The sequence below is a fragment of the Xyrauchen texanus genome, chromosome 17 (assembly GCF_025860055.1).
Source record: "Xyrauchen texanus isolate HMW12.3.18 chromosome 17, RBS_HiC_50CHRs, whole genome shotgun sequence".
In the NCBI taxonomy this organism is placed as follows: Eukaryota; Metazoa; Chordata; class Actinopteri; order Cypriniformes; family Catostomidae; genus Xyrauchen; species Xyrauchen texanus.
The window spans coordinates 16,484,992-16,602,283 of record NC_068292.1 but is presented as its reverse complement, the minus strand read 5'-3'; the positions used below and the strand labels follow the sequence as shown (position 1 = coordinate 16,602,283).

Here is a 117,292-nt window from a genome sequence, read left to right as displayed (position 1 = left end):
ATTCTGTCATTCCTAACCGGACTCCCGCCACAATTTTTACTTCTTCAACATCCTACACTCCCAGTGCAGTTTTACAATCAAAACTAAATCAGTTCTCACAGAGTAATATTGACTGAAAGGATAATTATACCAAAGTGAAGCAGAAAACACCACTAGGCTGCTTCCACTTGCATTGCGTCACGTGACTCCCTTATAAAATGTTATTATTATATATTATTCAAATTGTCTTTTCTAAATTATGACTATTATAAAAAGTTTTCTTTTAAGGGTAGAATTAGGGTATGGGTTGGGGTTAGTTTATAATGTTTATAATTTTCTTTGTATAGAAAAATAGAAGTCTATGGGATGTCCCCAATAGTAATCTTGTGCTTGCATTTGTGTGAATGCAAAAAAGAAAAAAAAAAAAGGAAAAGTCAATGCAAATTTTGGACTTTGAATATATACATTTTGACACAGACATGCACAGGAACACATAAAGCAAATAAAGCTGATGTAGTTATTTGAGTGTAAAATTGTATATCAATCTTATCAATGTAATCATGTATGTAATGTAATTACACTGAAAACAAATTTGTGTGTAAATTATTTTGCAACAGTGGTTAAAATTTTCACTGCATAAATGCATTTGGGCATGTTTGATGTCATATTTCAGCCTTTTAAGGTATCATTTTCCTCCAAATGAGCAATGCATGAGAGCAAAAAGGGAAAATTTAGCTATTTCTGTATGAATAATGAATACTTGCAATGATACAATATTTAGTGCTAAAACAAAGAGGTAGAATTGTGTTTTGTGCTTGATATGATATACAGCATTTGTCATGTATGAGTTCTTGTTCAGTTATTCCATAACTGAAACATTAGTAAAAACCAATAAAAAGAAATTGGTTCCAGTCTTGTGTTTTCAGTTGGTCTTTCTTCCAGTCCCAGTCATGTTCGGTCCGGTCGGTCCTGATTCTGCCCCAGCTGCCTCAGCCCCAGCCCTGGATTATATTTCCTTTGTTTTTTTTCCCCCTTTGGGGTAGTTTATGTTTATTGTTTATCCCCCTTGTGGGAGTTTTGGTTTGATTTTTGCCCTTGTTTTTATTAATAAATTAATTTATTTTAACTCTGCATTTGGGTCCTGAGCATCTCTGCATTCCTGACAGTGAAACAAGTCTTTATTTTGGTCACACATTATACATACTTTTTTTTGCGTATATACAGTGAAATATATTAGTTTTCACATATCCCAGCTAAGCTGGGTTCAGAGTGCAGGGTCAGCCATGATATGGCACCCCTGGAGCAGACAGGGTCAAGGGCCTTTCTCAAGGGCCCAACAGTTTCATCTTGGTGATGCGGGGGCTTGAATCCCCCTTCTGGCCAGTAACCCAGAGCTTCAACCACTGAACCACCACTGCCACTAAGAGAACTGAGCCAGCTATGAACAAACCTAGAATCTTCTGATCCATAGTCAGACGCATTATCCATTCCATCACTGGCCCACCACTGGCCCAAGTGACAAAAACATTCAGGAGTTAAAAGAAGCTCTTACATTCATACAGATGGGATAATCACAGACGTTTTTTAAACATTTTTATAATTTCTGAATGAGAGATGTTTAAGGTGATGTACAGGTGGGTTGTTTTGACTGCACCAGACAGCCAGCTGTTCAACTTCCCTTCTGTATGCAGACACATCGTCATCTTGGATGAGGCAGATGACAGTATTGTTGTCTGCTAACTTCAGCAGCTTGACAGAGGGGACCTTGGCGGTGCAGTTATTTGTGTACAGGGAGAAGAGTAGTGGGGTGAGCACATGCCCGGGGGGCACCAGTGCTGATCGTACAGGCTAAGAGCTAATACATCATATTAGCAGGCCTTGATAGATCAGGGCCAATGGGGGGAGATTGGCCAGTATATTCAGTAACAAAAGACTTAAATATTGATCTGTTTCCCACCCAAACCTCTCATGTAATTTTAAATAAAGAAATATCTCCTCAGAAGACATGGATTTAACCACTGGAGTTGTATTGATTACTTTTATTCTTCCTTTATGTCCCTTGTGGACCTTCAAACTTCAGGTCACCATTCACTGGGAGGACCAACAGAGCTGAAATATTATTTTAAAAATGTTTGCAGAAGAAAGAAAGTCATACACATCTGGGATGGCATGAGGGTAAATGATGAGAGAATTTTAATTTTGGGGTGAGCTATACATTTAAGCTAAAAAGTTATGTAAAGGACACCATAATGGTTATTTCAGTAATTGTGTAACCCAAGATGAGTGAAGTAACAAATATTGACATTACCAGACTTATTAGCTAATAGGTTGGCTATCACCGCACTGACATACTGTACACTCTTGCAACAGCTCAAAATTGTACTGTTTGAGTGTTCCAGTTACAAGCAATTGCAGATGACACAGTTGTTTAACTTCTGTAGTGCTTTACATGCACAACAATATTCTGATAACTACCTAAAATCAGCTTATTCAAATTATCCATTGCAAATCCATTGTTTTCAAAGCAAGAAACTTGCATTTACATGAGACTTGAAATCATTGGATTTTTTTTTACATCAAAACGTAAATAGGTATGCACACAACATATGCACATGTTTACATGCAATGCAAATTCGGGTTATGGGAAAAAATCTCTGTTCCAATCGTTTGTTTGCTTAAACCGTTTATGAACTTACCCTGGTTAAGGAAAGCTATCTTACACATCAAGTTTTACCATCAGCATGCAACAAAAAAAAATTAATACATGAAACTAAACAAAACGTTTGATATTTACAATGACAAATTAAGCTTTTATTGCATGTCCTACTCTATGCATTCTAAAGTCATATTTCATAGCTCAAACACGCAGAACAAATTTTGCTTCATGTGCCAACATTAAACCTTAGCTGGTATTATTGAAGTATTTGAATAAATAATTATATATTATTAAAAAAAAGTTAATCTATAAATTTGTTTAATGTGGCAACATTTAACATTACCTGGTATTATAGAAGCTATTAAAGTAAAAAAAGCATCTCTGATTCAGCTTGAATATATTAGTGTAAAACAGCTCAAGGATGGGGCAAGGAGGAGGCGAGAACCGGCTTTTCAACATAAATAATATTTTAATGAAAAACTTAACAGTACACATAAACAAACACACATGGCGGACATGTCCGCTAACGATCTCTCTCTCTCGCACAGCCCTCTGCTGTCGGCCTTTAAACCTCAGGGACAGATAATTAGCCTAATACGGGACCGGGCGCGCAGGATCACGACCCGGCCCCGCCCTCCACCCTGCCACAATTAGGTTACACCATCATCCATGACGCTCCTTGAGGTAACAACTGTAGGCTACCAATTTTTATAGTGTAGAAAAAGATGCAATAGGTAAATACTGAAAGATTTCTTGGATGACTCAAGAGGATAGCGAAGAGAGGCACTGAATGTGACGATTTGTGCCAGATTCTGTAGGAATATGTCTGATATTTAGTTGACATGATATAAGGAAAGCAACCGAATATCAAACATATCAAACAGCCCCTGACCTGTCAGGACCTCACAATCCGTTAACACAGTGTCTGAAAGAGGAGAAGGATATGTTAAAATTACAAAATAATTTACAAGTTTTGACATTAGACACCTCAAATGGTCAGAAATTAAGAGTAAAATAGTTTAGAAGCAATGATATGACAGACTACAGTGCTTCAGTCAGTAGTGACAAAACAAGGAAAAACAGATTCATAGACATTTAAAGAGAATTCAGCAATTGTAATATAATGCTGCACACACACATACTGTAGATAAATAAAAAAAAATGTTTTTAAATAGATAAACATGCAGAGTTCAAGAAACCATTCAGATTTAAAATGGCACACACATAAATTAGGTTTTCAACATAGAGACTCATGCCATACAATATACTCACTGTTTTGACACTCCAGTCCTTGGTCGCTACTTCAGATCTTCATAGTTTTGAGTTATTATTATTATTATTTTTATTTTTTATGTTTTTTGGTATGTTAAGGTAAATCTGTAAAAACTGTGTTCTGTTCATAGCTGATGTAATGTCAGCTTAGCTGTGTCACAAGTTGCAGCTGGGATGGGTGTATTTATACACCCCTGACCAAAGTTTAGCACCTTTCCTAAACCCCCAGAGCACAGACAAACACACTCACAGAGGTTAATTAAGAGTGCATTCATCACCTTGCCTGTGGCTCTTCCTCCTGCATTAGGCTGATCAATAGATGTGATTTCACACTTAAACTCACACAGAGGGCAATGGGGAGGTCGCTCAGACATCCCTTTATCAAGTTCAGACATCTATCTAAATAATAGTTATTTGTAATGCCAATTCAGTATTATAATTGTCATAGATTGGAGCTAAAATGCATTTTTGTTTGTCTTTAATGATGAATAATGTAATTTTTGGTTGACTGAAGAATATATATATATATATATATGCCTTTTGCTCTGCACCATTGAACATGTAAACAGTTTTGTTTGCATGTGAAACATGGTTCATATACTGTATAAATGTGTTGGTCCAATAACAAGTCTTTTTGAAATGCATTAGTATTTGTGGAGTAAGAGTAATTGGAGTAATTCAGTTACTTTTGCTGAATGCTTTGCCCACAAATGCATGGAATGAAGTATCAGTCTTTTAATTTAGAGTGTTGCCCTAATTTCTGAGAACACTCATAAATATGCTTCTGTTTTGCATTCTTTTATAACTTAGAGTAGTTTGGCTAAAGTTACAAATTCTGTTATCAGCACAAGATATGGATGAAACATAATTTTAATGAATTTCTGAATTTCTTATTATTTAATATATTTTGCTCTTTTTGCTTTAATATCAGCATCCAGTCAAGCTGACAAGATCTTCACAAGTTTGTGCAAAATCTGATGTTATCCAGCGAGATATGAGAATGTTCTAAAGATCGAGAATTGTGTGTGCTTTATATACAGTACACACAGTATATATATATATATATATATATATATATATATATATATATATATATATATATATATATATATATATATAAACTCAGTGTAACGTAGTTCAATGGAAAGGAGGAGGTGAGAACCGGCTTGACAATATAAATAATATTTTAATATAAAACTGAAGCAAAAGACAAACACACACATGACAAACATGTCCTTAAACTATCTCTCTCTCATCGCACTACCCTCTGCTATCGGCCTTTATCCCTCTCGGAGGCTTAATTAGCCTGATTAGGGACCAGGTGTGTATAATCAAAAGCCAGCCCCGCCCTCCACCCTGAAACGTCACTTTTTCAGGACACTGCATTTTAAAGATAATTTTGTAAAAATCTAAATAACTTTACATATCTTAATTATAAAGGGTTTAAACAATGTTTTCCAGCTTGTTCAATGAACCATAAACAATTAATGAACAAGCACCTGTGGAACAGTCGTTAAGACGCTAACAGCTTACAGGTCACTGTTATAAAAACTTAGCACACTAAAGAGACCTTTCTACTGACTCTGAAAAACACCAAAAGAAAGATGCCCAGGGTCTCTGCTCATTTGTGTGAATGTGCCTTAAGCATGCTGCATGCAGGCATGAGGACTGCAGATGTGGCCAGGGCAATAAATTGCAATGTCCGTAGTATGAGACACCTAAGACAGCACTACAGGGAGACAGGAAGGACGGCTGATCATCCTCGCAGTGGCAGACAACGTGTAACAACACCTGCACAGGATTGGTACATACGAATATCACACTTGCGGGACAACAATGGCAACAACAACTACCCGAGTTACACCAGGAATGCACAATCCCTCCCACAATAGGCTGAGAGAGGCTGGACTGAGGGCTTGTAGGCCTGTTGTAAGGCAGGTCATTACCAGACATCACCAGCAACAACATAGCCTATAGGCACAAACCCACCTTCGATGGACCAGACAGGACCGGCAAAAAGTTCTCTTCACTGACGAGTCGCGGTTTTGTCTCACTGAGGGTGATGGTCGGACTTCCGTTTATCGTTGAAGGAATGAACATTACACTGAGGCCTGTACTCTGGAGCGGGATCAATTTGGAGGTGGAGGGTCTGTCATGGTCTGGGGCAATGTGGCACAACATCATCGGACTGAGCTTGTTGTCATTGCAGGCAATCTCAATGCTGTGTGTTACAGGGAAGACATCCTCCTCCCTCATGTGGTCCCTTTCCTGCAGACCCATCCTGACATGATCCTCCAGCATGATAATTCCACCAGCCATCCTGCTCATACTGTGTGTGATTTCCTGCACAACAGGAATGTCAGTGTTATGCCATGGCCAGCGAAGAGCCTGGATCTCAATCCCATTGAGCACGTCTGGGACCTGATTGGATTGGAGGGTGAGGGCTAGGGCCATTTCCCCCCGAAATTTCCAGGAACTTGCAAGTGCCTTGATGGAAGAGTGGTGTAACATCTCACAGCAAGAACTGGCAGATCTGGTGCAGTCCATGAGGAGGAGATGCACTGCAGTACTTAATGCAGCTGGTGGCCACACCAGATACTGACTGTTACTTTTGACACCCCCTTTGTTCAGGGGAAGCATTTTTCCACCACCGGAGTGGTGGTGGCATAGTAGGCTAAAGCACAGAACTGGTAATCAGAAGGTCGCCGGTTCGATCCCCACAGCCACCACCATTGTGTCCTTGAGCAAGGCACTTAACTTCAAGTTGCTCCGGGGGGATTGTCCCTGTAATAAGTGCACTGTAAGTCGCTTTGGATAAAAGCATCTGCCAAATGCATAAATGTAAATGTTTCCATTTTTGTTAGTCACATGTCTGTGAAACTTGTTCAGCTCATGTCTTAGTTGTTGAATCTTTTTGTTCATACAAATGTTTACACATGTTAAGTTTGCTGAAAATAAAAGCAGTTGAAAGTGAGAGGACGTTTCTTTTTTGTTGAGTGTATATATATACGGTACATATTAGCCTATTTTTAAGAGTCACACATTTAAAATACAAAACTACATTTGTTTTGTTTTTTAAATGGTCTCTGAATTTTAATTTCAACATTGACGTGAATCAACGCAGTCAATTGCTTACTTCATGCCTCCCAAGCAACCGTCTGTTCAGTCTTCATGGAATGATGAGCTCTCTCTCTCCTAATTTTCATGAGGATTTCTTTTAAAGCCATGAATGATTGTGAGGATGTCCTGGTTCAAAAACTTGTTGTTGTGCAAATACTGTTTTTAATCATGTTTCTTAGTTCTTTTGTTGGACTACTAAAGCAACCTTTATTACAACATTATGGCATGTGTTATGATTTGTATGATTTTTGACTTCACGTTTACCCTCTTGACAGGTGATCACACAAAGCGGGGAGTTCGGGGCTAGTTGTCACACATGGAAGTTTTCACAAGGGCTATATCTCAGTAGTGAGGTTTTCAAAACCAAAAAGTCCAATAACGCAAATGTGTTTTCTAAGGCAGAAGTTTTATACAGAATGTATCAAGTGCAAAACCCTCTTAATTTTTTTTGTTTTTGTTTTGTGAACTCAATAAACCATGCCATACATTCAGGCAAGGGTAAACTATTGTGAAGGTAGATTTTACCCAATAGGTTAAACTGTACTCTAAAGACAAGGATATAAAATTAAAAAAAATGTCAGGTCAGGGCAGGTTGTCACATATGTTTTATGCTATAAATACATAAAATTTATTAATTGCTATATTTGTTGGCCAAAATAATTGTATATTTTAAATTTGAAGTTTTATTTTTACTGTTTCATGAATTAATTTGTTTCATAATTGAATTACTGTTTAAGTTTAGCTTAAAACCCTACTGTATATAGACTGTTTAATGACAGGTTCCATTCTGACAACATACCCCATATATTGTGACATTATTCCCCGCTATTAGGTCATGTTGTCAGAAATGTTGGTAAGATACAGAACACATGTGCCCCTACAAATATTGACTTTTAAAAACTTTAAAAAATACCCTAAGAAATATTCACTGGAGTAAAATTTGTGACAACCAGCCCCGGTATCCCAAAAAGAAGAACATATTACTCTATGATGCACTGTAACTTATAACTTTAAATATGTTATAATTTCAGGGCATTTACATTTTTTATTAACAAAAACGTTTTTCATACGCACATTTTAAATAAAAATAATATAATTATTACCACCTCTTTGACTTTATTAATGTTTTACACTGATATCTGGATGACGTTTATCATGTTATGACATTAAATAATTTTCCTCTTGCTTAAGCGCCACTAGAACAGTTGTTTTCTATGTTGTTTAAATTTCAAATCAATCACATTTAATAGGTTGCTAAAGACAAGCCCAGAACAATACATTGTCATATCAGAAAAGCAGCAGATGCTGAGCTTTCTGCCCCTCCCTCTTTTGTCCATTGCCTACACAGATCCCTGCTGTACACAGTGACCTTCTGAATGAGATGGGGCGGAAGAGAGACACTAATTGTTTCCCTCAAATTGTGAGCCTGGGGGTTAACAAAGAGAAAACAGGGAGAAAGAAAGTTAACGATAGAGTGAAAAAATAGGAGCAGATACAGATGTGAAGTTCACATATGTTCAGATGAAGTTCTATATAGTGTATTAGTATTAGTACAAAGTTTTTAAAACAGCCAGAGTGATTAAAAAAAAAGTTAGTATTGTTTCCCATAAATCAGAATGTGGTGCAGTTGGTGTTTTGACTTTCTGTTTTATATTTAAAAGGCCACATCCACACAATGGAAACCTCTGTTTTCAGTTTCCTAAAGTAATTATTTTCCAAAGTATGCCATTTAAAAATTATCTGTTTTTGGTGGAGGAAAACCACTGTTCTTTTGCGTGGTTAAGCATAAACGTAGCTAAATTAAGTGTGGAGGTGGCCTCAAGCTCATATCATTAATTTGACATACCCAGCAAACTGGCTGAACCAACTAGATTCAGTTGTCAAATGACTATACTTAAGATCACGATCAGGCAGTATTTAACCTACAAGCATCTTTACTTCCACTCCAAACATCAAAATATTTTCAACCAAATTTGATCATAAATACACTGAAAGCTTTACACCTTAAGCAACTTTCAGAACTTCCTAACTGTTTTTTCTGCTCCACTGAAGGCCCTGATTGGTTTAGATAACTGTAGTCAGGACAATATGATTATGGTAACAGGGTAACAGAGTGAGGATGATAAAGAGTGACAGTGAGAGTGTCAGAGCTTTCCCATTGGTCGATACAAATGGTCATGTATGCATTACAGTGTGCCATAAAGTGGCAGAGGCCTGAGGGAGGGTCATAATGACACGCACACACAGTCACTCACAGAAACCGAAGCGAGGTAAACTACAGGATATAGACACATTTTTATGCAAAAAAAGCAATGTTTGCTCCTGTTAACACAGAGACAGGAAACCTGAAACCACATAAAACAAAATTGTAATAGTAATTACAAAGGCCAATGCAGGAAAGAAAAGGGAAATAAAGGACAGAAAGAAAACAAAGCAAAAATGAAAGACAGTTAAAGAAATACTGTAGTTCACACATACATTTAAATTCTCTCATCATTTACTCACCCTCCTGACATCCCAGATAAGTTATGACTTTCTTCTGCAGAACACAAAGATTTATAGATATATAAATCTCAGCTATGCAGGTCCGTACAACGGAAGTTAATGGTGGCCAAAATTTGAAGCTCTAAAAAAACACAAAGCAAACATGCAAGTAATCCATACGACTCCAGTCGTTAAACTTATATCTTCAGAAGAGATAGGTGTAGGTAAGAAGCAGATATGTTTTTGTCTTTTTTTTTCCTCTTTACAATAAATTATCCTCCCTGCCCAGAAGGTGGCAATATGCAGGAGAATGCAAATTGCCAAAAACAGAAGAAGAATGTGAAAATGAATTTATAGCAAAAAGGACTTGATCTATTTCTCACCCTCACCCATCATATTGCTTCTGAAAATATGGATTTAACCATGTCATTGAGACATTTGGATTATTTTTATTATATAATTTTTGAGCTTCAAGTTCTGGCTATGTTTCACTTGCATTGTGTGGACTTACAGAGCTGAGATATTATTCTTAAAATCTTCATTTGTGTTCAACAGACGAAAGAAAGTCATACACATATAGGGTGGCATGAGGGTGAATAAATTATGAGAGTATTTCCTTTTGGGTGAACTGTCCCTTTAAACGTTTCACTGAACACTTCAATTCCATTTTTCATAGCAATTACTTTAAAAAATTAAAGAATATGGGGGGAACATATCAAAATTTTTGTTTTTTCCACAAATATTTTACAAATATTGATAATTTAATTGTGTTAGATGGACAACGACATTCAGCTGATACAAGCCATTTCACTCAACCTGATGGTCCATCCACTAGTATCCTCCAAAACCAGACATTCCCTCATAAACCAAACATTTATTTGACAAAACATGACAGGAGTATAACACTCATCTATAAAAACTTCAAGTGTGTGTGTGTGATATATATATATATATATATATATATATATATATATATATATATATATATATATATATATATATATATATATCGCTAATTTTGTGTCCTTGCCCTTTCAGGGTTGCTTAAGGAATGCTGCAGATCAACCCAGGCAAGGCAGTCAGGTTTAGCTAATTCCCCCAATACAATATCTCTTTTTCTCTCGCACACAAAACACTTGCACTTTTTACTAATGCCACAACTACTTGGGTTCTTCAGCTTTGGGTTCTTCAGCTTTGGGTTCCTCAGCTTTGGGTTCCTCAGCCTTGGGTTCCTCAGCCTTGGGTTCCTCAGCCTTGGGTTCCTCAGCCTTGGGTTCCACAGCCTTGGGTTCCACAGCCTTGGGTTCCTCAGCCTTTGGTTGTTCAGTTATGCCACACAGTTTCCTTGGAAAGTAAAGGAGCATTGTTAAGCAGTTAAAGAAACAGAGAACTCCTCCACCTGCTGTTTAATAAAATCTAATTTCAAAATGAAGCTCATTACTAGATGTCATTCTTGGCTGTACATGAAGAAAACGTTATCATTTAGTTAACAGACATTGAATATTCATTCATACAATACACTCTGTGAATTGACCTGGATGTTTATTTATAGTAAAGTGAAACCTTAAAGGAAGTTCACACAACAGTGAAAATTCTGTCAATATTAACTTTTGTATGGAAAGCAATAGTGACAGTGCCTCAAAAGTAGTATATTCAAAGTCTTCTGAAGCCATACAATCACTTGTGTTATGTACATGCAGAAATTTCAACTCAAATCATTGACCAACTCCTGTATACAGAGCACTAACACACAGTAATAACATTAATCCTCACTGGTTCTTCTGTCATATCGTTGAAGTTTGATATTATTAACAGGTCACCATATTTGATTTGGGGTCTGTTTACAGGAGTTGATCATTCATTTGTTTGATGCTGAATAATGACTTACTGTACATATCAGTCTGTTCCTCAAATAAAGTGATCGCACAGTATGCCTTCAGAGGTCTTTGAATATGAATCACATGGAATATTTTGATACTTTTGGGTGCTTTTTAAGTTTTAAAGTGAGTTATGGAAATTTGCTCTCATGACATTTTTTAAATATCTTAAAATATTTAGTGTTCCGCAGAAGAAATGTATGTGGATTTGGAACGAAATGAGAGTGAGTAAATAAGAATTTTCATTTATTGTGTGAATTATTCCTTAAAAACATACTATTTTAGCTTTGTTTCAGTTTCAAGTTAATGTACCATTTTCCCTCAGACAATATGCCCACAGTCCATTCACTGACCCAATGATGCACAATGCAAACAAAACTGGAAAGTACTTTCTCAAAGTAACACCATGGTTAACTGCATTGAAACAATTGGTTTTACCAAAAAATATTGTTGCCACAATATTACTTTAGTAAAACCATTTTTTTTACCTGGTTAATTTTACCTCGATCAAGCCTTTTTCTAAACTCCCCGACTATCATTGTGATCAAATCATTGCGAGGCAATCAACATTTCTATATTTTTTTAATTTATTATTATTATTATTATTATTATTATTATTATTATTATTATTAATAAGTAGTATTACAGGAAATATTAAGAGTGGAAACAGGAAACAGAATGGAGAAAAGTAGGACAAAAAGGCAGAATTGAACCCAGGTTGTCCACTCACACACACACACACACACACACACACACACACACACACACACACACAAAGGCGCAGCAACTCCGTCATTACACACTATGCCAATACAGTGACACTTGAGAATGCAGTTTGTCTTTAGCTTATGTGTTTCCACCAGACTACTTGAGTGCAAATAGTTTTTTTTTTTATTAATTTGTGGTACAATCTATTTCACATAACCCCCCCAAAATGACATGTAAAAACAATGTTGGTCAGATGGACTCTTCCTGTCGAAGTGGCTGGTTCTTCTCCAGAATAAGCAGCAATGTGCCTTTGAGTCAAATGTCTAATCATTTTTTCTGCATATTCACTCACCTTCCCTCTTCAGATGTCCTGTCAATATATTCACAAAGACTGCTATACTCCTGCATTTTTCTGTTTAGAGAAGATATCTCCTCGCTCAATTCGGACTTCTCCTTGACAATCTCATCTAGAAACACAAAAAAGTTCAGAGCGGAGAAATGTTTCACTGACACAAGCAGGTTTGTTCTTTTATTGACACAAGCACTGGCTTCCACAAAACTTCTGATAGGCTATATATTTTACAATTATTTCCTTGTAAAAGGAGGCCAGAACAAACAAATGACAAATGAGATCGTTATTGGTGGAACAACCATATTAAGTGTATATATATATTTGCATATAACTACATAAATCTATTACATGAGCACTACAACATCGAAAACCATGTCACCACCACCACCAACGATGAACTCCATAGTCCATTTTGAATGCACAAGGAATTAAAAATACACATCACTAGCTTGCATTTATCAAGGGATGAGTGGCTGGCAATTATTGCCACAGGAGGGCAGTATTCTCTCACAGGCCTTACAATGAGTGCCAAATTCCTTTAATCCGAAATGTAAATAGCTCTAGATCCTGGTCCTGAAATCTATATCACACTGGTATGTGATTTTCATGTGAACCTGGATCAGCTGGTTTACCAGTCTGTTTGGTTGGAGTTGGAACAAAGTACACCTTTTCTACCTCCTTTGCCAATATCAGCTTATAAATAAACCAGATCCTAATATTATGTTCCCGTTGAAAGTGAAATTTAAGAGATTATATAAACTCACTCTGGGTATTTGTCTTCTCTGTCTGTGAAGCAGCTATTTCATCTGTGATTCGTTTCTAAGGGAGAAGAAAAAATATTATATGAAAAGAGGATATTATGAGCCACAATATACACTTGAGACAAGGATTTACTGGTTCACAAGTCAAGGGTTAGACTATTGATTTTCCTCAAGCGGGAACTATTTGTCAAACCTGACAATATGACATAAATCTGTAACACAAAGAACCACCAGTATCACTTTACAAAAAGGTTTTTTTTTTTTAATTAGTAAATGCATTAGGCATCACCACATAACAATGAACAATATATTTTTATAGCATATTAATCTTGGTTAATGTTAATTTTTGAAAATATAATTGTACATTGTTCAAAATGCAATAACTAATGTACAATAAATGTACATTAGTGTAAAAACGTCCTACGATGTGTTGAAATTAACATTAAACGAGATTAATACGTTCTGAAAAAGTATAGTTCACTGTTTGTTCATGTTAGCTAATATAGGCAGCTAATGTTCATGAATATAGCCTTTATAACACTTTACAATAAGGTTTCATTCGTTAACGAATTAGGTACCATGAACTAACAATAAAATATTAATTTTTTTACAGAATTTCTTAATCTTAGTTAATATTAATTAATAAAAATAAAGTTATTTATTGTTAGTTCATAGCTCATTATCTAATGTTAGCCAAAAAAAAATATATATATATATATATATATATATATATATATATATGTTGAAATTAACATGAACCAAGATTAATAAATGCTTAAGTTTTGTTCATTGTTCATTCATGTTATCTAAAGTTTGTAACTAATGGATCCTTACTGAAAAGCGTTACTAATAAGTTCTCAAATGGTTATGAAGTGTAAAGAGTATTCTACAAAAATCTCTCTGTTTTGGACCACTCTGCATTACAAATCCTCATTATCTTTCCATCTCCACTCACCTGGTCTCCTTTACAGGTATCTACTTCAGCTATTTTCTTCTCTACCAAGGTCTTGGCTTCAGAGAGCTCTTTGGTTAGATTCTCCACCTCTTGCTTCACCTTGTCCAGCAGTGAGTTGGATTGAGTCAACTGATCATGATATTCTCCCAGAACATCCCTTGACACTCTGAACTTAATATCTAGAAAAGAAACTTGTTTACTCAGGTTGATCTCCTGCTTGCGCCTGAAGTGGATGTAGCCAGCGATGCCAACACTGCACACCAAGGCAAACCCAAACAGCAAGGGTAACTTCATGATGGTGTCTGAAAGAGGAAGGTGAGCCGAATTCGGAAACTGTCGCAGGTGTATAGATGACGAGAGTTACTTGTCGCAGATACTAAACCCTCCCACAAGACGAGCGCTGTGGCATTATTTTGAAAATTAAACTATGTTTTTTCTATGTTCAAATCGAATTTGTCCGTTTAATTCAGGTAGGGCCTATTTCCAACCGCGTTCAACTAGAAAATAAACAACCTGTCGTCAGTTTTTCCGGCTCGTCCTTCCTGGAATGGTTTGATGGTTGCGCAGCAGTTACCCGTTTAATCGAGCAGCGAGCACTGATTAAACAGACTACTAGTGAAGAAAACGAACAGGTTTTACAACACAACCCACCTGTGGAAAGCCCCGCCCACTCTGCGAGCTCATTGGACCACATTCCGCAAATATTTGAACACCTTTGCGGTAGAATTGATGAAGGAACAGTAAAATACAAACAGTATCAATGCAAAACAATAAAAACAGTAACAATCACCCATATCCACTTGGCTCCAAATTAAAGAAATGTTATTGAGCTTATAATTATATTTTAAACATTTTATTTCAAATGAATTTACATGGGTCCAAATAAATCCAGAAAATGTCAGGATGTAGATCTGAATTGAGAAACAAAGTATCAAAAAAAGAATAGCTTATACATTATTGATAATTAGAAATTATAAAGTCGTAAATAAGGCTAAAACAAGACATATGATTATGGACTTCCCATAAAAAGAAGCTTTCAGTTTAATTTAGTAAATTGTGATTTATTCACTGATTATCAATCTAAAAGATTCTTTCAGGAGATCAATTGCTGTTTTAAAAGAGGTGGAATTTAGTTTAATATCTCGTTTGCTATTGAAAAACATTACACTATTTATGTTCAATAAATCGCTCAAAGATGCACAGAATGAACAATGCATTCACAGTCACATAAAGGTCACATTTATGTATTTGGCAGACGCTTTTATCCGACTTACAGTGCAATTATTACAGGGACAATCCCCCCGGAGCAAGCTGGAGTTAAGTGCCTTGCTCAAGGACACAATGGTGGTGGCCGTGGGGTTAGAACTTCTGACCTTCTGATTAACAGCCCTGTGCTTTAACCACTACGCCGCCACCACCACTCTTTCTATAATGTATAAAACATTTATAGTCTAGTATCCCTCTTTCTCTCGTTTAGTGTGCGAGAGAAAGAGAGATATTGTATTGGGGGAATTAGCTATACCTGACTGCCTTGCCTGTGTTGATCTGCAGCATTTCTTAAGCAACCCTGAAAGGGAAAGGACACAAAAGTAGCGATATCTATCTTATATATATATATATATATATATATATATATATATATATATATATAGGCCTACACACACACACACACACACGCGCGCACACTTAAAGAGTAAGAACGAGAAAGATCTCAGCATGTAAACATTTTTATTATTAGCTTATTAAGAGCATTTATTAAGTAGTGGACTTCTTGTAAGAGATCTGCAAATGCAACTTTTTAAATCCGTTTACGTTTGCTGCAAGAACGGAAAAACATTGACAATGATTACAGAGATTTGTTTTTGTTTTCATAATAATACATAATTTATTTAAGATTAAAATTATAACTTTACATTGGAAAACAAATGTCACTTATGTCACAAAAAACTAACAAAAAAAAAAAAAAAAAACAGGTGATCGGTTGCACACCTCGTTATGACGTGTGTGACGCATGCGCTAGCTACGTTGATTCAGGGTTATGAAGAAAAAAGCCATTTCTTTCTCAACCAACGTTTCAGTACTGCGTATTCCGTTTGTATATTTAGTAATCAGTCGTCAAAGCTACTTGGCCATACCTGAATTGAAACTTGTCATTTGAATATTTCAATCAGTTTGCCGAGTTGTTGAACGAATGATGAACAAAATAATTTTCACTTCATCTAGTGAGCCAAGCCTTCAAAGTATGGCATTGAAACCTCAACGTTGTAGGTGAGCATCTGTTTGAGCTGTTGGTAAGAAAGAAAGAAAAATATGCTGGTTGTATTATGCAAATAGTCTGAGTGTGCTAATCCATCCTGTTTAACGACTCTTATAATGATTGACAAACTCTGCTGAGCTTTGTCATGATACACACCCACACCCGAGCTTTTAACCTGCTGTTTTAGTCCTCTCTGTATAGTTGTTTGTGAGAAAAAGATGGAAATGCTTGAATATTTGTTTCTTCTATTGCTTACAACAAACAACATAAAAAGGCTAAAATGGTGGGGAGAGTAAAAAAGTCAGTCAGCGCTCACAGCAACAGTAGCGAGGAACTGTTGAGGTTTTTACTCTCTCTATCCCTCTCTTTAACACACACACAAAGACAAACATTCACGTTTGCACACACCCAGTTGAACAGGTAAGGTAGGGTTACCTGTGGTTGGTTTAAAGTGAAAGCCTCTGAGGTGAACACGACAGGGAGTAGAGCCAGTCTCAACCACCTGCGTACTGCCACGGGAACTGACAGTTTCAGCAGAGAGAGAACTACAGCAAACTCAGCTTCCCCAGAGGAACTCTTTTGGTCTACTCTCCCTATCTCCTTTCTCCTTTATTCCCTCAGGATGAGAGCCATGTCAGCAATTATTATCGTGGCCATATGTGCGCTGCTGGTTATAATCTACCAGGCCGTACAACAGGAACTCAACATCCGTAACCTGAAGACGCGCATTGTTGTTGCCACAGACCAGGTGAAGCTCAAGGAGGATGGTATTGTGGCAGCCAAGATGAAAGTGGACGAGATGAGCAAAATGATTTCCCCAGTGAACACGCAGAGGGATCAGCTAAAAAAACAGAAGGAAGACCTTAAGAAACAAACTGCTGATTCAGAAAAGCAACTAGCTTCCTGCCAGGCTGAGAAGGTTGTATATAATTGCATTATACATATGATTAAAAATTTTATATTATATGATCACATCCAGATGGAAAATAAATTCTCAATTCACATTTTACTAATTGCTAACAAACTTACAAACTAAACATACCAATCCAAACCATATTGTCAAAACAGCCTTTGTACAATCCTCAATTGAACCACTTGAAAATAGAAAAGCACAATCTATAGTTTAGTTGGATAAGCACATAGTTTTCCACAAAGGTTTACTTAAAAGGCATGTATATGATTATATATATATATAATTGTTTGGTGTTGTGGTACACTATTGGTGTATTTGCTATTAGTCAAATCTATAATCCTGTTTGTGGGATTTTTCAATCATCATTTTGTCTTTAAACTGACAGTTCAAAGACATACTACATAATTACATTCATACTTGTGTGGTTTGTATGCAATAAATGAATCAGATATTTTGTTGCTTTGCACACGTTAATCCCAGATAGAACATCATGTATGTGTAAAATGCTTAATGTATGTCTAAGATTTTGAGGTATGAGTCATAGTATATAATCAAAATTTCTCTTTCTGTCACAATAAGTGTGTAAATGTTTACTGCATATACAACAACAGTGATAAATTGAATCAGAATTGGGTTTAAACACCTGTGCAAACATACACACATACAATACAGTTGCTCAGTATGTGATAAAGTAAAGAACTCTTAATATTGTATTACAACAGCAAATCTTTCACTGTATTTTTAAACAAATTTAATTTGGTGACAGATCTATTTAAAAAAAAACCTCCATCTTCTCTGTCTCTCTGACTTTTTTTCTTCATTCAGAGTAAACTGGACAAGCAGAGCAATGAAGCAAAAGAGGCACTTGTTAAAATAAAAGGTATGTTGATATTAAAATGGGTGAAAATTAAGTCTAATATGTCTGGAGTTTGATTAGAATTAATGTACTCTACAAGTGTGTTTAAAGAATTATAATTTTTTTTGTCTCTTTCTCATTCTTTTATACCTTGTTATTCTACAGTGGGCCAAGATGAGGAGAGGAAGAAAGCAGAGGAAGAGATTGAGAGTTTAAAAAAGCAGATTCTAAGCAGAGACTTAAAGATTTGCCAATTTGTGGATATGACTGTTGAGACTGCAAGGTAAGAGTTAAGCTATGACCTTATTGGCAAGGTCAGGCAATTACATGAATTCAGAATATTAATTATATTAATTGCCAATATTCTAATTTCTTACAGTCTCTTAATTTCAAGCTCTATACTGTAATATGTAATTAATGTAATTGTTAATGATAGTAGTCTAAAGAACTGTAATATCAAACTGTAAAACTTATGCTCTCTCTTGAGCTTATAAGTTCGAAGATCACAAGTCAAAATAGTTTGTACATGGAGTCTTTTCATTTGTCTCTTCACAGGAAGTTATGCACTGGTTCGTAAATGTGAAGGAGCTTTTTTTGAAGCAGAGGTCCAATGGAGCACTATGCAAAAATTATGGACTGTTGGACTGTTCATATAATGTGTTGTGGATGTAATTTCTTTTAATGCACAAATAAATGTGGATTGAAGACCAATATTAAAAAATCCCTCATATTTTTGCAAATAGTGTAAAATGGCAAGTTGCAAAAACCAAAAGTTACCTTAAAGGAATAGTTTACCCTAAAATGAAAATTCTGTCAACATTTTCTCACCCTCATGTTGTTCTAAACCCTTGTGTATTTTCTTCATGTGAAACACATTTTAGGCAGTCATTATTCACTTTTAACCTTGGGCGACCCCGTGACCCACTTCGCTATATGCAACGCATAATTGACATTTATTTAAACGGCCTGATCGCAGTTCAGAAGACTCTGGGCTGTAAGAAAAGGGTTCAACTTTCGACGTACGGAGTCATGTGACAAAACAATATGGTGCAGATCATAGCTGAGTTTGTCTTTGGGAGAAACACCAACAAAACTACAGTACATTTGGTAAGAAAGCTCATTATGTTTTTACATTGAAACCTGTTTGAGTCAAACCGATATGCCATTTTTAAAATATGAGCAATTTATGGTGATTTATGCTTTTTCGCTATTTCACTATTTTTCCTATATTTACTGTACATTATCACATTGAGAATCAATGGGTTTTTCCAAAAGCTGAAAATGTTAGGATGTGAGTTAGGATGAAAATAAGGTGCATTTCGAACTTTTCTGTGACCATTAGGCAGCACACCGGATGTTAAGTCATTCACTATATAGGGAGCAAGGGGGCATTCTATAGCATTCTGTAGAAGTCTATTCACTCCTAAAATGACTTAAAGTTCAGTTTCAGGCTGCAGATGATGTTTGCACTACTCAAGTTTTGCAGATATGGGACAATTATAATCAGTACAGAGATTCAGCATTTCTAATGTATGATGTGTTTTATTTTAACGTGGTTTGCAGTGATTGGACAATGCTGGCCATTACTTTGAATCAGAATTAATTACACTAATTTCTGATTGGTGAAATGTGTCAGCATGGCTAGCACTTGTTTGTTTGACAGTGCAAAGACATAACATTGACATAAAAAAATATATATTTTAACATAAGTCAAATCAAGTCAAATAATTTTTATATGTAATACACATTGTTCCAAAGCACATTTACTGAAAATCAGCTTTAATGTCTGTAACGTCTCAAAACATGAATAATCAACACTGCTGGAAAGATAAGATAAATGTAAGATACAATGAAAGTCAAGGGGGGTGAGTAAATTAAAACAGAACTTTTCTGTTAGTTACAGAATGGAAATATCCCTTTAAGGATTCACACTTATGATTATGCATGTTTTCCATTTCCAAAGAACATGTTTGTTCTTTTATCAGTCTGTCCAATGTACCGTATTTGCATATTCAGATAAAAACACAAGTTATTACTCTCTGATATTGTCTTATTTCCTCATGCAGGCTGCCCCGATTAAGTTGTAAACCTTTAAGAATGATTAATTATTTATTTATTTATTTTCAATTGTGTATTGCTTCATTTTACTTGAGCAGTCAGCAGAGACTTAAAGCAAAGATTCTTTAGAATAGCTGTGTAGACTTTTCTGTTCTGCACACAATTGGATTGGCAAGATCCGTGATGGTTGGAGGATGGGGTGTGTCTTCATAATCTGCCCATCTAAAACAACAGACTGGAGGGTGATTGAAATGTGGCTTTTTGTCAAACTGTTAAAAATAATTTGCTTTCAAAACAAGTTTGCAGGTATGACTGTCCATTCTAATAAAAAATAAATGTACTTTGAAGGGTTTAGTTTGATTATTACTGGTTACAGGCATTAGGCCTACATTCTTTATTACTCCACAAATGTGGAAGAAATGTTGTATTTGTCCATTTGGTTTCAGTTTATGTTCAAAAAAGTCATCACTATTCTGCCACTGCATTTTTCACCAAAATCATGGGATGTTTGATGGTGAAAGACAGGCGTATTTGAGTATTTCTGTAACTGCTGATCTGCTGGGACTTTCATGCACAACAGATATAGAGATTACACTGAATGGTGCCAAAAACAAAAGGCATCCAGTGAGCGGCAGTTCTGTGGCCAGAAATGCCTTGTTGATGACAGAGGTCAGAGGAGAATGGCCAGACTGGTTCAAGCTGACAAAAAGGCTATGGTAACTCAGATAACCACTCTGTACAATTTTAGTGAGCAGAATAACATCTCAGAATGCACAATATGTCGAAGGATGGGAAAGCAGAAGACCACGTTGGGCACTTTATGAGGACCTCAGTGAGTGTAAGTCATCAAGCACGGAAATAGACAATGGATATGGTGATCTTCAACATGCAATTTCAAAACTGAAGATTGCATTAATTTGTTGAAATATGTCATGCGAAAGAGGAAAGCAAAAGGATTTTGATAGAAAAAGATCACATGACCAGTTTCATCTGATTTATGAGGCAGCGTTGAGTATTGTGTTTTTTGTCGAATTGTCCAACTTCTAGTTCTGCAATCTGATATAAGAGGTAGAAAAAAAAGCAGTTCTGTTAACCTGTTGATTTACATTCAAGCTGCTTCAGCTGCTTCCAGTAAGACCCTTTTTACTCAGTCTTTCTTTGAAGTTTTTGGAAATTCCCCCTTCCTCCTTATGACAGGACAAAATGTTGCTTGTTGCAGTCTAAAATTAAGGAATCTGCGGAATATAATACAGTGGGGCGGGAAAGCGTGTACTGAACATATTTACCAATGATTATCTTTTTTCATGGTAGCTAATTTCATATTAGCTCTGTAATGTCAGAGCAGGACACACTGATCCGCTCTAATGTGAGCAGTCATAATAGCAACCCCTAATTCCTCAAAAGGAAGTTTTTACATTCTACACAAATACAAATACACATAAAATAATTCAAGTTCAAAATATGTGATCGTTTTATAGGTCTCTTCGATGACTTTGTGTGACCTTTGATCAGAATTTAGTCATTTTCCATATAATGTTCCCTCTATAGTGCTACGCTCTTTTTCCAATGTTGATAGGCCTATTGATTTTTATATAAAATGATCATGTGACCAATTTCATGTGATTTTTAAGCAGCTTGAGTATTATAACAGTCCTTTGTGTTCGAAATGTCTTTACAATGAATGACAACTTTCATACAGGATAACTGTGAATAAATATGGAGCACTGATTGTGATCAACTTTATGGTTTGAACAGAGTTTAATGGTGTATGTTCTTCGTTGATAAATGGTCAGGCCAATCATGGTTTGCTGTACAATGTGCAGCTGTCTCTCCTGTTCCAGTAACCTGTTTAACGCTTCTATTCATACCTATTGAAACATCACACAGGATATAACGACCTGTTCCTGTTGTCATAAATCTGAACTGCATTTACAAAACAAAACAGAATTTGAATCCCTCTCCCTTCAAAGCAAATACCGCACAAAAAACTATTCAAAGGAGGATTCAGAACTTTTGTGTACACAGAGAAACTACAGTATGTTAGAGCTGGATTCAATGTGACTAAATTATGGTCTTTGTAATCCCAATGTAACTTTTTTAAATGATCCTGCAAGCAAATATAATGTAGCAGTTTTTCAGGCAAGCATTTTATTCATATTTTCATGGAGTATTTATTCAGGCTCAAACAGGTTCAAGAGTGGACAAAAATACTATTATGACATATTTGAGATCCTCTTTAACTCTCTCTGACCATCAAAAGATCATCCTTTCCGTACATGATTACACAGATGGTCTGTAGCCTATAGTTATGCAATAATGATGGTACATTGGATAATCCTGAAATTTGTTCTGAGGAACAACACTCGTTTGACAGCTGCTATTTGTCCTAGATTATAACTATTTGAATAGAACCACAGTGTTATCTATACCTGTGCATTCAACTGCAGATATTGTAGACCAGGTAAATACATATTTTCTCTGAAAATGATGCTTTTAATTTATTAGGCATTATTTGTGAAACATGAGCTTCTGTTTCATGATTAAGGCTCATAAATTTTACGGTGCCACTGAGGAACCTGAACCCGTGAGAAACATTAAAAAAATTTGCCTTCTGAATGAGTAGAACTTTAAATTTCAAAAGGTCCACCAGAAGTACTTTTGTTTCCTGAATCAATTTGCTCATTCTAACCCCTAATACCACCGATATGCTGTTACAAATTCTTTTCACCAAGGTTGACATACCTGTATAGTCATTCCCAACAAATGTGTTAGTTAAGATGCACAAGTTTTTAGACACACTTATGTTTTTATAAGAACATCTCCATACTTCCAGATATACATAGTAGATATTTTTTAGAAAGCCAATGTCCAGTATATAGATGTCTTGTTTGTCACAGATTCACAATTCTGGTACAAGTCAAAACATAGTGTCAGTACAAGACATATTAACTGCTCTGTTTAACTCTAAATAAATCTGTAGTTGATGCACATTGTTGAGTGTAATCTGTTTACAAATTATTAGTTTCTGTAATTCAATAGATTTTTCATTCAAAAAGCAGTGGGGCCAGTTACACATTACATTTTACATTTTTGTAATTAGATTAAAGTTTCTGACTTTTTATTAAGAACTTTTAATGGCATTGTGGTATACATTAAAAAAAGTATCATATTTATATAGAATAATACATTTAATACATGAATTATAGTAATATATATATATACATCTGTACATATTAATATGCATGTGATAATGAACCAGGTGGGAATATAGACAATATTTTGAATTTGTTATGCAGAGAAGCAAAAACTTAAGCATAAAGTAGAGAATAAATTAAAAGCAAATTAATTAGCAATGTGACTACATTTACACTAAAAACAGGTAAAGTAATCATTTTACAATATTAGATTAGTCATTATTAATTGGTAGTGGATTATTTAATTTACCCAACCCTTGACACATTATGGATCTATGTATTTTTCTTTGGCAACACCGAGATTTTAGGTTAAAATGTATAGGAATGTATAAGGGCATACATCTTGGGTCCTGCTACTGGTCACCATTCTTTTCTTTTTATCACTTTTTTGAACATTTACTAGTTCAATTTGATGGTCCTACAGTATGACATGTTTATTTTAAAGGTACAACTATTCCAATTAATATTGAATTTCTTAATGAATACAAGTTTATAAACTCTGCGTGCATTATAATTATAAATGCAAAGAAAATTATGTAGAATTGTTTCAGAGGATGTTACACCAATGTCAACAAACCAAATGTGTTAGAATTAATTTCTTTACAATTGTCTTCTCTCTGTATTTCTGTACCCTTAGTCTGCCCCTGTCTTTCTGCACAAGCTTGTTTTTCGATTGTCGAAAAACAAAACATTGTGCGAAACAGATTATAAAAAGTCAGTGCTCTGAAATTACGGGCGCTCCAACGTTGCTGTGGCAACCGGCAAACAGGATGTCGTAATCCTTGAACCCACCAATCCGCTGCACGTTTTAGCGTCACGCGGTTAGAATGACACGCGCAACGACTCCACGTGCTTGAACTAGCCAATCACTGATGACGTCCATGGTTGTGAAAGTCATACAGATCACCAGATTGAGTTGGTCTTTTATATATTAAAGTTGGCCGTCGTTTTACACAATCTTTGATCAATAACTAATTATAAAATATATGTTTTTTTTGGATGACATTACGACAATCGCGTGCTGATACGTTTACCAGTTTGAGGTATGAAACGCACTAGCCAGCTAACAAGTGTTCACAGCATGATCGGAAACCCGGAAGGTTGAACTGTCATCAGTTAATTGAATTGTGTCATATTTATATGTAGTAGTTAATTAGGTATTGCGAACACGATATCTTGGCCTTCCAGGACAAGAGCACACATCTGGCTGTGCTACATTTGTTTGGATTGGTTAGCCAGCCACTGCATTTCTTTGTGAATCAATAGACTGATTTGCTGTCATCATGTTTGGACACATAGCGAGAAGACTTGGCCACCTCTACGGCCATCAGATATCAAATGGACTGAGAAGAAGCAACCTTTTTCAGCTGTCCTTTAAAGAGACCAGACGTCCTGTATCGGTATGGTTTATTCATGCCTGTATTTAAGTAGTCGTGTTAATGGCAGATCCTGTGTAGAGTGTATGATTTAGCTGCCAGCTGATGTTTGTTGTGCTGTCAGAAATGTGTCACGTATGCCATCAAAATTTCAGGCTAAATATGGCTATATTGTCCGCTATCAATAAAAAAAACAAGAACAAACAGGCACAAAAACAGTCCCTGAAACAGTGTCTGTTTTTGGGAATACCACTGCCACTGCATTTTCTTTAATATTTTTTTTTCTATACGTGTATATTGAGCTCTAATGTACTCTAATGTAATGTCTTTAGCACAGTTTTACCTGGTCAATAGCCTTAAAACTCAAACTTGAAATTATTTAAACTAGAAAATAGTTAAAAATCTGCAATGATGCTCTTTGTCCAGACGATGTCGCTGTGGCCCTTCAGCGCAGCTCAGTCGCGGGACTTCAGTCAGCCCAACTCATCGTGGAGTCCCGAGATGCGCAGACTGTACGATCACTATAATGCACAGTGTGAGGTAGAGACCGATAACGGAGAAAAAACAAGGGGGCCTTGGCGGAAGTTACCCAGCTACAACCGATCCCTCAAATATGCTACAGGTGATTAATGCCAAAGTTGTGTGTTTAATTTCCACAAAACACACATACTGATGTTATGTATACCTTGAATGCACTTTCTTGCATTGGATAAAAGTTTGCATTTTTTCCACAAACTTTAAGTTTGGGGCTCTGTACCTTTTACATCAAACTTCTGTTTGGAGCTTCCAACCCTTTTTTGTAGCTTGGCCTGCTGGCTGCTATAGCTATACTTCTGAACAGATCCCATTGTAGAAATTCACTATTCACAGTCGTCCATGATTAATTTAATACATGAGTGAAAATGTCCAAAAACAGAGATTAAGCAAGTAGTATTCAGCTGTTCATGTGATGCTAACATGGCAGCCCCCATGAGGGGACCCTCTCCATGTAGAATAAAACAGTGTTTAAAAGTCTTTATCTCATGTGAGTGGTTATGATTAAAAACATATTTTAAATTAGTGTTCATTTATTCAGGAGTAAAACTTTTTAATGAGTAAAAAATTACTGGGTGCACCTCTAAAATATGAATCCAAGCCACTTAAATCCATTAGGGAAACGAAGCAAAACATTAATATAAGTCACAGTGACAAAAATCTTTTTTTTTTTTTTTTTTTTCACAAAAAAAGTGACAAAAATCTTAATTGTACATTGTTTCTCTTGATATTTTCATTGCAATTAATTTCAATTAATAGAATTAACTGTGCATTAAAATACTTATTTTGTGTGGATTAACTGCATGCCATATTCTTTATGAAGGCTGCACATCCAAAACAAGCCGAGAGCTGTGCTTCTGAATCACTTCATTGCTATTTTGTTCATCAGTTAATCAAGGCAGTAACTAACTTTTAACTTCACATTGGGCCTCTTTGTAGCATGATAAACACAACAGTTAATACAATTTGAAATAAATTACAAATAGAAAGCAAGCAACGCACATGTCTGTAATTGGTTAATGCTTTACCGTTGCAAAAATAATAATAATAATAACTGACTAAATGAAAATAGACCAAAATTAAATGCAGTAATTTATACTTTTCACAATTAATTATTTGTAGCAGCTGTAATTGTGATGGCAGTTATTTGTTTTAATAATTGTGCAGCCATATTAAAACTGACCTTTTTTCCTGAGATAGACATGACAAAGTTTTTGAGTGTAAATGTTGAATGTCAATTTGTTTCTGTCTGGTAGGGGGCGCATACCTCAGCAAGTTGATCCAGGCAAAATCTCGACTTTTCACAAGAAGTGTTAAAGAGCAGGGTGCAACATTCGAATATGTGGTATTTGTCAATAAGGAGGAGAAGAGCTGCGTTTGTGTGTTTCAGGCAGGACATTTACTGGAAGGGGCACCTGGGTGAGCAAAAAGTGCTTTCAAAATAAGATGTAAAAATGATGGATGTGTCAATCGCAATGTTTGAAATATTAGAGCTCAATGTTTGAAGTTCTTTGCTTTAATGCAAATGACTGAAATTGAATGCGACCTTTTTAGGCAGAGTGAACCCTAGCACTCATTTGTGAAGGATGGGGGAATCCCATGTTAAGTTTTGGAACAGGAAGTGATGTCAGACTATTTTCCTGTGTGGTAGGCATGTACATGGCGGAGCCATAGCCACCATGATTGACACAGTGACGGGTACTCTTGCCGGCTACCTGTCAGGACCAATTATGACTGCCAATCTTAACATCGACTACCGCAGGTGAACTAATATTTTAGTGCTTCAGAAGCATTTAAAAGGTTTGAGAATAGTCTTATAGTTTGTAATGGTTTTAGAGTTTGGTTATCTGTGATCTCGATGAATATTCACCTGTTAAACCCTGTTCTCCTGTACAGTCCCATGCCTCTGGGTAGTGTGGTTCTATTCCACAGCACTCTGGATAGAATAGAGGGGAGGAAAACCTTTGTCACTTGCAAAGTGACCAGCACTGATGAGTCCAAACTCCACACAGAGGCCACAGGTGGAGTACACAAACAATACACAAACGTCTGTAATTCCTCTGTGCATATTATATAAGAGAGCAAACAAGCTGATGTCCCTGATGCAATCAGTGTGAAAATATGCATAAACACCCAATTAAATCAGACTACATTAAACCACATAATGCACACACCCATGTAGATTCACTTCACACATTTTATCTCCTTTTTGCACGCCGATACCACACAGCTGAGAGACCAGTCTGTCACTTATCATGTGTTACTGCTATGTCACAGAATCTTTCCTTTATCACCATCATGAAGTATTCCAAAATCTCCAAAAATATTCCCATATGACTGACATGTTTTTTGTTTGTTTTTTATTTGTTTTAATTGCTGATTTCTGGCCTTTTAAGCCAAACTCGCAAATTTGCTCTATGCTCATCACTCTGAACATAATATTCTATATGTTATAACACATGTTATATAACAATATAACAATATAACACTTGCATAAATGCATATCTTGAACACTTCTTTTGAGGAAATGCATTACAGATGTATTGCAGAAACATTTGTAGTTAACGGATCTTATGTGCTGATCTTTTTTTCTCACGTTCTCTACTCCTTTTTCTTTCCCTGCAGCTCTATTTGTGTCAATAAATGTGGGCCATTTATTTGGAGCACGAAGCTGAAAGTAGCCCAGAATCCACCACAGGGCTGTGTGCATATGTGCATATCTTTATACATGTGAGTGAGATTGCAGGTGTGTGTGTGTCTGAGGTGGATTGTGTGTGTGTTTGCGCGCACGTGCAATGACCAACTGATCTAGCTGATATTTTACCTCAGCTTTGTGAATGAGGTATTCAGAAATGCACACATGTAAGATTTACACAGAATCCTCCATGTATTCACCACTGGCTGCCTCATTATTTATAATAACATTTTATTAATCTTTTATATTTATTTAGAGTGTATCTACTTTTTAATCATTTGGTTTCTGTAGTATTATAAGGATTGCAAAATGAAAACCTCTGTGGTCTTTACACTTTTTAGCAGTGCCATATTGCTTATGGTGTTCAAGAAAATTTGAGCATATTGTGTTTTAAATGGAAATTTGTTAATTTAAATGACCTTATTATGCTTATTATTATTGACTGATAACATGTTTATCTGCCATCATTCTTTAACATTAAAGCCACAAATCTTGATTTGTGTGGTTGTTGTTTTTTCCTGGAAAAGTTATTTTATGAGCTGCCTTTTCTTAGCTCCCAAATTTCTTGTCTGTAGGTCAGTCAGTCAGTCAACCAATCATTCAATTATTCAGTAAGTTGCACATTTTTAAATGCATTTAAAAAAAAAAAAAGAAAGAAAAAGTGTCAGTGCTGTAATTTCAAACTGAAGCTAATTGATCTTGTTTCAAGTTGGAATGTGGCCACAGCATGTCTCTGTCAGTTTAAATCAGACCTGTCCAGCATCATGAAATTCAGTTTCAATCTGTCTTTACCAAAGAATACATGAAACATACAGTAATCACCTTCTTTATGCTATGCCCATTTCTCTGTATGCTATGAACCTCATTCTTCTTAGCAAGTATGAAGGTGGGTGGTTGTCCACTGTATCCATGTTGTGTGCATGCATTAAATCCATTCCACATTGCTACATATATTCCAGTAAATTTGACTTAATGACACCACAGTTTTACGATAATGAATGACACATTGTCCACATCAGAGGGGTGTGCATTCATATGTGGAGTCTTTGAACTTAGCATCTCTGTGTCAATTCTGTCATGCGGTGTAGTCTAACTTCATATGAATGCAGCCTTAGGTGCATCCTGTGCTTATGTACATATACAGTACCTATTTTAGATTAATTTTCAGCAAATTATCCCCTCTCTCATCTCAGGTAGAGAGTGAAAGAAACATCTAAACTCATCTCTTTCTCTGTATCTCTGTGGTGGCCCCTGTTGTCTCCCACAGGCCCCTCGCACATCACATATATAGGACGCAGCTAGAGTTGGGTTTCTAACTCTGGAGAGGGCCGAGTGTACTCTGGCTTTGCGTGATGGCTTCTGTGGGAACACTGAAGTGAAGCTCTGTGGGGAGATATTTTCCACGTGTGGTGCTAACGTTCAAACCTCTGACCAAAATACAATTTTCCCCTTCTCGCTATTGCCTTGAAATCAAAACCTTTTACATTTAGCTTACATATTTGAGACACATTGGCGTTTTTATCATTAATAATTACAGTAACAGAAAGAAAGTCTTTCTGACTCAGATTAAGACTAAGTTTTTTTTTTTAGCCAACATAATTTATTTGGATAAAGTCTAACTAATGTACTATAGTTGTTTTAACTCAACTTTATTAGGTTCTTTAAACTGGGTTTACTAAGGTGTATTTTAATAAATTTTCTTCTGTTAATCCAAATTATTTTATTACATGAAAGATTAGTATATAAATGCCAGATGAGAAAGTGCAAGGACAGTGAAACTAAGCGGCACACAAATCAAGTATCACTTGAAAGTGAGTTACACATACCATTCTTTACTACAATAGTAATTACCAAAACTTCAGCATAGCAGGCATAAAATACCAATAAACCAGAACACTAAACTATTTCACTTAATTTCAAAAAATGTTCTTCCGATCCAGTCCCGTGCAATCCCCTGCCCAGTTTTAAAAATGCTAGATTTTACACCACACAAAGTATTAATGTACTCCCAACTCAAATATATTAATAAAGCCATTTAAAAAAAATAAAAGGATAGAACACAATGAAATCCAGTTTTGACAAAGTGTTCTAGACTTGTGTTGCTTTAGTTCATTTGAATTAAATAAATTGAACAAGCAGTAAGAGTCCTTGCTTTGAGTAGGTCAGAAATGTTAGATGATTATTTCCTCCAAGACCTGAGGTTTAGTGAAAACAACAGAATTGTGAAATAATTAATGCTTACGTGAAAACTACCAATTTTTTGGGTTAATTACAATGGAAACGGCTGAATTCATTAAAGTGTGGATACACTGTCATAGTCGCCACATGTCATCCATTGACAGTTCAGGCCTTGTAGCCTGTAGTGTTCAGAATTCAACTCTTCACATATCACAGTGAAAGAGTATGTAGATTTACATTAAATAACTACAAGTTTATTCTTTGTTTAGTTGTTGCAGTTTGGAATGGAAAATAAACCGCATGGAAACAACAATTGTACTATCAGCACAAAGGTGTCTTTTGTTAATAATAAACAATACATTCATACAAAATTAAAGTGGACATAAAGGCTTAAACAATTTCGCACTACTCTTCACTCTCCCGTTAAAATAATTACTCTCGCGCTTCCCGCGCCTATTACATAATGATTGATGACATAACACGGTACTGGCTTGGGACAGCGCGAGCTCGGACACAGTCATTGCGCGCGCCAGAGGCCACTCGGTCAATTTATCCAACAAGTGCTCGTTTCTCTCTGTCTCTCACTCCAGGACCGGTCAACGACAGTTAGGCATGTTATTTGCATTCAAGCTACTGCTGAAGAGAAGCGGAGGAGCGTTTTGACATTACCCTTGTTTGTTTATTGACCAACCGCACCAACTTTTAGGCAGTTATTGAAAAATGACGATGTGCTTGTTAAATCGTTTGCGGCGTCCTGGTCGTTAAGGTGTCAGCTGTTACCATATTTTCTTTAGTTTTCTTTATTTTCAAACTAGAATTGTATTCGTTATGTAATTAGTGATATAAAGCAGCACTTAACATAAGTGAACAACAAGGTAAAGAGGAAGGACGTGTGTTGTCGCAAAGTTTTGACTGAAAGTAATGGAAAATGACGAACCCGAATCGCCGGACCCGAACCATGCCAACACTCAGACTAGAGGTAAGGGTCTCATTCAATAACCCATTACACACATCTATGCTACATTAGGAACATGTTCAGATTGGGTGTGCTTATGGGCATGTGAGGGTTCGTGTGCGTGCAACACACATTAGCGAAAATGAAACATTGCCACAAACACGCACCCACATATAGTGATAGATATGAGACCAGTTGGTGCCTAAAAATACACCCCTTATGTGACAGCAAGTGCCTGTCTATGTCTGCCAGCAGTCCTATACTACAGCGCTTGTGCCAAGTCTATGCCAGCGAAACCACAACTCTGGCATGACTTCTTCCTCTGATCCAACATCAGCAGTATGCATTCATAACAGTGTATTTGGGCTCACTGTGTTGCCAAGTGCAAGACTGTTAAACGTTGTGCAGTGTCACTTTGTCTGTGACTTTATATAATTCTCAGTGTCAAGTGGGATGGCAGTCAAAATCAAAACATTGCTTTGTGTCAAATTTGGAATGCATATAATTAGGGCTGTCACGATTATGACATTTGGCTGACAATTAATTGTCTGTTGTAAGGTTAATGCGATTGTTGTCTTATGATTAATTGTCACATATTTGTCATATTTCTTAAGGTGTGCTTTTCTGCATGTGTGCTTCATATGGGGGGTGCTTTTAAACCACTTGCAACCTTATTAGCAACTGACACATAAGTGCCAGATTTATGTCATACATTCTGCTTCCCACGGATCTCAACCTGGACGAAAGGTTTTTTTGTGCAAATCTTCTGTAAATTTGCACTTTCGATTGGGCATTGTTTCCACTCAGCTGTCATTTGCTGCTACTGTCAAGCAACTGTTTGATGCCGAACACAACAGCGCTTCATGCGTTCTTGGAGAGATTGACAGGTAGGAATTCAGCGGGAAGACTCTCTGCTCCCCTGCAGCTTTCCAGCGAACATCACACTGCCTCCCCGCTCGATACTTCCCTGGTGAACAGGCCACTTCAGCTTCCTGATTCCCCGCAGGACTTCAGCAGGAGTTGAGTATCCTTATAAGCAATTGTATATTGTTAAATTGTATGTGTGTGTGTATTGTTAATATATATGTTCGCTCACGTGTTCAAGATCTCATTCCATAAGTATTCCTTGTGCAAGAGGCACATCCCGCCATCAGATCAGCATGAGACCTGCATTCATTGGGCCACACCCAGAGACAGACTGCCCTCACTGTGAGCTTTGCTCATGAATTGCCCTCGTTTTGAGGGACGATTCAGCCTCCCGCACCCACCCACCTGCTTCTTCTGTGACACCCATGGATTACACGAGGAGGCACGGCGGGGCCGCTAAATCGACCAGGATGAATTTAAGGTGGTCCTCGTGCTGGCACACACCCCAAGAGCCCCTCAATCCCCATGTAACGCATCTATGCTGATATGCACAGCCATGTCTCGTTCGGCGGTTCTGATGCTGGGGATGATGATGATGATGACATGTCTCTTGCTGCATCAGGCGAGTGGCCCTTTCCCCAGCAAGGACGAGGAGCGTGTACGCGCCACTGACAAGGAGATGCTTTGCGTCCTTTCAAGGGCAGTTGAAGAGCTCTATATTGAGTGGTCTCCTCCAGAGGATCCTACACAATCTCACCTTGATGTATGGTTCCTGCAGTCTGGACGGCATCAAGCGGCCGCGTCCCGTTGATCTGCCCCGTTCTTACCTGAAGTTCACTGTCAAAATCATGGTGCGTGTCCTATTCAGCTAGCCCTTGCATTGATTACATCCTCTCTAATGTGGATCATGGGGAAGAAAACGGTTATGCCCAACTACCACCTTGAAAGAAGCAGTAGTCGCACATCTCTGCCCGGCGAGTAGCAGGGTGTGGAACTCACACCCCATTCATCTTTCTAAGCTGTGTCGACTAATGTCCGCACTGACAGGAAGAGCATACTCAGCGGTGGGCCAAACTGGTTCAGCACTCCAATTGCTGAACACCAAGGTGCTCCAATTTTTCCAAGCTAAGCTCCTCAAACAAATGGACAAGCAAGGCTACTATCCTGAGACATACAGCTCCGCACCGCTACGGACTTAGTGCTGTGAGCCACGAAAGTCACAGCACTGGCAAGTATACGCTTTCCCCAGTGCGCCTCCTTCATTCTGTCATCAGCAAAGTCCATGTGGACATGGAAAGTTCTGTTCATTGTGCCGAAATGGCCCAATCAGTCCTGGTTTCTGGAGGAGGTAGAAAAACTGGACGGGCCTTCAAGGGAAATACCGCTGAAGAAAGATCTTCTCTCTCAAACACAAGGCACAGTTTGGCATCCCGAGCCAGAGCTGTGAAGCCTACACCTGTTGCCTTTGTACGGAGCACGCTAAAGTCCAGAGTGCCAACCACGAGACTCCGCTACGCACTAAAATGGAATGTGTTCACTGATTGGTGTCTTTCACATGGCAAAGGCCCAGTAAACTGCCCTATACATGAAATTCTCATAAATCTTCAAGAGCGATTAGATGCAGGACTCACTCCATTTGTGTATTAACTATATCTGTGTATCATGCACCTGAAGCCGGCACCACTATATCAAAAGTCATTTAATCATAAAGTCCCTTAGAGGAGCAAGATGATTCAATTCACCTCGGCCGGCTACAGTCCCAACTTGGAACCTAGCTTTGGGCCTAGAAGCACTTTCAGGGCCCCGCTTCAAGCCTTTGGACTCTGTTGATTTATGGATGCTCTCCATTAAGACCACACTATTGCTGGCTCTGGCCTCAATAAAACAGGTTGGTGATTTACATGCACTATCAATTGACAATTCACGTCTGGAGTTTGACCCCGGTCTGTCTAACCATGCCCTTCAGAACACAGGTGGTTCACATTTAAGCCTTCTTCCCTCCTCCATTTAATTTGGATGAGGACCAATCCTTGCATTTGTTATGCCCTGTGCGGGCGCTACATGGATACGTTGAGCTCACCTGCCTGTTCAGACTGTCTCATCAGCTCTTTGTGTGCTATGGAGGATGCATAAAAGGAATATCCATCTCCAAGCAAAGACTTTATCACTGGATCGTTGATGTGATTGCCCTGGCTTACGAGTCGTGGGGTAAGATTTGCCCAATTGGTGTTAAAGCATGCTCAACTAGAGGCATGGCCTCCTCATGGGCATGGACAAACAGTGTGACTTTACAAGACATACAGTATGTTTTGCAGCAGGATGGTATTCTCAAAACACATTTGCAAGGTTTTACAACCTAGACGTAACGGCTCTATCTTCACAAGTCTTCTCTGTTTAGAGCGCATGCTATTTAATTTGCCAAACATATACATATGCCCCTCCCTTTAAATACAGGCTCCCCATCATTTTACACAACCACCTGCTGTCAGGCCATTGTAATTTACCATAAAGTCACAAGCACTTTCATTATAGATAAACTCCTGGGTTTGTGAAGGGGTTAATTCATACTATATGACCATAGTTCATATATTCATTCTGAGTGCTCCCCCCTGGCCCAATATGAGGGTAACTCACTCATGCGTCATGTTTCCTCTCTGGAAGGTTATGCTGTGTAGTGTGGTGTGATTCTGTTCCCCATATGTGTTAGCAAATGCAATGTCAAGTCTTCTTAGTTGTAAGGGAACGTCTCGGTTACATACATAACCTTAGTTCTATCGGGAAGACACGCAGGCTTGAGTGAAGTTTAAGATGCCATTTATTTGATAAATGTAAAACAGAAAGTAATGTCTCTCTCTTTGGCGTAGGTCCCGTCCGGCAGTCCGAGGGAGTTGTGCCCGGAACCGGCATATCCTGCCGGAGATAGGAGGCAGGGGCGTGGAGCCTACCCCCGTGCGGGACAGGGCTCAGCTGGTGGTGGTGGGGTGGTTGAGGTTGCCTGTGTTTTAGCACACTGAAACAGCAATGTGATAGAGTGTGAGCAGACTTATAAAGCAATGGCTTACATGCGATTGGCTAGGAATTACCCCGCTAATGAAGTGATGATGTACAGCTGCTAGTCTTCCCGCTAGAACTACGCTGCACTTCCATTTCCGTGAGACGAAGGGAACAAGACATTGCCAATGCTCCGAATTCTTTTGAGGTGCGAGTGTTGTGCTCCTTGTCCCTCAGTCAGAAAATTCTTAGGAATGGTGTTTGCGTGTCTGTTTTATAGCAAACAGCTTTGTGCCTAAAAGGGCGGGACTCAAACACCATAGCCAATATTAGAATATTGGCATTATTGCAGAGATTTTAACTAGCAACTAGTGGGTTAAACCCACGAGCCCTTATTTGTCATGAAGCAAAACCTTTGAGATTTTGTTTCATCATTTTATCACACCACAGAATTAAAGTAAGTGTACTTAAAGTAACATTTGCCATTACACATTCATTTAAAGTGAATCCGGAGCAATTTGCATTCACTATCACAGTTTATACTTGTTCGTTTATATATTCATGGGAGTTGGCGCAAGCCTCTGCTGGCAGCGCGCGCATGCCCGCTAGTGTTTTGGATTCAGAGGGCTTGAGAAGCTCTTCACGCACTCTTCCGGACCGGAGCTGGTTGACCTCTGCAGTGCGGCTCATTGACACTGACTCTGAGTTTAACTGAATGACACAAACGCGCAGTTCATGGCATTTATATTTGGGGATTAAAATGTTACTGGAATTTGAATGCTCAATAATCAGGGTTGTCTCAAATAGCCACAGTTAGATCAAATAATCGTGATCAGATGGTTATTTAATAATCACAACAGGCCTACATGTGATTATAAAGTGGAAATGGATATTGGATTAATAACGTGTAACTGGTCCTGCTCGACTCACTCTGAACTGGTGTATCTGGCATGGGAGGCGGGCGCTGGTGCGTCTCTTGAGGCCAGGGGAGTAATCTTTACACATGCTGCACAGCTATCACGTATCAGCTGGCTCCCGTTACACTCACCCTTTCAACCCTACTCCCATACGGGTCACAGAACCGCTGTAACCGGTTCTGCTCGACCCGCTCCGAGCGGGATTTGAACCGGCATCTCCGGCATGAGAGACGGCCACATTAACCAGGAGGCAAAAGGCTACAGCGTCTAGCGACAGTCGCTGGAGTGCCTCTTGAGGCCAGGGGAGTGAGGTTTTACACAGTGCACAGCTACCTACCAGCTGGCTACCGTTCCCCTCACCCTATAAACCTCACTCCCATCCAGGTCACAGCACCACTGTAAATGGCCCTGCTTGACCTGCTTCGAGCACCACTGTAAACGGCCCTGCTTGCCCTGCTCTGAGCTGGTTTCGAACCGGCATCTCAGGCATGGGAGGCGGCCACACTAATGAGGAGGCTAAAGGCTCTCTGCCTCCCCGCTTGACGCTTCCCTGGTGAACAGGCCGCTTCAGCTTCCTGATTCCCCGCAGGGCTTCGGCAGGAGTTGTGTATCCTTATAAGCAATTGTATATTGACAGAGGCTACAGCCCCTAGCAATGACATAACAGCTGGCTCCTGTTACACATGGACATGTAACTTTTTTCTGACATTAAAATTATATGTTAAAATGTATTTATGTTTAAGGGAAAGTGTATTGTTTTAGATGCAGTAATTGTTCAGCCAAGTTTTTCAAAGTTTTAATCACCTTTTAGCTGTTTTTCCATTTCACTTACTTTTAAAGGTACAAATTGTCCATAGTGCCTTAATATGAGGACATAATAACTACATACATAATACTACAAGAATTAGAATATAAACGTTTAAAGTAGTTTTGGATATCACACTGCAGGACAATGCTGTCGCTGCTTGGCGTATCATGTCAACTACCCAAATTCTGTAAAAGATGAATGAGACAATATTTCATACGCACAATTGTAGAGGCAGCTATCGACAGTAATGGGCTGGGGATTTCATTTGTGGAGCATGCAAATTCAGAACTGGTCTTTTAGTGTTTTACAGTTTGTTTGTTTTTGTCTTGTTGTATTCAAACAGTTAAAATGTGAAATATTCAAGTAAAATATAAATTGTGAAATATAAATAAAATGTCCATAATTACATTAGAATAAGGTACAATATTATCAGCTTTTAGAGAACATAGATTTTCTTGTTGCTCAGAGAGTATGCGGGAAGAAAAGGAAAGTCTGGAAAGTAGAACAGAAGAAAAGGAAAGTGATACTCATTGACAAAGAAAGACAGAGATAACAGTATATTTTAGTTACTGGAATGAAGAGCCCTCAAGGGTGTCTTATTACAATCTTGCACAACCTGAGAGGACTCTTTAAGGCATTATTCATCTGAAAGAGTATTGCTTTAAATGGAAATTGATGTATTGGGTTATCTGATGTTGAACTTCTGGCTATTTCACTCTTTTGACATTTTTTTTTATTTGCAGAGATCAGTTTGTCCAGTGACCTCATACTGTGTTAACTGGAAGTAAACGCAGCAGTAACTCTGATAAAAATATGTTAACCATTAACTCCTTTCATGCGATCCAAAAAAGTTTAGTGCATCTAGGGGTGTGTGAAAGTAGTTAAGGAGGTGATATATGTTCAGTCTGATCTAAATTACATTTAGTAATTTAAAGGATAGTTCACCAAAAGAATTATCGCATCATTACTCACCCTCATGCCTTCCCATATGCTAATTATTTCTTTCTTCTGCTAAACACAAACGAAGGTTTTTTTGTATCTCAGCTTTGTTGTTCCACACAATGCAAGTGAATGATGACCAAAACTTTGAAGCTCCAAAAAGCACAAAGGCAGCATTAAAGTATCACATTAGACTCCAGTGGTTTAATCTACAACTCCAATTCAGTAAAAGTTGGGACAGTATGACAAATGCTAATAAAAACAAAAATGAGTTATTTGTAAATTATAATCACCCTTTGCTATATTGAAAGCTCTACGACTACACATTATATTATGTTTTACCCTGTGAATTTCATTGTTTTTTAAATGTACAGTAATTTGAAATAAGATGATTGAAACACTTTCCAAAAAAGTTGGGACTGTCAAGTGTTTACCACTGTGAAAGTCAAGTCAAGTCATTTATATTTGTATAGCACCTTTCACAACACACAAACGCAAACTTTACAGAAAATCATGAATTAACAGAAAATTAAACTGTAATATCTATAAAGTCTTAGTCATCATTGTGTAGTTTGATTAAATATGATAGTAAATTGTCTATATGGGTCAAAGACGTGACGCTTGCTTTTTCTGTCCGACTGAACTTTTTACCAATTAATAAACATTAAAATGAATAAAATTATAACATGTATGTCTACCACCTCCCTTATACATATGCCCACTCTTATTTCTTTAAAAATAATTGGCTTATTGGCCATTTTCTGCCACCTGAAGTGTGAAAACATCATGTGGGGCGACCGTCCGGCCTTGACTTCTGTTTGGACAACTGGTTTTAAATCAAATTAAAATAATTTAAATATAATCCTTACCCTATTTGGCATAATTTTAAACTTGTTTTCCTTTGATTGACAAAGTTATGAAACACACACATTTCAATCATAATAAACAAACAAATCTTGTCCGAAGATGTTCATTGTCTGAAATATCATCTGGGGCGACCATCAAGAAAATATAATTAAGGGACTTTTATTTTGACAATCATCTCAAAGAGGATGTTGCAGCAGCCAGCCTCATGGTGAGGGTCCCACAGAGACAACTAGCAGGTGAGTAGTCACTATCATTTTTACAAACAAATCCTCTTTAAAACTGCTGCAGTGTATACGTCACATTTTGATATCATGTGGGGCGACCAACCTAAACCTGTAAATAATAAGTTTTATACGCAAATCTTTATTTTTAATGTAAATTTGTCAGTGATATGTGGTGAGAAGAAGCTAGCTTGGGTTCTATAGCTAAGCATTAGCCTGTTATACTTGATTAAACTTGAAAACATCATCTGGGGCGACCGAGCATCATCTGGGGCGACCGAGCATCATCTGGGGCGACCGCCACTGATTGCTTAAATGATAGAAAACACATATCATGTATTTGTAGTTTCTGTATGCAAATGTTTTCATTCATTATATGCATTTAGTTGTTTTAAATAACTTTCTACATTTCACCACATATTTTTTCTAAATTTCAATAATTTCCATCCTACTTCAGAGAGGACTAAGCTTAATTCTTTTTGATTATTATGTTTTTATCAGAGAAATGTGTGAATATTAAGCATTCATTCTACTTTTTCCAATTCCTTTTCTAACTCTGTGTATGTTTAAATATACTTTTTTCTAGATGGCCCCACTAACAAGTAAAGAAAAGACTGCTCGCTACAGGCAGCGGATCAATGCAGATCCTGTAGCAAGAGCTGACTATCTTGCCAGGAAAAAAGAAAGGTAAAATCTATAGGTAGTTAACAGTACATAAAATGTAATGTTAGGCCACCAGAATCAGTGACAGTATACTAATGTCAATAGTTTATTATACAATAATTTGTTTCAGCTACCAGAGAAGAAAGCAAAAGGGCACAATCAAATACATGAAGTCACATGAACTATCAGAGAGAGAGAGGAAGAAACAGAAAGCCAAGTGGAAGGCTGCATCAAAAGATTACAGGGAGAGGAAGAAGACAGAAAAGGCGATGCTGGAAACGACACCACCATCCTTAGAAAACACCCCACCAGTTTTAGTTGGTATAGGGCTTTATGAGCAGCAGGAGAATCCAGGGCAAATTGTGGTGAATCCCCTACCTCTAGTGGAGGAATTTAATCCACCGATGTCCTCTACAACAGAGAAAGAGAGAAAACACCCGAGAAACGAGAAAGAAAGAGACTGCAGGCTCAGAATCGTAAACTACGTGAGGAGAACCGAAAACTGGAAGAAAAACTAGCAGAGATGATAAAGGAAAAGGAAAAAGCCAGAAAGAGTGAGATGAGGGCTAAAGAAAGGGTACGGCTGAGTGAGAAGTTCAAACTTGGCAACACAGAGAGCGCAAGCAGTTGTTAGTTTTTTGACAAGAGATGAGAACAGTCGCCTTTTAGCCGGCAAAAAAGATACTATCACCAAAAACAAACTGAAGTACCTGGGGGCCCCAGATGGGATTGGTGGGGCAATAAAGAGAGAAGCGGATCTCTATGTTAACAGAGGAGGTGAGCTGCAGACACCAAAAGCTCTTTATGAGATGCTGACAAAAAGAAGCTCAAGTATCACTCTCTACTGGGTGACAAGTGAGAGCATTGAAAAATGTGACGAGTTGATTCCTGGCAATTTGGAGGCTGTAAAAGGCACCATGAAGATACACCAAGTTGTGTCATCACAGCCTGCAAAGATAACACACAGGGAAGTATCTTGCTTCTGCAAGCGCTTAGAGATAAGTCCATGCCCTTGTTACCAGCCAAAAATGGTAGACCTGAAAGCCACCATACAGCAAACCGAGAAACCTGAGGACCCCTCAAGCTCTCCACCTGAGCCACCTAGGCAAGAAGAAAGTGTCCAAGATCTATGTGGAAGGTTTGTGATAGTAACCTACGACGAGCTTCCATATGTAGGTCAGGTCCTAAAGGTTGTGGAAGATGAACTGCAGATAAGCTGTATGCGACAGTCTGATGACAAGAACTTGTTCTTATGGCCAAAAACTCCAGATGTTACTTTCTACTTTAGGAAAGATGTTCATGCTGTCATTTCAGAACCCGAGCCAACAACTTCACGCTTCTCAAAGTTGACCTGCCAAGACTGGGTAGCATTCAGAAATTGCTGGGGTTAAAGAAATGCCTACAATGTGTCTGCAGAATGCTGTTATGTTCAAGTGTTAAATGAAATCGTAAGAAAAATGCAAACATTGTACGTTTAAGTGATTAATGTAATGAAAATGGAAAAAGGAAAATGCTGTTCAATGTGTCTGCAGAATGCTGCTATGTTCAACTGTTAAATGAAATAGTAATGAAAAGGCAAACATTGTATGTTTAAGTGATTAATGAAATGAAAATGAAAAAGGAAAATGCTGTTCAATGTTATGTCCAAGCGTTTAATGCATTAGTATTGAAAATATTAATATGATGGTTATGTGTCAAATGAAATAGTGAGGAAACTGTTAATGTTATGAAATGTGTCAAATGAAATGGATATGCTGATTCTTCATAAAATTTCATTAAATGTGTTTTAACTATCAAAATTATTGAATAGTCTTAATTGCCTGCTGTTTTTCATCATGTGGGGCGACCACTTGTCATGTGGGGTAACCAACCATATTCAATTCTGTAGTAAATTCAAAAAATAATGTCTGTCCATTTTGGTTGAAATATAATTCAATGGTATAATATCAATAAGTGGATACTATATCTACACATTTTTAATCAGTTTTATGGATTATATGAGTAAAAAAAATATGTAATTGCTTTATGAGGGTGACACTGCCATTATTGATAAAAATGTATTTAACATCATTTGCAATAAATGAAAGGACACATGAGTATATCTTTCTTAAACAGTTCAATTAATTACTGATACTTCTTAAAATATAACTTATGTAAAGGAAATCTATTAATTTTAAGATAAATTACGGTCGCCCCAAATGACATTTTTAAGGTCGTTGCCCTATTCATTTGAGTTTAAAAGCACTAAAATATCTTTGTTTGAAGTTTTCACACACATGCATGTGTAGACTACACTCCAAATGTTTAGAAAATAGCCAAATATATTATTATTTCAAGTATTTTAAAAATGGGCCTCTCAAAGGCCTTATACGTCATTGACCCATAAACATTAATAAATAATAATTGTATTTAGAACCCCTGTGAGCAAGCTGAAGGTGACTGTGGCAAAGAACACAAACTCTGTAAGATGTTGGTTAATGGAGAAAAATAACCTTGGGAGAACCTAGGCTCACTGTGGGAGCTTGTTCCCGTCTGGCTAACCAGCATGAATATAATGTCAATAGTAGTTATTTATGTGCAGTGTAGGTAATGATTCCCTTCTCTCACTCGATGAAGTGACACTAGGGGTCACCCTTGGGAGCCCGATTCACCTTCAGATCTTTGAGAAAAGACCAATGAGAATTGGTGAGTTGAATTTGCATGCCACTCCCCCCGACATACGGATATAAAAGGGAGGCCAGCAGGCAAGTTAATTCAGACTTCTTCTTTGGAGCAGAGTGGTTGTATTAACAGCAAGCTGAATGCTACTGCCATCCATTAACCTCTCTGCGAACCATTGCTGTTGTATATACGGCGCATTCCAGCGGTCCTCTCTCCACTCTGCACTCCGCTGCAGACTACACCCCTGGGTGCTTCGACAGCACTTTAAAGAGCTTTTCCTCTAAAAGAGTGTGTGTTTCCTCTATTAGAGCAGGCACAGTGACGTTGAACGTCTTTTTAAAGAAGCGTCTTTTTAAAGATGTCTTTTCGTCTCTGACGGTCACGATCACTCCCTCACGTGCCTGGGCTATAAGCGCTTTGAGGAATTGTTCATGGATGGTTTATATTTTCACTGCGAGAGATTAACCATGGCAACGTTGCGGTCTCGGCTTTCCTTCTTTCGAGAGAAAAAGACCGCCCAGTCCCCGGTACGCTCGTTTGCTTCCGTCCAGCACTCGGATGGGACACAGGCTCGCCTCACCGCCAGCCTTATGTCTCTTCCGGAGCTTGTGAGCCAGATGAGATGTCGATCGCTGCATCGGAGAGCACCTTGGTGATGTCAGATGCCGAGGACTCGAGCCCAGTTTGAGACCGACACGGAGCTGACCACCAAGCTTGCCCGGGCTGCCGCGAGTGTTGAGCTTGAGTGGAACATTTCCACAGCCCCCGAGCACTCGCGGCTTGACGACTGGGTTTGGGTTCAGCGCGCCACTCGTGGCCACGATTCCCTCCAGTCTCGTTCTTATCGGTGGTGCATGATGAGTTGACGTGATTGCGGAGGGCACCATTTTACTGCCCGAACCTTGTTCTTTGGCTCGTCCGCTCTCACGACCCTCGACGGGGGGACGGTCAGGCCGTAGCTCTGACTGAAGTCTATGTTTAAACCTGGAGGAGATGAGGGAGGCAGACGAGGCACGGTTCCTCAATGCCCCCATCTCCCAGGCCGGCCTCTTCGGCATGACTGTCGAGGACTTCACATACAGCACATCTTGCCACGGTGCGGCTCAAGAGTGTGCACCCCATCTGTTCGCCGAGGGCATTCCCCTGCGGCAACCCAAGCTTCTTGGACATCCAACTCGGCTATGCGATTTCAAATCGCCAGGTGTCCGCCCCGGTTCCATGGCGTTCTCTTCTTGTCGGTGAAGAATGAGAGCGCCGCAGTCCTGCGTGTGGAGATCGCCATCCTTCTACAGAAGGACGAGATAGAGCCTGTCCCTCCAGCCAAGATGAAGAGTGGCTTTTTCAGCCCTTTCTTCATTGTTCCCAAGAAGGGCGATGGGTTGCACCCAATACTGGACCTCACTGCCAGCATTAAAGAATCCCATTAGACTCCAGTGGTTTAATCTACAACTCCAATTCAGTAAAAGTTTGGACAGTATGACAAATGCTAATAAAAACAAAAATGAGTTATTTGTAAATTATAATCACCCTTTGCTATATTGAAAGCTCTACAACTACACATTATATTATGTTTTACCCTGTGAATTTCATTGTTTTTTAAATGTACAGTAATTTGAAATCAGATGATTGAAACACTTTCCAAAAAAGTTGGGACTGTCAAGTGTTTACCACTGTGAAAGTCAAGTCATTTATATTTGTATCAGTACAAGGTCCTCCCCTTCGGCTTGTCCCTGTCCCCCACGTCTTCACGAATGTCGTGGAAGCTGCCCTTGCCCCACTAAGGGAAGTGGGCATATGCATACTAAACTACCTCGACGGCTGGCTGATTCTAGCACACAGGGACCTGGTGCTCACACACCTCAGCCGCTTGGGGCTTCGGTCAACCGGGAAAAGAGCAAGCTCTCCCCGGTTCAGAGCATCTCTTTTCTCGGCATGGAGTTAGCCGGTCCCACTGAAGAACTTTCAAAGGCTCCTGGGGCATATGGCATCCTCAGCGCTGGTCACGCCACTCAGGTTGATTCATATGAGATTACTACAGCACTGGCTACAGACCTGAGTCCCGAGGCTCGCATGGCACCATGGCAGGTTGCACACAGCTGCTGGCTCCTGGATGGGACCTCACCTGCGTTGGCACATCAACTGCCTCGAGTTGCTGGCAGTACTGCTTGCCCTGTGGATGTTACCGCCTTTGATTCAACACAAGCATGTGTTGATCTGCATGGACGGTGGCCTACATAAACCATCAAGGCAGTTTACGCTCCCGTCTCATGTCACAACTTGCCCGTCGTCTACTCCTCTGGAGTCAGTGTTGGCTCAGGTCACTGTACACCACTCACATCCCAGGCAACCTCAACGTCACAGCAGTTTCTCTGTCATGGCAGGTAACGCTCAGGGGAGAGCGGAGACTCCACCCTCAGGTGGTCCAGCTGATTTGGAGTCCTCCCACTGCCCGCTCTGGTATGCCTTGACAGGAGCTCCCCTCGGCACAGACGCACTGGCACACAGCTGGCCCTGAGGGCTGCGCAAATATGCATTCCCCCCTTTGAGCCTACTTACACATGTTCTGTGCAAGTTCAGTGAGGACGAGAAGCAGGTCACCTTCGTGGCTCTGTACTGGCTCACTCAGACCTGTTTCTTGGACCTCACACTCAGGCACACACCCAGACCTCTGGAATCTCCACGTCTGGTCCCTGAATGGGACACGGCAGACCTAACTGGTCTACCGACCGCTGTGGCTGACATGATAACTCAGGCCAGAGCCCCTTTTACAAGGCAACTCTACACCCTGAAGTGGCGTATCCCCAGATTGAAGACCCCCAGAGCTGCACAGTTGGGTCAGTACTTTCCTTCCTGCAAGAGAAGTTGGATGGGCAGCTGTCCACCTCCACTCTCAAGGTTTATGTAGCTGCTATAGCAGCACACCACGATGTGGTTCAAGGTAAGTCCCTCGGTAAGCACGACCTGATCATCAGGCTCCTGAGAGGTGCCAGGAGGCTGAACCCTCCTAGACCTTGTCTCTTATGGGACCTGTAAGGCCCGTGGTCCTCTCAGGCCTACGGAGAGCCCCTTGGAGCCCCTCAAGTTAGTTGAGTTAAAGGCAATTTCTCTGAAGACTGCCCTCCTGACCGCGCTCACTCAAGAGGGTCAGGGACCTGCAAGCGTTCTCTGTCAGTGAAGAGTGCCTAGATTTCGGTCCGGAAGACTGGAGGCAGACCCAGCCTTATCGTTGCTGTGTCCGGTGCACACACCTACTGGGATCGCACGAAGAGCTTTAGATGCTCTGAGGAGCTCTTTGTCTGCTTTGATGGACAGCAGAAAGGGAACACTGTCTCCAAACAGAGGCTTGCCCACTGGATCATGGATGCCACAGCGTTGACCTAACCGGTCAGTCAGTACCCGCTCCCTTGCGGGTTGGAGCACAGGAGAGGTGTGGCATCCTCATGGGCACTGGCCAACGGCACCTCTCTAGCACACATATGTGGGGAAGAGGGCTGGGCAACACCCAATACCTTTGCAAGGTTTTACAATCTCCAGATTCAGCTGGTCTCGTCTTGTGTTCTTTCAGGTGTGAATAGGTAAGTAAGTTTTGTTACATGGACAGCTGGCCAGGTGTACCTCTTATGCATAGCATCTTTACCCTCCAAGAAGGTGAAGCCACACGCTCTTCTCTCCCATGCGTGTTCACGACTTGTGAACCCTGGATGTTCTTCCTCCTAGCCCTCTGACTCACGAATTCTGCGGAGGAATTTGTGGTCAGAACCAGTACTTGTGCAACATGCATTGTACCGGGGTATGTGCTCCACAGGTTTTCGGTTTCCTTGTTAACCTCCTGTGATGTATCTTCCCCTTCCTTGTGGTAGGCCTGCGTCTCCATTGGCAGAGCCTTCTCTGCCCTGGTCGCTGTGTTTGTAGACTCTCCCCCCCTATGAAGGGCAGGACTTACCACCACGCCACTCCCATGTCCGGCCATTAGGCCCGTATGGTTTATTTGCTACTTTTTACCATCCCCTCCTCTCCAGGGTGGGGTGTGGCCTCTACGTGGCCTTTTCACCTTGAAAGAATAGGAACGGAAAAAGACTCCTTCCCCGGCGCCTTTTTAGGCCACAGCTGAATAATTTTTCTGTGGAGAGAAAAACTTAGGGAGAACAGACTGGAATCTCGCGGCTGGTGGCTGGCACGGCCTACTCCCATATTTGGTAAGTCCCCCCCCCAGGGTTATGGGGAAGCACATGACATCTTGGGGCGTCTGGGGAGGCTCCGTGCAGCCTGAGTGCATTTGTTGCTTTCAGCTTGCTCACTGGGATTATTAATATAATTATTATTGAATTACTTATTTTTAAACACGATAAACAAGCATATTTTATCTAATTACACAATGATGATTCATCGACATTATAGACATTACAGTTTTATCGTCTGTTAATGCCTGATCTTCTGTAAAGCTGCTTTGAAACAATGTGTGTTTTGAAAGGCGCTATACAAATAAAATGTACTTACTTACTATCTGTTCCAATGCTCATAGTAGCTTGCCTACACCTGCATCGGCAGTTCATGTGACAAGTTCAGTCACTGTGGCGTTTCGTATATGGGACACTAGTGTCACTTCATCAACACAACGTCACGTGACTGACAGAAGGGGAACGTCTCGGTTACTGTCGTAACCTCTGTTCCCTGATGGAGGGAATGAGACGTTGTGTCCCTCTTGCCACAGACAGAACATTAACCCTCTGGGGTCTGAGGGTATTTTGGGCCCTGGAGAAGTTTTGACATGCCTTGACATTTGTGCTTTTTTTCAGTTGCTTAAAAACATATTAATGGCTAAAGTCTGATTACACTGTATTCAACACAAACTGGGCTACAATAATATGTGAGCAACATGTATGTACAGATTTGTATTTTTGAGAAAATTACATTTATGCATGGTTTTTGAAAAAACTAAAATTTTAAGCCACTGAAATAAGGTCATATAACACCTACTAAACATTTTTCCACAAGACTTTTGAGAACTGGATCTTGTAGCCTAGAGTTCTTGCTACAACATGATGTGAAAACCATCCTGATCACTCATTCATACAAAACAATATAGTAATTTAACTTTTGTAAGACAATTTTAGTGTTGAAAGGTAATATGCGAGGAGGCGTGATTGATCATGAATATGGATTGTGATTCACACATGAGAGACAAAAGACCCTCCCCTGGGCCTATCAATGAGGGATAGAGAATGAATGTGAGGAGACTTAATGATCCAAATCAAGTTTTAAGTTAAAAGAAGTAATCTGACTATATATTTTCTTTACATATAGACTTCACTTAATTTTAGACCTACACTACCGTTAAAAAAATTCTCTTCTGCTCACCAAGACTGGATTTATTTGATCCAAAATACAGAAACAACATTGATATTCTGAACTCTTTTTACAATTTAAAAGAACAGTTTTCTATTTAAATATATTGTAAAATGCAATTTGTGATCAAAGCTGAATTTTCAGCACCATTACTGCAGTCTTCAGTGCCACATGATCCTTCAGAAATAATTATAATATGCTGATTTTCTAATATGGGCATATTTAAAGTACATTTTACTAATTTAACCCTAACACATATTTGCAAGCACAAGCTTTGTTGATGATAATGAGGCATTATAAACACTAGATAAAATATAATCTAAACATTCATATTATTTTTATATCATATTACATGTCATATTTATATCATACAGCATACAATTTAAATACCTGTTTTAGCCAAAACTGCATTTAAATGTAACTAAAACTTGCTTATTAGAACATATTTCAAATGTCAATACTCTGAATCCTGGCTGGCAAGTCTGGAAACTGTCCCACTAGTAAAATATGTACATGTTTATATAAAATAGCATGTCAACTAATTAAAACTAAATGACTTACTCATCCGAATTTGTATTCCCGTCTGGATCAAGTCTCTCTTCAAAATAGAAACGTTCATCGGAGTCCTACTATTCTTCTGAGGAAAATGTTAACTCTTCCATACTATCCTGGAGCTTGCTCGCCTGTGTACCATTGCAAACGCGCAGAAAAATTAATGAAATGTGTTTACAACCTCACTGTCGGTGGCGTGTAGCATTTGCATTGATCGTCTCTGCACATTAGCGTATGAATGGTGCGCTCTGCTGGTGGGTGTGATCACATTACATTTAATGAGCTCAGCCAGCTAAAGCATGTACATCACTTGGTTTCATAAAGATTACATTGCAGGAGAATATTTGTTTTAAATTTGAATTGTTTTATTAAAAAGTAGACATTTTAAGCTTTCTTTAGACATATGTTTCATGTTTGTGTGATAAGTATTCGCGGAGTTTCGGTTCATTTTTGTGACGTGTTTCAGAAATATGCTCTTGAACACGGAGACTGCTGAAAGCTCACCCTTTTTATTTTCTTTATTTTACAAAAGCACAAGATTTTGTTGTTAAAGTGAGTGTACACAAATAAAAGTAGACCCTTTATTGTCTCTAATGATGTCTTAACACTTACACTCGGTGGCATTCGGAAAACAAAGCATGATGGATATACATCAACAACTCAACATTAATGTAAACTTAGACCCTAAACATACAATGTGTAATAGATATATGCCACCATTCCAGTTTGACTACAACTTCATGTAATTTAATCCACTGCCATTACAACACTATTAAAGTGACACACTTCCTTCCACCGGTTTGTGGCGCTACAGTTTAGGACGAGCTCCCACCCCTGACGGTTTGTAAAGCTGCATATCTCAGCAACTACAGCCTGAGTAAAAACAGCATGAAAAGTAAATTTCTCGCAAAATCGTATTGGAGGTCGACCGCATAGCCTGATGCACGCTACCTAAGTCAATATCGAATGGACGGCTAGGCTTAAATGGGAGAGGTTTTGGTTCCTGTGAATCGATGGCCAGATATACCCCAAATAATAAGAGTAACAGTGTTAGTCTTACTGTGAGTATCAGTCATATGAGTAATAGAAACAAACAATACATACACATTCATATATATACCCAGTTTAGGGCTGCATGATTTTAGCAAAAATCATAATTGTCGATTATTGCCCTTGATATTGTAATTGAGATTATTACTGTTGATTAAAATATTAAATTAACATGATATCACAAAGTAAGCAACTGTGTGGTTCTTCGGGATAGCAGATTTCAATGGTGGATATGAGCTGTGCTCCAATTTCTTTTAAGCATTATATTGTATTGTATTTTATATTGTAATGATGTTTGTTAAGGTAAGGCAAATACAAAAATATTTTAAATGTATATCTATGGTATGGAATAAATTTAATTATAGCTAAATTACTGCTTAAATTATTAGTTCATGTACAGTAAATAATATGGCATATTCAATATTCAAACTTATAATAGCCAATTTAAATAGATCAAGTTACTCTGTTCAGTAAGACTTTTGGTGGCGAGAAGTCACGTGTCTGTGCCTTGATTAGAACGGGAGCGTTTTAGATTTGTCGTGTTGCTCATTTGCAGTGTATTTTACATCTGCGTTCAAAGCGAGCGGTGCAATAGGCAATGAATCAAAAATAATTACAAAGTGCTTTTCACTCTTGTTCTACAGCTTATTTTCGAGTGTAAGCTGATATTTCTTCAGTATTCATTTTCCTGTGCCACTACGAACAGAGGTGGAACATAAAGCAAGCATCTGGTCATACAGACAGTTTAAAAAACAGCTTAAAAAAGGTCTGAACAGTGTATGCTCTCTGCCTCACATTTCTTCAGGTGGATTTTTCACAAGCGACAACATTGGCAAAAAAAAAAGTTATTGATATTTAGCTAAAAGTGTAAATAGTATTGCTAGCTAATGTTTATTTAGCAAGTTTCACAGAAATTTGCTTAAAAATAGAGGCTAGCTGCCTTTTCCAATGAACAAAGATGGTCATGTAATTTTTTATATGACTTGATAATATAGTGTTACTCGTACAAATAAATGCTTCGTAACTAAAACGTTTTGACTTTCAATAGACAATATTGACAACACATGTTAAATAACATGTCTTACCTTGAAAGATCGCCTCAGTTTTCAATTTGAAGCAGTAAGTCCAATACTGGAGTAAATCTTCCGGGATATCCCCTCTGTCTCCTTCCAGGCAAATGAAGGATGACGATGATGATGATACATTTATTATTCTTGCCCAGTAACCCCTTAACTAATCATATGTGCCTTTAGCTTATATTGTCATAAGTATCTGACAGTTTTCAGAAATAAAATCGGTGATTGGACAGCGAAGATACTGAGACAGGAATCATAGGAATATTTGTTCCCAAATTTGAACGCTCCGGCTGGAAAAGGTTAAAGGTTCTAACCTGTCCATATAAAACTATACGTTTTAATTAGCAAAGATTTAATTAGGATTGCATCCGCACCTCAGTTGATGTATATATTGAGTGGGGACACATTGTTTGCATTTTTTTTATGGGATTCAACTTGAAAATACCTCAACCAACTCATGAACTCAGTCCCCACCCATTCTGGACTCAGATTCAGAACTGTTGGGAATCATTCAACAATGGAGCTTGGATGCCCTCTATTAGACATTTGTTGTAATTGTCAGTCAGAGAATTAACAGACAGTGGATTAGACATGTCATGACCGAAAGAACTAGGTCGCGAGTACAAGCGGCCGAAATGGGCTTCCTCAGAAGGGTGGCAGGCTTCTCCCTTAGAGATAGGGTGAGGAGCTCAGTCATCCGTGGGGAGCTCGGAGTAGAGCCGCTGCTCCTTTGCGTCGAAAGGAGTCAGTTGAGGTGGTTTGGGCATCTGGTAAGGATGCCCCCTGGCCGCCTCCTTAGGGAGGTGTTTCAGGCATGTCCAGCTAGGCGGAGGCCTCGGGGAAGACCCAGGATTAGGTGGAGAGATTACATCTCCACACTGGCCTGGGAACGCCTCGGGGTCCCCCAGTCAGAGCTGGTTAATGTGGCTCGGGATAGGGAAGTTTGGGGCCCCCTGCTGGAGCAGCTGCCCCCGCGACCCGACTTCGGATAAGCGGTTGAAGATGGATGGATTAGACATGGGTTTTCTTGTATTTTTACATTTCAGTTGATATTTTTACTATATTTTATTTATATAAAATGTAATAAATATGTTTTTAAATTTTTTTTAAATGGAATTTTAATAAATTTAATGTATTGCCATGCCAACAGTATTTAAGATAACAAGAAACCCTTCAGAATTTAAAAAGACATCTGTATTTTTTTAAGCAATTCTGTCCAACATAATAGGGATTTTTCAACATCTGTTAAAAGTGACACACTTCCTTCCGCTAGTTGGTGGTGCTACGACCGTGACCCACAATAGTCACATCAATGTGATCAGCCCGCAAGGGCAAACATTTAGCTCAATTTTTATGTTTTTACTTTTCTGCACGCAGAAAATATGGCAACACCATGGCAACACTGTTTGATATACCAAAAATCCCTTCCCAACTTAGCATAGTCAATGTCTTGGCATGATGTCACCCACATTTGGTACCTGTAACATTAAATCCTTTGGAGGAGTATATCAAATTCCTCAGCATGCCTTTTTCAAACAATCCCTAATGGTCAGCGACTCTGATGTGTGTGCAAACTTTCAAGAGTTTTCACGCATGTTATGCACCCCAAAAGAACTGAAAACCTTGAAAAGAAGAATTCATCCTCAGAAGACCAATAGGGCTCCGCACTTTCAGTGCTTGGGCCCTGATAATATTAGCGTAGATGGCATAACATATTTTGCAGTGTTATAGAGCATGATTAATGTTTCTGGTTTCCGGCAGACCTAAAAAAAGCAGCCTAATTGTGAATTGATAGATAAAATAGATGTATGCCTGGCTAAATAGATGAGTCTTTAGTCTAGACTTAAACTGAGTGAGTGTATCTGTGTCCCGAACAGTGTTAGGGAGACTATTCCATAGATTAGGAGCCAAATAGGAAAATTATTTACCTCCTTTTGTGGATTTAGATATTCTAGGAACTATTAACAGGCCAAAATTTAGCAATCATAATGAACGTGATGGAATATAACACGATCAATTAAGTACTGCAGAGCAGTAACGGTGATAAAATGGGTTATTGACAATATGTTTAATTTCAATCATGTCAAAGACCTCTCTGACATTGTTTATATACTGTATATAGGTCTTGTGCATTGAATAACAAGCAAGCACAAATATACTGTATAGTATATCCATATCTTAAAAATACATAGTCAGTCCCTCCTTCCCTCCTGCTGTGTGCCTCTGCTCTCGGTTTATCAGCATCCTTCGCTCTTCATGTAGCCCTTTATCTAAAACACAGTCTTCCATATGTTCTCAAATTCTGCTTATCTGCCCCTCCTTTTCTGCTCTGCTCCTCTCATCTTACTGTATCATTGTGAACACAACACACACCTCCTCCTTTCCTTCTGTTTTGATCTCCTCCACGTCCACTTTCTGTTCTGCCTGATTCTCTACTTTGATCATCTCCCACATGCACCTGTGCATATGGAGCCTGCTCTCATATCATATCTTTCATGTATATCATATAACCCTAACAAATCCATTGTGAGTCTACATCTCATGCCTGTGCTCACCTGTGCAAATGGCAGCACTTATCTGTATCTTTATCTTTTCAGTCCCAGACCTACAGATATTGAGAGCTCTGCTACATCAGAAAAAGAAAGCAATCATTTACAGTAAATGAATGAAACACAGAGACGTGGCATTCACAGGATGTACACTCTTACAATTTACATTCATTTGCCTGACAGACTCTTTTATCCAAAGTGACTTACAGACAGCATTCATGGTAGGCCTATACATTTCATCCATTGTATGTGCCCAGGGATCTATCTTCAATGTTTCTACCCTTTTCTTATCAAGAATAATTTTTTGTTGTATTTTTCTTCAGTTGGCCATATATTATTTTTTTGGAGATTAAAAATATTTTTGATCAGTTTGCTGGTTCCTGGCATCATCCTTTAACAACAAAAAAGATAATCTGGGTTCTTTAAAGAAATGTTCCAGTTTCAGTTGATTATCACTGACAATGAGCGTGTTTACATGCACGTTCTTACACCAATTATGCTTGGGTCATGTAAATGCCTTATAGGGATAGTTCATCCACAAATAAAAATTTGATTATTATTTACATGCCATCTCAGATGTGTATGACTTTCTTCTGTTGAACACAAATCAATATTTTTTTTTATTAATTGTTACAATAATAAAGAAAAGAAAAAACATATATACAGTTCATACAAATAACATTTAAACCCCCACAACCACCCCTCCCAAACCCAACCCTGCCCTGACCCCCAACAAACATCCCCGTGGTCTCACATGAGTATATACACACAAAAAGCAAACAAACACTCCCGAAATGGGGGCGCTCCAGCTGACCTCCAACCCCTCAAAATAATCTGCCTGGTGATCATCACACTGGTCAGAACCCAATTCTATGTGTCTATTCCCCACATTGATGACCGCCTCATCACCCAAAACACAGAGTCTGGGGCAAAACGAAACCCGAATGCTCAACATGTCACACACAAATTCTAAACCTTTAACCAGAATTCTTGGATCTCAACACACCACCAAAATCATGGGCTGTGTCTCCATCCTCCGATTGGCATCACCATCAGGTGAGTGTGTCTTTAAGACCAAGCCTATGCAATCTAGAGTGAGTCCAATAAAATCTATGTAAAATATTGAATTGGATAAGATGCACTCTTGTATCTCTAGATGCAGACTTGATGGTTTTACACCATCCTTTCCTAGCCCACACTCCCTCCTCATATACCACCCCATAATCTCTTGACAGAACTTAAAGCTCCATCCCCCAGACTCTGAATTAGCAGCGAGTAATACACTGATGCCTAATGACCTTTTCCAAAAGCAGTAATCACCATTCCCAGAGTATCTGCTGCTTTAGGGGGGTGTATGCTACTCCCCCCCAAAAAAAAACAGAGCAGGTGGCGTAGTTGTAAATACCTATAAAACTAAGATCTGGGAATCCCAAAATTTTAAAACAAATTTTCAAAAGATTTCAACACTCCTCTCTCATATAGGGCACCGAGTGTATTAACCTCCCTCACAATCCACTCTGACCAGCAGAAAGGGGACTAATTAATATGTAATTTTGGGTTCTGACATATGCTCAAGGTAACATTTATATAAAGGTCAGAATTAAACACCGAGTGCAAATGCGAGATAACTAGGTGTAACTTCTCAGATTAGTTTGATAGAAAGGCTTTGCAATGGCGAAATAGGGGAAAGAACTTTCTGTTCAATACAAAACCATGGAAGTGGCTCTCTGGTGGAAGCGACCAATGAGCCAAATGTCTGAGACCGAATCCATAACAATAAAACTAAATCTTGGGTAGGCCTAGCCCACCTTTGTCAATCGGCCTATGTAAATTATAGAAATGTAATCTGGAATGCTTACCGTTCCAAACTAAAGACTTCACTGTGCTATTAAATTGCTTGAAATAAGATAGGGGACATCTACAGGGAGAGATTATAGCAGGTAGTTAAATTTTGGAATACAATTCATTTTAATAACATTAACCTTCCCAATCATAGATAAAATGTAATCTTCCTTTCTTATCGTGGCTGCTAATTGTTCCAGGGCAAGACAGAACAATAATGGGGAAAGAGGGCAACCCTGCCGGGTGCCCCTATCCAGAGTAAAATCATCTGAAATTAATACATTTGTTTGTACTGCCACTAACAGGTGTCAATAAAGTAACTAAATCCATGCAATAAATGTACTTCCAAACCTGTACATTTCCAAAATCTTAAAAAGATAATCCATATCAAATACATTTACGGCATCAAGTGAGATGGCAGCGACCAGAGTCTGATCATTCTCCACTGACAACATGATATTGATGAAACGCCTAATGTTATCAGAAGAACTGCGGCCCTGATCTATATGTATAAGAGATGTCATAACTTTACTTAATCAATTAGCCAAAATTTTTGAAAATATTTTAATGTCTAGCTGAATTAGGGAAATTGGATTGTAACTCTTACACCCGCTTGGATCTTTGTCCTTTTTAAGAATCTGACTTATCCGAGCTTGCATCATGGTTGGCGTAAGCTTTCCATTCTTTAATAATACCGTTTAAACTTCTAGCAAAAGTGGAGCCAGTTCAGTAGCATAAGATAGCACCCCATATCTTCCCAATTTTTTTCAGCTTCCTGCAGGGAAAGATGCGTTTCTTGAAAAAACACTATATCATATTTATTTCGTTTAAGAAAAGAAATAACCTTCCTTCTTTTATGGGGTGCCCCAACCCATTTACATTCCACGTGAAGAGAGACAATCCACTCATATTAACATTTGACATTTTGACATATTAGAAAAAATAGATTGTGTGTCAAAAACTAAATTATAAAGACCACATTCCAGCATTAGTGCAATAATCAAACCACAAACTTCCCCCAGAACCAAACAAATAGAAAAAAGAAAAACATGCGCATTAACCCTGTTTACGATAGTGCCAACCAGCATCCATCCATATAAACTCAGTCCATACACACCTACGAGAACCCCCGCGACAACTTTGCTGTCAGATTGCTCTAGTCCGGTGTTTCTATACAGATTTTGTGAGACAGAATTACATACCAGATGAAAATCTATAAAACAAACTCCAGCCAATAGGCAGAATAAACACAAATAATTTGTAGATTCATCCACATAATTGTCCCCAAAACAAACTCTAGCCTCTAGCGGAACCAGCTCACACACACACACACACACACACACAAAGCCGTACAGTTTCCTCTGACAGTCAAACGAATGTTCAGTGAGCCGGATGTTACTTGAGTGCAGCATATGACCTAATCCTTCCAGTGTCCTGCATAAAATACTCCAGCCAATAGGAGACACAAGCAAAAAGAATGTGCAGATTCATCCACAAACTGTCCTGAAGGAGTGTTACTACATAAAAAAAAACTTCAGCTGCTATGCGGAACCAGCACAAAATTCAAAAAAAGTGCCCAGTTTCCTTGAACAGTTAAGTGAATGTTCAGTGAGTCAGGTCCACTCGGCTGCAAAGTGAGCACCACACAATTACTTAATAATTGTATTGACTTTATGAAGGACAATGGTTGTTTGGGACAAGTAAATACTTCGCAGCCATCCTTAGTATTCATTCTCAACCTGGCCGGAAACATCAGTGCAAAAGCGACCCTCCGTCGATGCAAGAGTTTCTTGAAGGAGTGATATTCCACAAAACAATCTCCAGCTGCTAGGGGGAACCAAGTCAAGTCTGGTCAAGGCAAGTGGTTTTTATTGTTGTTTCAACCATATACAGTTAGTACAGTACACAGCGAAACGAGACAACATTCCTCCAGGACCATGGTGCTACATAAAACAACATAGGACAAACCCAGAACCACATGAGACTACACAGACTAAATAACATACCTATATAAAGTGCACATGCAAACGTGTGCACAGTACAATAAATGACTAACAATGAACAGGACAATAGACACAGTAAGAGACAGTGCAGTGCCGACCAGTACACAGTAGTGCAAAAGATGACAGTTTCTAAAAATGCCAATTGTAACATAACATACTATGAGATTGTGTTCTATGCACATAGCAGTTATTGAGGTAGCAGCCAGTTATAAAACGACAAAGTTAAAGTGCAACTCAGGACGTGTGTGTGTGTGTGTCAAACCAGTCTCTGAGTATTGAGTAGTCTGATGGCTTGGGGGAAGAAGCTGTGAGGATGGGGGATGGGAGATGTGATTTCCTCAGCCTTCGAAGAAAGTAGAGACGCTGCTGGGCTTTCTTGGTAATAGAGCTGGTGTTGAGGGACCAGGTGAGGTTCTCCGTCAGGTGAACACCAAGGAATTTGGTGCTCTTGACGATCTCCACAGAGGAGCCGTTGATGTTCAGCAGAGAGTGGTCACTCTGTGCTCTCCTAAAGTGAACAACCATCTCTTTTGTTTTGTCGACATTCAGAGACAGGTTGTTGGCTCTACACCAATCCGTTAGCCGCTGCACCTCCTCTCTGTATGCTGACTCGTTGTTCTTGCTGATGAGACCCACCAAGGTCGTGTCATCGGCGAACTTGATGATGTGATTCCAGCTGTGCATTGCTGCACAGTCGTGAGTCAGCGGAGTGAACAGCAGAACCAGCACAAAAATAAACAAAAAAGGTGCTCTGCTTCCTCGGACAGTCAAGTGAATATTTAGTGAGTCAGGCCCACTCAACAGCAATGTGAGAATCACACCATGATTTACTCATTCCATTGACTTTATAAAGGGCATCACTTGCTGTGGGCATGTAAATCCTTAGTATCTGTTCTCAATTTGGCCAGGAACATCAGTGCAAAAGTGACCTTCCATTGATGTAAGAGTTTTCTCAGGAGCAGAAAGCGAATACAGCCATCGTCGAGGAGGAGTAATGCTAGGAAGCAATTCAATAGCATAGTCGTACAGGCGATGAGGAGGAAGGGTCACAGCACGGGACCTTTTGAACACCGCCCCCAAATCATGGTATGCACTATTACGGATAAATCTGCAAGTTCATCATGCAACAAAACACAAGACTGGACAGGGGAGACAGCTGAGTTAATACAGTGCAAAAAACAGTAAGGGCTCCAAGCAAGAACATTGTTGGTTGACCAGTCTATGTGTGGGTTGTGCGTTACCAACCAAGGATGCCCCAACACTATTGGCGCTGATGTGGACCAGGTTAAAGGACAACTGCTCCGTATGATTTCCAGAGATGAATGTGACTGGCTTGGTGGACTGGGTGATGACAGTCAAGGGCGTGCGACTAAGGGTGTGGACGGTGATAGGTTCATCCAACTGGACCATAGGAACTCGCCACTCGGAAGCCAAGTTGATGTCCATAAAGTTCCCTTCGACTCCAGAATCCATCAATATGGAGACAGTGTGACTGGTTGATCCATATTGCAGCTGGGCTGGGAGATGTGTGCGTAATCTGGGGGCTTCATCCAGGGGTGTTGTGCCCGCCAGTAACCCCCTGCCTACTGATGAGTGTTGTCTTTTACTGGACAGGAAGCAGAGAAATGACCAGACTGGGCAAAATGAAAACATAGTCCTTGAATGAGGCGTTGTTGTTTCTCCCTATGAGAAATCCGAGTCCTCCCGAACTGCATGGACTGCGACTCCGGTGACCTGGCCGAAACTGTGGACTGGGTATGATGGCCAAGACACCCGGGTAGGTAGAGAGCAGCAGCAGCGATGGCGTAGGGCCAGATGTTGATCCACTCGGATGGCCAGGTTCACCAAGTCGTCAAAGCAGGAAGGCAGATCCAAGGGATAGATTTCATCCTAGATGCTGTCGGAAAGCCCATGCAGGAACCAGTCCCACATGGCATGATCATTCTTCTCACAAGATGCAAGATAGCATAGTCTGTGACCCGCCGATCTCCCTGAGACAGTCCAGATGAAACCTTCACCGCCTCACGACCTTGAGCCAAAAGCGATGAACACTCAGCAGAGCTCTGTGGTGATTGCTTGAAATGAAGCACAACAGGGATGTCTGTTGTCCCACATGGCAGTTTCCCATTCCCCTTCCGGAGAGGAGCGTGATAACGCATGCCATCTTCATTGTCTCCGATGGGAAAGTAGAGGGCTGCAACGTGAAGAACAAGGAAAATTGTGAAAGGAAAGTGCTGCAGGATTCCGACTTACCTGAGAAAGGGGCTGGAGGGTTGATACGAGCCTCTGAGCATCTAGAAACATAGGGAACAGCTGGATCCAGTGGGGCCGCTTCCTGGGTAGGTCCGGCATCAGGGTTGTTGAACGATAGAGGTGAGCTTAGCGAGCTGCGACGCCATCATCTCCAGAGCTCGGTTAGAAAAGGAGATTTGATCCTGCTGATGTCCCAGTAAAGCCCCCTGCTTAAACAGCCGGAGCGAAGAGTGGGTCCATGCTGGGTCCATCATGGCTAGATTGTTCTGTCAGAAGGTGAGACAAAGAAAGTTAAGAGCAGAGGAACAGTTCAAAGGATTTATTTACAATAAATTATAACTTCAACTGGGCTGGTGAAGTGTGGAGAACCTAGCATCTGCAGTAAGAAGGTGATAGGTGTGTTCAACGATGTTTACGTTCCTTGGCAGCGTAGTGAGTAGATCTGTGAGGAATCCTCTGTGAAGAGTATGTTCATAGACGAGGGTGTGAGTTGTGGTAGTCGGGAGATCCATGAGGAATCCTCAGTTGAAGTTTCGTGGGAGCAGAAAAAAGTGCACAGCAAACTGGAGGTAAACACACTCCCGACATCTAGGCAGAGATGGACATCTAGGCAGAGATGGGCAACCAAAACAGAAACACGAGACAGGACCAACAAGGCAGAGAGAGCGAGGTGAGTTCCTTCAACACCAAACAACAATGTAGCAAAGATACTGACACAACGAACGGATTAAGTAGGCAGTGAATCAGCAGAGAAACAGGTGCTACTGGCACGCTAATTAGTGGCATGTTCAGCGTTCCTATGGGAACAATCAGTGATCACACATGCCGGCAGTGCCTGAGCCACATGAGGGAGAGAAATAACAAAACAAACAGAATAAACTGACAAACTCACCGGGACCATGACACAATCCAATTGATTTTGGTTGAGAACAAACCAAAAAATAACACATTATTCACTGTACATTTTGCCATTGCATTCTCTAGGCACGATCATGATTTCAAACTTGATTACACTTCCTACTGCTTGACGCATGCACAGAGCACTAGATGGCGCTAAAGGAAGTGTAATCAAGCTTGAAATAGTGATCGCCAAGGAGACTGCTGTCAAGATTTATAGTGAAAAATAAGTTACATTTTGGTCTGTTCTCACTCAAAACCAATCAAGAAGTTCGATGGTCTTCATTAAGAAGACCATCCAACACCAAAGGTAGCTGTCTTATTGCCTTGCTGCCCTATCAGTCAATGACTCAACAGACAGCGTTTACTTACAAAGGTACCTTCAGAAAATGGTTTTGGACAGGCTACTGAGGCAACATGACACACATCGTTGCTAAGGTTCGAGCAACTGATTATCACCATCTGGTGACCACTAAAGTTAATACGTCTGTTCATTCATCCATCGGAACCACAATGGTCTAATAATCTAGAACAAAATGAAGTTACAGTTTTTGCTAAAATCAAGTGTATAATTTATAACTACAATATTAATTTAGTATATAGCCTCTGGAGGCAGCATTTTCCTGCTTTTGAACACAGCCCCCGATTAAACCTCTGGAGTCGTATGGATTACTTTTATGCTGCCTTTGTGATATTTGGACCTTCAGATTTCTGGTCACCATTCACTTGCTTTGATTGGACCAACAGAGCCGAAATATTTTCAAAAAAATCTTAATTTGTGTTCTGCAGATGAAAGAAAGTCATACATATCTGGGATTTCTTGAGGGTGAGTAAATGATGAGAGAATTTAAATTTTTGGGTGAACTATCCCTTTAAAAGACCTTTATCATATAAGGTCATAAACGGTTTAAGTGTAAACCAATCAACATAGGTAGATTTTTGCTGATTACCGCGATGTTGCTCTGCTAATTTAACACCTTTACAGGCGTTCTTACCAGCTTATCTAACTTTTGTGTGCACGACTATTTCCGTTTTGATGGGGAAAACGTGGAAATAGTTTTCTTGCTTTATTTTTGAATCAGCGTTCAGCTTATTGGTGTGTTCATACAAATAATTTGTATTAGATGGCAAAATCACAAGATATTGTATGACTTGGCTCGTACAAAAAGATATGACTTTTATTCCTATAGAGACCAACCAATAAACAAACAGAATTTTTAATCGAAATAATACAGGCATTTTATTTTAGCTTGCATCCTATCCAAAACTTTATTAAAAGAAAGTAAACATCTGTGAATAAATTTGGTTACTCATTTCATATTTATTTATGCAATACAAATGACTAGTGTATATCAATAACCTGTAATAGGCTTCCTTTATCTTGTTTCAAACCCTGATGTTTTCTTTCTTCCATGGTACAGGAAGGATTAGGTTTAGGTTTGGGGTTAAAATGTTGAAAAAAGCATAATAACATTGTTTATTGTTACTGTCACGAGACCGAGTTTTGATTCTCTTCTATAGAACAATCAAATAAAATGTTCTTTGTGGCACTTAAAGGGGTTTTTGCAAGGCATCATGCTGTAAACCCCTTTTCCCTCCTTGTTGATTCTGATGTCCTGATATTCCTTTTGTACATCTTTACCTTTAGTATCTTCATCGTCTGTACACAACTGGCCACTCAAATAATAATTTTATTGGTCCACTGGCATTTTCATTGTTGTTGTTTGGATGATTGCTGAGTCTGGTGAGAAAGCAATGCTCTCAGCCTTTATGGGCAGAATTAGGCCACCTTTATTATTAATGATTCTGATATTAATGTGAAGTTATTTTCTTTAAATCATCTCCACAGATATCCACTCCCAAATGCAGAAATTCCATTAAAACCATTCGCTCTTTTTTCTCTTGCTTTTTCTATCTGTCTCTCACTTTCTCTCTTTCTAACCCTCACATCACCCTGTTGGAAATAAATACCTCAGTGTTTGGTAAGAATGGACATAATCTAGATTAAAGGAAGGATTAATGTTTAGTGAGCGTCTTTGGATTCCTGTTCTATTTCCAGAAGCTGATTGGCTAATTTGAGATCCAGAAGTTTACCTCCACTATCCCACTGAACAGATTACCTCTTTTCACATACTGTACACACACAAACCTTTCATAGGTTCACACACATTGCAACCCTTTCTGGCAGTTTCTTCCCAAGACAAAGTGTGACATTTTGTTTGACAAAACATGGGGGAGATTTTGTATACGTGGGAGTGAGAAAGAACTTTAAAGACTGAACAGAGGAAGAGATGGGTGAGAGACAGAGAAACCACAAAGTAACACTCAATGACAATATGGCATATGTTACCTAATAGATGTTTATGAATCAACATAGATGAGTGAGAGGCAAATCTTGAGGCTTATATGATAATGTAAACGGTTGTCAATTGAAAACAAAAATGAGCATCAGATCTGTGCTGTTTCTCATGTACAGTTATAATTTGTTTACATTCAAGCTCATTCACAGTCTGTTGAGTTCAAAGTACTCTCTACAAGTGAGACTCTCAACATCGAAAATAAGTTTTTGGTTTGATAAAACATTATTGGCTGGTTTTCTTTGTTGATTTCTTTTGAAGCAGCAGGGGTCCTCAGTGATATCTGGTTATGTAATAATGGAGGATAAATGTCACCTCAAAGTTCATGACATCCCAATCGTCATGTGCCCAAGTGTTAGTTCCTTTTCTGACCATTGACTGTTTTTTATTGTTCCCTCCCATTTTTTCTTTGCTCAAGTCTCTGTCAGAGTTGAACATCTTGACACTGAACATTTTTTGTTTTTTTCACTATTCTTTTCTTTACTGCTGTGATGAAATGGAAGCATATGGGTTAGTTCTACTGGATATACTTATAGTAACAAGCATTATCCCCATCCTGCTGAACTGGCATAGACTACTCGCCCCTGCTGTATTCCTCTGGTAGGATTTGTTTTTTAGTAAAGAATCTATGATTAAACTGTCAGATTTAAGGACATCTAGTGTTGCCTTTGCTGTATGTTTTGGGTCATATCATGTCGGAAGTGCTATCTCTGAATTGCAGCATTTGTCCTGCTATATTTATGAGATTTCCTGTCCCTGTTAAAGTAAAACAAAAGGGATTCATGCTCTTATCAGATCTGATTGAATCAACAAAGTTCCATGATAATTCATGATAATTTGTACAAGATGGTGAAATCGCATGATGCAGTACAACTTTTAATCCCATGCAGACAACCAATCAACAAACGATGCAGGCATCAAGTTTGATCTAGCCTCCTATCCTTCACTATTTAAAGAAAGGAAACTTCTGTGAACAAGTTTGGCTACTCATTCCATATTTATTTTATTATGCAATACAAATTACTTGTGTATATCAATAACCTGTAATACTCTTCCCTAAACCCAACGTTGTCTTTTTTCTGTAGTGCACACAAAAGTTGCTTTCCTATTAAATATCATTTAAGGTTCAGTGTTTGGGTAAGGGCTTAGACTTTATGGTTAGGTTTAGGTTTGGGTAAGTGGTTAAATGTAGGAAAAATAGAACAAAGTAATAACATTTTTCATAGTTTTTTTTTTAATGGGAGTAAAATGTGTACGTTTTTGTGCAAACCAACTCATACAATTTCTCACGATTTTGCCATCTCGTGATTTTCTTATGATTTGTCGTGAAGGCCGTGTTAGATTGAATCTTCCTCATTGTTGATATATGTGGGAGTTGTATTTGGGGAAACTTTAAATTCCAATTTACGTGTCTTTGTCACCCTGTACCCAGACCGATTTCTGAACTGTGTGTGCTGTGGTTGTCTAAATGCACCGTTTGTCTGTCATGGCAGGTGGACTATGATTCTTATAGAGCTTTTTTATCTATTTTTTTTATCTCGTATTTTATCTAAATTACACAATGATGATTAATCGACTTTATAGACATTACAGTTTTATCGTCTGTTAATGCTGATATTCTGTAAAGCTGCTTTGAAACGATGTGTGTTGTGAAAGGCGCTATACAAATAAAATTGACTTGAATTGACTTGACTTATGAGATTTCTTGTCCAGGATCATTGCTTTCAAAAGACATTCAGTTTTAGGCTGGTTCACAACTGTTCTACCTTGTTTTGTGTGTGTGTGTGTGTGTCGTGTTTATCACTTTGTGGGGACCAAATGTCCCAATATGGATAGTAAAACCCGAAATCTTTGACATTGTGGGGACATTTGGTCAGTCCCTTTGAGGAAAACAGCTTATAAAATCATACTAATTTATGTTTTTGGAAAATGTAATAATGCAGAAAGTTTTCTGTGAGGGTTAGGTTTAGGGGTTGTGTTAGGGTTAGGGGATAGAATATATATTTTGTACAGTATAAAAACCATTATGTCTATGGAAAGTCCTCATAAAACATGGAAACCCAAAATGTGTGTGTGTGTGTGTGTGTGTGTGTGTGTGTGTGTGTGTGTGTGTGTGTGTGTGTGTGTGTGTGTGTGTGTGTGTGTGTGTGTGTGTGTGTGTGTGTGTGTGTGTGTTTCATTGCCTTGGAAAATATATTGTAATCTTTGTCTGTTTGGATTGTTTCATGTTCATCATGATTTGATGTTTCCTTCAAAATGATTTAACTATGTCAAATAAAAAACATAAATGGCAAAGAAATAGATAGACTTGGAGAAGATTGTTGGTTTTGTGTGACAAAGTGAGGGTTAAGAGTTTCTAGTATTTTCTGGTCATTTTATTATTATTATTATTTACAATGTAAAAATGTTTTTTCACATAACTTTAAAAAAAATGTGCTTTGTGTGGAAACATCTCAATTTAAAATTCTTGTATTATTATTATTTGTTTTACTAGTTTTTTAAACTATTTTCTTTTTTGATACACAAAATAAAGTAATTTTGTGTATCAAAAAAGAAAATAGTAAATAAAAACTAGTAAAACAAATAATAAAACAAAACCTTTGTGGGTTAGATAATTCATTCATTCATTTGTTCATTTATTCATTCATTCAAGCAGAAATGGGGCCTATATCCTTGAGTAAACAATTTCAATTTACCACTTTTTCAGCATAGGAGCACGCTTAAAAGTTCTATTTTTATAAAGAATTGTGTTGATTAGTGGATAATCTCAGTTAAATTAATTACGGTTCAATTTTAGCTCAATTAAACATGGAAGAATAATCTCCTGTCCTGTGTAGGAGAGGAGATTACGTTTTATAGATACTGTAGCTGACACCTGACAAGTGTGTTTTTTAATGCAAACCAGACTTTTGTGATGTTAATTTTATGTCAGGCACTGCTAAAAAGCGGCCTAAATGTCAGATTGCTTTGTCTGTATGTGTAAATATGTGTAGACTTATTTTACATGTGTGTGAAGTATTTTCACATATTTCAAAATGTAATTTAAATTTTCATGCTAAACATGTTATACATGCAGTGTGAATTATCTCTTTCACTACTCTCTCTGGTCCTGTAATAGACCTTATTCATAGCAGTCCATATTTAATTTTGGATGAGAAGTAAAAAAATATATACAAAATATATAAAGCTAGATCACATCTCATTTTCACAACTTATGTTTTCTGGAGGTTTTTGTCAATTGAAGTTTCTTGTTAATATTTTTTATTTTTTTTAATGTTTCATCAGCAGTATGATCCAAAACACTTTAAACATCCGTACAACCCACTGAAGAGAAGGTAAGTTTATCCCTTAAAGCCTTGTTGTCATTCTCTTCAAAAAATTAAAGATGGCGCTAGCATGAATAAGGTCCATAGCTGTGTGATTGAGTCACTGTGCCAGTTTGCCAAATGGAGCAATATATAGCATAATCAGGGCTTGGCTGTGTTATATAACTGCATTTAGATCTGTTACCATGATGCCTTATTTTACCATGATGATTCAGGTAGCACAGAAAATCCTTTAATCTGTGTCCAAAAGATGATCTCTGCTGCTCTTTTACACCTAAGCGTACACACACTTAAAAACATGTACACACACATCACACTCTTTCTCACCTGTCAGGATTTTTACCAATTCCTAGAATTTCAATCTACAGAAATCAGCAGAATCAAGAATCCCACTGACCGAAAAACTGCACTGGTCATTTTTTTCCCCCTTCTTCTATTAGCCAAAGCACGAGACAGAGTTGTGAAATACCCCACTTTCAGAGTCTTTGTTTCCGAGTGCGTCTGCAAGTCGCCATGCACCTATTTGAGTCTGTTCCGCTACATAAGCAAAAGTGACTTTTTCAAGAAGCCACAAAGCCCTTCAAAGAGGTAGAGAGAGAGTGAGAGAGACAGACAGAGAGAGAGAGACAAACCAAGAGGCCAGTGTGTTCTTCCCGGAGATGGTTATCTTACCTGCCCTGTCTTCAGACAGACACTCTGCTAAAAATACCCATGAAAACGACAAACACTGCATCAAATCTGAACTTTCTCAAAGTGTGGTCAAACGTCAGACAACGGAGATTTGGTGTTTGTGCTCGTGTGGGCTCGTGTGGGGGGGCTTTTCATCATTCAACTGTGAATGATAATGTTTGTTTGTGCTTTCATGCCCATAGCCGCATGCGTGTGCATTTGTGTTGTGTGCATGTGTTGGTGTATACACACTTTCATGTTATATTTTTAGTTGTGTAGGTGTGTGAATAACACCAACTTACTATTGTTTTATGCCCATCTTTAGGAAATCCTGTGCCCAAGAAACCTCATCTAAGTAAGTACAGAGCGAGAATGTCAACCATCCATGAGATACACACACATTTTTACCCTGTATATTTATGTGTGTTTGTGTGTGTGTGTTGTATGCTAAAGCTATATTATTCATTATAAAGTCGGCTGTGGCTCAGGTGGTAGAGCGGGTCGGTCACTAATTGCAAGGTTGGCGGTTCAATTCCCGGCCCACAAGACTCCACCTGCTGAAGTGTCCTTGGGCAAGCTACAGAACCCCAAGTGGCTCCCAATGGCAGGCTAGAGTAATGCATGGCAGCTCTGCCGTCATTGGTGTATGAGTGTGAGTGTGTGTGTGAATGGGTGAATGGGACACAGTGTAAAGCGCTTTTTAACCGCTAAAGTTAAAAAAGGCACTATATATTTATATGTGCAGACCATTTACCATTTTACCATAAAACATATAGTTCACGTTCTGGGTGTTGATTGGTCAATAGCTGTGCTTTATTAACGATGACAGCACAGCTACAACCTCTTCACTGAGCTGCTATTTCTATTAATGTGCAACATGCATAGTTGATTATTATTTTTGTTGAATATCATGTTTACTGCCTGGTGTGTTCGTGTCATGTTGGAATCACTTTTTATAGAGCTCATAATTACTTTTACAATGGAATTCTATGGAAGTTCCAAATTTACAGTCATTTATCGGGTAAAAAGTGGCCTCAACAGTTAATAGTAATTTTAAACACATATTTAAATTTGATATTCTATTTTCTATGCCATTTTTACCTGGAACACTTTCTTTGTTCTTAAACATTTTTCAAGAAAATCTAGAGGTGAATTAATGTAGCGATAAATATTTTGCTGTTATAAACAACAAAGCCATTTTGGCGTTGAGTGTTGCCATGAAAATATATAACTTCAGAGGTTTCCGACATATAACAGCTCTGAGTAGAATCATTTGTTGCATTGCAGAATACATTGAACTCTATGGAGTGAAGCATCAGCATTGCTGTCTTCGCCACATTTCTATTCTGTCAAGAATTGTAAAGTGGCACTCAAAATTTGACCTTTTGCTGTAGACCTTTTGATACATCAACCAATGATTACCGGGCACATTACCGGGATTTACTCATAATTTTTAACTTATTGTTTCCGCTTTGCATAGTTCTTTACAATGCCCTTCATCCGTGTCTATATTTACAATATAGCACGGCCTCTTGTACCTTATTGCTGTTTTTCAGTGTGTGATTGCATGCTTTGAGGGATGTTTAAGTGGCATGTTTTACCCCCAGTGCACCATGTTGTTTGTTGCATATCAGAGAACCCTTCCATTGTGGTTAAGGAGGGGGGCCTATATCAATGTAGCAAAGCGGTGCATAATTACACCTGTGAAACACACAGAAACACACACAATGCACCTGTATCCTCATATATTTTTATTTCAGCCACAAAAGCTGTATGTTTAAACGTGAGCAAAGCAAAATGTGTTTGCTACCATCGACATACAGGTGCACACAGCTATGGGTGTGTGCTCCATCTGAATCAAGATAAGATCTGAGAGTATTTTTGTATAGAGATGCTGTTTAAAACACTTCCCGCCTTTGCATTTGATTATATTAGTGCACATTGTGTAGTATCTCTCTTGCCTTCCCTCTTCCATTTATGGTTTAGCATATTTAAATAAAACCTTATTAGGCCATCTACTTCCGTATTTTCCTTTTTTCAGATCCTCCTCAAAATAACATATTTCTAAAATTTCACTCAATAAAAAAGTAAGAAAACATTTTGTAGGTGGTTTAGAAAACACCTAGAATGTGGTGGCACCATGATTCATAATGACAAGCAAAAGCAAGACTCTGCCGTATGCTGTGACAGCAATATCACATGATGAACTTAAACAGGTTGTTAACACCAAAGCTCTCTCCCACCAATCAGACCACCTTCACATCCTTTCTGTACAATGCTTCCTCATTGAAAATAATAGCCAAGAGAAAAGTCAACACTTTACTTGAGGAGCTAATTTACAGCTTTAAACATTACATTTCTCAATGAATACACAAAAAAACTTCACTGAATGCATATGTGAAAATGTGAACATGTAATTTACTCTTGCTCTGTTGTGACAGGTATTTATTTAGCTGAGTTAAACACTTAACATTAGAGAAAGAAGAATGGAGTGAGTAATACAGAGGTACTGCAAGGAGGGAACATATAATTTCAGGAAGAAGGATGCAAAGACAAGCTTAAAGAGACAAGCAGCTCACTACTTAAATGGAAAGAGAAAGAGAAACCTATAGAGTCCAACTATAGACGGACAGAAAAACAGCACAAAAAGTTCCTTAGAAGAGAGAGAGAGAGAGAGAGAGAGAGAGAGAGAGAGAGAGAGGTGTACCTATTTGCTGTTAGTTTGTCTGAAAGGGACAGGCCCTCTCTCTCTTTTCACTCTCAGATAGAAACACACACAAATGCTGTCTCTCTCTGTCACACCTCAACAGAAAACCACCTAATCCCTCTGACATCTACCACATAGCGACAACCTCGTCTGTTAAAGAAGCAATCTGATTGACAGTGTGAAACAGAGCTTTCAATCATAATAAGTGATTTAGACGTATATCTTCACAAGAGAAAGACAGCAGTTCACACATGCTGTGAAAATGATGCGAGGTAGGCATTTGTGTTTGTGTCTGTGTGCTTGGCCTAGGAAGTATTCTTATTAGTGTGTATTTTAATCAGTGTTTGTGTGGGTGTGTGACAAATGCTTGTTTACATCTCACTGAAGTCGACCTGATGGTTTATGTTTTCTTAGCGCAACGTACATCACAAAAGACAACTGGAAGAACCAATTTTTTTTTTCTTCCACACTGCCTTTCTTGTCACTTATCAAATTTAAAATAAAATACTTAGATAGGCATCATCCAATGTTTTGAGCCTTTTTAGCCTAAAGATATTCACCTTTTTCTTTCGAGTTTCATTCTATGTAGTTTCGGTTGTTTGTAGTTGTACACAACTATTGCCGCCATGTTAACTGAACCATGGTTACTGAAATGTCCAAAACTTTACTTTGTGTTTGAGTTGAGGTGGATGATGAATATCCACAGGATATAGTACGAATACAGAAAGCAGTGATGGTCTAACATACGTTTATTATGAGGTTAGGATTCTGATTTGCAGGATGTCCTGATTAAAACCAAAGATACAACAATACAGCACAAAATAACTAACACCAGAGTTATCTTTAGGGTGTAGAGTCTCAGTACAATCCTAATATGGTTTAAATATCTGATTAATCTGCTTTGCCGAAAGGTTTATTTATTTATTAATGTATAGAAGTTACCATGCAGCTTCTTTTATTTTTAATACTTTTTTCAAACTTGCTTTATGTTTGTTTTTCCTCATGTAATTTATTAATAGCTTTTACAGTAGCTGACAGTTATATGATTGTAGACTCATATGTAGTTTGCGTGGAGAGGTGCAGCGTGGGTGTGTGACTCTACATTTTCCCGCTCTGGTTATTAATAAGGATTTTCATAATTAAATATGCCACACTATTCCACAATTTGCCTTTGAACTTAAAGCATAACATTAGAGGTTTAGTCTAAATTTGGGTTTGATATGAAAAACTGAATAATCATCTTTGAAGCCGATGGTAAATCTTTTAAATAGATTTAACTATCTAAAAACTCTATTCTTAATTTGAAGCAGAATTATATAACAAGTCTGCAATATGACAGTAATGAAATAGTCCATGATGATAAGTAACAATTTGCTAGGTCTTTTCTGTAGTTAAGATGTAGCGAGATGTTCAAATTGCCAAAACTCATCTAATATTCAGAATTCTGTCAGTTAGTTACATTTTGCAAAACTATCATATATTAACTGTGACTATGTCTATTTCTGATTTTGTGAAAAATATTTTTTCATATCCTTAAACTCTATAAGGAATTAACAATAGAAACAGTGACAGTTATTATAAACAGTTATAATATCATCTAATCAATTTAAAAGTTGAAGGCTCATTGCCTTAATGTTTCATAATGACAACTAATTTTCATACCATGCTTGCCAAAGCCACAATATTGTTTAATGGCCAGATCAATCGATTATTAGTTTATCTCATGCTTTGTGGCTGTGATAATCAGAACCACAGCTGTAGATATGATGAAGAGTGCACAGATAAATCATGTACTGCATGCAGATTATCTCATTAATTAAACAAACTCAGATAAGCATTCGCTTTATGAAACACTTGAACATCCTCCGTTCACTGTCAGGGTGTTTGTTAGGCCTACAAAAGAGAGGAAAACACAATCGCAAAGAAAATTGTTTCAACTGCTAAAAGATAAAGACGATTTTAAGTGCTACATCATTCCGACATTACTCTAAATCAGGCATTTTTTACAGTCCCCTAAAATTGAATTTTCCATAGCAGCCCACATCATGTATGTGGTTGAATATCTGCTTGTCAAAATTGCAACAATTCAAGCAGGACTTGCTGAAGTCAGCTGCACTGTTGTATATTATCACCTTGCATCATCTGATGCTGGTTTGCCCGGAAGCTCTCACGCTCGCTGTCCAGAACCTGCTGAAAGCTTTTTTTTTCTTTCTTTCTTGCTTTTTTTTAGATTGACAAATTGTAATGACACCATGAAAGAATGACTGATAGTGTTTTATAACGATAACTATTGTATCATATGTCATGAAAAAGTGATTATTACACATCATTTTGACTGGTGTTTATGTGTTTTGTTATTCAGGCAACATTTCTTGAAATGTCAGAAATGTCTTAATTAAAATGTAAATGCTATAAGGTTTCTGTAAGGGACAGAATTGGGGATAACATGTAGTTATTAGGGCTGTCGATTTAATGCGTTAATTCAGTGTAATTCATTTTATTAAAGATAACGCGTTAAAAAAATGAACGTAATTAATCGCAATGACCCCGGATTGTAATAAGGAAGATTCCTGAGAAATGCAAGCTTACTTCAGAGAGCAGTAATTGAAACTTCAGCTGTGTGGCAACGCGCAGTTTATACAGTGAAGAAAACAACCATCCAGCAGACAGAACACAGACATGCTTTACGTTCTTGCGTTCAAAACATTTGATGGAGCACATATTCGAACTAAGGGATCTCAAGACGTGTTCTAAGTATTAAACTATATTTAACTTGACACAGTGACCTAAAAATTTTATGTTTATGACGCAACGCACCAGAGAAGCTACACAAGCATGTCTGACGTTTGTTGAAATTGACGGGTCCTTAAACAAGCCCTCATAATAAATCTCGAAATGATTGACAAATTCACTTGTGTAATGGATTGCTGTGAATTGTATGCCAATGATTGACTTATGATCAATAATATGGTAGTAAACAATACATTGTATTCTAAAGCTGCTTTGTATTGTCTTATCAATGATTAACTCTTCTGCTACAAGAATGTAATGCATTTTAATTATCTAAATATATATATTTATATATATATATATATATATATATATATATATATATATATATATATATATAAATAAATTTTACATATTTAAAGAGAACTATGTATCATTATGTCATCATTATATATTTAATATTGTTATATGAGGGGCTTTCTCAGCAAATATTTGTATATGCAATTAAATGTGATTAATCGCGATTAATTAATCGGTACATCATGTAATAAATTTTAATGATTAACATTTTTAATCGATTGTCAGCCATAGTAGTTATTAAAATTAGTGTAAGAACAAAATTATGTCCTATCAACTGGGTACCTGCTTGTGTGTTTGTGTGTGTCTGTAAAGTCAGTTTACTCTTGTTCCGCTGCTTATAGGGGCATTAACGTTCTCAACAGGTTTTCATTCCACAAGGCCTGTGTGTTAATATTAGACAGAGAGTAGCAGCGCTATAGATGTCACATTGAACAAGAGTTAGTTATCATCAGGAGGACCTATAACACCCTCGGAGCTGGAATTAAAAAATCGATGACTTTGTTCAAATTCACTTTACAAACATTAAGAAAACATGCACAGCAAGACATTTTGCAGTGTTGCACTAGATTCTAACTGCACACACACATACACACACACACATTCTGAACATGCTGCCATTTAATGCTTCACCAGCTGCACGGCTGTTTGGCGCTGTGGTCACCCGTTCAGTGTGTGAGTCTGTGTGTATATATGCACAAACATATGTGTGTATGTGCACAGGTGTGCGTGCAGAGTTTTTGTTTGATGCCATTTTCCATCACCTACATTTTGGGTGTAGTTTTCCTCCTTTGTTGCCAAGCAGCGAGGTGTATCAGTCATAAAGAAAAAAAATTATCCAAAATTCAATTTGAGAGTTTACTTGTTTTTTTGTTTTTTGTTTTAAACATAAATGAAAATGAATCGGTTCTGTTTAAATATAGAGCCGATGCTTATGAAACTGAATGCTTTGAAAGCAAAGTTGAAACTTGTGCATACTAAAGTATATTACTGTGGATATTTACCCCTTTTTTGTGTGGGGGGGTTTCACACCTTTTTTCACTCTTGTTCTTAAATGTCTTTAAATCTTCAAAGACATTGAAATCATGACTTATACCTTCAGTCTCCTGAAACCTTGAAAATCAAAAAGATTTTCTTTCCCCGTGTACTCATAAAGCTTTTCCATTCAGAATGTTTTTAAAATAGTCCAGCTTCGAGATCGTTTATAGACATATTCAGATATGTTAATATAGACAATGAGAGTAAAATGTGATTCTTTGTGTGTATGCCTGAAACAACATGCTCAGCATTAATTTCTTATTTAACTTAACTTTAACATCTTATCTGTTGCCACTTTTTCCTGTGACAGAAAATGTTTTTTTGTGGTGGTACATCTTTGTTGAATTTTTATATGCATGTAGTTCTTTAATTAGCAATTCATGATTTATCTTGGCAACAGTAATATTCATTTTAGAAATATTTTTACTTAATTGTAAAAAAATACTTTTCATTACTAGGATGTATAAATGTTATTAGTTTTGTCCTGAGCTCAGATAATGTTTTTGCTGTTAAAGGAGTTTTACTATCAATTGTTTGACAAAGGTTATTAATCTATTTGATTTAACAATTTTTTGTTAAACAATGTTTTATTTTAATATTATTTATTGGATGATGACATGCAAAACCTTAAGCCATAATGGATTTTTTTATATTTTTTTTATTAAAATTAGGACATAATAATTAAATGGTTATTCAGTTTGTTTTATACCACTCTAGAGCATTAGATATAATGGTGTTAATTCATTTCAATTAAATGTTTCAATATATGTAATAATCTTTCAAATTCATTAGTTCATCTCAGCGCATGTGTATCTGTATACTGTGTCTCTTTGAAAGACACTGGCTCTTGATGTTTTTCAGGTTTTCTCCTTTCCTCTCTCTTTCATTCTTTCTCTTGCTTTCTTTTTTTGTCCTGTCACAGCACTCTTGTGTTCATCTCGAGGATTTCCGTTAGTGGAACTTTGTGGTTTTTCGGTAGTTTACAGTGCAAAATGCTGTGATGGAGATTTCAGAAGAAGAATAGAGACAGAACCACTGAATCCAAACACAGGGAGACTAGTTATCCTATCTATATGATAAAGAAAAATAGAAGAACACTGCCTTGGCTTAAAAGTAACTTTAGAAAAGAGAGGTGCTCATTGCTGGGGCTATAACAATTCCAAAATTATGAGGGTAAACTAACTTAGAAAAAGGGCCGTGATGAAAAGCAGTTTGTCTGCCAATACACAGTGGTTTTTAATGTATTTGGTCAATTTAAGTAAAGGCTTTTTATTATTGGAGACTTGGAGAGTGCCTTGTAAAACAAAGAATAAAAACAGAATACTACAATGGTAATTTATTTCATTAACGTTGTGTCTTAAATCTTTACCAAGTTCAGAATGTATTTTATTTTTATAATTTGTTAAAACATATCCCTTTTAGAGAACTTGGGCATCTGAAATGAGTTTTGAGTATTGCAGGGCTGTTTTCTACAAACTTTCAAAAGTTTAAAAATCATGAATCTACAGAACAACAACAGAGGATTCTTTGCAGTAGTCCCGCCATTTTTTCTGACCTAAATACTGAAGTTGTAGTATAGTTTTATGTAATTTTCCTCTATCAGCAGCACATCAAAGATAATCATTTACGACATATCACATCTTGCATCTTAGTTACAGTCAATCAGAAATATATGAGACAGTATCTTCATTTCTTGTCTGTATGTCTGTATGACAGGAGAGATACAATCACACAACTGGAAGTTGCTTGATCATAGTGCAAAATTGGCTACTGCACATTTCGACAGGCAACTTTTTATTTGTTCAGTTTTAGCCTAGATTATGCTTTCTTGAAATTTGGTTTAGTTACATTTTTGCTCCATTTTTAACCATTTTTGGAACAATATTTGTATGGATAAGTCAAAGTTTTATGCAAATCTACTATGGTAAGTACCTATTAGTAACTGCTAATAGTTTGTTATGTCTTATATGTCTTATTTTGAATTACATAAAGAAATATGACAAATGTTTTTTTTTCTGTATAAAATTAACGTTTTAAGAGGCTTGATTATTGTGTGTAATGATGCTTAAGATTGTTAAACTCATGAGATTGGACACTGGGTTTTTACGTATAGCTCCCATGCAAAATGTAGGATGGTTCTTATCTTTGGTATATTTCCATCACTTTCTCTGCACTTTGGATGGAATGATAAAGAGTGAACAGAGATGAGAAACACTTTGTAGGTATCAGCATGCGGTGAAGGTGATGAGATTGCAGAGAAGAGAAAAAAGAGAGAATATTTGCTCTTAATCAGCTTGTGGTATCATAGAGATAGAATGAGAATGAGAGGTTTTTGTCTATATGGAGATATTTGTCTTGATTTGGAGTATTTGTGTGTGTGTGCATGTGAACAAGTTTTAGACACTTATGAAAAATGGTGCGTAATGAGGATGTCTTCAAAAATAATTAGATAAATAGTTTTCATTTATCACTTAATATCATATAAAGTCCAGTAAACATTAATAAGCTAAATCAATGTTCGATGTGGCCTTTGCCTTTAAAGGGGACCTGTTATGCAAAATTCACTTTTACATGGTGTCTGTACATAAATGTGAGTCGGCAGTGTGTGTACACAACCACCCTACAATGTTAAAAGTCCACCCACTCCTCTTTCTTATATTTCTAGTAACAGTTAAAGTGACGTCACGTTAGAGCAGGCCTTGCCCGCGACTGGTGATGGACTCCACCCTATTATCATAGATCCTCCCCTGAGTGATCTACACACAGTCCACCATTTATTTCCGTGCCTGAGCAGATACAATGAGAAGAATAACGTCTCAGCTTCGAAAGCATCATAAGTGTTCTGTTGTTGGCTGTATAAGTGAACATAAGAGTCTTCATGCGCTCCCGGGATCAGAGCCACTGAAGACGCAGTGGACAATTTGAAGGAAATGTGCCCCAAAATATAAATAAATGTGTGTATGTTTGTGCAAATCATTTTACACTGGACTGCTTTGTGAATGAGTGTCAATATAAAGCAAGATTTTCAAATGTTTTTATTCTCAATCATGGATCAGTACCAACTGTTCATGTTCCAGCTTTATATCCTGAAGATCGCACTTTATATTTTGTGAATGTTTGCATATCGCCTTTCCGAATGTGCTTGTTAGCTGATTCCATGACTAATGCGGCTTAAGTTACCATTGTCAATGATTGAATTCACGGAGACCAGAGCTATGTCGGGGGCGGGGAGCAGCAGCTCATTTCCATTTAAAGGGACACACACATAAATAGTGTGTTTATGATTCCACCCAAAACGGGGCATTTACAACATGATATATTAAATGATCCGTGGGTATTTTGAGCTGAAACTTCACAGTTTCTGGGGACACGTGAGACTTATATTACATCTGTAAAAAGGGGCATAATAGGTCTCTTTTAAAAGCGCACCAATTCTCTTAGGTACACCTGTGGGGCTATTCCACTGCACGGTACATCTCGACTCAATTCGACTCTGCTCGCTTTTTTGGGGTTTTCCACTGTGGATAGTACCTGGTACCTGATACTTTTTTTAATACCACCTCGGTCGAGGTTCCAAGCGAGCCGAGCCGATACTAAATGTGACATCAAAATCCTGCAGATCACTGATTGGTCAGGAAGAATCATCACTAGCAGCGTCACTGGATTTCCGACACTCAACATCAACCCGCTAGTTTTAAAGTTTGCAACAGCGATAACAGTATAATTTGTTCACTCAACTTTCGAATTGTGAAAAAAAAAAATGGCTGTACACAAAACCACGCCATGGTCAATAAACGAGGTGCAGACGTTCCAGTCGTTAGTGATGAGCAAAACGATAAAGTCTCTCAGGAAGTGTCTCAGATGTTGGCCTACCAACAGTGTAGGGAAAAGTGAAAAAACGAACTTAAAAGTGACTACAGAACTATCAAGGAAAAGTGGACCCGATCTAAACCTGCAAGCAATAGCAGGGAGAGTGCCCTGGACTGGCATTGATCCACGATGGAGGATGCTATGTTTTGTTATGTTAACTCTATACTCTTCACTTTATTTAGTTGACCAGCTACTGGAAGCTTGCTTCTAAAACAACCAGGCCAATTTAACTGTTACACTTGTGTAAAATCATCATGAAACAACTGCTTTATGCAGCACAATGAGCTAGTAGCTAACAGCTAGCGGTCGTGTTATTGTTTTGGTCAGTTTGTGTCGTGTTTAATATGATGTCACAGCAGTAGAGGCGGCCTATAATCCCACCTATGGTGAGGTGGCACTAAACTGCAATGGAAATGCAAACTCAACTTTTCTTGGTTGGTGGTAGATAGGATGTTCCTGGTGGTAGATAGAAGAATTCACCACAGTTCTTCTATCTATTTAGTCTCAATTGCTTCTGTCTCTTGTTGTAATCTCTGACTGACACGATCAGTGGGGGGCTCTGCGGGGGCCATGACATCTGTTGCAGGGCTCCCTGTTCTTCTATTCTAATCTTTTCTATTTGCAAAAGTTTTTAATAGCATTTATACACAACAGTTTGCTGCAGAAAAAAAGTGTGACAGAGAATAAGGCACGAGATTGGTCAGAAAGATATATGGTTATTGTTGAAGTATATCGCTTTAGGCATTTTTCAATGTCAAGCAATATGAATCCCCTGGGCTCTGTAAACGGCAAACAAAACCATGATTTTTTTTATACAGCCAATCTTTGAGGCTCTTTCTACCTGTTCATCATTTTCATGTTCACAGGGTAATCCATAGGCAGCAGGAAGCTGAGAGCGTAGTAGTTGAAGCGGATCATTCAAGTCAAACGAAATATATAGCTTCATTAGCAGTTGCATATGAAGTTGTGCGACAACAAAATTTTACTATAATTTCTTTTGACAAGTTTGACAACATTGAGACAATGCGCTGCTGCTCTCCAGCTCCAAAGTTACAGAATCGTTAACAGTGCTTACAGCACCTTTTAGCATCCTTACCCTCATGTTCAGATACCTTATAATGCAATACACCCCTTCACACATTCACACCTTCTCAGTTCACTCTTGAACACATACTCACTTTACAACTCACTTTACAACTCAGCACTTTACAACACAGCACTTACCCAAACCAAGACACACCTCAGACTTGACACAGTGGCACACACTCAGACTGATACAGAAACATACACACAGGCACACACACCTGCATTACTCACTGCACACACAAGAATTTGACCAGTTATTGTTCAATTCTGGTTCCGATTCTGATTCCACTTAATGAGTCCATTTCCTGAACATTTAAATTAATGATTCTTTTATAAAATGTTCTCCTAACTTCTAAACAATACTTATTTATTCAGTATGTTGTGCATGGACAGAGTACAGTACATAAGATACAGAATACAGAACTTTTTCTTTGAAAATGTGTGTCGTTGTTTAAAATTAATGTAGGCTATCCAATTTGTACTTGTGCAAAGTTCAGTTTAATGGTAAAAATGTAACAACAACATTAAAATCAGCATTTTTCTTGTCGTCAATCAGATGTGTGGAAAATGCATTGCAACTATTGCATAGTGCCATTAATGCATAAAATCATGAATTCCATGATATTATACTTTCATTACAGCGCCCTGGCTTCAAAATGAAAGAAATTGTATTTTCCACCAGATTGTGCCATTTTTCTCATGTTTAGCCTATGGAGCAAAGACATGCATTTTTCCTGTTTTCTGTTTAGTGTGTTATAGAGCACTGCAGGCCAACTGAATAAATGATACAGCTAAAATTTAAAAATGTGTGTGTTTGTGTGTATGTGCGTGTGTGTGTGTAAAAACAACAGTGGCATTATGTAAACAAACTGGCATTTAAAGGGTTACAATCCTGAAAATGAATGAATATTTGGTAGTTATGATCAGTACTGATGTTGGTAAAAAAAAATTAACTCTATTTGAAGTGGAAAATAATATTAATATTTAATATTTTTATTGTAGTTTTTTGATGTGGACATTTTTGTCCTCTAAGGTACTGAGTGTGAGTTTTTATCTGACAGTGCACAAAAAATTATAATGCATCAAAAATAAAAAATTGAAAGTGGAAAATAATATTAAGATAGTTGTGCTTAATATTATTATCATATTATTATGGCAGTTTTTTGAGGTGGACATTTTTGTCTTCTAAGGACCTCAAAGTAAATTTGGCCACAAGGGTTATAAACAAAGTTGAAATTTTTAACCATAGTTTGACCATGGTATTTTGTTACCATGGGTCCTGGGTAGCTCAGCGACTATTAATGCTGACTACCAACCCTGGAGTTGCGAGTTCATATCCAGGGCATGCTGAGTGACTCCAGCCAGGTCTCCTAAGCAACCAAATTGGCCCGGTTGCTAGGGAAGGTAGAGTCACATGGGGTAACATCCTCGTGGTCACGATTAGTGGTTTTCGTTCTCAATGCGTGTGGTAAGTTGTGTGTGGATTGCGGAGAATAGCATGAGCCTCCACATGATGAGAGTCTCCGAAGTGTCATGCACAACAAGCCACGTGATCAGATGCGCGGATTAACTGTCTCCGAAGCAGAGGCAACTGAGACTTTTCCTCCGCCACCCGGATTGAAGTGAGTAACTGTGCCACCATGAGGCAATAGTAAGTAGTGGGAATTGGGCATTCCATATTGGGGAATGCCCAATTATAAACCACCATATTGGTGTTACACTAATATGGTGGTATATAATTGGGCATTCCCCAATTAATTGCATTGAAACTTGGTTACTACAGTATTAGTAATACAGTGGATCAAACCCTTCTCTGCACTCCTCGACATTTACCGTGCCCAAATAACTGCAATGATATCAACATTAATGTTCATTTTTATCTATTTTAGTAGGTTACACGGATTTTAACCACAGTCATTAGGACAACAGTTCACATTCACACACCATCTTTACACCCCACTCCACTGCAGCAACACCTATTGGTTAGTTTGTCGTGTATTTCTGCAGTTCCACTAGACTATAGGGGTGCAAAAGCTGCACTGTGGCAGATGCTTCCATCACAGGCTATCCACCATTTGTCATATAAAGCTAAAAATCATTTTATGAACAACATGAGTCTTTTTGACTGATTTATTAAAAAGATCTGGTTAATAAGAGTCACCCATTCACAAACATCTCAATTTAAACATAATTTATTTAGCCATGCTGTAGATATAGCAGCATACGTAGTATACAAAGCATGGCCACTGATAGAGGTGCAGGAAATACTGTAGTACAGTGCTCAATCTTTATTGGAGGAAGAATGCAGACATATAAAAATGGAACCAAAGTAATGAAAATCTTTCAGTTCTAGTAGGTTCTGAATATGAATTAATTCTTGATTTCCAATCTTAACACAGACAAGAAAAAAACTATCTCACAATTAGATATTTAACCCACCAAAATAACCTTCCAAATAGCTTATAAGAACTAGTTTTTAAATTTGTGAAAAACTACAAATGTACTATGCCCTTACTACACACAACTGATTCAAGAAATCTGAGATGTTTTGATTCCTCACAAAGCAATATTTGATAGAGTGATGTGATGTATCAGATTATTATTTCCACCAAAGCTACTTTGGGAGATGTTGGGATTGGGAGAAAAGAGAATGAGAATGAGAGGGGCGTAGAGAGGAGGGGGGGGGGGTGGACATTCCTGGCAGTAAAAACACAGATGAAAGAGCACATTACTGGCAGTCGCATCCTTTGTGAGCGAGACAGAGAGAGGGAAAGAAAGAGCAAGATACTGCATGAAAGAGGGAAAGTCAGAGCGAAAGAGAAGCCAGTAAACCACTTAAAAAGACTCTGAGGTTTACACCTTCGTGTCCACCTCCTCACACACAAATATTCCCTCACTGTCAGTCTCTCTTCGTGAATCTCCCCCTTTTTTTATGAGGTGTTATTTGATTTTTCTTTACGTTGTTGTTTTTGTGAGAAAAATGCCCTTCTCTGATTTACCCAATGCACAGGCTTTGATAAACTCATCAAAAGAAGCTTTAATTTTTTGACATGAAAAGGTCAGGTTGACGTGACATATTCCACAACTCAGGTCACCTTTTCTTTATTAATTTAAATACCATAATTCTCCCACAATAACAGGACAGATCTAGAGACTCTGAGAGAACCCCAACTGGCAGTCTTGTATTCCATGTATAATGTATTCCTTGTGAACTGACTTAATATCATTCTCTGCCTCATATCGTGTTCCTTTTTATCTCTCTTTCACATTGACTTCCTCCAGCCTGTATGTGTGCATGGCTGCGTTTGTGTGTGTACTTTTTTGTGTGTGCATGTATGTTCCTTGGTACTGGACGATGTGACCACATCACTTAGCCACATAAATTTGCTGGAATCGAAGAAATAAGTTGGTTAGATTTACTGTCATTTTGACTGAAAACATAGACACATACACACACACACACACTTATTTTTTGTTTGTTCACCCCAGGACCATACAGACCCAGTGTTACATTGCATATACAAATTTATGAATTTTAAACATGTAGTATGATGACACACATAGACCTGTAACTTTTGCATTTCGTTGCTTCTGATATTATTGTTACATTTAATTTGCTATAATAACAATGAGGTGCTATTCACAATTGCACAGTCCATGACATCTCTTCAATTTATTAATTCATTAGTTCGTTCATTCGTTCATTCATTTGTATATATAAGTAAGTGCGTATGTATGTACGTGCATACATTTGTTCGTTCGTTCATTCATTCGCCATAACTCTGCTTTCCTCTCTCTCTCTCTCTCTGTCTGTCAGTTCATTAGATTAGGATTTCTAATGTGGCTTTTAGAGATTATTTTTAGTCTGTTACAACATGTGTGTGTGTGTGTGTGTGTGTGTGTGTGTGTGTGTGTGTGTGTGTGTGTGTGTGTTTCTGTGTTCCAGTTTTTTTTTATTCATAGCTCTGTGTATTTGTGTTTGTATACATAATTACAATGAATGTGAACTGTAGTTTTAAATATTTAGCTACAAATTTACTCCAGAGTGTGTAGTCATAAACTGTTTCATTTTATTCTGTTTTAATCAGTGTATTCATTTATCTCAGAATATGCTTTGGGACAAGGTACTATTCCTTGTCTTGCTATTTTAGCATGAACCATAAACACAATGAACACTATCACATCACTGATTCTCGAGATAAGGGACAAAACATTTAAAATCTTATTTGATGAACCATGTAAGGCTTTTTTTTTTCTTCTGAAAATTGACTATTCACTTCATAATTCACATATTACAGTGATTTGTATCAACTCCATCAGACACAAAAAAACATCCATTTAATTTGATCCATCCAAAGAGAGTGTAAAATATTTAATTATCTAATAATAGTGTTCAGTAAAGGAGTTAAGTGATAAAATACATTCTATAAAGTTTTTCCTGTTTTCACACTATTCTGAAAATTCTGACGGAGATGACAAAATGTAATATTTTTCCACCTTAACCATGTGTTGTACTTTATAGCCATTTGATTCTTTCCTCAGTTGATGCTGCCTCTATAACTTAAACTAAAATGCCAAAGTTTATTCCACAATCTAACACAAAGTATTATGATGGAAATGATGGAGTTGACATGTTGAAACTGTTACCACAGAGACTTAAACATTGTTGTTTCAAATATAAAAAATATGAAACATACTAGACATGTGTCCTACTGTTGTAGCCACCATGAGCATAAGGGGGAACAAAGATAACCATGACAGTGTCTGATTTATTCAGAATTATAAAAAAAAAATCTGAGATGACACAAAGTGAGGACACAAATCAGATGGAGTTCACAAAAAGTGAGGACACAACTTTAATATGCAGGGTTTTTTTATAGAATTTAAAATGTACTTTATGTATTGTTTGATATCTTACAGATCTCTAATTTTCATTTGATATTTGTATTTTTGAATTTTATTAAAATATTTTAACAATTTATTTGGCAGTTTATCATTGTGACCTCTTGCTGAGTACAGTTTAATTTACATGTGCTTCCAAGGAAAAACCATGCATTTTAAAAACTTCTATTGATGTTATTAAAAAAAGTAATGAAAGACGTAAGTATACAAATTTCCTTTAGATTTGACTTGTCCAGTATTTTTATTATTATGAAATTCTTGATTATTAACATAAAGATTAATTTTGTGTGTAAGGGACAGTTTTGTCCCTTATCTCAAGAATCAGTGGCATACTTTATTTTCAATTCAACTCTTAAAATCTTGTTTTAAGACATTTTATGCCTTAATTGCATTCATTCAATTTGATAAGGATCAGTCTATTCTGTGTTAGGAAGAAGGCACAGCGATATGCTGAATTCAAGATACTGCCCTCTGCTGGCTAGTTATTTGATCTGAATGAAAGCACTGTGTTATTATTTTGTGTGTGTGTGTGTGTGTGTGTGTGTGTGTGTGTGTGTGTGTGTGTCTACAGCTCAGATAGAGGTGATCCCATGTAAGATCTGTGGAGATAAGTCGTCAGGTGTTCATTATGGAGTTATCACTTGTGAGGGTTGCAAGGTAAGCATTGCATTTCTTACTAATATCACATATTGTTATTTTGGCATGGATGTAATGGGAGGCACAAACTGGATCATACTGCTCAGATCTTCTTTACCACTTCTTTCTAATCCCACCTTTCTGTCTCCACAGGGGTTCTTCCGCAGAAGTCAGTCCTCCAGTGTGCAGTATTCATGTTCCAGGCAGAGTAACTGTCCTATTGACCGTGCCAGCCGCAACCGCTGCCAGAGCTGCCGCCTCAAAAAATGTGTTGCTCAGGGCATGAGCCGTGATGGTGAGAAAGTATGGATGGATCGATGGATGGATGGAGAGAGGAATAAATATTTGACTGGATGAATGGATGGATGTGTTTAAACTGATGGATGGATGGAGTGAGTGAGGGAGGGAGGGAGGGAGGGAGGGAGGGAGGGAGGAATGGATATTTGAATGGATGGATGGTGTTTAAATACATGAATGAATAAATGAATGAATGAATTAATTAATTAATGATAATAATAATAATAATAATTCCTTACATTTATAAAGCACTTTACATTGTATAGGGGAAAGTTATAGTGTGCAGCATCAACCTGGATGATGTGAGGGCAGTCATAGTGTGCCAGAACACCCACCACACATTAGCTATTGGTGGAGAGGAGAGGAGAGTGCTGTAGCCAATTCAGGGATGGGGATTATTAATAGGCCATGATAGATAAGGGCCAATGGGGGTATTTTAGCCAGTACACTGGGGTTATATCCCTACTCTTTACAAGAAGTGCCCTGGTATTTTTAATGACCACGGAGAGTCAAGACCTCAGTTTAACATCTCATCCGAAAGATGGTGCTTTTTATAGTATGGTGTCCCTGTTAATATACTGGGGCATTAGGACCCGCACAGACTGCAGGGTATGCACCCCATGCTGGCCTCCTTAATACCACTTCCAGCAGCAACCTTAGTTTCCCCAGGAGGCCTCCAATTCAGGTACTGGCCAGCCTCAACCCTTCTTAGCTTTAGTGGGCAACCAGGTGAGAGCTGCAGGGTGATATGGTTGATGAATTCACAAATTCATGAATTAATTAATGGCTGGCTGGATGGATGTGCTTGAATGGATGGATGCATGTATTTGAATGGATGGATGGATGGTTGATAAATAAATGGATGGATGAACAAATTAATGGATTTGAGTGGATGGATGGATGGATGGATATTTGGATTGATAGATAAATGTTTGAATAGATGGATGGATGGATGAATTGAATGATGGATGGATGGATGTTTGAATGGATGGATGTTTGACTAGTTGGTTGGATGGATGGATGTTTGACTAGTTGGATGGATGGATGGATGGATGGATGGATGAATGTATTTGAATGGATGGATGGATGGATGGATGGATGGATGGATGGAGGATGGATGGATATTTTAATAGATGGATGAATGTGTTTAAATGGATGGATGGATGAATGTTTGGATGAATGGATGGATGAATGAGTTTGAATGGATGAATGAGTTTGAATGGATGAATGGATGGATAGATGGATGTTTTCATGGATGGATGTTTGACTACGGATGTATAGATGGATGAATGTGTTTAAATGGATGGATGGATGGATGGATGGATGGATGGATGTTTGTCTAAATGGATGTATGAATGTGTTTGAATGGATGGATGGATACATTAATGGATGGATGGATGGATGGATGGATGGATGTTTGATTAGATGGATGTTTGACTGAATGTGTTTAAATGGATGGATGGATAAATGAATGGATGGATGAATAGATGGAGAGATGGATGGATTGATGGATGAATGTGTTTGAATGGATGGATAAATTAATTAAAGGATGGATGTTTGAATGGATGGATGAATGGATGAATTAATGGATGGATGAATGGATGGATGGATGGATAAATAAATTAATGGATGTATGGATAACTGGATTGATGGATCAAATAATGGATGGATGCTTGGATGAATGGATATTTGAATGGATGGATGGCTGGATGAACGAATGGACATTTGAATGGATGGATGGTTCTTTGCATGGATGATGGATGTTTGACTAGATGGATGGATGAATTATTATTATAAACATATCTTTATTACGATTAACCCCTTGAGATGAAGCATCTCGTTTTCGAGGGGGTCCTCCAATACATCAAAGCAAAAAAACAAAAAAAAAGAACCAAAACAGCAGAGCAAATATCACGGTCAAAAACAACACAAAACACAACAATACACACACACCAGCTCACAATGCTCAACCCCACCCCACCCAACACGATCCCCATAGATAACATGACAGAAAAACAACCACATGACTAGCATTGCACAAGGTCAAGGACTAAGAGTAACACAAAAAAAAAAAAAAAACATTAAGGATGAAAATAACATTAATAATAAATAGAATAAAAATGAAGACATAAAAATTAGAAATAATAAACACATGACCAATGAAGCCCATGGTCAAACAAACAAAACTTGAAACAAAGACAAATATTCCTAAAATATTCCCCGAGAGCCCTTCGAAACGCTGTAAGTGAAGTTAAAGAACGGATAAAAAGAGGAAGATTGTTCCAATCATATGGAGCCTTAAAACAAAATGCATATTTCCCTACTTGTCTTTTAACTCTAGGAACAACAAAAAAAATCTGATCATTGTATCGCAGGCTGTATAGCGAATTATAAACCACCAAGTGTTGCTTGAGATAAACTGGATAATTCAAGTAAAAACTTTTAAAAATAAATTGTAACCAGTGAGACTGTCTCCTGGCAGAAGGGGCCAACCAGGACAACTGTCTGTTGAATGGATGTTTGACCAGATGGATGGATAGATGGATGAATGTGTTTGAATGTATGGATGGATAAATGAATTAATGGATGGTTGGAGGGAGGAATGGATGAATGGACATTTGCATGGATGGATGGATGGGTGAATGTGTTTGAATGAATGGATGGATAAATGAATAGATGGATGGATGAATGTGTTTATATGGATGGATGATAGATGGATGGATGAATGTGTTTGTATGGATGGATGGATGATGGATAAATTAATAGATGGATGGATGTTTGAATGGATGGTGGGATGAATGTTTTTAATGGATAGATGGATGGCTAAATGAATGGATGTATGGATAACTGGATAACTGGATCGATGGATGAAATAATGGATGGATGTTTGAATGGATGGATGGATGAAGGTGTTTGAAAGGATGGATGGATGGATGTGTTTAAATGGATGGATGGATAAATTAATGGATGGATAAATGTATTTAAATGGATGGATGGATAGATGGATGACTGAATGGATGGATGGAGAAATGGATATATGAATAGATGGATGAATGTATTTAAATGTATGGATGGATGAATGGATGGATGAATGTGTTTGAATGAATGGATAAATTAATGGATGGAAGGATGTTTGAATGGATAGATGAATGTGTTTAATGGATGGATGGATGAATAGATTAATTAATTGCTGTAGGGATGGATGTGTTTGAATGGATGGATGGATGGATGCTTGACTGGATGGATGAATGTGTTTGAATGGATGCTTGTATGGATGGGTGGATGAATGGATGGATGGATGAATGAATGAATATGTTTGGATAAATGTATTTTTGAATGGGTGGATGGAAGGATTTATGTCTTGGAATGGATGGATGAATAGACGTTGAAATAATAGATGGGTGCATTTGAATAAATGAATGAATGAATGAATAGATGTTGGACTGAATGGATTGATGCTTTATTTGAATGCAAAAGTATACATTTAAGGAATAACATTTTGACACATTTTGTATCAAAAACTGTTTATTGAAATCTATTATGTAACCATGTAATTAGTGATATGTTTTCCATTGTATCTTCTCCTCAGCTGTGAAGTTTGGTCGCATGTCCAAGCGTCAGAGAGACTCGCTGTTTGCAGAAGTTGAGAGACACCGGCAGCAGCAGCGTCTTCAGGGCAACTCAGTTCAAGAACCCCAGCCTCTACCAGCCTACCGGCCCAGCAAAGAGCCCCGAGAACAGACATCACATCTCATTCCTAATCTGCCTCCAGCCTACCCCTATTCTGTGGAGCCCGAACTGCCAGGCTGTCCACCAGAGGTGCATCCATACCTGGAGTGTCGCAGAAGCGAGTCCCAGGCTCCTGGTCTGGCCTGCAGGGGCTCCCACAGGAGGGGTGATTGCAACAGCCTGGCAGCTGTTAGAGGTGAGAAGTTCTCTTTTTTCAACCACCACAGAAATTATTTTCCCTTCTTATAACATATTGATCTTGATATTTTCTTTTTTTCTCTCTCAGGCTTTGACTCCACAAGGTCTACACCAGAGGCCATCATAAACATACCAGGCAGTGAAATAGGGTTTCGACCTTTTGACCCTGAAAGCTCATTTTTTGGCTACTCAACCTCTCTGCACATAGGTGAGAGACAAATGCAGTTTAAAACAGAGTGATGTCTGAAAGATCAAATGTGCGTTGTGGCATTATAGAGTAGTTTAAAAAGGGGGAATTCAAACTGTGGTCCTTGGCAACAAGTGCTTAGGGGGTCTGCAGAAATTTTAAATGAAATGATTGTACACATTTTTTGGGGTACATTTTGGTTCATATTTTAATTAAATGCAGTCTCAGTGAATCTGGCATTAATACAGTTTCAAAGACTGTTTGGAAATAAGGTTAATCATGATTATTTTATACTATGAAAGATACACAAGATAAACTTTGGAATCAAAAAGTTTGAAACCCCAGGTTTAATGGTTTTAAAGTACAGAATATTAAACTATGTAAAGCAGTGTTTCAATGTTGTGAATTCTGACCAAAAATTTGTCCCTTTTTTAATCTACATTTTTGGCAGAGGAGCTTTGTGCGAGTATTGTGCGTTCCCACAGAGAGACAACTCAGTATCGTCCAGAGGAGTTGCAGTCTCTCAGATGGAAGGTTTTCAGCAGGGAGGAGATCCATGCTTACCAGAGCAAGGTACAACTCCTTCATTATTCTATTACTAACATAACAGTTACCGTGATGACCACATGAAACACTGTGATAATAGTAACATTCTTACCTTCTCTTTCTGATTTAAAATCTACATATACACTACCATTCATACATTTGAACACTCTTACTTGTTCTACTGTATTTGTAATTATTTACTGTACACCTCATCTCATTATAATTTTATGTTTTCCACATTACAACCCCAATTCCAAAAAAGTTGGGACAGCACGAAAATTATAATAACACAAAAAGGAGTGAATTATATTCACCATTTGTTATATTGAAAGCACTACATCTAAAAATTGTATGATGTTTTACCTTGTAAATTTAATTGAAAATGTACAGTCATTTTAAATCAGATGACTGCAACACACTCTTGTTTAACATTGTGAAACATCACCATTTCATCTAATAACACCTACGTATTAAGGATTTAGGCACTGAAGACAAAGTGGAATTTTCCCCCATTCATCCATTATGCAGGTCTTCAGCTGCACAATTGTATGGGTCTTTATTGCCATATTGTGCACTTCATAATGCACCACACATTCTCAATTGGAGATGGTGAGGATCTAGCACCCGCACTCTCTCTTATTCTGCCAGTATGTGGTTTGAGGTTGTCCAGCTGAAAATTCCGTGACATCCCTGAAAAAGACGGTGCTGGATGGCAGTATGCTGCTCCAAGATTTTTACATATCTGTCTGCATTAATCTGGCACACCCCTGGCCATACAGACACTGGCTTTTGGACCTGATACCAATAACAGCTTAGATGGTCCTTTTCCTCTTTGGCCAGGAGAACACGACAACTGTTTTTTTTTTCCAAAATGATTTGAAATGTGGACTAATCGGACCAAAAAACATGGTTCCACTACTTTCGATCTAAGATGAGACAGAGCCCAGAGAAGTCAGCAACGCTTCTGGACAGTGTTGATCTAGGACTTCTGCTTGCATTGTAAAGTCTTAACCTGCATCTGTGTTGACTAACAAAGGTTTACTTAAGTAATCATATATCCATGACAGATTAATTATGTTTTTTAAGACATTGATGTCTGAGGCATCAGAGATCACGTGCATTCAGAAGTGGTTTTCGTCTTGCCCTTTACACACCAATATTTGACCAGATTCCTTTAATATTTTAACAATAAGGCACTGTAGAGGGTGAAATGCTTAAAATCCTTCCAATTTGTCTTCGGGGAACATTTTTGGTGTTTTAATTATTTAATTATAAACAGTCCTGGATTATTTGCTGAAGCATCTGTAGGCAAATTGACAAATCTCGAATGATCCTTAATTGCTCTTGAAGGACTAGGCTGTTTTTGGATGCTCCTTATGACACGATTGCCTCAAGTGTTCAACATCTCCTGTTTCACATCACCTTGTTATTTTAACTTGTCAAACTGTTATTAGTTTTAAATTGCCCCTGTCTCAACTTATTTGGAGCTTGTTGAAATCAACTGATTTCAAATGACTGAATTAATTGTTGTAGTGTTTTCAATTTAGCAAAGGGTGAATATAATTTACAAATCACTCCTTTTTTATTTTATTAGCATTTCTCGTACTGTCCCAACTTTTTTGGAATTGAGGTTGTAGAATGACAGTAAAGTCATTAAAACAATTAAACAAGACAAATGGAAGTATTTTGTTGGTAGTGATCACAAAACATTAAATAAATCAAAGCTACCTTACATTCTAACTTCTTCATTACTTTTATTTATATATATATATATATATATATATATATATATATATATATATATATATATATATATATATATATAAATTCTCACAATATTATTGGAAGTACAGCAACCTGTTGAGCTTTGCAAACTCCAGTGTGATCATATTCATGTTGGTATGTTTGAGCAGGGGAAAAAAGCCCTAGGAGAAAACAATGTGTAGCCAAATCTTTGCAACAGATATTGATGAACAGAACTTTTATTACATTTTATTTTCAAAGCCTTTGTATTATTTTACTTTGTAAAGTTAAATTATCTTAAAACAATCATTTGATTACCCTGATATGCCATACTTTGATTTTTGTGAATAACATTATATTAAAATGTGTTATAAAAATAACATTTTTGCTGTTAACTTTATTATTGATTATTATGTGAAATATGGAATAAACAAATCATATACACAGAGAACCAACTTAACTCCCATTATTTCCCCCTCCCCAACTCCACCCTGTCCCTCAACAAATATCCCTGTGGTCAAAGCCTAAATTACACCATGTATTTGTCCCATTTCTTACCATAAGTGTCTATTTTGCCAAGCTGTTTTTATGACATCTTTTAAAATGCCGCCACCCTGCCCAAATCGGTGAATCATTCTTGAAATGAGGGTGCACCAAATGACTTCCATCCTCTATAAATTATCTGTCTGCTATTCATTACACTAGTTTAGGTAAGTATCAAAATTGAACATACGGGAAACCTTTGTCAATACTGAATGTAAGTGTGAAATAATGGGATGTATTTTCACTTCTCTAGGCAATTTGATAGAAAGAATTTGCAATGTTGAGATTGGGGCAAGGCTGTCTCAGGTGAAAGAGACCAATGGGCCAGGTGTCTGAGATTAAAAGCATAGTAATAAAACAACATTTTGGGGAGGCATAAACCTCCTTTGTCAATTGGTCTATGTAACTTACTGAAATGCAACCAAGGTCATTTACCATTCCAAATAAAATACTCAGATATTCTATCAAATTGTTTAAAATAAGAAAAGAGGAACTTCCAGAAGGAGATACTGCAGCAGAAGCCACCCTATGTCTAGATTACAGCTCAGCCCACTCTGGGCATTCCTTTAAACAGCTTTATGAAGTATTCACCTGTGATGACTCATAAACAGTTTTAAAGGAGTTCCATGTATGTTGGGCATTGGTTGGCTTTTCCTTCTAGCATTTAGGTATTATCATTTAGATCAAAAGGTCTTTAAGATCATAAGAAACATTTCTGGTGTGTCCAAACTTTTGACTGTAAAGCCAAAAGTATCATTCGGTTAGATGTGAATGCTGAGCGTCAGCGTACAGGACACTTGACACAAATCTCATCATCAGGAGAGTTCTCCAGCACTGAGAGTGCACAGCCCAATTTTTCTAACCATAGGTCTTCGAATGAGTAGAATGGGCATGCACCTGGAAATATTTGCACTAATACTAGATAATAACTAGACCTTATTCATGCTAGCGCCATCTTTGATTTTTTATGGGAATGAGTGACATCAAGGCTTTGAGGGATAGACTTAACATCTCTTCAACAGCACAAATGGTATAAAGCTGTATGAAGCTCCTAAATCACAACAGATTTTACACAACTCATGTTGTCTGGAGTTCTTTGTATACTGAATGTTCTTGGACAGATATTTATATTTATCTGTGGAACGATCCAAAAACACATAAAACTGCAGTACAGCCAATTGAAGAGACTGTAAGTCTATCCCTCACAGCCTCATTGTCATTCACTTTAAAAATCAAAGAAGGTCTATTAGTGGGTCCAAAAGGTGGCAACACTCCCATTTGAGCCATTGTTGTCACAAATATGCACGAGAAGAAGATCTAATCATCAGTAAACAACAGGAGAAAAAGGTAAAAATGTCAATAGTGGATGTGCATGTCAAGAACACATGTGATAGACATCACATATCAAGACATCTTTATAGGTCTAAACTCCTGAAGAAAAATAGTCTGGTGTCTCGTAGCAGTTGTAACGGGCATAAGCCAACCACCAGTGTATGCACGCACTGTCAAATGAAGTATACTTTGACTGGCTCGTGTTCAACTGTACGCAGATGCTGAACATTCGTGTCAGAATTGAAGGATACTTTGGGCTTAAATATGAACATATACTTTAAAAATGTTCTCCAGTCTCAGTTCTCTCCGGCATCTGGTTTCACTCTCTCTCTCTCTCTCTCTCTCTCTCTCTCTAGTCGATGGATGAGATGTGGCAGCACTGTGCGATGCAGCTGACCGATGCCGTTCAGTACGTGGTGGAATTTGCTAAACGCATCCCAGGATTCCGTCAGCTCTGTCAGAATGATCAAATTGCTCTGCTCAAGAGTGGTGAGACACATCTGTCCACAAAACATGTCAATTAATCAATTAAGGCTGGTAAGGTGGGGCTTTTGACCACCGTTTCAATGCCTCCAATCTCATTTCTTTCTGCTAGGGCTGTCGATTTAACACGTTAATTCAGTGCGATTCATTTTATTAAAAATAACGCATTAAAAAAATGTACGCAATTAATTGCAATGCCCCCCGGATTGTAATAAGGAAGATTCTTGAGAAATGCAAGCTTGTAGTACCACCTGTTTACTCAAGAGGGCTGTATTTTAAATTTCAGTTGTATGGCAACGCACAGTTTATATAGTAAAGAAAACCACCAGACAGTGCAAAACAGACATTCTTTACGTTCTTGTGTTCAAAACATTTGATGAAGCGCAAATTCGAACTAAGGGATCTCAAGATGTATTTAAAGATTGAGTATTAAACTATATTTAACTTGACACAGTGACCTAAACATTTTATGTTTAGGACGCAAGGCACACGAGACGCTACACAAGCATGTCTGACGCTTGTTGAAATTGACGGGTCCTTAAACAAGCCCTCATAATAAATCTCACAAATACACTGGGGTGGGTGATGGCCACCGTCGTGGTTCAGGAATGCCACCTGTTGCTGAACTTGGTCGAGATATGCCTGCTTTCTCAACACCCCCGTCTCTCAGTTCGGTCTCTTCGGCGACACCATTGATGACTTTGCCCAGCAGTTTTCGGCAGTGAGGAAACAGACGGAGGCCATCTCACACATCATGCCGCACCGTCGAAGAGCAGGCCGCCCCGTCTGCTCGCAGTGGACAAACCATGCAGTCCCGGCTCCCCAGATGCAGAAACATCCCTACAGGACCCCCCTCCTCTGTCTATAACCCACCCCCTGCCGGATGCACGTAGTAAGGTAAGTGCTTTGAGTTTTCTCTCAGCACCTAAGCCTCGGGACACATGTTTGCCTCCCGATGCACTATTACCTGCTCCCCCCCGCTGTGAGGCCCCACCCGGTACGTCCAAAACAATCGTCCCATTAGTGCCCCTCACAAGAAGCTTAGACGCATGGCTTGCGCTTCCCAGCCTGTTGCGTTGGCTGGCCAGGACCATCCGACTTGGCTACAAGATACAATTCGCCAGGGTCCCGCCTCGTTTCAGCGGTATTCGCTCCACTCTGATGCGCGGCGAAAACGCCAGGACCTTACAAGCAGAGATTGCTACTCTGCTACTCATGGACGAGATAGAGCCTGTCCCTCCAGCTGAGATGAAGAAGGGTTTCTACAGCCCTTACTTCATCATACCCAAAAAAGGCGGTGGGTTGCGGGCAATCTTTGAGTTGCGAGTTCTCAACCGGACTTTACACAGACTCCCGTACAAAATGCAGAGGCTAATTCTAACCTGTGTTTGGCATCAAAATTGGTCCGTGACTTCCACGTCTCCATTCTACCCTGACACCGACCTTTCTTACTGGCCGACCCGACCCTTCATGTTCGACGGCCAGGCGTATCAGTACAAGGTTCTCCCCTTCGGCCTGTCCCTGTCCCCTCGCGTCTTCACCAAGGTCGCAGAGGCAGCCCTTGGCCCGCTGCAGGAAGTGGGCATCCGCATACTCAATTACCTCGACGACTGTTACTTTGCGCCCACAGGGACCAGGTGCTCATGCACCTCATCCGTTTAGGGCTTCAGGTCAACTAGGAAAAAACCAAGCTCTCTCCAGTTCAGAGCATCTCATTTCTCGGTTTGGAGTTAGACTCGGTCTCAATGTCAGCATGCCTCACGACAGAGCGCATGCAGTCAGTGCTCGCGTGCCTTGCTCGCTTCAAGCCAGGCACAGCGGTCACTCTCAAACAGTTCCAGAGGTTCCTGGGGCATATGGCCTCCTCGGCCACGGTTATGCCGCTTGGGTTGATGCATATGAGACCGCTCCAACACTGGCTTCAGACTCGAGTCCCGAGATGGGCATGGCGCTGCGGCATATACCGTGTGTTTATCCCCCCCTCCTGCCTTCAGACTCTCAACCCTTGGACAGACCTCTGTTTTCTGCGGACAGGAGTCCCCCTACAGCAGGTGTCCAGACGTGTTGTGGTTACCACAGACGCCTCTCAACTGGGTTGCGGCGCCGTGTGCTACGGGCACGCAGCTGCTGGCTCCTGGACAGGGACCCGCCTGCGTTGGCACATCAACTGCCTCGAGTTTTTGGCTGTACTCCTTACCCTACAGAGGTTTCTCCCTCTGATTCGGGGCAAGCACGTCTTGATCCGCTTAGACAGCACTGCTACATTAGCGTACATAAATCCACAAGGCGGCATATACTCCTGCCACATGTCACAACTCTCCCGCCATCTCCTCCTTTGGAGTCAGCCGCGAATCAGGTTGCTCCTCGCTACTGATATCCCTGGCAACCACAACACGACGGCGGACGCGCTATTGCGGCGGGTCTCGCTCAGCGGAGAGTGGAGGCTCCACCCCCAGGTTGTCCATCTGATTTGGGGCCACTTCGGAAGGGCACAGACAGATCTCTTTGCCTCCCAGGACAACACTCACTGCCCGCTCTGGTACACCCTAATGGAGGCCCCTCTTGGCACAGATGTGCTGGCACACAGCTGCGCAAGTATGCATTTCCCCCAGTGAGCCTTCTTGCACTTGTGCTGTGCAAGGTCAGGGAGGATGAGGAATATGTCACTTTGGTGGCTCCTTATTGGCTCACCCGGACCTGATTCTCGGATCTCATGCTCCTCGCGACAGCACCTCCCTGACAAATTCCCCTGAGGAAGGACCTTCTTTCTCAGGGACGGGGCACCCCCTGGAATCTCCACGTCTGGCCCCTAGAAGGAATGCGGAAGACTTAAGCGGTCTACTACCTGCAGTTGTAGACACGATCAACCAAGCCAGAGCTCCCTCTACCAGGCAGCTTTACACCTCAAGTTTCTACATGGACCACACGCAGGGCTTTAGATGCTCTGACAAGCTCTTTGTTTGTTTTGTCCTCTTCCACTCCTCCATGATGTCATCATGGAGCTGGTGGATGTTAGAGACCTTGTGCTCCTCCACCTTCCATTTGAGGATGCCCCACAGATGCTCAATAGTGTTTAAGTCTGGAGACATGCTTGGCCAGTCCATCACCTTCACCTTCAGCTTCTTTAGCAAGGCAGTGGTTGTCTTGGAGGTGTGTTTGGGGTCGTTATCATGTTGGAATACTACACTGTGGCCCAGTCTCCGAAGGGAGGGGATCATGCTTTGCTTCAGTATGTCACAGTACATGTTGGCATTCATGGTTCCCTCAATGTACTGTAGCTCCCCAGTGCCGGCAGCACTCATGCAGCTCCAGACCATGACACTCCCACCACCATGCTTGACTGTTGGCAAGACACTCTTGTCTTTGTACAACGCTTGACACCATCTGAACCAAATAAGTTTATCTTGGTCTCATCAGACCACAGGACATGGTTCCAGTAATCCATGTCCTTAGTCTGCTTGTCTTCAGCAAACTGTTTGCGGGCTTTCTTGTGCATCATCTTTAGAAGATGTCTGATGCTTCAACAAGCTTGTGTAGCGTCTTGGGTGTATTGCGTCATAAAAATAAAATGCTTAGGTCACTGTGTCAAGTTAAACATAGTTTAATACTTATAACACATCTTGAGATCCCTTAGTTCGAATTTGCACTTCATCAAATGTTTTGAATGCAAGAACGTAACGATGTCTATTTTGTGCTGTCTGGTTGTTTTCTTCACTGTATAAACTGCGTGTTACCACACAGCTGAAATTTTAATTACTGCCCTCTGGAGTAAACAGGTGGTACTACAAGATTGCATTTCTCAGGAATCTTCCTTATTACAATCCGGGGGCATTGCGATTAATTGCTTAATTTTTTTTTAACAAAATTATTCAGCACTGAATTAACATGTTAAATCGACAGACCTAATATATATATATATATATATATATATATATATATATATATATATATATATATATATATATATATAAATATTAATACATATAATTTTTTTTATATTTAAAGATAACCATGTATAATTATTTCATCATTATATCTTGAATTATTGTTATATGATGGGCTTTCTCTGCAAATATTTGTATATATGCGATTAATCGTGATTAATTAATCGGGACATTGTGTAATTCATTTTATTAAAACATTTAATCGATTGACAGCCCTACTTTCTGTCTCTCTGTCCTGTCTCTGGCATTGTCTCCTCCCCTTCCATTCTCATTCCGTCTTCTGTGCATTTTGCTCTCTCTTTTGTGCGTCTGTGCATTTCTCCTTTTTCTTTATTAGGGTCCATGGAAGTGGTTCTGGTCCGGATGAGTCGGATGTTTAACACGGAAAACAACACAGTATTCTTCGATTGCAAATTTGCAGGAACAGAAATTTTCAAATCTCTTGGTGAGTTAAAGGAATATCCTGGGTTACAATAGTTGTCCCACACAGACTATTCCCTAAAAAGAAGTTCACCCCCCAAAAAAGAAAATAATTCTCATTCTCATGTTGTTTTAAACCCAAATTACTTTCTTTAATCTGTGGAACATAAACGGAGATGGTAGGCAGAATATTCAGTCTCAGTCACCATTCACTTTCATTGTATATGACATTTTACCTAACATCTTTTGTGTTCATGGAGGAAAGAAAGTGCTACAGGTTTGGAACAACATGAAGGAACATTGCTCCATAGACTTCCACTGTAGGTGCATTTTTGTCAACATTAGAGCAGATTAAATTTGTAGCACAAGGCACATACAGAGTACATACTTATTTAATTAAAAAGCAGCCTTTTGCGGTTGAATAATCACTTTGAGTCACACAGCGACCAGCTTTTCTGTAGTGGGAAGCTGCCTTTATAAAGTCAGAGCTCCTTGATCAAAACAACACAGAAACACTTCAAAATAAAAGCTCCATCAAAATGAAAGCTAAATTTATAGGAAAAATATGACAGAAATGTATCACTGCTGTAAAGTTATGTAATATTCACTGTAATACAACTACTACTATTATTAATAATAATAATAAATCAGTAGTAATTGTATTTTAATCAAGCAGTATCTGTAATACTCTGTTATGCAGCACATTATTTGACAAAATATTACTTCAGTGTTGTATTTTGGATTGTATGTTTGGATTGAGGTTCTGTAATATAAGCACTTCGTTAAAGCACATCCCTAATTTTATGACTCATCTACAATTTTAACCCCCAAAGTGAACAAATGTCAGTGTAGTTTGATGCTGTTTTTGTATGTTTCCATTTGTGTATTATTTAGCATGTAGTGATCTAATAGCTGCTGTATTTGACTTCGCTCACAATCTATGTGCACTGAGACTGACTGAAGAGCAGATGGCTGTGTTTAGCGCACTTGTCCTCATCAACTCAGGCAAGCACAATAGTCACATATTACAATAGATTAGAGAAGAAATTCATACATCAAATAAAACAGACTTAATCTATGTCTTTCTCTGTCGTTTGTCTAGATCGGCCGTGTTTGGAAGACAGAGAGAGAGTGCAGAGAGTAAGGAGAGATGTGGAGCTAGCCCTGAGTCACATCCTGCACAGAGACAATCAGGAGAGTCTACTGCTTAAGGTAAAGGAGAGTGAAGAAAGAGGATTTAGATAGTGAAGAAAAGGCAGAAAGTTATTTCCATACAAAGTATAACATTTGTAGTTTATTGTATATAAACTTTAATTGGTAATGTTGTGTTTTATGTGTGATTCCAGCTATACCAGAGGGTGCCGGTGTTGAAGTCTCTGTGTGCACAACATATTGAGAAACTGAGGTGGTTCCGTCAGCTGTACCCACTCACTGTGCATTCCCTATTCCCTCCGCTGTACAAAGAGCTGTTCGGCTTTGACACAGATATACAGACTCTGGCTACTCACTGAACACACACAGTCAAACATACAATTTACCTGCTGAAGAAGATGTATATATATATATTTATATATATATATATATATATATATATATATATATATATATATATATATATATATATATATATATATATAATCTTTTTTTTTTTTTGTAACTCTCACACAAACAGAAAATAATATTAATAGATCTATGCATATGTGTGAGTTAAAAGTATTTTTGTGCAAATTTGAATTTGTAGGCCAAAGCTGAATATTAGCCTACTACAAATGCTATTCAAATGCTATTCAGTTATTCTTAAAGTTGCTTTTGAATGAGGATATATTGTAATGTTTTTAAAGATGTTGTCTTGATCCTTGCTGGTATAAAGGAGCAGTAGCTCTGATCATTAAATAGTGATTTATAGCACTGATGAATATATTCAAAGTGTGAATGCTTTTGAAATAGAATATCTGAAATTGTTAAAACTTTTAGTGTTTCCAGCACCAGATTATATTAAGTAAGAAAAAAAAACTGGGACATTTCATCTGACTCAATCAGACATTTATTTTGTTCTCTCCCTATTTAATTCACAGGCAATGTAGAGGCAGAGATTCTTTATACACGTATTGCATTAATTTAAATATGGTCATCTTCTTTGACACCTTATGTGTTGCCATTTATGTACGTTTTGCCCCTAAAAACCCACTAAAGCTTGTTTTGGCACATGCACTCCTCACCTCTTTGAGAACAACCTGTTATTTCATTATTGTTTCCTTGAACTCACCATTCCCTTCAGACAGATGCAGTACAAGCTAAACTATAAGTTTGTTGTATAATCATTATATTAAGATGGGTTACTCAGTGTTGGTAACTTTCTCTAGTCATTCAATCAATTTTATAATTATAATCATTGAAGATTTGGCAATATGTATGCTTATGGGTCCACAAAAGAATTAGATATTATGCATTTATTTATCATGCTTGTGTAGACAATTAGATTGATAACAACAGTTTTTTGTCTTAATTATGCAGTTTAATTTGTGGACACCTATAAACAATTGCCCAAATGTTTATTTATAGGAGTTTCATTTGTGCATTTTCCTATAATGTTCTAGTGAGCTTTTTGCTCTGGCACAGTTTATGTTCCTTTTGTATTTTGTGTCGGCTTTAAATTATCAGTCACACATTTCTGATATTGCTTTGTTCTGTTTTGAAGCATAAATCCCAGCTTGTTATGTGCTCCTTCACAGGAAAGGCCTCAAATAAACATATGAAAAGCGTAGAAGTTATTGATGTGACAGCTCTGAGAGGGAGGGACAATATCCAGGAAAAATACAGACTCTGATGCATTATCATGCTGAAATGTGATCCTTTCTGAGTTTTCACTGACTCATCTTGCTGACACATATGTTGTGTAATTCATACAGCCCTTTGCTTACTTTTTAAAATTGTTTACATGTAAATAGATCCCATGACAACGTTATTAGTTAGAATAGCTCCAGTCAAGCCCAATAGTAACACAAACAGAGATAAAATAATCAGAGATGGACCAGGAGAGCATCTCAGTTCAGGACCATAAGGAATTCTGGACCCCCTGACTTGGTCTGGTCCCCTTTCATATAAAAAAATACATCTTAAAGTTTGTTGTAAATTGATGTCAACAAATCCAAACAGTTACATTAACTTTGTACAGGTACTAGGAACTAGGTAAAAGCAACAACAGCAAATTATGCCAGGTTCACTTCATAACTTTATAAATGTAGTGAGCAAAATTCATGTTGTGAACAATACCGTGTGGTAAATGGCAAAACAACTGCATTTGCTTTAACATTAATTTAACTTACTTTATACTTGGAAAAGTTAAGAATATTTTACCTGTTAACATTCACCTGCCCACCAGTGGGCTGTTGAGTTGTTTTTAAATGTACTGCACTATATTGCAATCTTGACAAACTATATACCATATACTATACACTACCCTTCAAAAGTTTGGGGTCACCAGCCTGAAAAGTTTCTCATGATCTTAAAAATATTTTGATCTGAAGGCGTATGCTTAAATATTTGAAATTAGTTTTGTAGACAAAAATATAATTGTGCCAACATATTCATTTATTTAAATACAAAACTTGAAATGAAATGGATGACTTGGACCAAAAAATTAAGAAACGCAGCCAATAAGTGTCCAGCACATAGGTGGGAACTCCTTCAATGCTGTTTAAAAAGCATCCCAGTGTGATACCTCAAGAAGTTGGTTGAGAAAATGTCAAGAGTACATGTCTGCATATTCTAGGCAAAATGTGACTACTTTGAAGATGCTAAAATATAACACAGTTTTTATATATTTTGGAATTTTTTAGTCACAACATAATTCCCATATTTCCATTTATGTTATTCTATAGTTGTGATGACTTATAGAGCATTATAACTTATAAAAGTCCTTGGTGTATTTTGGGTTTCTTAGTAGTTAAAAGTCCCATGTTATGCATATTATTCTAAAATGTGAAAAAAAAAAATTAAAAGAAAGAATGAGTAAGTTACCCTAAACTTTTGAATGGTAGTGTATATCATTGTTTTGCTATAAAAATGATATAAGGACAGCAGGCTAATTTATTCATTTGTGACAAGACTATGCATCAAAAAATCTAAATCAATGGGAGTTCAGACCTTTTTAATGAAATTACAATTCACATATACAACATGAAAACATTGGTATAGTTTTCGTGCCAAGGGTTCAAAACATAACTTCACTAACATCCTTTTTACTGTATCGCTAAAGGCTAAAGTATACTTCGGTTGTCCGTGTTGGTGATCGTTCTATGTACAGTATGCGTGATGCAAAAAATCAGCACAGTCTGTCCGGACTGTCCGAGTGCGGGCCAGATTTTCTTGAGACGTGGACAGTCCTTGCATGCCATTGACTTCACTAATGCATTGAATGTGTTCATATTCTTTTGAGGTCAGAAGAGTATACTTTGAGAGGCAAAGCGGTCTACCGGGCATGATTCGATCTGGAATGCACAAAAAAATTAATACACAGTTCCTGGGCCTCAAAATTCTCAAAGGGCATTATCGTGCAGCCCTAATGTTATGTTATTGAAGGACATGATAGCAGTCTGAGGGGTCCCTGGCAAGAGGATCATCATATTTGGGGGTCCTTGGCATCACAAAGTTTGATAACCCATGATATAGATAATTAATCAAATGTAATTCTTCTCCCTGCCCAGTAGGGGGTGATATGTATGAAGAATGTGAATTGCCAAAAGCACAAGAAGACGAATGTGAAACTTAAAGTGGAGACTGACTGAACAAGGAGGGGAATTTATTGTAAATAAAGGACTTAAATATTGATCTGTTTCTCACCCACACCTTTCATATCACTTCTAAAGACATTGATTTAACCACTGGAGTTATATGGATTACTTTTGTGCTGACTTTAATGATTTTTAGAGTTTCAAAATCTTGGCACTCATTCACTTGCATTGTATGACCCAAAACAACTGAGAAACTATTCTAAAAATCTCTGTTTGAGTTCAGCAGATGAATGTCAGACACACCTGTGATGGCATGAGGGTGAATAAATTATGAGAGAATTTTCATTTTTAGGTGACCTTTAACACTACCTGAATTGAGAAGAACCCGTTGTTCTTTGAGTGTGGAGTGTCCTTGAATTCAACATTCCCTTCAGAGAGATTCAGTGCAAGGTAAAATTGGTTGAATATTCACAATTTCTTGATTTATTCAGTCCTGACTCAGTCACAGGTAAGTTGCACTGAAAATGTGATCAAATGTACAGTTGTGTCATCATAATTAGGAAATTAGATTGACAACATTTCAAATGTTTTTTTTTCTTAATGAAAGGTGTACTGTAGTGCCTAATTTGTGGAAAGCTACAATGTAAATCTGTTCATAATTTGAATGGGAAAATAATGTATAAATTCTTTAGTAAAAATTGTTAAAGGACAATTCCGGGTCCAGTATAATTAAACTCAATCGACAGCATTTGAGGCATTATGTTGATTACCACAAAATTTATTTCAACTTTTGTAAGTGAATCGCTTTTGACGTTTTGAAAGAAAAAGAGGGACTAGTTGAAAAATTATTTTGGTAATCAAATTATGCCACAAGAACTGCCGATTGAGCTTAACTTGTATTGAATCCAAATATATATTTAAAAACAAATATTCTTATTTATTTATTTATTTTTTTAACATTAGTTATGTACATTGGGATGTTTTATGTTAAACTTTATGTTATTTAGTGAATGTTTATATTGCATTATTTTAGTTACACTGTGCAGTTTTTATATTTAATGGCCATTGCTCTTGCATGGCCACTCTTGATGAACTCATTTCATCCTGTGATCTGTTATAACATCTGTGATACTACGGTGCTTAACAGTACATTTAAAAGTACAAAGTTGTTTTTGTAGTTCCAGCAGGTTAGTATTTTAAAATTGTACCATAAAGTAAATAAAAAAATTGTGAGGAAACGTAAAAAAAAAAAAAAAAAGAATTAGCTGGTTTTATTTTGTTAATTGTTTTGTTAATTTAGACAAATAAGGTTACATCAACAAAAGTAAATAAGGTTACATTAACAAAAGTACATTTTATTAATGTTAGTTACTAAAACACATTGTTCAGTGTTAGTTCATATTAGTTTATAGTGCATTAACTAATGTTAACAAAAACAACTTTTGATTTAAAAATGTATTCGTATACGTTCAAATTAAAATGAACTAAGATAAATAAATGCTTACGTTTTATTAATCGTTAGTTCAAGTTAACTAATATTAACGAAAGGAACCTTTTTTAAAAGTGTTACCATATTTTGCTCATGAAACCCCATTACTCTTTTTGGTTTGAATTCCAGTTTGCCTTCCCAGAATGTGAGTTGCATTATAAAAATGTGTTCCTTTCTGAGTTTTCAGTGACACATCTTGCTGACACAGATGGAGTTTTAAATGTATACATCTCTTTGGTCTATCAGTTGAATGAAAATATAATTATTTAGCATTGCTCCAATGCAGCTAAAAAGCACAAACACAATATCTCATCATTTCTCAATGAAACTGTTCAACACCAGGATTACCTAAATCATAGCTGATATGAAATGTTTTGTCACACACAAACACTGAAGATAAGGGGTGGAAGAAGTCAAGAAGTCTAAATAAGAATCCAGCTTTAGCTGATTGCTGTGTTTTGGAACATAATTGCTGGTTTCTAGCTGGTCACGAACTGGTCTATGCTGGTCATTAGCTGGTCTAAACTGGGCATTAACTGGTTCAAGCTGGGAGACCAGCTTAGACCAGCTTAGACCAGCTACCAGCTTGTCATACCAGCTCAAGGTGGTCAAGCTGGTTTTTGGAACATGGTAGCTAGTTGACCAGCTAAGGACCAGCTTGAACCAGACAAGCTACCATGTTCCAAAACACAGCTACCAGCTAAAACTGCATTTTCCAGCAGGTTAATGAAAATATAGAGCAAACAAAACAGTTCCCCGGTGCATGCATGCCACATTGAAGATGCAGACCAGACAGCAGACAAAGTATGTAGTGAGTACTTCTGAGGACTGACTTGTGTCCAAGGCAAACAGAGTAGAGATTGACACTCTTTGGCAGTCACTGCTGTGACAAGGTTGTTAACATCCACAAAGTCATGTTAGTTGAGTCAGACTGAGCCTGGGCCAGCTATACTGTTCCTGAGAATTCAATACTGATTCAGATAAGTGCCTCCCTCGCACTGAGGTACCCTGTATGGTATAGTATACTCACTGGGTCAAGAGGAGAAGTAGCATGGCCCAGGGGTGTTGCTAGACTACAGTGACATCTGGGGTTTACTGTAGCCCACAGGGCATATTAAAATATAAAAATAAGAAGAATCCTTCATTACATGACTTAAAAAAATTACCACCCTACCTGTCAAATAACAATTAGGTCCTATATTAAGCACACTGATACCGGTTCAGAACTTTAGATGAGCATGTGTCAGGCGCACAATAAATGGATCAAACAGGTTTTCATTTAAATTGCGGATCACGGCGAAAATTACAAGTTGTCGGCTCATTTGTTAATTATGCCGAAACTAACGCTAACAATAAAATCAAAGTAATTTAACAATTTAAATTTGCAATTGTCATACTGTATATCATAATATTTTGAGAATAAAGTCAAAATTAAGAGAAGAAATTCAAAGCAGTTTGAGATTAAAGTTGTAATATTTTGAGAGTAAATCGAAAGGAAAGTGATGTGGAGGACAACAGCAAAATGGAGCGTCTGGGTCTTTACATACAACACCACTAACCAGGCAGATAGCTTGGCTATGCAACAGAGCTGACACTCAAGTGAAGTGAAAAATAATTGAACCTGCTGTGAATTATATATAGTAGGTCCATTTCAAGACATTGTATATGGGAACATCCCCTCAGTTACTGTATTGTTTATAGAGAAAAGTAAAATGCCGATCTGGAGTTCGCGAATATGTCTGGTTCTTTCTCCTGAATAAATTAAATGTCCTACCGCTGCAGTGTCCAGAAACTACTAATAACTCTGTGCTGATGAGCCAAAAGATCAAGGATATCGTTATTGCTGAATCCTAAACTAAAGTAGGCCTATGATTTAAATACAACCTCCACAGCCATCTCTTGCAATCATGAAGCTGCTGGCTCGGTGCCCGTTCTATCGTTGTGATTATGACACTGTGTAGCCGAATATTGAGATTTTTTTCCCTCTAATATACTACTTTATGCTCACAATGCAATGACTTTATTCTAATCATTTTTACTTTATTCGCAAAATATTTAATATAAATATTTTGTTCTTTTTTTTTCTTTTTTTCCGTGGCAATAAAACGCCATTGTGGGATCAAAGAGTGAAGTTAAAAATAACGTTATTTTTTTTTTTTAAATGCATCACGAAACACCAGTTTGGGTTTCTTTTTCTTTTTTTTCTATTTTCGCTGTCTTGCCTTCCACGTGCATGTCGCCACCTACCGGCAGCTTGTGCAATCTTTATACTTTTATATTATTATTTACTTTCCTTTATCCTTTTGTTTCCTTTTCCTTAAAAAAAAAAAATTACTTGGATCCTTTGACCCAACTTAAATCCATCAGGACTCCGTGTTTAGCTCCTCCAGCTTCCACACAGAGTCCGTCTCAATCCAGATTGTAGTACATCATAAATCTGTTCTATAATACATTTAAATTCTCCTACTCAAACCTGTAATATGTATATGTTGTATTAAAATCCTATATACGGCCTGATCTCTATTAAACTCCACTGCTAATAAATACTACAAATCCATATCCTTGTGACCAATTTTATTTAGATACTGCCTTAATTCCCTTCTCTCCCCAACATACAGTACCTTCTACACAGTACCCCCCACACAGTGGAATATACACTCCCACTCCTGTAATTACTTTATTTGGGTCTTTTGATCCATCTGTATATACTTGTGTACTTGCTTAAAATCTTCCCTTAATATGCTTCTTTACATTATATTTAAATGTACTCATTTCCTCCCATTCACTTATCCTCTCTAATATCTCCAAATCTCAATTCTACATCAGGAAAAGTGTAAAACGGTACATCTCCCCATACAGGTGACACGTTACACTTAATCTCTGTAATAAATCAGTAGCAATATGATTTCCAGCATAACTCTTCATAGATGTCCAATATACTAGGGACAAATTCACTCTGTGCAGATTCAATGGTATTTCATTCACCTCAACAAGTAGAGTGTTGTTACAGTAACAGTGTTGTTTTAACTGTTCCTAAACATATCCTAAGAGCACTATACTGTATTCTATAAGATCGTTTTAATGATGTTATTGATGCAGCCCCAAATACAGTATCATACATCCATAATCAAACACAGATCTAATCATAGCTTGATATATCATTAACAGTGCTGTTCTTTCAGCTCCCCACTCTTTCCCAGCTATTGCCCTCATCACATTTAAGATCTTTCTAAATGTGTTATCTATTTCATCTAAATGTTTCTTCCACGTATACTGGCTATCAAACCAAATACCTATATACTTAAATATTTTCAACCATTCTAATGCTTTACCGTATAATAATAATTCACGATGATCTGGGGTTTCTTTTTTATGAGTATAATACATGCAACATGATTTAATAGTTGACTTATTAAATCTCCAGTCTATAGTCAGTCCCGGCGCCATGGGCGGGCATTGGGGGGCCTGGCCCGCCCTGTGAGTCACTAGTGCCCGCCCTGGACGATCCTATCTCCCTTCATCAACTCTACGTCACGTCTCACATCTCATTTCATCGCGATCTCACAAAGCTCTTTTATTATGCAGCATGCAGAATTCAGCACTGAACAAAAACTCCAACGTTTTGAGCGGTGAGTGGATTTTATCTGAAATGCATCTGATTGGCCATTGCGTTTTAGAAATCAACACATATGTCTGTGATTGGCTACATTGCACAACGCTGCAAAAACACGTTATAATGAGAACATCTACTTATGCTTGCGACTGTAAATCATTATTTTGTTTAGATGTTCTTATTGCTTTTGTGCAATAGATGAATAACAATGTATTTGTTTTTGGATGTTTTATTTAGATAGGGAGTCCCACGAATCGTTTTATTCTCCCGCAACCCATTACCGCCATGACCGCACTCGACCATCAAATCTAGTCGTGAATGTTAGTAGTCCGCGGAGTCGACCAACCACCAGTCCTTGCTTGTTTGCACTTTTATTTATATTTTTTATCAACAGGCTACTGTAACTTTCGTTACAAGTTGGTAAGTTGTCGTTTTGTATATACATGATGAATAAACTCCTGAATAAAAATAAAAATGTGTTTGGTCTGATTTAAAAAATAATATTTTTAAATGGATTTGATTGGTTTGTCGATAGTGAGCTCGGGAATGTTTGTTTGTGTCCTAAGCATAGTAGCGCTTAATAACGATAGCTGTTATTTTTTTTTAAACAACTATGCTGAGCTATTTCGTGTGACAGTTACCATGGATATACAGCGTTTCTTTAATCAAAGACCACCAAAGTTGGCAGAAGAGCGCAGCGAGGTAAGGGGAGAAGACCCAGGGTGTAGCAGTTCACAAGAGGTCGATCCAACTCCCAACACTGCAGAGGCTAGCCATTCCAGCGATACTAGTTGGTCTAACGTTACCTGCCAAAGCCATAGCCTCAAGCAAGGGACATCACGGCCACAGGTGGGTAAGGGATAAGCGGCTGCGGTGTTAAGCGAGTCATTGAGTCATTTGTTCAAACGATTCGTTCAAACAACTGATTCATCAAGAATAAAATAGTCGTTCATGAATGGGTCATGAATCTTTGACTCAACCGATTCGTTTAAAACACTGAATCATTTAGTAATGAAAACACGGTTGACTGTGAGATGCGTTCTGTTTCTGCTGGGATCTTTGTTTTAAAATAGAACAAAAAGTCAATATTGCATCTAAAATGTAAGTGACTTAATATGAATTACTTGTTTATTGAACTGTCGAAATCAGTGTTACATTTTCAATCGTGATGGTATTCAGCACTTGGTTGTATGGTGTTGCTTCATGTTATAAATATAAAAACTAACTTACACATTTTAAATTTTTTACCGCAGTATGCTAACTGAGTTTCTTTGTGTGAGCTGCAGTTAGACCTATTTGTTTCATCGAGAATCTGCGCGAGCCTAAACAGCACAAATCTTTAGCGTCAGTTATGAATTTGAATAGCGTCAGTACATTATGTAACAGGCTACTATCGATCATTATCATTGTATCATACATATTCAATTCATAATCGGTCATATCATTTAATGTTATTATGCAATTAGGGAATTAGGTTTATATCAGTTGTGCCCCCCTGAAAAAAATGTAATGCCCGTCCGTGAATTTGTGTCTGGCGCCGGGTCTGTCTATAGTCAATTGATCTACCTTTTTGATGGCTGCATGGCTACATCCAAGAGATTACCTGTAAAATGTTTCAACCTCTCTTCCAGATGGCACCATCATCCACATATAATGCACATCCTATACCAGAACCTAAGTTTGCAAATATATCATTAACGTCTCGGTTACTGTTGTTACCCCCATTCCCTGATGGTGGGAACGAGACGTTGTGTCTATTGTAGTGACACTATGGGTCTGTCTTGAGAGCCTCGGTTGCCTCTGAACTTGAGAAAAGGCCAATTAAATATTGGCGAACAGAATTTGCATGCCCCTCCCCCAGACATACGGGTATAAAGGAGGGCGCAATATGGCTGTTCATTCAGGTTTTGCACTGAGGAGCCGAGAATAAGGTTCGGCCGTTACAACGGTTGGTACAGTGTTGTGGCAAGAGGGACAAAACGTCTCATTCCTTATCATATGGTTCCCTTGTCATGTGATTTCATGTTTCCCTCCATGTTCATTTGTCTTGTTTTCATTGGTAGTCTTGTTGTCTTGTTTAGAGTTCTTTGTATTTATTGGTTATCTTTGTCATGTGTTCTCCCATGTCAAGTATTTAACCCTCATGTTTTCCATCGTCTATTGTCAGGTCTTGATTGTTTGTATGTAACATTGTTGAAGAGTCAAGTCTATGTCAATTCTAGTTTATGCCAAGGCAAGTTTATGTTATGTCATGTTCATGTTTATGTTTAATTTATGGTTGTAATCAGGGTTTTTTGTATACATGTTGGAATACATTTGCACTTGTGTTCTTTATACCATTGTCATTGTCTTTGTTATTGCCAGTGTTGGAGTGATGGCTGCTGGAAATGGGGCTGTGAGAGTTGTCGACAAGGAGGACATGGGAGGCAGGTTGTTCCACTCACATGTAAGGATTGTAATGTCCACACTTTAGCACTCACAGCATCACACAATAATCTTTTCAGCGTCACAATAATTAACTTTCTGGACCCAGGTTCTCTCCCTGGACTGTTGGTTGTATGGCTGCTTTTATGCTGCTCTCCCCATGCTCACTGGAATTAGAAGCAGGTTAGTTTAGCTCAGGTTTAAGCACCCTTACTGCTTTTTCTCTCTCCGGAAAGGTGCTTGACCACTTTTGTCTCCCTTAATGGGAGCTTACGGCTGATGTACATCACCAGACGCTCCTCCTCCCTACCACCTGTGAGAGTACGGCCCCCAGTCCTCTGTCTGATGCGTCCGTCTGCAAGACAAAAGGGTGAGAGAAATTAGGTGCATGCAAGAGCGGCCCCCCGCAAAGTGCGGCTTTAACCTGCGTGAACGCCTGTTGGCACTGTTCCGTCCACTTGACTGGGTCTGAAGCCCTCTTTTTAGTGAGATCAATCAGCGGGCTGACGTCCAAATAATAAGGCACAAACCTCCTATAATAGCCAGCCCCAGGAACTGTCTCACCCCCTTTTTGGTCTTAGGACTCAGGCAGGTCGCAATCACCGCAGTTCTGTCAATTTGGGGACTTACCTGCCCACGGCCCAAGTGGAATCTCAGATACCATACCTCCACCCGCACAATCGCGCACTTCTTGGGGTTTCGCAATCTCAGAATTGCCCTCAGATGCTGCAAATGCCGCTGCCAATCATTGCTATAGATGATGATGTCACCTAAATAGGCAGCGACCTGAACTGAATGCGGCTGGAGTATATGGTCCATGAGATGCTGAAATGTAGCTGGGGCCCCAAACGAACTGAACGGAAGCGTCACAAATTGGTGCATCCAAACGGCGTGGAGAAGGCTGTTTTTCGTGGGAAATTAGTGTCAAGGGGATCTGCCAATAACCCTTTGACAAAACTAATGTTGAATAAAATTGAGGACCCCCCTTGATTCTTACCGGTATCTGGTATGCTCCGGCTCGGTTGGGGGCAGCATGCGGGGCATCGGGGATCCGGACCACAGTCCCAAGCTCCATCATAGGGCATTGATCCCGGAAGTGTCCCTATCAAACCCAGCAGGCTGTTCCACTCACAGGTAAGGTTTTTAATATCAACACTTCAGCGCTCGCAGCGTCACACAATAATATTTTCTTCACAATAATTAACTCTTCAGCTTCACAATAATAAATTGCTCTCCCCATGCTCACTGGAATTAGAAACAGGTGTTAGATATTATTTAGCTCAGGTGTAAGCGCCCTTACTGCTTTCTCTCTCTCTGGACAGGCGCTTGACCATGCCCCTGCTGCCACAGGTGCTTTTTTCTGGATTTAAAATTACTTTTCCAAATAGTGATGGTGCTGTTTTTTAATTCAGTAATGTCCTGACTGTACTTTGTGATCAATTTAATGCTACTTTGGTGAATTAAAGTACCAATTTCCTTCCGAAACAGCTAAATCTGTACATTATTCCAAGATCTGAAACAATTTGGTAGGAAATATAGCCAAATATATAAATCAAGACTGTTGTACATGTAAAATTTGATTCTCTTTTAAGGTAGTGCTTTCTTTTTATGTTGTTTCTATGTTTTCTTGCTGATGGTTAAGTGACACTTGAGGAAGGAGATACTGCCAGTTTGTTCTCTCTAATCATCTTTGTGTCTAAAATGTTCCTAGTTCTAGAGACATGTAGTAGTAGTTCTAGAGACATGTGACTTTGTTTTATTTAATGCCAGTCCACATTGTCCACATTGTCAATGAGTACTCATTCTGACATCTAGGATGAAAATGTCCCACAAATACAGTATGAGCTCCAGAATTAATCTTAATACTAATAATATGAAAACAAATTAATGTGAACAAGATAGTAAAAGTAGTAGATATAACACTGTCACATATGGTAGTCAGATTAGATAAATTATGTCAAATCAGGCTTGGACACAGAGGTCAGATCCATATGCAGAATTGTAATAAGAAGAGTAGTCGAGTCAGGCAAGGGTCATAACGAGGAGAGCAGGCAATACACAGTTCTTCTCACTCTCAGTTGCAACTTGGACATTATTGTCCATACTGGTCTCTTTACTGGTTTAAGCTGTATTCCCCCACAATATACACAATGAAACAATGTATTTACAAAAGTGTACAGAGTCCACTTTAAGTCTAATTAAGTGCAGGGTTTAGGAATGTTGAGAATATTTAACTTATCTACCATGTGATCACAAAATATTGTTTTAGTTAATTATTACACAATGTTTAGAAAGTCAGTAATACAAATGACACTTGTCATTAGCAACTTGTCAAACAGGAATGCCAGGTAGACACTGAAACATCACATTACCACACCTCCCATGAACCTATACTAGATCTCCAAGTCCAACCCTGCTGATGGTTGTCTCGAAACCCAGGCAAAGTACTAAGGACCCAAAGACCATTTGGACACTTTTAGGCAATTTAGTCAGACATGAAAATGTGAATATAATTGCATACATGACAGCATTGTGACAGGGCGGAGGGCAGGGCCGGGTTGTGCCCCTAATCAGCCTAATCAAGCCTTAGATAGGGATAAAGGCCGACTGGAGACTACAGTGGGACAGAGAGAGAGAGAGATTTACGGACAGCTGTCCGACACATTTGCACGTTTGTCTTTTGTGTGTTTTGTGTTACTAAAATATTATTTATATTGTCAAGCCGGTTCTCACCTCCTTCTTTCCGTCAACAAGCATATTAAGTGACATCTGCAAACAATTCTAGATACATTTTCTCAGAACTGAAAATGTTTACACCGAAAAACATGTCAACTTAAAAATTTGCTTTATTTGATAATATCTAAAATTACCTGCTTTGATTCGAGTAAAAAAAAAAATTACATCACTGAATCAACCTGAATACATTAGCTTTCATCAACACAATTCATTTCAAGGGTTAGATCAGATAGAAACAGCTTACATTTTCTATTTCAAATTTCTTATTTCACCTTTCTTTGCCATTTTTGCAAGTACTTTTAACCAACTGTACAAGGTGATTTTAGTGTATGTATGAAGTCAGTTTCCATTTGAAATACAATAATACAAGTATAGCATTAACACCATAAATCATTGGTGCTGAATGCAAACATTACAAATTACACATATTCAAAATGTAATTAGATTACTTTGTATTTTGTCATTTGTGTCCATTAAATATTTAATCCTTTCAGAGGGAAAACATTATACATATAATGCGATTGTAACCCAGGTTAACCATGCTGAAACCTGTGGAAATAAAAAGGGATTTTAGAATAAACATGTATACATATTTATATGTTTTTATTTTTAATGTTTCTGAAATTAAAAAGTGTTGTTTTGTGGAGGAAATAATAAGGCAACAAACTGAAAATAAAATATGAATTCAAGTAACTAAGTTTAACTCCGCCATTAGTTTGAATTACGTCATCCCAGGCTGCTATTCTGCTCTTTCATTTTTGGGGTAGCATCGGTTGCTGGAGAGATTGCATGTGCTGTCTTTAAGACCAGAAATAAAGAAATAGATCAGAGTGAGAAGGAACTAAAATGATATATTCAAGTCAATTGTTATAACAAGAGTTATATTGAGAGGTATTTCGGTAAAATCGCCGTATATCGCACTCCACATGAGGAGTGTGCTGAAACCACGAGGTGAACGTGATCTGATGAAACGCATTCAACAATCTTGGTAAATGAATCTATATGATGACCATATTTAGAAGTTTACAGTTCAAATGTTGGTTAATCATTTATTGAATCAGATGTGAATCAAATGTGTATGATACAATCAATCAAATCAACTCAAATCACTTTATTGTCACACTACCATGTACACAAGTGCAACAGGTGAAATTCTTGTGTGCAGTTCCGAGCAACATAGCAGTCATGACAGTGACGAGACATATACCAATTACAGTAAACAACATATTTACACAACATAATTTACATATCAAATTTACACATAATTACACAACAAAATAATAATATACAATGTACAGTAAACAACACACACAATATAGAATACACATACAATAAAAAAATGCAATAATGAGTTTATAAAAAATATATATACAGTAGTTGTATTGTGGAGAATATAATTTATGACAGTCTAGTGTGAGATTATAGATTAATAAAGTGCAGTGCTGATTATTGATTGTGAGAGATCAAGTGTTCAAAAGTCTGATTGCTTGGGGGAAGAAGCTGTCATGAAGTCGGCTGGTGCCGGTCCTGATGCTGCGATACCGCCTGCCTGATGGTAGCAGTGAGAACAGCCCATGACACGTGTGGCTGGAATCTCTGATGATGTGTGGTGGTGTAGTGGTCTAATGCACATAACTGGTAAACTGTTAATCAGAAAGTCGCTGGTTTGAGCCCCACAGCCACCACCATTGTGTCCTTGAGCAAGGCACTTTACTCCAGGTTGCTCCGGGGGGATTGTCCCTGTAATAAGTGCACTGTAAGTCGCTTTGGATAAAAGTGTCTGCCAAATGCATAAATGTAAAATGTAAGTGTGTTGTTAACCTCATGCTAGTTTTGCTAACCATGTGCGTGCATGATGATTGCTCGTGTTTAGGCGCATTATATGATAATTGAGTATGCTTGCAAATGAAAGAAATTGTTTCATATGTAACAGTTCTTCATTTTGAAGAAAATATGTTAAGAAAAGTGTATGTGTTCAGTATATGTATGCTGATTTAGAGAGTAAATATATATGTGTATTTTAAATGTTTTAAGTACACCATATGTCAGTTGTTGAAATGTTGAAGTCTACTGTGAAACAAGAATGAGAGGTATCCTTGTCTTTCGCAAGATTGTGTTTTTTTTTTCTCTCCTTTTTTTCCTTTCTTTGTGGTTCTGTTTCTTGTCTTTCTTGTGAAATCGGATTTGAATTGTTCCTGTAAACAAGCAAAGAATGTTCAACATTGTACAGGAGCTGGCGAGCCAATCTATTGTTGTATTAAAGATTTCTTTTTTGGTCATTGTTTACAATTCTTTTCCTGGTTTGCTTTACTAATATGTTCCAGTTTCATTTTTTCATTAGTTCTAGTTCCTTTCCAGTTAGTTTCTTATTGATTTTATACGCCCTCTGTTGATTAACCAATTACTGCTGCATTGTGCTAATTGGTCCTGATTTATAAATGCCTGCATTGATGCACAATAGACTGAGAGACTTTGGAGCTGTCTGATATTTGTAGTGTGTGTGTGTGTGTGTGTGTGTGTGTGTGTGTGTGTGTGTGTGTGTGTATGTGTGTGTGAGTGTGTGTGTGTGTGTGTGTGTATTTATCACTTTGTGGGGAGCAAATGTCCCCATAAGGATAGTAAAACCCGAAATTTTTGACCTTGTGGGGACATTTTGTCGGTCCCCATGAGGAAAACAGCTTATAAATCATACTAAATTATGTTTTTTGAAAATGTAAAAATGCAAAAAGTTTTCTGTGAGGGTTAGGTTTAGGGGTAGGGTTAGGTTTAGGGGATAGAATATAAAGTTTGTACAGTATAAAAACCATTATGTCTATGGAAAGTCCCCATAAAACATGGAAACACAACGTGTGTGTGTGTGTGTGTGTGTGTGTGTGTGTGTGTGTGTGTGTGTGTGTGTGTGTGTGTGTGTGTGTGTGTGTGTGTGTGTGTGTGTGTTCATGAGAAATGTAAGTTTATTTTCTTTTGGTTGCGTAAAAAAAGATTTATCTTCATTGAAGTGTTTGGATTTCTGTTTTTGTCTAGAAACCACACATTATGTACTCCCTCATTATCTTCTTTGTCCAGCCTGCTTTAATGGACTAATAAAGTGGTCAAATGGAATTCCACTACTGGGATCTGTGTTCTTACAGACACCGCTGTTGGATTCAAGCCAGACATTTCCTCCTTAATTCCTTAAACTCCCTTACAGTTGTATACCAGAGACTGGAAAGGAAAAATTTCGCAATACAAATGTCCGAGTGGTAGGACTACACATTCTTTTGCTGAAATATGTCTAAATATTGAAGAGCAAGAACTATATCCTATTCCGGAGGAATGGGAGCGAGTAACTGAGCTGAGTTAAAGTTATACTGATGCGGAGTCAAATTCCAAATCTCATTGCACATTGGGAGTGAGTGCAATTTAGTTAATTTAATTGAATAAAGACATTTAATTGAATATACATTGAGTTGAGGTAAAATTGGGTATCTTACCTGTGAATTTGCATTTTTGTTTTCATTGTCCTTTGTTTTTTATTTCTTTTGTTGTTTTCCATGAAGAGTTCTGAAAGGTAATAATTCAGAGGTTATGTTTGAATGTAAATGAATAGAATTTTTCAAAATTACAAGTAATTTTATTTAAATTAGAGCTGAAACCTAGTATAATTAAACCTAACTAAAAATAAGAAAATTAGGAATTTAAAATGAGATAATAAATAGTAAAATGATAGATAAACCTGAATATTAAATTGAATAGATTTGCCATAAAGAGTCATTTGTTTTGTCATCAGAACTAATTGTTTGTGAAACTGTTATACAGATTTTTCTGCAACGAAACAATATATATAGTTCTTACTTGTTCAACTGCACATTTGTCTCATGTGATCATTTCCCCTTCTCTCAGCTGCAAACACTGGCTTCTGAGCAAATGTGGTCTTCTGGTATCTGGTCTGAGATATTGAAAAGCTTATTGAGTCATGATCTGAAGGGTGGCCTACACCCCTGCCACACATGCGTTACACGATCCAAAGTGCATCTGAACAGCGGTGAAACACTTTCTTATGATGTGTTACATTCATACGAGCAGACAGAGAAGTAATTTTGAAGTAAGATTGGAGCAGAAGAAATAGAAATAAACCTTGTGCAAATTGCAGCTTTACGCTAAGCTAAAATGCTATTTCTAGCCTTTTAACATGCACATGTTAACAGACACGATCATATTTTATCAAGAAAATTCACATTGGGTCATAATCTTTATTTCTAGTAAGATCTTTGATATTAGGGAAAAAATCTTATTCTTGATCATTTTGGAATTTTCCTGTAAAAATATCTAAACCTTAAACCAAGATCAATTTAATTTATCTTGGTTTAGAAACAACACTTATAAGATATTTTGGTTTTTCAATCAATGTATTTTTAACATGTTTATTTATAGAGTTATAGAGTTTAAGAGTTTTTATAGTCAAAACAAGTGAAAAAATCCAAAGTATTTAGAATATGTTACTGACCTTGAGCAATCTAACATAATACACTACAAATGATATTTTACAGCATGTATTCTGTAATGGAATACATTTCAAAAGTAACCCTGGTGATATCTTTGTCTTTTCTCTATTATAAAGAGAGAGAAAAACTGCTTGGAAAATATTGACACCATATATTGACGTAATAATTTACTACATATTCCATCAGTCAATACAATATTTTTATGCTTTGTGTAAATTACAAGGATTATACCACAAGGTACACAGAAGTCCCTGTCATGTGGCTTGTGAGGTATGTCGATGTTGTTACGTGTTGTAGAGATGAGATGACAATTGATCTAAACTTAGGCCTTTATAATGAAGTTGAAGGTGATGCAAAGAACCAAACAGTAACATTCATACATAATGAACAACGATCATGAACTGACAACGGAGAATGGAAGTGAAGGCATAAAGTGAAAGTGGTCTGCGTTGATGGGGGTTTGAAGACCACTGGAACCAATCCATGCAACCATGGAACAAAGATTGGAAGGTCTGTTTGGAGGATATTTTTGACTTTAGACCCTACGCACACTTCTAACATTGTTGTTATCAACTTTAGATTCATTGACATTAATAAATTATGAAAAGTCATGACAGACGTCATCTGATATCACAAATGTCAAATTGAATTTGACTTTAATCATCAAAGATGATAAGAGAACAATAACATGCCCTTGTACTCTGAAATGTTTTTAAGTTTTTTAAGACCAAAACATACTGTATGTGTTGAGTCTGGTTAAAGAGACAGAGAAAGTTGGAAGGTTGACTGGTAGCAGCCTAACTTCATGTTTTTTTCTTTTATTCTTAGAGATGCTTCAGGGAGAAGAGACATTTCCACCCGAGGATAAGAGTCATTCATTAAAACGAATACAATGACATTGATATGCATCTTTTGCTGTCCTACATTAACATATGTCCTACATAACCCAATGCCTTGCATTGTCACGAACCCCTTTCCTCTGCCCCATCTCCGCTTCCTCGTGCACGCACACATACACTCCGCGAGCGTGC

General features: G+C 38.1%; 3 protein-coding genes across 7 annotated transcripts; 2 read left to right on the top strand and 1 right to left on the bottom strand.

The window, feature by feature from the left end:
• Positions 1-10,489: 10,489 nt before the first annotated feature.
• Positions 10,490-14,759, bottom strand: LOC127658272 (uncharacterized). Of its 2 annotated transcripts, XM_052147473.1 has the most exons (5): positions 14,165-14,759; positions 13,213-13,267; positions 12,449-12,563; positions 10,780-10,855; positions 10,490-10,749 (listed from the first exon to the last, which is right to left on the bottom strand). In XM_052147473.1, the coding sequence occupies exons 1-5, from the start codon at positions 14,456-14,458 to the stop codon at positions 10,672-10,674; spliced, it is 618 nt and encodes a 205-aa protein (XP_052003433.1). In that variant the 5' UTR covers positions 14,459-14,759; the 3' UTR covers positions 10,490-10,671. The 2 variants fall into 2 exon arrangements, with proteins under 2 accessions (XP_052003433.1, XP_052003432.1); XM_052147472.1 differs by having other exon boundaries at positions 10,491-10,855.
• A 9,559-nt stretch (positions 14,760-24,318) lies between these two features.
• On the top strand, positions 24,319-28,528 carry LOC127658266 (acyl-coenzyme A thioesterase THEM4-like). Its single transcript, XM_052147466.1, has 6 exons — positions 24,319-24,842; positions 25,245-25,440; positions 26,609-26,771; positions 27,004-27,114; positions 27,249-27,373; positions 27,978-28,528. The coding sequence occupies exons 1-6, from the start codon at positions 24,726-24,728 to the stop codon at positions 28,025-28,027; spliced, it is 762 nt and encodes a 253-aa protein (XP_052003426.1). The 5' UTR covers positions 24,319-24,725; the 3' UTR covers positions 28,028-28,528.
• A 2,237-nt stretch (positions 28,529-30,765) lies between these two features.
• Positions 30,766-98,323, top strand: LOC127657999 (nuclear receptor ROR-alpha A-like). Of its 4 annotated transcripts, none has more exons than XM_052147054.1 (12): positions 30,766-31,204; positions 66,360-66,389; positions 83,305-83,381; positions 83,514-83,655; positions 87,247-87,582; positions 87,673-87,792; positions 88,223-88,344; positions 92,292-92,424; positions 96,700-96,807; positions 97,677-97,787; positions 97,885-97,994; positions 98,129-98,323. In XM_052147054.1, exons 1-12 carry the CDS (start codon positions 31,147-31,149, stop codon positions 98,291-98,293), a joined length of 1,512 nt encoding a protein of 503 aa, XP_052003014.1. In that variant the 5' UTR covers positions 30,766-31,146; the 3' UTR covers positions 98,294-98,323. The 4 variants fall into 4 exon arrangements, with proteins under 4 accessions (XP_052003014.1, XP_052003013.1, XP_052003015.1 ...); XM_052147053.1 differs by having other exon boundaries at positions 83,296-83,381; XM_052147055.1 differs by lacking the exon at positions 66,360-66,389 and having other exon boundaries at positions 83,296-83,381.
• The last annotated feature ends 18,969 nt before the right edge of the window (positions 98,324-117,292 follow it).

Coding starts and splice junctions, on each gene's coding strand:
- LOC127658272 (XM_052147472.1), bottom strand. CDS start 14,458: ATGAAGTTACCCTTGCTGTTTGGGTTTGCCTTGGTGTGCAGTGTTGGC. Junction 13,268..14,164: donor ATACCTGTAAAGGAGACCAG/GTGAGTGGAGAT, acceptor CTTCTCCCTTAG/AAACGAATCACAGATGAAAT. Junction 12,564..13,212: donor AGAGAAGACAAATACCCAGA/GTGAGTTTATAT, acceptor TTGTGTTTCTAG/ATGAGATTGTCAAGGAGAAG.
- LOC127658266 (XM_052147466.1), top strand. CDS start 24,726: ATGTTTGGACACATAGCGAGAAGACTTGGCCACCTCTACGGCCATCAG. Junction 26,772..27,003: donor TTACTGGAAGGGGCACCTGG/GTGAGCAAAAAG, acceptor CCTGTGTGGTAG/GCATGTACATGGCGGAGCCA. Junction 27,374..27,977: donor ACTCCACACAGAGGCCACAG/GTGGAGTACACA, acceptor CTTTCCCTGCAG/CTCTATTTGTGTCAATAAAT.
- LOC127657999 (XM_052147053.1), top strand. CDS start 31,147: ATGGAAAATGACGAACCCGAATCGCCGGACCCGAACCATGCCAACACT. Junction 87,793..88,222: donor CTCAACCTCTCTGCACATAG/GTGAGAGACAAA, acceptor CATTTTTGGCAG/AGGAGCTTTGTGCGAGTATT. Junction 96,808..97,676: donor AGAAATTTTCAAATCTCTTG/GTGAGTTAAAGG, acceptor TGTATTATTTAG/CATGTAGTGATCTAATAGCT.